Source organism: Salvelinus alpinus, chromosome 1 (assembly GCF_045679555.1).
Source record: "Salvelinus alpinus chromosome 1, SLU_Salpinus.1, whole genome shotgun sequence".
Taxonomy (NCBI): Eukaryota; Metazoa; Chordata; class Actinopteri; order Salmoniformes; family Salmonidae; genus Salvelinus; species Salvelinus alpinus.
Genome location: NC_092086.1, coordinates 64,499,171 through 64,622,674, shown reverse-complemented (window position 1 = coordinate 64,622,674; position 123,504 = coordinate 64,499,171). Strand labels below are relative to the sequence as shown.

The 123,504-nt window shown below is 42.7% G+C and overlaps 2 protein-coding genes across 6 annotated transcripts; both read left to right on the top strand.

The window, feature by feature from the left end:
* Positions 1–23,591: 23,591 nt before the first annotated feature.
* LOC139583239 (protein FAM53C-like) lies at positions 23,592–47,633 on the top strand. 2 transcript variants are annotated; one of them, XM_071414101.1, is made up of 6 exons: positions 23,592–23,792; positions 23,965–24,094; positions 25,386–25,626; positions 30,156–30,213; positions 35,256–36,097; positions 46,395–47,633. In XM_071414101.1, the coding sequence occupies exons 3-6, from the start codon at positions 25,555–25,557 to the stop codon at positions 46,659–46,661; spliced, it is 1,239 nt and encodes a 412-aa protein (XP_071270202.1). In that variant the 5' UTR covers positions 23,592–23,792; positions 23,965–24,094; positions 25,386–25,554; the 3' UTR covers positions 46,662–47,633. The 2 variants fall into 2 exon arrangements, with proteins under 2 accessions (XP_071270202.1, XP_071270195.1); XM_071414094.1 differs by lacking the exon at positions 23,592–23,792 and having other exon boundaries at positions 23,797–24,094.
* A 399-nt stretch (positions 47,634–48,032) lies between these two features.
* Positions 48,033–62,817, top strand: LOC139583219 (C-terminal-binding protein 1-like). Of its 4 annotated transcripts, none has more exons than XM_071414067.1 (10): positions 48,033–48,274; positions 49,034–49,137; positions 56,135–56,289; positions 56,515–56,659; positions 56,790–56,996; positions 57,271–57,485; positions 58,549–58,679; positions 58,862–58,989; positions 59,257–59,377; positions 59,560–62,817. In XM_071414067.1, exons 2-10 carry the CDS (start codon positions 49,080–49,082, stop codon positions 59,747–59,749), a joined length of 1,350 nt encoding a protein of 449 aa, XP_071270168.1. In that variant the 5' UTR covers positions 48,033–48,274; positions 49,034–49,079; the 3' UTR covers positions 59,750–62,817. The 4 variants fall into 4 exon arrangements, with proteins under 4 accessions (XP_071270168.1, XP_071270159.1, XP_071270175.1 ...); XM_071414058.1 differs by having other exon boundaries at positions 48,034–48,197; XM_071414074.1 differs by lacking the exon at positions 48,033–48,274 and adding an exon at positions 50,913–51,028.
* Positions 62,818–123,504: the final 60,687 nt, after the last annotated feature.

Sequence of the window (123,504 nt, the reverse complement as noted above, 5' to 3'; positions counted from 1 at the left end):
GCTGGCAAAACTCTGGATCACTGCTAATCTAACTTCCGCGATGCATACAAGGCCCTCCCCCACCCTCCTTTTGGCAAATCTGACCATGACTCAATTTTGCTCCTCCCTTCCTATAGACAGAAACTCAAACAGGATGTACCCGTGTTAATAACTATTCAACGCTGGTCTGACTAATCGGAATCCATGCTTCAAGATTGTTTTGATCACGCGGACTGGGACATGTTCTGGGTAGCCTCAGAGAATAATATCGACGTATTCGCTGATTCGGTGAGTGAGTTTATAAGGAAGTGGATAGGAGATGTTGTACCCACTGTGACTATTAAAACCTACCCTAACAAGAAACCATGGATAGATGGCGGCATTCGCGCAAAACTGAAAGCGCAAACCACCGCATTTAACCATGGAAAAGTGACTGGGATTATGTCCAAATACAAACAGTGTAGTTATTCCCTTCACAAGGCAATCAAACAAGCAAAATGTCAGTATAGAGACAAAGTGGAGTCGCAATTCAACGGCTCAGACACGAGACGTATGTGGCAGGGTCTACAGATAATCACGTACTACAAAAGGAAAACCAGCCACTTATGGACACCGACGTCTTGCTTCCAGACAAACTAAACACCTTCTTCGCCCGCTTTGAGGATAATACAGTGCCACCGATGCGGCCGCTACCAAGGTGCACTCAACGCATTATTTCCTGTCCAGCACATCAGGATGCTTCCCTTTCATTCTCTCTCTCCCCCTCTGCCCATCCTCAAGCAGATTAGCCGAGCTACGCACTTGGACAAATGCTTTTGCCATCATCTCTGCCTTCTTCTTTTGTTACTCTTGTTACTGCCATATCCTCCACACTCATCAACACTGGATAATCCCACATTCAAAAGAGTATCTCATGATAAGCTGTAGACCACAATATCTACCTAGAGAATTTATCTGTATTTTTCGAAGCTGTTTATATACCACCACAGACTGAGGCTGGCAATAAGATAGCATTGAATGAGCTGTATTCAGCCATAAGCAAAGAAGAAAACTCTCACCCAGAGGTGGCGCTCCTAGTAGACGGGGACTTTAATGAAGGGAAACTTAAATCAGTTTTATCAAATTTCTATCAGCATGTTAAATGTGCAACCAGAAGAAAGAAAAAAAAAACTCTGGACCACCTTTACTCCACACACAGAGACACATACAAAGTTCTCCCTCGCCCTCCATTTGGCAAATCTGACCATAATTATATCCTCCTGATTCCTGCTTACAAGCAAAAATTAAAGCAGGAAGCACCAGTGACTAGATCAATGAAAAAGTGGTCAGATGAAGCAGATGCTAAACTACAGGACTGTTTTGCTAGCACAGACTGGAATATGTTCCGGGATTCCTCCGATGGCATTGAAGAGTACACCACATCAGTCACTGGCTTCATCAATAAGTGCATTGATGATGTCGTACCCCACAGTGACCGGAAGTACATACCAACCAGAAGCCATGGATTACAGGCAACAACCGCACTGAGCTAAAGGCTATAGCTGCCGCTTTCAAGGAGTGGGACTAACCCGGAAGCTTATAAGAAATCCCGCTATGCCCTCCGATGAACCATCAAACAGGCAAAGCGTCAATACAGGACTAGGATCGAATCGTACTACACCGGCTCTGCCGCTCGTCGGATGTGGCAGGGCTTGCAAACCATTACAGACTACAAAGGGAAACACAGTCGAGAGCTGCCCAGTGACACGAGCCTGCCAGACGAGCTAAACTACTTCTTTGCTCACTTCAAGAGAAAAAAACACTGAAACATGCATGAGAAAACCAGCTGTTCCAGAAGACTGTGTGATCACACTCTCCGCAGCTTTAAACAGGTCAACATTCACAAGGCCGCAGGGCCAGACGGATTACCAGGACGTGTACTGAGAGCATGCGCTGACCAACTGGAAGTCTCTTCACTGACATTTTCAACCTCTCCCTGTCTGAGTCTGTAATACCAACATGTTTTAAGTAGACCACCATAGCACTCAAGTCTGTAGCCATGAAGTGCTTTGAAAGGCTGGTCATGGCTCACATCAACACCATTATCCCAGAAACTCCAGACCCACTCCAATTTGCATACCGCACCAACAGATCCACAGATGATGCAATCTCTATTGCACTCCACACTAGCCTTTCCCACCTGGACAAAAGGAACACCTATGTGAGAATGGTATTCATTGACTACAGCTCAGCGTTCAACACCATAGTGCCCTCAAATCACATCAATAAGCTAAGGACCCTGGGACTAAACACCTCCCTCTGCAACTGGATCCTGGACTCCCTGACGGGTCGACCCCAGGTGGTAAGGGTAGGTAACAACATCCGCCACGCTGACCCTCAACACAGGGGCCCCTCAGGGGTGCATGCTCAGTCCCCTTCTGTACTCCCTGTTCACCCATGACTGCACGGCCAGGCACGACTCCAACACCATCATTAAGTTTGCCAATGACACAACAGTGGTAGGCCTGATCACCGACAACAACAAGACAGCCTATAGGGAGGAGGTCAGAGTCCTGGCCGTATGGTGCCAGGACAACAACCTCTCCCTCAATGTGATCAAGACAAAGGAGATGGTTGTGGACTAGAGGAAAAAGAGGACCGAGCACGCCCCCATTCTCATCGACAGGACTGCAGTGGAGCAGATTGAGAGCTTTAAATTCCTTGTTGTCCACATCACCAACAAACTAACATGGTCCAAGCACACCAAGACAGTCGTGAGGAGGGCACGACAAGACCTATTTCCTCTCAGGAGACTGAAAAGATTTGGCATGGGTCCTTAGATCCTCAAAAGGTTCTACAGATGCACCATCGAGAGCATCCTGACTGTTTGCATCACTGCATGGTATGGCAACTGCTCGGCCTCCGACCGCAAGGCACTACAGAGGGTAGTGCGAACGGCCCAGTACATCACTGGGGCCAAGCTTCCTGCCATCCAGTGCTAATACTCACAGGCACTTCGGGCTCCCGAGTGACGCAGGGGTCTAAGGCACTGCATCTCTACAGACCATGGTTTGATTCCAGGCTGTATCACAACCGGCCGTGATTGGGAGTCCCATAGGGCGGCGCACAATTGTCTCAGCGTGGTTAGGGTTTGGCTGGGGTAGGCCGTCATTGTAAATTAGAATCTGTTCTTAACTGACTTGCCTAGTTAAATAAAGGTTAAATAAAAAACGCCACCCCTTTAGTCCACTGCGGAGTGCCCGGTTAAGATAAAGCAGTATGAAGTGGCAAGGGTCAGGGCTATACAGCAGGTTTCCTACACGGAGGCATGTGAAATAGTTGAAAGAGTGACGGGAGCTTAAGATATGGCGGTGGTTGCTCTGCAGACTGTGGAGATTCAGAGTGTTGTTCAACAGTTGAGGCAAACTGATATACTGATTGTGAAGAAGGTGGATTTTATGTTGTTTATCGCGCATGTGATTAATTGTAATGCACAAAGGAACAAAAATAGACTAGACATAATAGTATCTGCGGTTGAAAGGTTTTTGGATTTCTAGGACTTGCCGAAACATTGCAAAGAATACCATCCGAAGGGCCCAGAGCCTGTAAGGATTGGCTTGCCAGTTGAATCTGAAAAAAGGAGTACATTGAGTTTTGTTAAGTTTTATTTTGCTGATTATTTGGGCTGACATACAGCCAAAACAGTAGGTGGCGGCATGCACCTATAGCATTTGTTTGTGGACCGTCATAATATCAAAGAAGAAGACACCGTACAGTGGGTGGCAGCAATGCACCAATAGGTGTAGTCTGCCATGCTAGCTGATGGGCTGAATGAGTTTGAAGTGGAGGGAGTACAAAGCTCAGCTTAGTCTCTCGAGGAGGCTAAAAATAGATTTTGGCTTGGAAAATGTTTATATTTTCAGAAGGAGTCTGGTAATTGGTTAAGGGAGGAGGGTTGGAGGGAAAGAGAGAGGAGGTTGAAAAGACTGAGAGAGGCAGAGGATGAAGCTAGCAATAACAAGGGAGAGGGTATGTTCGAGGAAGATCGGTGTCAAGTTCAAACAGAGTGAGCCGGACGCCAGTTCGAGTTCTGGAGGTGAAATGGAAGGTGTTTGGAGGAGCTCGGAGCCTGAACCTTGCATTGATGGACATGGTTATGATAAAGATGCGTTTGGTCCAGTGGAAGTCAGATTTTTGAAGAGGATGGAACCAGGCCTTTTGGCAGATCCATGGGTGGTTTCAGGTTGGCTGGAAAAGATGGTGGATGCTGTTGAGTCGGTGAAGGTAACCCGAAGTGAAAATATATGTTGTAGTTGCAGCTGAAGAGAAGTACTTGGGGGTATGATATTTGTCTTCAGAAGAGTTACAGCATGTGTTGAGTGGTGGAATAAGGTGTTGGGTTTTAATGAGTATAGAGTTAGCTGGTAGGGTAATTAAAAATATATATTTTTTATTTTATACATTTATTTTTGGGGTTCCCCATTAAAGTGTAATGGATCTGTACCATAGTTCAGTTGGGGGCAGTAATACAACATATTGGCGCCAACTGCCGTTAAACCTCACAGAAGAAGAAGAACGGTAGCTAGCTATAGCTAGTACACACTGGTAGAGTGTCTATCACCCCCACCTATCTGGCACAGTTTTCCCGCAGTTCTGTTAATAACGGTGAGAGCAGATCGGTAAGCGGGAGCAAAGGCAGAGACACCGTGTGCTAGCTTACTAGCAAGCTAACACACTGTGTCGCTAACTAGCAAGCTAGCTAGTTAATACACGGTGTTGCTACAGAGGTTCGGAACTCTGGCAGTCTCTATGGGGGTGCCACAGGGTTCAATTCTAGGGCAGACTCTTTTCTCTGTATACATCAATGATGTCGCTCTTGGTGCTGGTGATTCTCTGATCCACCTCTACGCAGACGACACCATTCTGTATACTTCTGGCCCTTCTTTGGACACTGTGTTAACAAACCTCCAAACGAGCTTCAATGCCATACAACTCTACTTCCGTGGCCTCCAACTGCTCTTAAATGCAAGTAAAACTAAATGCATGCTCTTCAACCGATCATTGCCCGCACCCGCCCGCCCGCCCGTCTAGCATCACTACTCTGGACGGTTTTGACTTAGAATATGTGGAACACTACAAATACCTAGGTGTCTGGTTAGACTGTAAACTCTCCTTTCAGACTCTCATTAAGCATCTCCAATCCAAAATTAAATCTAGAATCGGCTTCCTATTTCACAACAATGCATCCTTCACTCATGCTGCCAAACATACCATCGTAAAACTGACTATCCTACCGATCCTTTACTTCGGCGATGTCATTTACAAAATATCCTCCAACACTCTACTCAGCAAACTGGATGCAGTCTATCACAATGCCATCCGTTTTGTCACCAAAGCCCCATATACTACCCACCACTGTGACCTGTATGCTCTCGTTGGCTAGCCCTCGCTTCATATTAGTCGCCAAAACCACTGGCTCCAGGTCATCTATAAGTCTTTGCTAGGTAAAGCCCCGCGTTATCTCAGCTCACTAGTCACCATAGCACGCGCTCCAGCAGGTATATTTTCACTGGTCATCCCCAAAGCCAACTCCCCCTTTGGCCGCCTTTCCTTCCAGTTCTCTGCTGCCAATGACTGGAACGAATTGCAAAAATCACTGAAGCTGGAGTCTTATATCTCCCTCACTAACTTTAAGCATCAGCTGTCAGAGCAGCTTATCGATCATTGCACCTGTACACAGCCCATCTGTAAACAGCCCACCCAACTACCTCATTCCCATATTGTTGTTTATTTTTTGCTCCTTTGCACCCCAGTATCTCTACTTGCACATTCATCTTCTGCACATCTATCACTCCAGTGTTTAATTGATAAATTGTCATTATTTCGCCACTATGGCCTATTTATTGCCTTACCTCCCTAATCCTACTACATTTTCCCAAACTGTATATAGACTTTTCTATTGTGTTATTGACTATACGTCTGTTTATCCATGTGTAACTCTGTGTTGTTGTTTTTGTCGCACTGCTCTGCTTTATCTTGGCCATGTCGCAGTTGTAAATGAGAACTTGTTCTCAACTGGCCTACCTGGTTCAATAAAGGTGGAAAAAAAAGAAAATATGGCTCTGGTGGCTCTGGTAGGACTCTTTTTTTAAAGAGTCAGATGGGGACTGCTATTTTTAACAGACCAACAACCTTCAAGAACGGTGCCGGTCAAGTGCCCTCCACATCAATGTGGAAAAGACAAAGAAGGTGATCATCAATGGCAACAACTTGCTAATGTCCCAACCACTCTCTCCGAACGACCAACCAGTGGAGGTGGTTAAGTGTTTCAAATACATAGGGACACAAATTGATAACAAGCTGAGTTTTATAGAGAATGCAGACTGTACTTTTTTTAAAGCAAGTAAGCACCTGTTTTTAATCAGTGAATTGAAGGGGTTTGGGGTCAGTCAGGATGTTCTGGAGAGGGTTTACAGCAGCTTGGTGGAGAGCATCCTCACGTTCAATATGACAGTCTGGTATGGTAATCTGAGCTCGAGAAGCTAAAGTAAACTGATCAGAATAGTAAACACAGCCAGCAAAGTAATTGGTCGACCACAGTCGTCTGTTCCACAAGGCAACCAAAAAGAAGGAACTGGCTGTCGTTTGCGACCCCTCCCACCATCAGTTCGAAAGGCTTCCCTCTGGCCGGCGCTTCAGGATGCCCATGGCCGAGAAGAACGTGTTCAAACATTCATTCGTTCCTTGTGCTATTGGACTACTAAATGCAATGTAAATTGTATCGGTATATGTACTTATCTATCCAGTGCATTTGGGACAGCGTTCAGTTGTGAAAGAATGTATCAATGTCCTTTTTAGTGTATGCAATATGATGGAGTGACTGGTTTAAACATGTATGATGTGAGAATGTATGTGTACGTGATCATTTTAATGAAAGGGGAAGCCAAAGAAAAATGGTTCATCCTGGATGGACAATAAAGTTTTATTCTATTTAAAAATGCTGACCTGGACTAATTGACTGACTATGAGTGCTTGACATAACATGCAAAAAACTGCTGATGCACAACCACATTTCAGAATAGCACCTGTGTATCCTACTATTCTAACTCACAACAGTAAGTTGAGACCCTGACTGAGTTCCAAAAATATATATTTTATTCGATTTTGGGGAAATTGATCCGAGGGCCTTCAGAAAGGGCCAAGTTGCCCATGCCTAGACAGATGATACCGGTCATCACTAGTTATCACAGCCACAGTCATAAACCTGCCTTTTTCTACAATTTATATTTTTTTAAATGTGACTTTAAACCTTAACCCTAGCATTAACCACACTGCTAACCTTATGCCTAACCCAAACCTTAAATTAAGACCAAAAAGCAAAAAAAAAAAAAAAGTGGTACATTTTTCAGCTCTAGCCAATTTTCTACTTTGTAGTCGTTTGCAGACACCATTTTGTTCGGGTCTGTGCTTTTCCAGTCCTTGGAACGTCCCCACGCCAAACCCTATACCCCTACCTTGACCATTTCACATTTAAACTTCAATGGGGTAGGTACGTAAATTGTAGTTTTTATGGCGAGCTCCCTGTTATTGGGAAAATAAATAGCCTATTCCCCCTGTTCATACCAAGTAGTAGATTTATCATATAAAACATTTTCGAAACAAAATCTGACTGCTTAATTTGAATTTTCGCCTTGAGTCATTTAATTTGATGGAACAACTGATTGTTTTGCATTAAGATAAACATTCACATTGTTATCTGCTGTACATCAGGTAAGATTATTAAAGAAATTACTTTAAACATACTGAGATGCCGAACCAAAGAGCAATTGACCAACCCTTAAAATAGCACCAAACAGGGACAAGCATGTTCCTCGGTCAATATACAGTCGTTTTAAACTACACATGATAGAATGACCAAAAAAACATAGCGCTCGGCTCCATAATTGCACCTTGAAATGCGTGCTGTTTCGACGCGTTTTGGGGAAACGTGTGATCCAGTCCAAACCATAGGGAATTTAGCAAACATTCGAACTGAACGCACCCAAGATGCACACCCCTGCGGCCCCGCCCTGATGGCGCTTGGCGTTAATTTAAAACTTGTCCTTTCAGCAATGACGAATTTACTGCGTGGCTTCAGACAAATTCATCATGCGTCGAAACTGCATTTCAAGGTCCATTTATGGAGCCGAGGTCTGTATGTTTTTTTTGTCATTCTATCATGTCGTTTTAAACGACCCTACTGACTCAACATTTAAGATGATTAGCCTATTTTCATTATGTGTATGACCGAAAATCCCCTCTCGACGAAGTGGCCTACCACTATTACATTTACATTACATTTTACATTTAAGTCATTTAGCAGACGCTCTTATCCAGAGCGACTTACAAATTGGTGCATTCACCTTATGATATCCAGTGGAACAACCACTTTACAATAGTGCATCTAACTCTTTTAAGGGGGGGGGGGGGGTTAGAAGGATTACTTTATCCTATCCTAGGTATTCCTTAAAGAGGTGGCGTTTCAGGTGTCTCCGGAAGGTGGTGATTGACTCCGCTGACCTGGCGTCGTGAGGGAGTTTGTTCCACCATTGGGGTGCCAGAGCAGCGAACAGTTTTGACTGGGCTGAGCGGGAACTGTACTTCCTCAGAGGTAGGGAGGCGAGCAGGCCAGAGGTGGATGAACGCAGTGCCCTTGTTTGGGTGTAGGGCCTGATCAGAGCCTGAAGGTACGGAGGTGCCGTTCCCCTCACAGCTCCGTAGGCAAGCACCATGGTCTTGTAGCGGATGCGAGCTTCAACTGGAAGCCAGTGGAGAGAGCGGAGGAGCGGGGTGACGTGAGAGAACTTGGGAAGGTTGAACACCAGACGGGCTGCGGCGTTCTGGATGAGTTGTAGGGGTTTAATGGCACAGGCAGGGAGCCCAGCCAACAGCGAGTTGCAGTAATCCAGACGGGAGATGACAAGTGCCTGGATTAGGACCTGCGCCGCTTCCTGTGTGAGGCAGGGTCGTACTCTGCGAATGTTGTAGAGCATGAACCTACAGGAACGGGTCACCGCCTTGATGTTAGCTGAGAACGACAGGGTGTTGTCCAGGATCACGCCAAGGTTCTTAGCACTCTGGGAGGAGGACACAATGGAGTTGTCAACCGTGATGGCGAGATCATGGAACGGGCAGTCCTTCCCCGGGAGGAAGAGCAGCTCTGTCTTGCCGAGGTTCAGCTTGAGGTGGTGATCCGTCATCCACACTGATATGTCTGCCAGACATGCAGAGATGCGATTCGCCACCTGGTTATCAGAAGGGGGAAAGGAGAAGATTAATTGTGTGTCGTCTGCATAGCAATGATAGGAGAGACCATGTGAGGATATGACAGAGCCAAGTGACTTGGTGTATAGCGAGAATAGGAGAGGGCCTAGAACAGAGCCCTGGGGGACACCAGTGGTGAGAGCACGTGGTGCGGAGACAGATTCTCGCCACGCCACCTGGTAGGAGCGACCTGTCAGGTAGGACGCAATCCAAGCGTGGGCCGCGCCGGAGATGCCCAACTCGGAGAGGGTGGAGAGGAGGATCTGATGGTTCACAGTATCAAAGGCAGCCGATAGGTCTAGAAGGATGAGAGCAGAGGAGAGAGAGTTAGCTTTAGCAGTGCGGAGCGCCTCCGTGACACAGAGAAGAGCAGTCTCAGTTGAATGACTAGTCTTGAAACCTGACTGATTTGGATCAAGAAGGTCATTCTGAGAGAGATAGCAGGAGAGCTGGCCAAGGACGGCACGTTCAAGAGTTTTGGAGAGAAAAGAAAGAAGGGATACTGGTCTGTAGTTGTTGACATCGGAGGGATCGAGTGTAGGTTTTTTCAGAAGGGGTGCAACTCTCGCTCTCTTGAAGATGGAAGTGACGTAGCCAGCGGTCAAGGATGAGTTGATGAGCGAGGTGAGGTAAGGGAGAAGGTCTCCGGAAATGGTCTGGAGAAGAGAGGAGGGGATAGGGTCAAGCGGGCAGGTTGTTGGGCGGCCGGCCGGCCGTCACAAGACGCGAGATTTCATCTGGAGAGAGAGGGGAGAAAGAGGTCAAAGCACAGGGTAGGGCAGTGTGAGCAGAACCAGCGGTGTCGTTTGACTTAGCAAACGAGGATCGGATGTCGTCGACCTTCTTTTCAAAATGGTTGACGAAGTCATCCGCAGAGAGGGAGGAGGGGGGGGGAGGGTTTTTGTTTTATCTGCCACTAATTACTACCAAAATGATCACATAATTGATTCTCACAAATTGCATAGGTCTACCCCCAAAGTGGTATAGTTTAACAAAGAAACTCATTCATGTACAGCTGTGGCCAAAAGTTTTGAGAATGATACAAATATACATTTTCACAGTTTGCTGCTTCAGTGTTTTGGATATTTTTGTCAGATGTTACTATGGAATACTGAAGTATAATTACAAGCATTTCATAAGTGTCAAAGGCTTTTGACAATTACATGAAGTTGATGAAAAGAGTCAATATTTGCAGTGTTGACCCTTTTTCAAGACCTCTGCAATCTGCCCTGGCATGCTGTCAATTAACTTCTGGGCCACATCCAGAATGATGGCAGCCCATTCTTGCATAATCAATGCTTGGAGTTTGTCAGAAGTTGTGGGGTTTTGTTTGTCCACCCGCCTCTTGAGGATTGACCACAAGTTCTCAATGGGATTAAGGTCTGGGGAGTTTCCTGGCCAAAATATCGATGTTTCGTTCCCCGAGCCACTTAGTTATCACTTTTGCCTTATGGCAAGGTGCTCCATCATGCTGGAAAAGGCATTGTTCGTCACCAAACTGTTCCTGGATGGTTGGGAGAAGTTGCTCTCGGAGGATGTGTTGGTACCATTCTTTATTCATGGCTGTGTTCTTCGGTAAAATACTGAGTGAGCCCACTCCCTTGGCTGAGAAGCAACCCCAAACATGAATGGTCTCAGGATGCTTTACTGTTGGCATGACACAGGACTGTTGGTAGTGCTCACCTTGTCTTCTCCGGACAAGCTTTTTTCCGGATGCCCCAAACAATCGGAAAGGGGATTCATCAGAGAAAATGACTTTACCCCAGTCCTCAGCAGTTCAATCCCTGTACCTTTTGCAGAATATTAGTCTGTCCCTGATGTTTTTCCTGGAGAGAAGTGGCTTCTTTGCTGCCCTACTTGACACCAGGCCATCCTCAAAGTCTTCACCTCACTGTGCGTGCAGATGCACTCACACCTGCCTGCTGCCATTCCTGAGCAAGCTCTGTACTGGTGCTGCCCCAATCCCACAGCTGAATCAACTTTAGGAGACGGTCCTGGCGCTTGCTGGACTTTCTTGGGCGCCCTGAAGCCTTCTTCACAAGAATTGAACCGCTCTCCTTGAAGTTCTTGATGATCCGATAAATGGTTGATTTAGGTGCAATCTTACTAGCAGCAATATCCTTGCCTGTGAGCCCTTTTTGTGCAAAGCAATGATGACGGCACATGTTTCCTTGCAGGTAACCATGATTGACAGAGGAAGAACAATGATTCCAAACACCACCCTCCTTTTGAAGCTTCCAGTCTGTTATTCAAACTCAATCAGCATGACAAAGTGATCTCCAGCCGTGTCCTCGTCAACACTCACACCTGTGTTAACGAGAGAATCACTGACATGATGTCAGCTGGTCCTTTTGTGGCAGGGCTGAAATGCAGTGGAAATTATTTTTGGGATTCAGTTCATTTGCATGGCAAAGATGGACTTTGCAATTCATCTGATCACTCTTCATAACATTCTGGAGTATATGCAAATTGCCATCATACAAACTGAGGCAGCAGACTTTGTGAAAATGAATATTTGTGTCATTCTCAACTTTTGGCCAAGACTGTATATCAAGGACAGGCAACTCCAGCCCTGGAGGGCCTGATTGGTGACGTTTGCCCCTACTAACACACCTGACTCCAATAATCAACTAGCCATGGTCTTTAGTTTGTAATGCAATTAGTTGAATCAAGTGTTTTAGCTATAGGGCTGAGGGAAATGTGACACCGATCAGGCCCTCCGAGGACTGGAGTTGCCCCTTCCTGCTGTATATTGACAGAGTAACATCCAGAGCAACAACTCATTCATACAGCCCTGAACCTTGGCTTCTTCCAGGCTGTAGCGCCCTCTAATTGAGATACCAGAGTGTCTTTGTTGATTCGGCACAACAGCCAAAAATCAAAACATATCCAGAGAAGCAGGTTTAGGCCAAAAAAGATGTCCATATGTCTGGATTACTTTTAGACTAGCCAGCAGATCTGACTCGCTTGCTTACAGCTGCACTGGTGTCTGACAGCATTCCTGTGTAGTTTAGGAATGTAAAAATGTGTTGTACTCTGAATTGTCCTATTAGCCTAACTGTTACACAGAGAAGATTGTGAAAGACTGCTATAAACTAGCAGTCATAATCTTCTATGCGTTTTCAATTTGATAATGGGACAACGCCACAGATAAACAAAGAGGCAGATATTTCACTGGATGTATATATGTGAAGCATCTGGTTGGCATTTCAACTCACTGATAAGAGGAAGCCCGGTGGGAGAAGATGGAGTGAGATGGATTTTGGCCAAACATTCTGCAAATGTTCTTATCAATGAAACAAAGATGTAACACAGCCTTAAAAAAAAAAAAAAAGCCTAGTTGAGAAGTTCTCATTTGCAACTGCGACCTGGCCACTATGCCGAATCTTAAATATTTGTTCAGCCGGTCAAATATCCATTTCCCTACTTTTATCTTTATCACGTTTTTAATCACCATTTACTGTCCCTTTTTTAGTAATTCAGCCCCAGCCATGCCTACCTCACCCATGAATGGTGAAATGGGACCTGCCCCTGCTATGCAAAAGCCTTGCAGGTACTGTTCATGACTATGGTATTCTAGCACCTGCCTTGGACTTAGTGCACACGTAGCAAAATGTTTTGCAAATGAAAATATCAGGTTCTTATTGGATAAGTCTCTGGTTGCTTTTCCCATCAGGTCATCCATCCTTGAGCGATGTATCCTAAGCATGTCTACTGCCAGTGTTGCTGTTGGAACAGAGGACATGGATGGTATCAGGAGGTCAGTATGAAAAATTTATGCACTCACGACTGCAAGTCGCTCTGGAAAAGCACGTCTGCTTAATGACTAAAATGTAGATAATAAAACATTGTTAACCTAGAGCACAATTAAGCACACTCATCTGAAGGGCCTCAGTACCTCAATTGGTGGAATTGAACCATTTACCATTCTACATTACCCTTCCTCTTTTGAAATGTAGTGCATGTTCTCTATTTCCATGCACAATATTACTTCAAGCAACATTATAGAGGGAAATCATGAAGGCTTGTTTTTCCTAGGTCCCAGGCAGGGATGCGGTGGGCCCTACGAAACCTGGATCCAGCTCACACAGAAGGCAATGAATCGGTCCTGAAACGACAGCAGAAACAGATTCAGTACAGCAAGAACACGTCTGGCTACCAGAATTACCTGGAGCAAGTTCCCAAGTATGAGAACTGATTATACTACAATACATTTTTATTGTAACTAGGTTCTGAAAGGTAACTGATGGCCTGTGAAGAGCCCACAAAAACACATTTATTGAACTGTTTATTGGATGAGACCTACAGTGTATTCAGACTCCTTGTTTTTTTCCTGACATTTTGTTACCTTACAGCCTTATTCTAAAGTCAATTAAATTATTCCCCCCCCCCCCATCTACACACAATACCCAATAATGACAAAGCAAAAACAGGTTTTTAGACATTTTTAGAAATGTGTTAAACATAAGTATTCAGACCCTTTGCTATAAGACTCGAATTTGAGCTCAGGTGCATCCTATTTCCATTGATCATCATTGAGATATTTCTACAACTTGATTGGAGTCGACCTGTGGTATATTCAATTGATTGGACATGATTTGGAAAAGCACACACCTGTCTATGTAAGGTCCCACAGTTGACCGTGCATGTCAGAGCAAAAACCAAGCCATGAGGTAGAAGGAATTGTCTGTAGAGCTCTGAGATAGGATTGTGTCGAGGCACAGATCTGGGGAAAGGTACTAACAAATTTCTGCTGCATTGACGGTCCCCAAGAACAGTGGCCTTCATCATTCTTTTTTATTTATATATATATATATTTTTTTTTTCAATTTAAAGTTTTATTAAGTTTTCAATCAACCAAACACATTCCACATTCAGATGTGACAGACTTAAAAAATAATAATAATAAATAGTTTTTTATATATACATACACATATATATATACATACATACACACACACACAAATAATAATTATAACAAAATTTTAAATATAGAACTTGCAGCAGCACTATCAAGGTTCTTATTAGCTATTTCCAGCCTTAGCTGAGATGACGAGCCAATAATTAGTTTTTAGATTTTACAGCACCTTACACAACACGCATCTGCTCATCTCCCTGATCCCCCCATTCACTCTGTCCAATTTGAAATATAGTTGAGTAGTGGAGACCAGAGTCTATCAATCTTGGGCTGTCTCTTGTGGAGGTCGTAAGTGAGCTTTTCAAGAGGGAGAAAGTCAACAATCTGGTCAATCCACATTTTAAATGTAGGAGAGGTACTAGAGGCCCACAATAGAAGAATACATTTCTTAGCAAAGTATGTAATGGTCATGAGCAAATTTTCTCTGTCTGGATCAAGAACAAAGTCCTGCTGGGCATTAAGAAGATAGAGACACGGGGTCATATCAAACTGTACATCTAGTATTTTCTGTGCAGCAGTATGTATAGATTGCCAAAATCTGGCAATCTCTCTACAGCTCCAAAATACATGCATATAGGTTCCACTTTCAGAGGTACATCTTTTACAGTTAGGAGAAATGTCTGTTTTCATTTTATGGAGTCTCAAGGGAGTATAATAAAATTTGTACAAAAATTTGTAATTAGATTCTTTCATTTTTACATTAGTAGAGGAGCAGTATACCCTGTCGCAAACCTCCGCCCATAACTCATCACTGATAGTTAGACCAAGGTCCTTTTCCCAGATTATTTTCAAAGGAGTAAAGGAGGAGCCTCCTTTCTCAGAAAGGAGTCTATAGATATAAGATATTTTGCCTTTAATGGATTGTGCTGTGACAAGAAGGGTTTCAACTTCATTCAACTGAGTTCTAAACCTCCTCTTGGAAGTAAATGAGGAGATGACATGTCTAATTTGAAGATATTTTAAAAAATGGGATCTTGGCACATTGAATTCACTGCAGAGCTCTTGAAAGGATTTCAGTGTAGTGGTCTTCTGATGAAATGGGTCTGAAAAGGTCCTGATTCCTAGAGTATGCCAAAGATTAAAGTTGGCATCCCTCAGGGCTTTTGGCAAGTCTGGGTTGCCTACTATAGGCGAGTGAGAACATATTTGGGAGGAGATGCCCAGGTATTTCTTACAGTCCCTCCACGCTAGTAGGGTGCTGTAAATCAAATGTTTTGGCTATGTTGCCCACTTCACTAAAGTTATTAATGAATATAGTTGAGCTTAGTGGCAATGAACCACAGGATTGGGCTTCTATCTGGATCCACGTTGACTCTTGTCTGTTTGTGATCCATGTTAGCATGTTGCGGATTTGGGCAGACCAGTAGTACAATTGAAGGGAGGGAAGGGCAAGACCACCCTTAGATTCAGGTTTCGATAGAGTGGAGAGCTTGATCCTAGGTTTTTTATTGCCCCATATAAATTTGGTGATGCTTTGGTTAATTGTTTTGAAAAAGGAAGCTGGGAGATAGCATGGGAGCATCTGAAATAAATAGTTCAGTCTAGGGAGGATGTTCATACGGATTACATTAATTCTTCCTACTAAGCTAATTGGAAGGGAGATCCAGGTTTGGAGGTTGTTCTTGATTCGATCCAGGAGTGGAAGATAATTCTCCTTGAAAAGCCTATTCAGATCTGGTGTTATGAATATCCCAAGGTCTTGAAACCCCTGTGTCTTCCATTGGAATGGGCATAGTGTCTTCATAGAACTGGTGAGTGTAATATTGAGAGGGCAGACAGTGGATTTGTTAAAATTAATCTTATAACCTGAAAACGTGCCATACTGAGCAATTGTGTCTAAAATGGGAGGAAGGGATTTCTCAGGGTTGGATATGTAGAGCAAGACATCATCCGCGTAAAGCGAAATCTTGTGCTGCAGGCCGCCTGCAGAAACACCTATAATACCTGGATTGCTCCTTATCAACTCTGCCAGAGGCTCCGCCCCCAACAAGTAGAGCAGGGGGGACAGCAAGCACCCTTGTCTTGTGCCCCGTCCCAAAGGGAATCTGTCAGAGTTCAGTCCGTTAGTAGTCACCATGGCATTTGGATGAGAGTATAGTGATTTGATCCATTTAATAAAGTTTGGGCCCATATTGAACTTTTCTAAGACTGAGAACAGAAAGCTCCACTCCATCCTGTCGAACGCCTTCTCAGCATCCAGTGAAGCCAGCAGGACAGGGGTCTTCTGTGCGTTTACTTGATCAATAATATCAAAAAGACGGCGAATGTTATCAGAAGAGTATCTGTCTCTAATAAATCCAGTTTGGTCCGCTTTTATTATTTTGGGAAGAAGAGTGTTTCGTCTTTTGGCGAGCAATTTGGTAATTATTTTGTAGTCGAAATCCAACAAGCTTATGGGCCGGAAGGAGGAGCAGGATAGGGGGTCCTTGTCTTTTTTGAGCAACACTGTAATGCGAGCTGTGTGCATTGAGTCTGGGAGAACTCCGTTTTTGCAAAAATCCTCCAGCATTGGCATGAAAATAGGGCTAAGCTGTGGCCAAAAAGCTTTGTAGAACTCTCTGGGGAATCCATCTGGGCCTGGGGACTTGTTAGGTGGCATGGAGGTAATTGCCTCCAGGATCTCCTCAGGAGTGAAGGGGGAGTTGAGATCTTCTTGGTCAGTCTCTGATAGTTTAGGTAGCGAGATTCCCTCTAGGAAGGAGTGGAGTTCTGCCTCCGTGTGTTTTCTCTCAGAGGTATATAGTTTGCAGTAAAAATCATGAAAAGTTAAATTTATATTTTTTGGGTCATATGTGACCTCGTCCTCTTTTTAATTGATAAGCAAGCAATCTACTAGGCCTATTGCTATACTCATGGTATTTCTGTTTAGTAAAGAAAACTTTTTTTTTAATCTCCCGAGTATAGTCCAAATTCAGTTTGGCTTTGGCTGCTTTAAGTTGACTCCAGGAGGTGCTGTCTGGGGATTGTTTATGTACTTTTTCACAGCGTTCCAGCTCCCTCTCCAGATCTAGCCTGTGTGCTTCCATTGCTTTTTTCTTAGAGGAAGCATATGCAATTAGATGACCTCTTTGTGTGGCTTTAGCAGCGTCCCACATTGTGGCCGGAGAAACAGGAGAATCTTTGTTGTCTTGTGTGTAGTTGTCTATCCATGTAGTTTCCAATGTATGGAATGCTTCGTTTGATAGCATGGAGGTGTTGAATTTCCAGCTCTTCGACCTCGGGGTGTTTTTGCAGAGGTCAAAGCGGAGGTGGACAAAGGCGTGATCCGAAAGCGCTATGGGTCCGATTGTACACGTGGCTGAATTTATGAAACTCTTTGGGATAAAAATGTAATCTATACGGGAGTAGGTGTTATGGACATTAGAGTAGTACGTATAGTCCATAGATGAGCTATTAGTCTCTCTCCAGATATCTATCAGTCCCATCTCTTTAGTAAGAGAGTTCAACATCTTTGCAGATCTAGGATTTGTGGTGGGGACTTGAGATGATTTGTCTAGGGTTGGGTTCAGGGTACAATTAAAATCTCCGGCCAACACTCCAAAGGAAACACAATGCTCATTGAACAGGGTTATCATTTTCGACATAAAAGCAGGAGTATCTGTGTTAGGGGCGTATATGTTTAAGATAGTAATTGGTTGCCCATACAGTGACCCAGTTATCAAAATAAATCTCCCCTCCGGATCAGATATGTTCTTGTCAATTATGAATGGAACATTCTTATGGATAAGTATGGCTGTACCTCTGCTGTTGGATTTGAAAGATGAGAAATACACCTGTCCCACCCAAACTCGGCGGAGTTTGGCCCGTGCTTCTACACCTGCATTGCTTGCTGTTTGGGGTTTTAGGCTGGGTTTCTGTACAGCACTTTGAGATATCAGCTGATGTACGAAGGGCTATATAAAATAAACTTGATTTGATTTGATTTGATTCAGCATCACAGAGGTTTGTCTCTTGCAATAGCGCGATGTCTGCTTTTTCCTTTTTTAGAGCACATAGTATCTTTTTCCGTTTTATTGCATGACCTAGACCATGGCAGTTCCATGTCAATAGATTTAAGGTACTAGTCATCGTCATCGAACAGTAATCGAACTTTAGTGCAAGTCATCTCTGGGTAAAGGTGGATAGTAGTTACAGCTGCGTTCACATAAAAGGAAAATAAATGGTTTACATAAAATAACAATCTCTGAACACCCCAGCCGAGTTCCCAAACAACTCGACATATCCCGTTGGATCTATTACCTCCCCGCTCAGTCACAATTCTGTGTTCCAACAAAAAAAAAAAAAACGGGAACAGTTAGCAACGCACAACGTCTCCCCCTCCCCACCAAAGAAATGCCTCATCCTCTCCGCCCCGCATTGAGTAAATGACAACGTAGCCTCCGTCCAGACCACATTAAAAAAGGGAGAAAATAAAATCAATAGCCCAGCCTACATATAGTAGGCCTAGGTTATAATATGGGGCCTATCCCTCTCAGCTAAAGGAACATAAATATAGATTAGACGGCTATAATGACATTTAGCAGGGCGGGTGGGTCTTTGGATATCGGCTATATGTTGTCTTACCTCCTTTAGTAATAACAGTAATCGCATTTAGTCATTGGTCCATTTCTCATTGACCGGGGTTGTCTTTCAAAAAACGTTTTGCCTCTTCGGGAGTTTTGAAGTGGCGCAGGGCTCCTTGGTGAAGAATCCTGAGCTCGTTTGGGTATTTGAATCCCCTAAAGATGCCTCGGTCAATGGAGCATTTCTTCACCTCGTCAAACTCTCGCCGCTTTCGGCGTATTCCAGCTGACAGGTCCTGGTGTAAGGTGAGTTTGGCGTTTCCCACTGTAATGGTGTTGGTTTTCGCCGCCTGTAGGACTCGTTCCTTGTCGGTGAATCTCAGGAAACGTATGGTGATTGGGCGCGGTGGTTGTCTGGCTGCTGGTGGGGGCCTCAGTGCTCGGTGAGCTCTCTCGAGTTCTATGGGCCTGTCGGTGGACAGGTGGAGCCACTCGGGAAGTTTGTCTTGCAGGTAGCGGATCAGTGGCATGTTTCCCTCTTCTTTTTCGCCCAGCTTTAATAGAACACAATTATTCCTTCGCCCCCTGTTATCCAGGTCCTCTGTTCTCCCCTCCAGCTGCTCTATTTTTTTTTTAGCATATGCTATTGTTTCCATGGCGTCTGTCAATAAGTTTTCCGTGGATAGGATTCGCCCCTCTGCCTCGTCCAGGCGCCCCGCGTTTATGGTTATCTTGTTGTTTATGTCAGGCAAAGCATTTTCCAGGATTGTCACCTTGCCCCCTATCGCACTGAGCTGAGCGTTAATGGCATCTAGTTTAGTGTTGAGTTCTGTACGTTGGGATCTCAGCTCAGAAAAGATGTCTTCGACAGAGTGCGAGGTTGGCATTCGTTGGGCCTCGGGGGGGAACGGGTCCTCTTGCTCCTGGCTAATGGTGCTAGCTTTTTCTGAAGCTAGCTGTTTCTTGGAGGCTTTTTCCGTCGCTAATGCTCGAGTCCGGGTAAAAATGTCACCTGTAGTGTCGCCTTTTGTAGCCGCCATGACTTTTTGACTAAAGCTAAATGAGTTTAAACTTGAAGTGGAGGTAAGATTAGGAATTGGAAACTACTTGTGCGGAGCTCCTAGTTCATGCGGCCATCTCGTTCAGGGGTCACGTGATCCCCCCCTTCATCATTCTTAAATAGAAGTTCGGAACTTTTCCTAGTGCTTGCTGCCAGGCCAAACGAAGCAATCGGTGGAGAAGGGCCTTGGTCAGGGAGGTGACCAAGAATCCAATGGTCACACTGACAGAGATCCAGATGGTCACTCTGACAGAGATCCAGAGTGCCTCTGTGGCGATGGGAGAACCTTCCTGCAGCACTCCACCAATCAGGCCTTTATTTTAGAGTGGCCAGATGGAAGCCACTCCACAGTATAAGGCACATGGCGGCCCGCTTGGAGTTTTCCAAAAGGCACCTAAAGACTCTCAGACCATGAGAAACAAGGTTCTCTGGTCTGATGAAACCAAGATTAAACTATTTGGCCTAAATGCCAAATGTCACATCTGGAGGAAACCTGGCACCATCCCTATGGTGGTTGCAGCATCATGGTGTGGGGATGTTTTTTAGCAGCAGGGACTGGGAGACTAGTCAGGATCGAGTCAAAGACGAACGGCGCAAAGTTAAATTGAGATCCTTGACTATATCCTGCTCATTGAGAGGATTGAGAGGATCTGCAGAGAAGAATGGGAGAAACTCACCAAATACAGATGTGCCAAGCTTGTAGCATCATACCCAAGAATACTCTAGGATGTAGTCGCTGCGAAGGTGCTTCAACAAAATACTGAGTAAAGGGTCTGAATACTTATGTAAATGTTATATTTTGCTTAAATTTCTAAACCTGTTTTTGCTTTGTCATTATGGGTTATTGTGTGTAGATTGAGGGGTGGAAAAACTCTTTAATCCATTTTAGAAAAAGGCTGTAACAAAATGTTGAAAAAGTCGAGGGGTCTGAGTACTTTCCGAATGCATTGCTACTTCCAAACACAAATGATGGCTTTACATTTAAGTCTCCGTGATGAATGGGTGGAATATTTGTTTTTGCTTGTCTTCCCTCTCTCTGATACAAGGCGTCTGAGAATCCCTGGGCTGCACCCATCCACTCCAAACAAATATAGAAAATACAGCCTCCGATCCTGGGACATGCAGGTTCGTCTTTGGCGGAGAGCTCTGCATGGGTGGGACCCTCCATCTGAATCGCAGAGAGAAGCCGAATGACAGGACCCTGTTGACCAACTGTAGGTATTGGTGATTTAACATTTGTAATGGTATTTCCTTGTCTTAAGTTGACCTCATTGTTGCTTGACTATATGCAGGCAGGGGTTGCTTGAGCGGATGAATTGCAAGCTATATGAAGACAGTGGAGTTAAAAAGGGGACCAACGGGAGAGGGCTACCTTCAGATTCAAAAGCCCCCTTCTCCCCTAACCTGCTGGAATGTCATTCAACAGTCCCTGGATGCTTCCCCATGGATTTTACTGTTCCTATGTTAGCAGCCATTGTCTTGTTTGTAGACATCCATTCACAGTAGTTTGCATCTTTATGTGGATGTGTCTGGTCCTCAGGTCTCATCCTCCAAGCCAGAATTGGGGTACTCCTTTAGCAGTTGCCTAACAGCTGTAGAGAATGTGTTGGGGTGGCTGAGATTTCTCCTGGAAACTGATCATGATCAACAAGTGCCCATGCAGGGAGACTGGCTACCGTGGAAACCATACTGATCATGGCTGTCAGTCACAGTGGTATAGACTTGCAGGGGTGCACTGGGTGCTGACTGAAAGATATGATTGCTGTAAAATATTGACCACACACTTGTCAGTTTTGGGACACTTTTTACACATTGTTTTGTATCAAACACATGTTTAAGCAATATCTGCTTCACTAAGGGCCTCTGGCAGTCTCTATGGGGGTGCCACAGGGTTCAATTCTTGGACCGACTCTTCTCTGTATACATCAATGATGTCGCTCTTGCTGCTGGTGAGTCTCTGATCCACCTCTACGCAGACGACACCATTCTGTATACTTCTGGCCCTTCTTTGGACACTGTGTTAACAACCCTCCAGGCGAGCTTCAATGCCATACAACTCTACTTCCGTGGCCTCCAACTGCTCTTAAATGCAAGTAAAACTAAATGCATGCTCTTCAACCGATCGCTGCCTGCACCTGCCCGCCTGTCCAACATCACTACTCTGGACGGCTCTGACTTAGAATATGTGGACAACTACAAATACCTAGGTGTCTGGTTAGACTGTAAACTCTCCTTCCAGACTCACATCAAACATCTCCAATCCAAAGTTAAATCTAGAATTGGCTTCATCCGTTTTGTCACCAAAGCCCCATATACTACCCACCACTGCGACCTGTACGCTCTCGTTGGCTGGCCCTCGCTTCATACTCGTCGCCAAACCCACTGGCTCCAGGTCATCTACAAGACCCTGCTAGGTAAAGTCCCCCCTTATCTCAGCTCGCTGGTGACCATAGCAGCACCCACCTGTAGCACGTGCTCCAGCAGGTATATCTCTCTGGTCACCCCCAAAACCAATTCTTCCTTTGGCCGCCTCTCCTTCCAGTTTTCTGCTGCCAATGACTGGAACGAACTACACAAATCTCTGAAACTGGAAACACTTATCTTCCTCACTAGCTTTAAGCACCAGCTGTCAGAGCAGCTCACAGATTACTGCACCTGTACATAGCCCATCTATAATTTAGCCCAAACAACTACCTCTTTCCGTACTGTATTTATTTATTTAGCTCCTTTGCACCCCATTATTTCAATCTCTACTTTGCACATTCTTCCACTGCAAATCAACCATTCCAGTGTTTTACTTGCTATATTGTATTTATTTTGCCACCATGGCTTTTTTTTTTGCCTTCACCTCCCTTATCTCACCTCACATTGTATATAGACTTGTTTTTCTACTGTATTATTGACTGTATGTTTGTTTTACTCCATGTGTAACTCTGTGTTGTTGTATGTGTCGAACTGCTTTGCTTTATCTTGGCCAGGTCGTAATTGTAAATGAGAACTTGTTCTCAACTTGCCTATCTGGTTAAATAAAGGTGAATAAAAACATAGTTTACCTAGATGTTTATTTGGACCCAGTATAATTCTTCATTTTTTAAACTTTATTTTCTTGTCCCAATTACATTTATTTGTTAGGTTTTCTTCATGGCCCAGCCCTCTAACACTCTTCCCTCCCAATTCTGTTTTCTTTCTAAAGAGTAAAGACGTCATATTTGGCTTTGTTGCTTTTGGCCCACTAGCCACTTCACCATGTTCGCCAGTCTGCGACCCAGCTGACTCTCAGCATTAGACAGTAGAGCCTGTCTCATCTCTCCTACCTACCTCACTGTTTTTCTAAAAACAGAATGTTGACGCTATCACTTTGTTTTGTTGGTTTCTTATTTTGTTTTTCCTGAATTGTCATTTGTTACAACCGGAGTACTGATGCGAATCGAAATGAATAAAGATTGGACTTTTTCCACACACAATTCTCAGGAGATTTATCCAATGTTAATTTGAAATGTAGGCAATGTCCGCGAAGTTAGCTTTCCTGACTTAATGGGTCTCCGGGATTGGGGGGATAGCGCGGAGGTCTTAACGTTTTGCGCTTTCATTTGGCTCGTCCAACATGCAACGCTAACTGCAGTATTCAAAGCATCCACCAGATAACGGTATATGCGATTTCTTGTACTTGCCTCACCAATACGTCGTACGGTAGGATGATTTCATATATATATATATATATGTGACATATTCCAGTGTTAAGGCGTGACTTTAAAATGGTTCCAGGGCCTATCAATTTGTCAAGTAAACAATTGATCCGAATATGAGTAGCGAACTACAAGTACCACACTTTATAGCCATCTAATAACCTTACGTCAGTTCAGTCAAAGGTGTGCCATTTTCAACAATTAATGAAATCTTGCGATTTGACATCCTTTAAAAAAATGTTTTTGTCTGCTCTTTTAAAATTATACACTATTGCACGTCAGCTACTTCAATCTTTTGTTTGAATTATCATCGAATGCGCCCACTGCTTGGGCGCCCCCTATTTATACATTCAATTCGCTCACAGGTTTGAACGTTTTTAATTTATTTTAAATGGACGACTGAATTGTACGCTGTGCTATTTTGTCTAAGATTGATATGTCTTGTATATTTCAATGGTACGTTGATTATGACGTTAATTTTATGTTCCAGATATTGTAATCAACCAAGGTTCGGGTACATGTTATGCTTTTTAATAGGTCAATAATATCGGAAACACAGATACTAACCTGGCTGCCAGTCGCGTGCTGCACAGGCTCCAAATTGGTTTATCCTTCAAGAGCAGCGTTTAACCCTCGTAAGGCCTGATGTCCGGTGGTGTTGGTCGAGGTAAGAACGACATTTTAATCGAGTAGCCGTTACAAAGAAAAGTTATTGATAGCAGTTTTATTTATCTGAAATGTCTCACTGCATTATAAAATGCATGGCCGTGTTTTGCAAACACGCGTCCTAGACATGGCACAGCGGTCCAAGGCTGTAGCAAGAAATGCATGAAATAATAGCTAGCGAGCCTCGACAGCTAGTGATCTAATCGGGTAGGGGGTAATAATTCATTTGTTTATTACAGACTAACAAATTATGTTTTTGTGTGGATGTGTCCTCAAGTCTGCATAATCGATTAAATGGATGTACGCTAAGCTAGCTAGCTTGCTAACCATACAAATTACGATTTGCGTTAGCTAACCGAGCTAGTTAGCATCATATGTCAGTGCGGCTTGCTATTGCTAACGTTAGTCATCTTGACTGAGCTAACTAAGTGAAGGCTTCATATTCTGTAAAGGGGTTTAGACCGACCTTAAAAAATATGATATAATAATTGTGAATGAATAGCTCGCTACCACACATTGCTCATTTGAAAGGTTTGTAATGGACAGCAAGGATACCATCATTTGATATAAACTAGTTATGTAGCCATCATTCTGGCTTTCCAAATGTCCTTATCAAAATGGTAGCTACCAAACATTAGCTAGCTAAGAAGCTTTTTCTCAATCTGTTCCGTTGCAAATATTGTTATTGAGTGAAGAAGAGCATGCCAGTTCATGATCGATCATGACATGCTTGGTACGTTGCCAGATTGTACCTCAGTATGCACCCTTTTCAAATTCACGTAGCCATAATTAAGGTTACTGGTTGAGGTGTTCGTTTTTGGTTACATTTTCTGGTTGTCAGACATGTGCCTCGTGATCTTGAGTAGGTATTCAATAACCCCCCGAGTGGGATCAGGAAGGCCATCTCTGGGAAACAGGCCCCTTGAGTCATCGTACTTGCGTTCCCCAGGCACCTGTCACCATTATTTCTGCATTCAGAGATGGTGTGTCTGAACACCTCAGTGAGCACGTTTGGTCAGTGGTTGAGCATCTAAAGACGTGTTATGTCAGGTCTGGAAAAGACCCCATTTTGACATCTAGGCTTAATTTGTCTACTCTGTAAGATAGAGAAAGTGATGGGTTGCCAAAAGGCAATATGGCAAACTGTACAGAACATGAAAATGTGATTACAAATGTCCTAAAACATTAACAGCTTTCCCATTTGAGCGGTATCACCTCTATTTGAAAACCCCTGCCCTGTCATTTCCTTTTGGTAACGCTGATCCGTCCTGCTGTCGGACTTTACCCTTCAGGTGAGCTGACTACAGTGATGACCATGTCCCAGTGAGACTGGGCAGGGCAACCTGGCCCAGAGGAGGAGTGGAGGTGCCAGAGAAGCTCTGCCAGTCACAATTAGACGGAAGAACAGATAGAGGGACATACCCCTTCCCCTCATCACTGCCCACCACCTCGCAACCATGCATGGTTTCACTGATCGAGCATCTGCAGAAACATAGTCTGGACGGCAACGCTCACCAAAGGGCCCCCAACGTGGTAAGGTTTTTTATTTAACCTTTATTTAACTAGGCACGTCTGAAACATAAATAAGAGCACCAGCTGTTCCGGAAGACTGTGTGATCACTCTCCGCAGCCGATGTAAGACCTTTAAACAGGTCAACATTCACAAGGCCGCAGGGCCAAACGGATTACCAGGACGTGTACTGAGAGCATGCGCTGTCCAACTGGCAAGTGTCTTCACTGACATTTTCAACCTCTCCCTGTCTGAGTCTGTAATACCAACATGTTTTAAGCAAGCCACCGTAGTCCCTGTGCCCAAGAACACTAAGTTAACCTGCCTAAATGACCACTGACCCGTAGCACTCACGTCTGTAGCCATGAAGTGCTTTGAAAGGCTGGTCATGGCTCATATCAACACCATCATCCCAGAAACCCTAGACCCACTCCAATTTGCATACCGCCCTAACAGATCCACAGATGATGCAATCTATTGCACTCCACACTGCCCTTTCCCACCTGGACAAAAGGAACACCTATGTGAGAATGCTATTCATTGACTACAGCTCAGCGTTCCACACCATAGTGCCCTCAAAGCTCATCACTAAGCTAAGGACCCTGGAACTAAACACCTCCCTCTGCAACTGGATCCTGGACTTCCTGACGGTCCGCCCCCAGGTGGTAAGGGTAGGTAACAATACATACGCCACGCTGATCCTCAACACAGGGGCCCTTCAGTGGTGCGTGCTCAGTCCCTTCCTGTACTCCCTGGTCACTCATGACTGCATTGGCATGACTCCAACGCCGTCATTAAGTTTGCCAACGACACAACAGTGGTCGGCCTGATCACAGACAACGACGAGACAGCCTATAGGGAGGAGGTCAGAGTCCTGGCCGTGTGGTGCCAGGACAACAACCTCTCCCTCAACGTGAACAACACAAAGGAGATGATTATGGGCTACAGGAAAAGAGGACCGAGCAAGTGTCCACATCACCAACAAACTAACATGGTCCAAGCACACCAAGACAGTCGCGAGGAGGGCACGACAAAACCTATTCCCCCTCAGGAGACTGAAACGGTTTGGCGTGGGTCTTCAGATCCTCAAAAGGTTCTACAGCTGCACCATTGAGAGCATCCTTCCTGGTATGGCAACTGCTCGGCCTCTGACCGCAAGGCACTACAGAGGGTACTGTGTATTGCCCAATATATCATTGGGGCCAAGCTTCTTGCCATCCAGGACCTCTATGCCAGGCGGTGTCAGAGGAAGGCCCTAAAAATGGTCAGAATCCAGCCACTCTAGTCATAGACTGTTCTCTCTGCTACCGCACGGCAAGCGGTACCGGTATGCCAATTCTAGGTCCAAGAAGCTTCTAAACAGCTCTTACCCCCAAGCCATAAGACTCCTGAACATCTAATCAAATGGCTACCCAGACTATTTGCATTCTTCCCCCTTTACACCGCTGCTACTCTGTTATTTATGCATAGTCACTTTAATAGCTCTACCTACATGTACATATTACCTCGACTAACCGGTGCCCCCGCACATTGACTCTGTACTAGAGGTCGACCGATTATGAATTTTCAACGCCGATACCGATTTATTGGATGACCAAAAAAAGCCGATACCGATTAATTGGCCCGATTAAAAATATATATATATATATATAAAAAAATAATTTTTTTAAAAACACTTTATAATTTTTCCCCCAAATTTTTAAAATGTATTATTTATTTGTAATGACAATTACAACAATACTGAATGAACACTTATTTTAACTTAATATAATACATCAATAAAATCATTTTTGCCTCAAATAAATAATGAAACATGTTCAATTTGGTTTAAATAATGCAAAAATAAAGTGTTGGCGAAGAAAGTAAAAGTGCAATATGTGCCATGTAAAAAAAAGCTAACGTTTAAGTTCCTTGCTCAGAACATGAGAATATGAAAGCTGGTGGTTCCTTTTAACATGAGTCTTCAATATTCCCAGGTATGAAGTTTTAGGTTGTAGTTATTATAGGACTATTTCTCTCTACCATTTGTATTTCATATACTTTGACTATTGGATGTTCTTATAGGCACTTTAGTATTGCCAGTGTAACAATATAGCTTCCATCCCTCTCCTCGCCCCTACCTGGGCTCGAACCAGGAACACATTGACAACAGCCACCCTCGAAGCATCGTTACCCATCGCTCCACAAAAGCCGCGGCCCTTGCAGAGCAAGGGGAACAACTACTTCAAGGTCTCAGAGCGAGTGACGTCACCGATTGAAACGCTATTAGCGCGCACCCCGCTAACTAGCTAGCCAATATGGAACTGTTCCGTATGTTATCTAACGGGTGGCATCCATAAGTCTAAATATTCCTGTTACATTGCACAACCTTCAATGTTATGTCATAATTACGTAAAATTCTGGCAAATTAGTTCGCAACGAGCCAGGTGGCCCAAACTGTTGCATATACCCTGACTCTGCGTGCAATGAACGCAAGAGAAGTGACACAATTTCAACTGGTTAATATTGCCTGCTAACCTGGATTTCTGTTAGCTAAATATGCAGGTTTAAAAATATATACTTCTGTGTATTGATTTTAAGAAAGGCATGGATGTTTATGGTTAGGTACAGTCGTGCAACGATTGTGCTTTTTTCGCAAATGCGCTTTTGTTAAATCATCCCCCGTTTGGCGAAGTTGGCTGTCTTTGTTAGGAAGAAATAGTCTTCACACAGTTCGCAATGAGCCAGGCGGCACAAACTGCTGCATATATCCTGACTCTGTTGCAAGAGAAGTGACACATTTTCCCTAGTTAAAATAAATTCATGTTAGCAGGCAATATTAACTAAATATGCAGGTTTAAAAATATATTTTTGTGTATTTATTTTAAGAAAGGCATTGATGTTTATGGTTAGGTACACGTTGGAGCAACGGCGGTCCTTTTTCGTGAATGCGCACCGCATCGATTATATGCGACCGCAGGACACGCTAGATAAACTAGTAAAATCAACAACCATGTGTAGTTAACTTGTGATTGATTGTTTTTTATAAGATAAGTTTAATGCTAGCTAGCAACTTACCTTGGTTTCTTACTGCATTCGCGTAACAGGCAGGCTCCTGCCTCCTGCCTGAAGTGCAATGTAAAGCAGGTGGTTAGAGCGTTGGACTAGTTAACCGTAAGGTTGCAAGATTGAATCCCTGAGCTGACAAGGTAAAAATCTGTCGTTCTGCCCCTGAACAAGGCAGTTAACCCACCGTTCCTAGGCCATCGTGGAAAATAAGAATGTGTTCTTAACTGACTTGCCTAGTTAAATAAAGGGGTAAAAAAAAAAAGTGTCCAAAAATACCGATTTCCGATTGTTATGAAAACTTGAAATCGGCCCTAATTAAATCGGCCATTTCGAATTATCGGTCAACCTCTATTAGGTACACATTGGTGCAACGACAGTGCTTTTTTCGAGAATGCGCTTGTTAAATCATCACCCGTTAGGCTGTGATTCGATGAGAAATTAACAGGCACCGTATCGATTATATGCAACGCAGGACACGCTAGATAAACTAGTAATATCATCAACCATGTGTAGTTAACTAGTGATTATGTTAAGATTTATTGTTTTTTACAAGATAAGTTTAATGCTAGCTAGCAACTTACCTTGGCTTCTTGCTGCCCTCGCGTAACAGGTAGTCAGCTTGCCACGCAGGCTCCTCGTGGAGTGCAATGTAAGGCAGGTGGTTAGAGCGTTGGACTAGTAACCGGAAGGTTGCAAAAACGAATCACGGAGCTGACAAGGTCAAAATCTGTCATTCTGCCCCTGAACAAGGCAGTTAACCCACCGTTCCTAGGCTGTCATTGAAAATAAGAATGTGTCCTTAACTGACTTGCCTAGTTAAATAAAGGTGTAAAAAAATAAAATAAAATAAAAATAAGATTTGGCCACAATCGGTGTCCAAAAATACCGATTAACGATTGTTACAAAAACTTGAAATCGGCCCTAATTAATCGGTCGACCTCTACTCTGTACCAGTACCCCCTCTGTATATAGTCTTGCATTGTTATTTTACTGCTGCTCTTTAATTTCTTGTTACTTTTATTTCTTATGTTTTTTAATGTTTATTTGTATGTATTTTTAAACTGCATTGTTGGTTAGGGGCTCCTAAGTAAGCGTTTCACTGTAAGGTCTACACTTGTTGTATTCGGCGCATATGACTAATAAAATTTGATTTGCAGTCAAGAACAAATTCTTATTTTACAATAATGACCAAACCCTCCCCTAACCTGCACGACGCTAGGCAAATTGTGCGGCGCCCTATGGGACTCCCGATCACGGCCGGTTGTGATACAGCCCTGGATCGAAACCAGGGTCTGTAGTAATGCCTCTAGCACTGAGATGCAGTGCCTTAGACCGATGCACCACTCGGGAGCCCACGTGTCAGCCTAAGACTCTGCTTGCATGTCCTTGTCTTGATTGTAACAGTGCTCAGCTTCATGACCATTTATGTCTCTTTCTGTCATTTGAGCTGTTCTGAATTTTTTTCCTGTGCTTTTGCTCCTCAATGAACATGTCTGTCTTCCAGTTTCTGCTGGACCCCAACAACCTAGGAATTTGCTGGCCTACAGATGGATTGATGCCTGGTGAGTATGTACAAGTGAAACAATGTCTTGCATTGTACCTTTTGGCTTTGCACTGTTGATAAGAGCACAGACTAATGGAAGTGAATTCCAAATGACAAAGGAAATGTTTGTATAGGTTGTTAAACAGGAAACCACATTACGTGATCTATTGCACACATGTATCTTCTCAGGCTGATCATGCAAAGGGAGTCTTCTTATAGGTAGACTCAGCAATACAGTGCGGTCGGAAATTATTCCGAACCCACATTTTGTTATGTTACAGCCTTATTCTAAAATTTTTTTTTTTTTTTTTTTCAAACGTATTTACACTGAAATCACATTTAGGTATTCAGACACTTTACTCTGTACTTTGTTGAAGAACCTTTGGCAGCGATTACAACCTTGAGTCTTCTTGGGTGTGACGCTACAAGCTTGGCACACCTATATTTGGGGAGTTTCTCCCATTCTTCTCTGTAGCTCCTCAAGCTTTGTCAGGTTGGATGGGGAGCGTCGCTGCACAGCTATTTTCAGATCTGTCCAGAGATGGTGGATTGTGTTCAAGTCTGGGCTCTGGCTGGGCCACTCAAGGACATTCAGAAACTTGTCCCGAACACAGTCCTGCGTTGTCTTGGCTGTGTGCTTAGCGTCGTTGTCCTGTTGGAAGGTGAACCTTCACCGTAGTCTGCGCTCTAAGGCAGGTTTTCATCAAGGATCTCTCTGTACTTTGCTCCGTTTATCTTTGCGTAGATCCTGAGTAGTCTCCAAGTCCCTAACTCTGAAAAACATCCCCACCGCATGATGCTGACACCCATGCTTCACTGTAGGGATGGTGCCAGGTTTCCTCCAGATGTGACACTTGGCATTCAGGCCAAAGAGTTCCATCTTGGTTTCATCAGATCAGAGAATCTTGTTTCTCATGGGCTGAGAGTCCTTTAGGTGCCTTTTGCCACTGAGGAGTGGCTTCTGTCTGGCCACCCTAACATAAAGGTGGAGTGCTGTAGAGATGGTTGTCCTTCTAGAAGGTTCTCCCATCTCCACAGAGGAGAGTGACCATTGGGTTCTTGGTCACCTTCCTGACCAAGGCCCTTCTCCGATTGCTTAGTTTGGCCAGTCAACCAGCTCTAGGAAGAGTCTTGATGGTTACGGACTTCTTCCATTTAATAATGGAGGCCACTGTTTTCATGGGGACCTTCAATGCTGCAGAAATGTTTTTGTACCCTTCCCCAGATCTGTGCCTTGACACAATCCTGTCTCGGAGCTCTACAGACAATTCCTTCGACCTCATGGCTTGGTTTTTGCTCTGACATGCTGTTAGACCTTATATAGACTGGTGTGTGCCTTTCCAAATCCTGTCCAATCAATGTAATTTACCACAGGTTGACTCCAATCAAGTTGTAGAAAGATCTCAATGATGATCAATGGAAACAGGATGCACCTGAGCTCAATTTCGAGTCTCACAGCAAAGGGTCTTAATACTTGTGTAACTAAACTATTTCTGTTATAAATTTTTTTTTATACATTTGCAAGAATCTGTTTTCGCTTTGTAGTTACGTGGTATTGTGTGTCGTTTGAGGAAAGAAATGTTTCATTTTAGAGGAAGGCTATAAAGTAACAAAATGTGGAAAAGGGCAAGTGGTCTGAATACTTTCCGAATGCACTGTGTACAGCAGTAGATAAACTCAGCAAAAAAAGAAACACCCACTCACTGTCAATTGCATTTTATTTTCAGCAAACTTAACATGTGTAAATATTTGTGTCAACATAAGATTAAACAACTGAGACCATAAACTGAACAAGTTCCACAGACATGTGATTAACAGAAATGGAATGTGTCCCTGAACAAAGTGGGGGTCAAAATCAAAAGTAACAGTCAGTATTTGGTGTGGCCACCAGCTGCATTAAGTACTGCAGTGCATCTCCTCCTCATGGACTGCACCAGATTTGCCAGTTCTTGCTGTGAGATGTTACCCCACTCTTCCACCAAGGCACCTGCAAGTTCCCGGACATTTCTGGGGGGAATGGCCCGAGCCCTCACCCTCCGATCTAACAGGTCCCAGACGTGCTCAATGGGTTTGAGATCCGGGCTCTTCACTGGCCATGGCAGAACACTGACAATCCTGTCTTGCAGGAAATCACGCACAGAACGAGCAGTATGGCTGGTGGCATTGGAATGCTGGAGGGATGAGTCTGCAGGAAGGGTACCACATGAGGGAGGAGGGTGTCTTCCCTGTAACGCACAGTGTTGAGATTGCATGCAATGACGACAAGCTCAGTTCGATGATGCTGTGACACACCGCCCCAGACCATGACGGACCCTCCACCTCCAAATCAATCCCTCTCCAGAGTACAGGCCTCGGTGTAATGCTCATTCCTTAGACTATAAACGTGAATCCGACCATCACCCTCCTGGTGAGACAAAACCGCATATCCAAATGCTAATTCTGGTCAGCTTCATATCGGACAAAAACTTCAAAATGTGATATTACCGGTCGAAGAAACATTTCAAACTAAGTACTGAATCAATCATTAGGATGTTTTTAACATATAGCTTCAATAAAGTTCCAACCGGAGTATTCCTTCTTGTCTGCGTGAGCCATGGAACGCAAGTGACTTGCATGAAGAAAATGCATGATCAGGAAATGGTTGCTTGATGGACACCTGACTGATTCTGCTCTCATTCTCTCCAACAACACCATAGAAGTCTCATTGGAATTTCTATTGATTACTGACATCTAGTGGAACCCCTAGGCAGTGCAACCCCTGCCATAAGTCATTTGGAATTCTTTTGGGACTCTGTTGAATACAGACAATCTCAGATTTCTGACTTCCGGTTTGATTTCAACTCAGGATTTTGCCTGCCAATATGAGTTCTGTTAATCTCAGAGAAATAATTCAAACAGTTTTAGAAACTTTGGAGTGTTTTCTATCCAATATTAATAATAATATGCAAATATTAGGAACTATGACTAAGGAGCAGGCCGTTTGAAATGGGCACCTTTCATCCAAGCTACTCAATACTGCCCCTGCAGCCATAAGAAGTTAATTGCCTACGCCTGTAAGCTGTTAGTGTCTTAACAACCGTTCCACAGGTGCATGTTCATTAATTGTTATGGTTCAAGCATGGGAAAGCGTTTTAAACCGTTTATAATGAAGATCTGTGAAGTTATTTGGATTTTTACGAATTATCTTGAAAAAGGTCAGTTTCTTTTTTTTGCTGAGTTTATTAGAGTAAGCTTAGGGCTGGGCGGTATACCGTTTTTTGCTATATACAGGTATTGATGCACGGACTGGTTTGGGTTTTTACTTTACCTTCTGTACCGGTATTTGAATGTTTGGTTTGTTAAATGTGATACGCAATGTGTAGCGTCCCTTTTATAGTTTACTTCGCTACTGGAGTCATCTCTCTCCACTCAATGCCGCTTTCCACACAGACCTAGCCACGCCCCCTGTTTCTTAAGGAGCGCATTTGATGTTCCACAATCAGGAGACACTTGCCTTCAGTCTGCATGGTCAATGCAGCATATGCAACACAGATGATAACAACGATGCAGTTGTCACTTTGCTTCTTAATATAAATCTACTAGCATTCTATAGTTACACTATTAGCTTGTGTTTGTTACATCTGTAAACAGCTAGTTTGTCTTTTCTTAGCAATGTGTTCCTAAATCTTTTTAGCTGCTAATGCTAATCGCTAGTTAGCTAATAAATGTCCTGAGTAAGAGAGCGTAATTGGCTATGCAGTCTGATAATACCAGTGATTGCGTAGACGTAATCAGCATGTTGTTTGTGCATCAGTGTCTTCTAAATTAAAGAGGTAGACGCAAAGCAAGAATATGTTATCTACATGAAGTAGCTAAGAGAAAACATTAAATGTAGCCAAAGATTATAGGGTCCCCTAGGAAACACCTATCAACACATTAGTTTCTACCCTGTCACAATAACTCCTCCCTGGCATTTTCATTCGTTGTCATGTCAAACAACACTGTATTAAAAGTGCCCACTATTATATTCTAACTATGTAATTAGAATAGACATTCTATTCCCATGATTCCAACAGTTAACGCAAGTGTTTTGCTCTAAATCGCAAGTCAAATTGCAACATTTGGTTAAAATAAGATTACTTGCCCATATCGTGCTGCCCTACGTGGCAGTGTGGAAATGATCTCAAATGCAGAAATGGAAAATTATGACACTTGGTGTTGAATTGTTTTATACTGTTCAATCAGAATGGAGAAAGACCCATTGAAATCACTTAGAATGTGTTTGTTGCCACCCTAGGGTCACGCACTACTCATAAAGCAAATGTAGATATTTTATTATTAAAAAACATAAAATGCTGTTGTACCGTAATAAATAAATAAATAAAATACTGTGATATAATATTTTGGCCATATCGCCCAGCCCTAAGTAAGCTATGTCAAGAATCCAGTATATAAATAAATATGGGGTGTTTTTTCTTTGTTTCACCTTTATTTAACCAGGTAGGCCAGTTGAGAACAAGTTCTCATTTATAGTCACACTGTAGAAATATTAGAATGAGCAACAACGTTTATATGTCGAGAATACATTATTTAAATACACAGTTCAAACCCCCATGATAGAATTGCAGGAAATTGGCTTCAGGACCGCTGTCATTGTCAAGAGCAAGCTGCAACTACATTTGTATCAGGAATTAATTGCTTTTCTTAGATTTTCTCTCACATTATTGTATTAAATAAACCTCAACAGTAGTTTCTATTAATGTTAGAGCTGGGCGATATGGACAAAATTCAGTATATTTATTATGATATGGATTTCAAACAATAAATAGAACGATAAGTCTCACATTAATGTGCACCATAGTTACGTTTGTATACTTGTAACTGCTACTACTACTTTGATTGTAGTAGTTATCAAATATCCCGTTAGGAATTGCCCAAATTAGCAGACTCTTTTCAAACTTCATATTTTCTCTAGTATTGTAAAATGTATATGATAAGTGGTCAGTTTGGTTGATGTCGACATTTTTGGTTAATCATTCCAGCTCTAATTTATGGTATCATCTTTCTCCTTCTCCCTAATAGAGAGTGGTTATTGGCAGCTCTGCCCTCCCTCCAAGCCTGGCCTGCAGGGTGTGCTGAGCTCCAGCTTCCCCCCCTGCCCTGTCCCTCTGGTTCCCCCCGAAACTCGCCTGGCAGAGGGGGAAGCCCTGCACCGGCCCCTGGTCCCAAGCACCTCAGTGACAGACCTGTCTTTTCCAGGTGCACCCCCTCCCCCCCCGCCACCCCCCAAACGCCACTGTCGTTCACTGTCCGTGCCAGAGGACCTTTCACGCTGCCGTTACACCTGGCGGCCCAGCGCTTCGAGGGTCTGGACACCTGTGAATCGTCAATGCCACAGTGGAGGGGTAGCCGGGGGGCCTTGTCCGCTTCGTGCTCCTAGCTCATCTCTAACCTCTTCACTACACTCTTCTTCAAGCCCCACATTCTTTAGCATTGCTCTTTCTCCTGACTCCCCACTGCCCTGGAATTTCCCATGGGACCCCAGTGACACTGCTGGAGGAGGCGCCTGCTGCTGTTTCTTCCACTCCCCATCATCATGCTCCTCTCCGTCCCCGCTACACCCTCCCCTTCCTCCACAGCGACGCTTCTCTCTGTCACCTGTCCTTATCAGAGAGGCTGCCGCCCAGTTCCTGCCCCCGCCTCCAGTTCCACCCCATTGTGCAGCACCCCCTCCGGCTGTGCCTGCTTTGCCCTCCTCTGCCTGCAGCACCCCGTCCTCTCTTCGCCGGGCCATCCCCCCTCAGCTCCCTCGCTGCCACTCACAGCCCTGTGACCTGCTCCTTCTCAAACCGGGACTGAAGCGACGCCGTGACCCAGACAGACCATTTGCCCGGCCAGTACTGGATTTCACCAAGATGACTCAGGTAAACAAAAAATCATTAAGGGTCAGGAAATGAATAGAAATGGTTGCCGTATGTAGTTTGGTGGTGGAACATGCCATCTGCTAGCCAGAGGAAAGTTGTTAATTTGAAGGTTAAAGTGATAGTTGGATACAAAATGGAATACTGGTTTCCTTACCCTGTAAGCAGTCTATGGACAAGGTATGACAGCAATGCATGGGATTTGTGCCACAAAGCCTAGAACGTTAGCATTCGGAAACAAAACCAAAGCATGGATTCCTGTCATACATTGTCCGTAGACTGCATACCGGGTAAGGAAACCAATATGTAATTTGGGTGAACTATCCCTTTAAAAGTAGACTCAGCAAAATGATGTTGCCACGAGCTGCACCGCAAATATTGAGATAAGCAAGATGCATGACTTTGCATTCATACAGTCACACACAGTATCTGCGCATGGACATGGGTAGCCAGGGCACCAAAACAGTGGAGAAGTTGAGCCTTGCACTAAAACCCCCCCAGTTGTTGTGGAAATTAACCCACTATGCTGTTTACCTTGTGCACCTCTGCCATATTGCTGAGTTGACCTTTAACCTTCATTAAATTAGACCCTTGTGCCTAATCTTAAATGTTTGTTCTGCTGGTCGAATATCCACTTCCCTACTGTTGCGGAAATTGACCCACTGCTGTTTACTTTCTGCATCTACTAGAGTTGTGCCAACATGAAAGTTCTCCTAGTCGTATCCGTAAATTGACAGTTGATAGTCGGATCGGATGATACTTGTGATCGGAAAAAACAAAAGTGTTTTAATATGCTAAGTATATGTTGGCAAAATACCTTCCTGCACGTTCTCACTGCAAAAATGTGTGTCCTCAATTTGCAGCAGGCAGCCAAGTTTGCTGTCACTCAGTCAGAATACGCATCAGTGTTTAATATTTTTTCTAGTGATGCACCGACATGACATTTTTGGCCGGTACCGATATCCAATAATTTCTTGCCAAGATAACCGATACTGATATTTAACATTTTAGCGGCATTTTAAGCATTCTAGTACAGTTAAATAGTTAACACACACATGGACGCAGCGGTCTAAGGCACTGCATCTCAGATCTCAGCGTCACTACAGTCCCTGGTTCAAATCCAGGCTGTATCTCATCCGGCCGTGATTGGGAGTCCCCTAGAGCGGCGCACAATTGGCCCAGCATCGTTCGGGCCGTCATTGTAAATAAGAATTTGTTCTTAACTGACTTGCCTAGTTAAAGGTTACACACACACACACACACACACACACCACACTGACCAAAAAGTTATTTTGTTGGCATTTACGTATGTCCCCATTACCAGTAAAACCTAATCAAAACCTATTTCTTTCACTTACTTACTGTCCTGTTTCGTTGTTCATTTGTTCAGTCGTTTCATTCTCAACCAGGATTTCTATGGAACGCTGTTTGGGTCTTTGCGTGTCAAAAAAAGATACACGTCAAATAACACGACATAATCTGTTTCAGTTGCTATAGCTAGCTAACTATATAGCTAGGTGTCATCTAAAATAACCCTAATTTATAAGACGTTTTTTATTTGATTATTGGTGGTCGGACCATCTATGTGAAGCTAGCCACAATAAGGATTAGCCACATTAGTGGACTTTGCGGTTAGCCTTAAATAAAAGTATGGCATAATTCTACTATTTGTGTTAATTTGCATCACTGTCAATTACATACTTTTATTTTTGAAGGCAAACCGCAAATTCCACTCTTGTGGCTAGCTTTACAACACATTACCCGGTCCGGTCGAGCCTCACTAGCCAGATGAAGCTAGCTGGTTGCTCATAATGTTAGCTTTGGGCAACAGGGTTAAGTAGCTGGCTAACTATTTCTTTTTATGAAATGAAGTTCAATTTCAATAGGTGAACAACTAGTGGCAACCTAGCTAATACTTACTCACAAGGATTCCTAAATCATTGCTAAGAATAATGAAAATGCCTGCAGTTTCTACTGGTCATTGTTTTCAGGCTGGTTGTATTGGTGCTAGCTAGCTACCGCAGAAGTTGCGGTCGAACAAATTATGCTTTATTACCAACGCGGTATTGTAAACGCATCATTCGTGGCTGGTGTTTGCTTGTTTGCAGACTTTTTTGTACAGCTTTTGACAGTGCTACTGTATCTTTTTGACAAGCAAAGACCCAAACGGTGTTCCATAGTATGTATGTGGTGTCGCTAATAGCAGTGGCGCTATAACTCTGTAACTCCGGTAGGGCAACATCTAAAAATGGAGCACTTGGTAGTGTGTACCGGTGCTCGACCAGTTGGTGAAAGCCAACATCACCCACGACAGAGACCACCGGTGGATTGTCAAGGGCAATGAATTCCATTATCTTGGCTTTAATGGATTTTGCCTTTGAGTTGTCCCGCTGAAATGTTCTTACTTTTTCAAATGGCTGCTCGATCCACACAGCAGACATTGTGTGGGCTAGATTAGGAATGCTGTGTCGTGTAGCGCAAAATTTTACGTGGCATTATTACTTCATGTACCTACGTTATATAGGTATGCAATGTAGCTTTGACATCGGTTTTTAACATCAGCATTAACTAGACATTGAGCCGATACCGATGTTGGAATTTTTAGCTAATATCGGTCGATTCCGATATGTTCACCGACATATCGTGCATCCCTAATTTTTTCCCCCATACCCTTGCCTCGCTTGTTAGATATTATGCACATTGATAGCTTGATAGCAAACGTCTTCACCATGCAATTCATCATAGTAGCAGGCAGCAGCAATCTAAATTATCAGACCAAAGGAATAATTGATCAGGTGAAATTATGAAGCGAGTGGACAGCTACAACTTCACTATCCAATCAGAGCATACGGCCAACCCTTCTCTTAGCAAACTAGCCAGTTGAGTTATTTAGATCACGTAAAACCTGACATGACTGACTGACATGAGAAAGATGCATGCTGGTACCCGGAAATGTCACCCCCCCCCCCCCCCAATTATGGATAATTACAAAAAATACTCTGATCAAAATCGTATCCAGAAAATGTCCCATATCCGTTACGATACAAGCATTTCGCTACACTCGCAATAACATCTGCTAACCATGTGTATGTGACCAATAAAATTTTATTTGATACTCGTTTTGTCCGACTACTCACCACACCCCAAGCATCGACGTCATATCGCTGAGTCTGCCTTTAAGGCTGAGAAAGCATCCTTGTTAAGCTTGTCAAACCACAGTCTAACTGTACTGTAAGAAACATTCCCATTTGTCAGCGAGATGGACCATTTATTTTTATAACATCAATAGACATGCAGAGGCAACTTTCACCCATAACTCCATCCTTAGAATACAGACCATACCTGTGTATTATTGTTCTTGTTACCAATCGTTCCAGGCCACAGATGTCTTTTCTTCTGTTCCCATGCCCCGGGCGCAACCCCTGAGTGTGGTTAATTGTCAGGGTGCCAATGGCTCTCCCTGTAGGCAATGCCAGGCAAATGTTATACTGTACACCAAGACTCACTCTTGAATGGATTTGCATATAATTTTCATGCAGCTGCAAGAAAGTCTGGCGTCCCTTTTCAGTGCACTCACCCAGTCACTCCCTCACATAAAAAAATAAAAAACATGGTACTTTACATTTTAAAAGTTGCAGGTTAATTTTCCCCGACTCATTTACATGTGGTATATGTACAACCGTTGTGTTCTGTTTAGGTTTAGAATACTCTTTCAACAGCCACAGTCATTGGAGGAGCTTATTACAAGAGTTTTTGAGTCGGGCATACGAGACTAGGCTTACACCTACAGTATTTCGTAGTCCAGCCTGCTATATTCAAGTTGACAATACTATCCCAGTTAATTTTCAGGGAGATGTGGCATCATATTACCCTTGTTTCTATTGTTTGTCACATTTTTAAAAGAAAATCCTGAACTAGCTAAACTACTGCGCCCATGTTGTAAGAATCACAAAGATTTTATATGATGCTACATTTTTCCACTTCCTAAACAGTTATATCAACTTGATTTCGTTTGATTTAGGGTCGTTCCATAAGAGTTCAATTACTTTCTGACTGCACCCCTTTAGATTTGAATGAAACCTTCCATTCAAGTTTGCTCATGATAGAAGTGGTCAGAAAGTTACTTTTTGGACCTGAATGTGTCGTGGAAAATCATTTTCAAATACAACGCTTACCAGAACTTTTAAAATCAAACATGCTCTTTATTACAACTGTACAGCCCACCGGCATGTCCCCGCGGAACACACCCCCCGGAACACACCTCGCGGAACACACTTATACATAAATAGCATATGGGTCCACCCCATATGCAAATAAGCATACCTCCCCTAATTTTTCCTGGAAAAGAAAGTGTACATATTGTTAATATTCACAACGTTACCTTTTAGTCAGCAAACCAATAATTTTACTTATCCATAGATTTTATTCTAAAGCGTCTTTAACAGTTCCAGAGAATTGTGGTATAGAATGTCTAACAATTAAAATTCCATCGTTATTTTACTAGATGTCAAACGTGATCCAATACTTCTTCTTGACCACATATAAACTGTAATCTCTATGAAACACTCATTGTTCGCTCAGAGACTATACACCGACAAGTAAAAAATTCCATTCTCACTAACCTCAAACCAATTAGTTGTTTGTTATTTTGACAAGGAAATAAACTCTTGTATAGCGGCATTTCCTACTACCGCACTAAGTTCTAGTGTCACCTTACACTAATTTTCCCCATAACCCGCTATATCCATATTCAAAACAGGGAGCTATTTTCTCATTTGTTCTTAGATCTTGTCAATAGTTCTGCCAATCACCCGCACGTCTGCGAGGACTAGAGGAACCACACACACAACCTCATCGCAATGTATTTTCTGATGATAGAATGTTGACATCAGAACGCCTACAAATCGAGCTTCACATTTTGGTCCCATGCGACTATTTATTTATTTATTTTTCCTAAATACTCCCATGTATTTCTACACCTTTTATTTACTATTTTTCCGAGTTAGAGCCAATCTCCTTTCCAATTAATAATTCATTTGTCACATCACTTAATTTCTTTTATCGAAGCCTACTCTATACAGTACATACATTATTTCTGAATACTACAGCATCAACTCTACTCTGTCACAGGAGAGCTGCGCGCTCCCTCTCCTGGACGTTCTGCCTACATACACACACAACTCATCTTTCCTTCCTAATCTTCTATTTTTACACAGATCTACTCATTTCTTACAACATTATCATTCATCCTTTTATGTTTCATCCGTTCATTCAATCCCTTTGTTTTTACCTCAAAACAACTCAGTCTTTCTTTATTGACTTAATTCACTTCCTTCTACATAAGCCTAGACTTCTACAATATGACGAGACTACTGTCTAATCGGATCAGCTTGTCTTCATATCCTATTCAACCCCCAATACTTATCTTTTCTTCTATTTTTAGAGTAGTATTGTGGCATGACCTACTGAATTACCAAACCCTGGTAGCTAGACAGAGCGGTTTTTTATTCGCAGGATTTCTTTTGCATTTGAACGCCGCACAATCGGGCCAACGTTTTTCCTGCACCTACTACTTCACCCATACAATCTTCCTTTCAGAGCGGAAACTATGAATATTTATTTAACTACTGATTTATGTTTTGACCGTATAAGTTACTTTTGCAGTTGAACGCCGCACAATCGGGCTAACGTTTTCCTACAACCTACTGTTTTATGCTTTGACTGTATAAGCTACTTTTGCAGTTGAACGCCGCACAATCGGGCTAACGTTTTCCTACAACCTACTGTTTTATGCTTTGACTGTATAAGCTACTTTTGCAGTTGAACGCCGCACAATCGGGCTAACGTTTTCCTACAACCTACTGTTTTATGCTTTGACTGTATAAGCTACTTTTGCAGTTGAACGCCGCACAATCGGGCTAACGTTTTCCTACAACCTACTGTTTTATGCTTTGACTGTATAAGCTACTTTTGCAGTTGAACGTCGCACAATCGGGCTAACGTTTTTCCTGCCTTCTAAATATTTCATCCGTTCAGTCCTTCTTTCAAAGCGGTAACCATGAAATATTAATTTAACTACTAAATATTCACCAACAGACCCTTCTGCCGCGCTGTGAATATCCCACCCAAGCAGACCTTTTCAAAAATGTTAACCAGCCATCTCAGCCAGATGCGCAAACAACCGCATCATTTAAGCTACACATTCGAACGGTCTGATCTGAACGAGCGCATGCATGCTCACTCTACATCTAACACAAGCAAAGTTCACAGCACCTATTCACTCAGTCTCTATACATGCGCATACATTTACATTTAATACCATTCCCCAAATTACACATACATGCAAATTCATTGAATTTAAAAGTTCTTTTGTATTTACTGGTTTCATTTTAGGAAATTTGAAAGAGAGACTTACGTGGCGCTCCTCTCGCTGAGACAGTATCTCTGGAGCAATCTTACACAAACATTTCAACTATTGTAAGAACTTGCTTACCTTCTAGTTGGGCGGCCACCTCTGTTTGTTTAGATTGTCCAAAGAACCCATCATCAGCCAAGAACGTCCCAGTCCCTATCAGCTCCTGGCTAGCTCGCCAATTATGTCGTGGAAAATCATTTTCAAATACAACGCTTACCAGAACTTTTAAAATCAAACATGCTCTTTATTACAACTGTACAGCCCACCGGCATGTCCCCGCGGAACACACCCCGCGGAACACACCCCGCGGAACACACACCGGTTCCAACATTTATACATAAATAGCATATGGGTCCACCCCATATGCAAATAAGCATACCTCCCCTAATTCTTCCTGCCATCCTTATCTTTTTAGTTCAGGCTTCCTGCTTGTTCACGCCTACTAACGCCCATTATCTGCTTTCAGTTAAATTATAATAGTGGCCAGACCCATGCTTGTCTTAAAAATAATATATGTCCCTCTATACTCTAGGCCTATGACTCAACCCTGTATTTAATTCAATGCCCCAGCATGTTCTCTGGTATGTCCTTATTGGAATTGGCAGACTCTATGTCTCTTCTTGTCATTAGTGTCCAGTTGCCTTAAGCATATTTCTCTGGTATGTGTGCTTTTAGTGGAATGTGTAGACTATAAGTCTAGTGTGTCCAATTATTTTAAGTGCCCATGTGTCTGGTCAATCTGTCAGCACAATGGAGAAAATAAGAGGGCCAGAACGTCTCTTAGTATATCTCCATTACCACAGTCTCATGATAAATGTGAACATGTGGTTCGTTACTTTAATGTTCAGCTATCTTTTATATTTATATTTTATCCATGTGTTTTATGTTACTACTACAAATGCCAAAATATTTAGAAGATAGAGGTGCTCAAAGTTGACCTGTTTTGCATACCCCTCCCTACCATGAGATGTCATCCATGTTTTCATCACTGAAAAATATTTACATTGCTGCATCTCAACTGATGACAGTAAAATAGGCATTCTCTTGAATACCTGGTGGGTGTCCATTTAATTCATGCAAACAGAATTCATAGAATGGACCTATCCCGTCAGACCACTGCAATTTAGCAGGTACACTATTGACATTTTATTTCATTTTTACGTTTCAATTACTATGCAAGCATGTATGTGGGACAATTTGAGGAAGCACTCCTTTACAAAACATAGACACACCCCCTACTTTCTAAAGGCCTCCTATGGAAGAAATACATAGATGTCTTTGTGCTATGGGAAGGAAGTAAGCAGGAACTAAATGAATTACAAACTACTAAACGAGAGCTCTGAATACCTCAAATTCACCATGCAGACTGATGAGAGAAAAGTATACTACCGGTACTTATGGATCATCAAAGAGTGATGCATTACACACAGACTTATACACAAAGCCCACAGACCGCAATACCCTGCTATGTGCGGATAGTATGCATTCCCTTCCCCTCATGAATGGTCTACCATATATCCAGTTATGTAGGGTTAAACGAATCTGTGGCCACCAGACAGATTGACAGCAATGCTAAAATAAAAGACAGATAATTTCATTGAGAGGCTACAAGGACAAAACTCTTAACGCTGCAATGATGAAAATATCTCAAAAACCAAGAGAGGAATTACTTAACTCAACCAAAGAAGAAAACAGCGCAACAGAAGCAATCCTGAAAAAGCACTGGCATATTCTGCAATCGGACAAAAATATCGCACACCTGTTCAAGGAACCCCCACTCGGTGGTCTATAAGTGTGGTCGCAATATTGGAGATGGCTTGCTGAGATCTGACCTGTACCCTGAGCCCACCAGACACTCTTGACACCCATTCCAAATGGGAACTACAAATGTGGCTCATGCGCACAGTGCAATAGCACTATAAAAACATCCAGGTTTAAAAATCCCTGTTAGGGGTATCATCTCATGCAAGACCAAGGGAGTATCTATCTCATCACCTGTTCATGTGGGAAAGCCTACGTAGGACAAATGAAAGTACAATTTAAACAACACTTAGCTGAACACCACAGCTCAATCAGGTGTAAAAACATTGACTATCCAGTAGCAGCTCACTCTGTTGAAGCTATCCATCTTATCTCATCCCTCAAATACACAAGGCATTGAGCATGTTACTCTACCAAGGAGAGGAGGTAACATTGAGATCCTACTATTATGAAGGGAGGCTTACTGGATATCCTGTCTAAAAACATTGACCCCTAGTGGTCTGAATATTGATTTTGATCTCAGGCCCTTGTTCATAAGAGAGAATTGCTCACAAGTCTTATAAATTGATATATTCTTTCTACAGCTTATCAGCATACACCCAATATGTTCCCCCTGTTGATGATGCTTATTATGAATTATAGTTTAACCAAAAGATTACATGTAACAAAAAAAATTATGAAATAGGAAACAATTAAATATACTGAATAGGTGAAATTGAATTAAACGATGTTGATGCTAATACTATGTACAATATTTAATTGTTTCCATATAACAATAGCCTAATATATTCAATATGCTATAAACTATTGTTTTGCTTTTTAAAGTTTCCCTCAGTTCATTCTAATGAACTTAATAGTTATGACACAACTGTCATTGGTTGCACTAATTGCACTGTTTGTCTACATAACCTGGTTCAAGCATTTATGACATTACCCTGAAGGCACAGCGATGCCGAAACGTTGGTGATTTACCCAATAAATTACTGGGAGTTTATATATAGTGTGCAACTCTCTTTATGTTTATAGCTTATAGTTTATTTGCCATTTACTCAGCACTTCTACATAAAATAATTTTCTCTGGGTGTGCGCCAGCTCATGTTTTTATTCTAAGTTTCAATTACTACCAGAAAGATGACCACCAGTCCACCCACCGTTGAATGTCAACATGAATTAAAATCTATATTCTGTTATATTTCTATGATTTCAATAGGTTTCCTATGGAAGATTGACAGTTTAATTTAAAACAATGGATATTCCCACTCAAGTCAACGTTATCTGATGTGTGGACCTTCAACCATCTTTGTGGTACCGTTTGAAAGTTGAAATTACAATTTCATTCATGTTTTAGTTAATTTATCAGCCAAAACATTAGCTACAGATTGTAACACCAGATATTGTGATTTTTAACCCCAAAAAATGGGTATCCATTATACTGGGAGTTACAGATTAGGTACTGTTTGGTTTAGCACAGAGAATTTTCGACCAACCTTGGCGATACTGTCTTCATCCTCGATTTGTGGAAACAGGAGTTTAATAAAATGTCCTTGTCTAGTTGCAGGCTGTCCGTAGAAAATTGAATTTAGCAAACTATTAAAATGTATTTTTTGCTCCATGAAGAAATCTGACAATGTGTATGCCGCCATCTTGTATATTTCAAGTTTTCTCTCATTGATTGAGATGGGTTTTTAGGTAATTTATGTAAAGAAATTATCAAATAGTTTGACAACCCTGTTTGTATGCTTTCAAATGATAACAAACTCAAACGTTTGTCTTTTTCGGTCATGAAGACATGGATGTGTCATGGTAGGGTGAGGTATGCAAAATGGGTCAACTTTGAGCACATCTATCTCCTGAATGTTTTGGCATTCAGGTCCAAAAAAGTAACTTTCTGACCACTTCTATCCATGGGCAAACATGTATGGAAGGTTTCGTTCAAATCAAAAAGGGGTGCAGTCAGAATGATTGAAATCATATGGAACAACCCTTTACCTATTTCTGTATCATGAACAGAGAACATGTGGTTTGAATGTAGACCGCTCTTGTCTTTTCTAGAGAGGGATGATACATGTGTAAACAAGGCCTTGTTCTCTCTCTCAAATGTTTCTCCTATTTGTGTCTTTTCAGACTCGCAGTACAGACCCCTTGAGTGGTATGGAGCGTGGATGGCTGGCTTGTGGAGGGGATGTTTGCATGGGCTTTGAGCCTTTTTTGGGGGACTTCAGAGGGTCGTGTTCACCAGAGGGGCTGGGAAGGACAAGCATTGGTCCTCTAAGCGAGAGTGACGAGGAGGGGGAAGAGGGGGAGGAAGACCCTGATCGAGAAGAGTGTCAGCCGAGTATCTTTGAGAGGGATTGTACAGAACTAGATTTGAGCCTAATTGAAGAAAATTAAAATGTTGTTAATTGGAGACTGTTTTCCTCTTTACCGCCAGCATTCAACACTCCACTCCCAGCCCTGCTATACTTCATCGGCAGGGCTCTCAGGAACATGACTTCTCTCTCATGGGAAGAGCTGGGGTATATATAATCTCATTGACAATGGTCATGATTTGACTACTACCAATAATAACAATTAATTCAGGTAGCCATGGATGCTGTCCTTCCATCAGAGTACATTCCAGAACCAGTTGCTGAAACATTGTGAATAATCTGAATGCTGGAGATGCCAGCTATTCCCATAGTGTCTGTTGGATGTCTTCATAACGCACCCTCAGACTGATGGAATTTTGGAAGACTAACAAGCTTCTGGTCACTTGCTTTCTTTTACATGACTTTTCTTTTAATTGTATTTTTGTTGGTGCAGTAGTAAGAATAGACTTGAATGATGGTGGTGAATTGAATATCTGTGTTTTGTTCAGTTTGATGCAAAAGGGCAGTATGTCATTGCTGTTTTCTTTCTGCTGTCCTGTTATTTTCTGTTAAACAATCCATATGATTCAGCATAAGCCTTAAGACACCTTTTTTTCTGTAAACAAAAAAATACAACTATGAAAAGGTAATGAATTGTGTAGCTGTTGCTATTAGTCTTTCATTGTTTATTTTCTGCTGTTTTTTTTTAAATATTATCTATATGACTCATCTTCTGAAAATAGAGATGTATAGACATTGACAATGAATGCACTGTTTGACAAGTTAACCTAAAAATGGAAGCAACCACTGTATTCTGAGGGCACGTTGTAATATTGTATTATACAGCGATCATTTGTTGAAAACAAGTTGTGTAAAGATGGTAGCTGGGAGACCTGGGGCAGGCCATTGCTGTCTTTTAGACATGTTTTTTTTTATTGTATGTGTTAAAAAAGATGGCAATTTCGAACTCAGTTTGTGAATAAATAAAGTTTATTGGAAATTATTTTACAAGGAACGGAAAAAGTCCAGTGAGCTTTTTTGAAAGAATGTGTGTGTAGTGCATACATGCTTGATCTCAAGCATGCATGTCAGGTATCTGTCCACATCCACCATGAATGGGTAGCCCCCAACCATGGGTAGCCATCATGCCATGACATCAAGATATCCTCAAGTAGCACAGTAAGAGTCCACTCTTGTCCTGTCTGTGACTGCCCTCCACTAGATTCACTGGAACTGTAGCGATTAAATTGGGCAATACATGGAAAAGGGAAGTAGCAACCTGCCTGTGGTTGAGAATACATTATGATCTTTGCCATCTTGAAAAAAATGAATCGACCTCATGTGGTCCCTGAGCAATCGGGCGGATGGTGAGTGTGCGGCCTGCCAGATGCAATACCTCCTGTGTTACGTGAAGGCGCCACACTCAACTAACAGTGCTTTATATAGGATTTTCTTCATTCTGTGACTCGTCTGTCACCTGACTCCTCTAAACAAACTGTTTGGATTCATGACGAGCGGATCAGTGGGAAGACAACTAATTTTGACCCCACAGCACTAAGAATAGAACCTGCACTATTTGGTAATGAATGAACCTTAGCTAGCTACCAATTAGTGGTCTGATCTGATCCAACAGCTACAATGTTACTGCTCCGAAACGTTAGTCGTATTATTCTATTGAAACAAACAATTGTTTTTCGCCGCTTGAACTTGTGTGTTGATGTATGCCTGTAATTTATCAGCGCTAGCTAGTTATTATTAGCTTACTAGCTAGCTGATAGCTTTGTAAAACAGGCCTGTTTTCGCGAACACTCACGTTTGCCTGGTGTTCGGTACGCTAACTAGCCATGTTAGCCACACGACTTTCTTGGCTACTGACTTTGAATTGTTAGGCTAGCTAACTACTTTTTAGTTTGCTGACGGTGGCTAGTTAGGCTGCTAACAGTTATCTAACAACATTTAGCCAGCTACAGTACATAGTTAACGTTAAAGTTTGTATATTGCTTACTGCTTAGCTAACGTTAGCTACTTATAAACTGAAGCTTCAAAGTGTTTTACGTATTAGCTAGCTAGCTAACGTTAGCTAAGAAGCCAGAATAGTGTGAAAGTTAATATGGAAATGAGTTGGGTAGTTAGCCCCTAATTGTCTGTGTTGGCTCTTGCCAGCAGTCATGCTAGCTAGGGGGGTTAACTAAAATAGTTAGTTAGCAAAAAAAATTCTAAGCAGAGTTAAGTAAACAACTTTATTAGCCATAGCTACGACTAGTCGCGTGGCTAGCAACTTTATGAATTAGTAGCTAAGCCTGTCACGTAGCTAATTTATCTAAATATTGAAACGCTGTTAATTTTATTAGGCGTACATCGGTACACATTGTTCCCCAGGAAGTGTTTTGACTATTTGTCTTGTGTACCTTACAGCTAAGCCTTTGGTCTGTTTGTGCTTTGGCTGGGGTGAAAAACGCTGATGGCTCTCATGGATAAGCACAAAGTCAAGCGCCAGAGGCTGGACCGCATTTGTGAAGGTCAGTACATACTTTTTACCATATCACGTTAGGGACTGACAATCCACGTGTACAAGCTTCTGTAGCTAACTAACATAGCTAAGGATTCTTGAAAATTTTGTATTTTTTTATCCAATGTAGAATGCCCGGATGATGGACCATAGACATAAATAGGTGATGGACAGCATGAAGTTGTGCTTGACTTCATTATGGCAGACAATGGGAGCGTTCCTCTGCCCAGGCGTTACTGACATGCCAGATCTTACAACGCCTGGATAGTTATTTTACGTATCAGCAAACCACATATGTTATAGCAATCTGTCAGTTGATGAAACAGTTAATGAAGTGGCACGCAACCATTGGTTAATGCATGCAGCATCTGAGCAGGGGAATGCGACCAGTGTTATACTCTGTCCAATGTGTGAAGGGAAGGGTTTTCCAATGATTGATTGAATAACAGCTCTAATTCCATAATCGACAAAAGAGCGAGGGTGCCTGCCTGTGGTCCTTCATGTTGCGTTTGTCAAGTCATCACTGGCTGTTTAGGTTACATACATTGATAAAAACAGGAGTGCATTTGGAAAGTATTCAGACCCCTTCTCTTCTTCCACATTTTGTTACATTACAGCCTTTTTCTAAAATGTTTTAAATAAATAGTTTGAGAAAACTATCTACACACACAATACCCCATAATGACAAAACAAAAACATTTTGTTTGAAATTTTAGCAAATTTATAAAAATAAAAAAAACATACCTTACTTACATAATTATTCAGATCCTTTGCTATGAGACTTGAAATTGAGCTCAGGACTGTCCTGTTTCCATTGATCATCCTTGAGATGTTTCTACAACTTGATTGAAGTCCACCTGTGGTAAATTCAATTGACATGATTTGGAAAAGCACACCTGTCTTTTATATGGTCCCACAGTTGACGATGCATGTCACAGCAAAAAAAAACAAGCCATGAGGTTGAAGTAATTGTCCATAGAGCTCCGAGACAGATTTGGGAAAGAGTACCAAAACATTTCTGCAGCATTGAAGGTCCGCAAGTGCACAGTGGGCTCCATCAATCAGCTGCTGGGTTTGCTGTTATTTACAGAGGTTTGGAACTCTTTCTTATTGGTCTATTAACTAAAACTCCATCCCCAGGCTGAAATTTCAGGGGGTCTTTTCAAACTGCTCTTACACTTAAAGGGCATTATCATAATTTTCACAATTCAACAGTATTATTCCAACCTCATAGATCTATTTAAATATATCCACACTATCTACTACAGAAAATTCAGTTTTGAAAGCACTGTGCCTTTTCAAGGGTTTACATGTGGTTATGCTATGTTTTATTGTAATTTTTTCTTCAATAGCTTTTGGCATATTATGCACTTTATTATTAATCTAGTTTACTGCATATCAAGTAGCAGCCTAGCTGCTCTTAGCAACGTGGGTATATTTACATACACTAGCGTTGCTTTCTATTGTATTGGGTTGCACAAAAACAGTCTGCGGGAAGCCAATTCCATTTCAACCTACTGTGCCAGTGGGCAGGAGGGTTGGTCATTATGGGAATTTGAGACAAAATATCTAAAGGATCGTATTATTAAACAGACTTTCCAAACGTGGATCTGTTGTAGACCCACCTCTCTGCTTACCTCGGTGTCAAAATATGTCCCCCAAAAGTTATTCCTTTTTTGTCCACAAATGGCGCACATGCAGGACTACCTAACCTAGCGTCTCAATGCTAATAAGCTTTGTTTTGGTTGGTTAAGGCTGAATTGTTCCTCCCTCTGATTGGAGCAGGGGGCAGGCAGAAGGAGGAGGGTGTTTGCCTGGGATTGTGCCAAGCGAAAGCATTCTGACAGTAGCTGTAAGTGGAGAAGGAGAGGAAGAAAGGCTGGTCAACTGCAGCATGCAAGGTTAGGAGGATGAATGTCTTGTTTTTCTGGGACGAGAGAGGGGAAGCAGGGGTAGATGGATAGGACAGAGTACAAATCTGCTATTTGGTTTAGCATTTTTGTCCTTGGGGTCTCTTCTGGTATTGTGTGTGAGAGAGAGAGAGAGAGTGCTCTGGAGCTTGTGTGGCAGGGGGCTGGGTGGGGTCCTGCAGCATTATCAGCCACCCCTCCCTGCGAGCTCACTTACACCCACAGTGGCAGACGGAGGGGGAGAATGAATGAACGCTGAATGAATTGCATTGTGTGCATGGCCTTGCTGCCGGTCAGACCAGGCTTTCCACACACACGCACACATGGTCATGCACATACACTGCCAGGCGTCTGTCTCCAAGACCATATGGTGCATGTGTGTTGCCAGCTCTGCTATCTTTCTGTCGTGCACCTTTTTGTTGTTGTTGTCTTTAGGTTCATTTGTAATCATGACTTTGTTTTGTATAGATAGAAATGGGTTATTTTTGTAGGTTTGGTGAGCGCTCTGCTTTTGTTGTGTGTTTATATTCTGCTCCAATCGCCTGTGAAGATTTGTCAGACTAGCGCCTTATTACTGCTATGTTTCATTTTCTGGATCAGATTAGAATGAGCCAAAAAAGCAATTTATTTTTCCATGACTTGTCCTTGAGGAGGAATGATGGAATTTGTTGGCAAACAGAACAGTAATCTGTACTTGGAGCCTTCATATTAAGCAAAGGAAGGAATTGACAGTCACAAGTGTCGTGGTCTGTGTGCACGCAGTGCTGTTGCTTTGAGTACTGCATTCTCGTCTCTTTAAAGAATCAATAATGTCTAGGCTTCTCTTTGAGAAAAAAAAAATTGTAGCTTCACGAAAGGCCCCTTGTGTGCCTGTTAATTCCATTTTCACTTGTGTTTAGTGTCATGATTTAGAAAGACACTGGTAATTGCTATTTTTTTTGCTTGTCATTCAGAGTTTTCTGCTGTCTCTACTTGGCACTCTGGCCTTAACGTTTTAGAATTGCGCTATTGGAGTGGGTTGGCATTCTACTGCCCTTTAAGGATTAGCAGAGTTAAATTGCTGCATTACTTTAGGGGATTTCTCAACTGTTAATGAATTATCTTCCAGCTATCTCTTAGGGATGGGCATGGTTATTCGAATATCCAAACTGAAATTAGTATTTGATTACTCATAGACTAGTCATTTTTGAAGACAATAAAAAATAAGGCCTATTTTTAACAATGAAAAGGCTTAGTTTAAAATGAAATACAATTATCTGTGATGTTGCTATATAGCCTACAAGGATAGACCATGACATAAAAAATGTACAACAGTTTGAGTGCGCCCCATAAAAAAGACGCACAGGTAGCCTACACACATTTCACACGTGTCGCTTGTTGTTATTGTCGTTCAATCAATGCAGCGCTGCAGTGAAAGGCGCCATATGAGCAAGTGAAATTGGGTATTTCTAAATGGAAATACAATGACATAATTATTTTTGGCTAAATTAGGAGTAGCTACAATGATTGATTAACAAACAGCCTGTTGTTTCATATGAATGGAGTTGTTGGGAGTCAAGTACAGGCAGCACAGCAACATAGCCTCTACTGTAGCTAGCTAGCTTCTTTACAAATATCTGATGAAGTTAAGACGGGCACTACCAGATGGTATACATAATCTATGGCAACAACACGTTTGACTAGCGTACGTCGGTTTGGCTACTCGCTTGCACCCTCTCTGCCATACACCCTCACCGGCCCCTGCCACTCCAGTCGTGCTAGCAAGTCTCAATTGAAGTACAAAAAAAAGACATGCTTTATTACATGTGTTTCGACTATCCAGGTATCTTAAATATCATGACATCTGCGAATGTAAAAAGGGTTTTAATAAATGTGATTATTATTCGAATAGTGAAATAATTTCAAATGCCCATCCCTATTATCTATCTTTGCTAATTTAGGTGTACGTCGTATGTACGTTTATTTATGAGATGTTTGTGGCGATAGGGCTGGCAGGCAGGCTGTGTATTGTTGCAGAAGGGCAGGGGTTTCTGCCTCCAGACATAGACATTTAGGTCATGATAGCTCAACAAGCCTGTGTCCCCAACCGCACCCTTCTGCTAATCTGCTGGAGGAGTCTCCCCTGATGAGGAGTGGTCTGGTGGGGGTTGGAGGACTGCCTTGTCTGTATTTGAGAATGGAGCAGACAGCTTTGTGTATTGTGTACTCTGAAATGGCAATTTTTATATATAGTGCATTCGGAAAGAATTCAGACCCCTTGACTTTATCCACATTTTAAGTTGCAGCCTTATTCTAAAATGGATTACATTTGCCCCCCCCCCCCCCCCCCCACACACACAATACCCCATAATGAAAAAGCAAAAGCTGTTTTTTAGAAATAAAATAAACTGGAATATCACATTTACATAAGTATTCAGATCCTTTACTCAGTACTTTGTTGAAGCACCTTTGTCTGCGATTACAGACTCGAGTCTTCTTGGGTATGATGCTACAAGCTTGGCACATCTGTATTTGGGGAGTTTCTCCCATTCTTCTCTACAGATCCCCTCAAGCTCTGTCAGGTTGGATGGGGAGCGTCGCTGCACAGCTATTTTCAGGTCTCAAGATATGTTAGATCGGGTTCAAATCCGGGCTCTGGCTGGGCCGCTCCAGGACATTCAGAAACTTGTCCCGAAGCCACTCCTGCGTTGTCTTGGCTGTGTGCTTAGGGTCGTTGTCCAGTTGGAAGGTGAACCAACGCCCCAGTCTGAGGTGCTGAGCACTCTGGAGCAGGTTTTCATCAAGGATCTCTCTGTACTTTACTCTCTTAATCTTTCCCTCGACCCTGACTAGTCTCCCAGTCCCTGCCGCTGAAAAACATCCCCACAGCATGGTGCTGCCACCACCGTGCTTCACCGTAGAGATGGTGCCAGGTTTCCTCCAGACGTGACGCTGGCATTCAGGCCAAAGAGTTCAATCTTGGTTTCATCAGACCAGAGAATCTTGTTTCTCATGGTCTGACAGTCCTTTAGGTGACTTTTGGCAAACTCCAAGCGGGCTGTCATGTGCCTTTTTACTGAGGAGTGGCTTCCGTCTGGCCACTCTACCTTAAAGGCCTGATTGGTGGAGTGCTGCAGAGATGGTTGTCTTTCTGGAAGGTTCTCCCATCTCCATGGAGGAACTCTGGTACTCTGTCAGTGAAACCTGAAAATAGCTGAGCAGCGACTTTCCCCTTAACACTAAGTGATTTTAAATGTAAAGCAATTTGAAACATTTAAAAACAATGGTAACCTGGGTAGAGTTCGGGTAGTAATAACCATCTAGGCCACTCAGGAACAGTCAATGTCTTCTTGGCAAGCAACTCCAGTGTAGATTTGACCTTGTGTTTTAGGTTATTGTCCTGCTAAAAGGTGAATTCCTCTCCCAATGTCTGTTGGAAAGCAGACCGAAACAGGTTTTCCTCCAGGTTTTTGCCTGTGCTTAGCTCCATTCAGTTTTTTTTTAAATCCTGAAAAACTCCCATCCTTAACAATTACAAGCATAGCCATAACATGATTCAGCCACCACTATGCTTGAAAATATGTACAGTGGTACTCAGTAATGTTTTTTAAATTGGATTTGCCCCAAACATAACACTTTGTATTCAGGTCCAAAAGTTAATAGCTTTGCCACTTTTTTTTTTATTTTTCGTTATTACTTTATTGCATTGTTGGAAACAGGATGCATGTTAAGGAATATTTTTATTCTGTACAGGCTTTTATTTTTTTACTCTGTCAATTAGGTTAGTATTGTGGAGTAACAACAATGTTGTTGATCCATCCTCAGTTTTCTCCTATCACAGCCATTAAACTCTAACTGTTTTAAATTCACCATGGCCTCGTGAAATCACTGAGCGGTTTCATTCCTCTCCGGCAACTGAGTTAGCAAGGACACCTGTGTCTTTGTAGTGACTGGGTGCACCACAAAGTGTAATTGTTAACTTCACCATGCTCAAAGGAATACTCAATATCTGTTTTTTTTGTATTATTACCCATCTACCAATAGCTGCCATTGTTTGCGAGGCATTGGAAAACGTCCCTGGTCATTGTGGTTGAAATTCACTGCTTGACTGAGGGACCTTACGTTTATCTGTATGTGTGGGGTACAGAGATTTAGGTAGTCATTCAAAAATAATGTTAAACACTATTATTCCACACAGTGATTCCATGCAACTTATGTGTTAAGCAACGTTTTGCTCCTGAACTTAATTAGGCTTGCCATAACAAATACCTTTTAACTCAAGACATTTTGGCTTTTTATTTTGTTTTAATTTATAAAAATGTTGAGAAACATAATTCCACTTTGACATTATGGGGTAGTGTGTGTGTAGGCAAAAGTTTACGGGTGTGAATATTTTCTGAAGGCACTGTATGGTATGTTTGGGCCATTTTATTGTGTTCTCAATAAACCCCAAAATGTTAAGCCATCATTGGGCATTATGTAGCAGTTATTTATTGAAATACTGACATTTTGAAACCTGTCCTTTTTGGCACCATGGATCTAGTTCGTGGGAATTTTGGAATACTGCTGCCTTAGAGTGTAATAGGTTAAATTTGCAATGACACTATAACTTTGAGACACATCCTGGCTTTTTGTAGATGTGTTGTGGTCATCATAAAGGGATTTTGCAAAAATGGGTTACCTCTGTCCATGCTGGACATAATGCATTCATATGGGATTTTACTTAGTGACGTGTATAGGGCAGGTTTCCTGTCGCGTTTCTTAAGTGACACAGTATATCATCATATTGTATATAATTGTAATCCCTAGACTTCAGTGAACACTTAAATCATGTTTTTAGAGTGTAAAATGTAACTTTGTATTTAATACATCACTTTGAAAGTGAAAATAAAATTATTTTACAGCATAAAGAACAAAACAAATGACGTATGTTTTTGTTGGTTTTATTGATTGTGTTCCCCAATCAATCTTAAACATGCAGATGTTGAGGAAACTGTGGAAATTGACAGTTTGGCCTATGTGATCATGTAGATGGTCTATCTGATTGACGCTATAGAAAGGAGACATGGGGGGGATCCCATTTGACATTGCTGAAATTGATTTGTTGTATTTATCTAGGCATTCGCCCCCCGATTCTGAATGGGCCAATGCACCCGCGGCCCCTGGTGGCTCTGTTGGATGGGCGTGACTGCACCGTGGAGATGCCTGTCCTGAAGGACGTGGCCACAGTGGCCTTCTGTGATGCCCAGTCCACCCAGGAGATCCACGAGAAGGTAACCAACGATCTCTCCCAGCACCACTACTCTCCTATACACCTCTAAGTATCTATCAGCATTTTTTTTAAAGTTGGGAAATGGATGCTTCATGAACCTGTCTGTTGTTTTTGTGGTGGGGGGCTATTTCCAACTCAATGGAGTTAGGGAATGTATTTGCTCTTTTAATGCGATGGTAGAGTAAGGATATGTTTGAACTCGTACATTCTCTCCCTGGTGCTTCAGGTACTGAATGAGGCAGTGGGCGCCCTGATGTACCACACCATCAGCCTTTCGCGGGAAGACCTGGACAAGTTCAAGGGCCTGCGGATCATTGTGCGAATTGGCAGTGGCTTTGACAACGTGGACATCAAGGCTGCGGCTGAACTAGGTTGGCTACTGGATCAATACTTTGCTTCACCTCCCATCTCTTTTTCTCCTACCTACTACACCCATCCATCCATTCACCTCAATATGTATCGTAACTAATCGCTGTCTCCTTTGTGCTCTGTCCCCCTCAGGTATAGCTGTGTGTAATGTGCCTGCGACATCAGTGGAAGAGACGGCGGACACGTCCATCTGTCTGATCCTGAACCTGTACCGCCGCGTCACCTGGATGCACCAGGCTATGAGAGAGGGCACCAGGGCTTCCAGCGTGGAGCAGATCAGGGAAGTGGCCAGCGGAGCTGCCCGCATCCGGGGAGAGACGCTGGGCATCATCGGCCTGGGTGAGGAGGGAAATTGATCTTGTCTTAGCGAGGGCTCTCTGCAAGTGCAGTCATCATAGGACACATATGTTGATTCAAGTTTTCTGATGTGATCTGTTTCGAAGTTGCAGTGTATTTAAAAAAAATAATTATAATAATTATTATTATTATTGGTGTCCTCTCAGACCATTTTAATGTATATTTAAAGTAAATCATTTTTAGTTTTCTGAGAAGTAGTGAGAGGTTCCTCTGACCGCTACGCCATCCTCCAGTCTGAGTGTATCTTGTGGCGCAGGGCGAGTGGGCCAAGCTGTAGCGCTACGGGCCAAGGCTTTTGGCTTCAGTGTGATGTTCTACGACCCCTACCTGCCAGACGGAGTGGAGCGCTCTCTGGGCCTGCAGAGAATGGCCATCCTGCAGGACCTGCTCATCCACTCTGACTGTGTGTCACTGCACTGCAGCCTCAACGAGCACAACCATCACCTCATCAACGACTTCACCATTAAACAGGTATAAGACACACGCCCACTACTGTTGCAAGGTATACCGACGCTTCTGTACTTTTTCGATACTCTTAACATGGAAAAACGGTTCGGTACTAGAATTTGTTACTTTCGGGTAGTTCTCTCAATTGCGGATCTATCAGTCCAGTCGACCCCTTATTATAGCGTGCACCGTGCCTGCTCCACTTCCGCCTTGATCACACCGATAGCGTCGTTGTCACATCTGGATATGTGTGCAACAAAAAGTTCAACATTCACCTTCTGGTACCATTTCTGTCAAGCCGCCTACGCGTACAGTTTCACGCATACGTTCGATAAATCCAACATATGCACCACACAGAACGCACTGTAACTGCCTCTGCAACGCAATGCTGCAAAGCAAACGCAGATTTCCATTGGAAATGAATGTACTTCTGGTGTACCGAAATGCAATGACGCTGTCGGTGTGATTGAGGCGTTAGTCATTGCTAGCCTGCACTGGGAGTCTGGGCTGCATCATGTTAGCTCCCCCTCATGCGGTCTCCTCGTTTCTGCCAAAGATGATCAGCGAACAGACTGCCTCGTGAATGACGTCAGAACTGGTTAAAGAGTCGGCGCACATTTTTTGGAAATAATCTACTTCTATGCAAATGTTGATCAGTACAATCAAATAAGTCCCAAATGGAAGGGAAACAGATTGTCATCTGTAGCCCCATGAAATCAGGCAAAACAAACTCCACTCAATGCATGCACACCTATTGAGAATGCATTTACCTGTATTGTGGCTAGGCCTAGGCTACATCTTGATTTACCCAGTTAAGCAATAGAGATGTACCATTCAAATAAATGATTACCATTATGTATTTGTATTAGTAGAAACAAAGTCTAATTGATTTATGCATACTTGGCTGTCTCTACCGGGGTATCAAGTATTGTGATACTAAACCTGGTATTGAAATCAAAGTAGAAATTCTGGTATTGTGACAACCCCAACACACACGTGTACACCATTTCTGCCACCCACAACACCCTCATTACCAATGTGTTATTTTTGTCTGCATGGCTTGCTGACTGATCTGTCATATGTGCAGATGCGTCAGGGAGCATTTTTGGTTAACACGGCTCGCGGGGGCCTGGTGGATGAGAGGGCCCTGGCCCAGGCACTGAAAGAGGGCAGGATACGGGGTGCTGCCTTGGACGTACACGAGACAGAGCCCTTCAGGTCAGCTTCCTCCCAGCCCACAGGCACTTATAGCCTCTTCATCCTGCTTATTGCCCAGTCATTTTAAACGTGCAAACAATAACTGGTTTGACGGTTGTGATTCACCATTTTATTTTTATGAACACCCCCTTGCACACACTCTTTAATCTGTCTCACCGGTCTGTTTATCTGTACTTCTCCAGCTTCTCTCAGGGCCCATTGAAGGATGCCCCCAATCTGGTTTGCACTCCCCACGCATCCTGGTACAGTGAGCAGGCGTCACTCGAGGCGCGGGAGGAGGCAGCTAGGGAAGTGCGCCGGGCCATCACAGGTATTCAGTTATGCAAGCCTCGGTGTATATCGGCATATTTATAGGCGTTAGGCACATACACTAGGATACAATGATACATTTCTGTGCAGAGTGAACAACAGTCGGTCCACGTGAGACTTGGCACAGTAGCCCTAACCACTAAGTGATATAGTTTATCTATCACAGCACACAAGTTGTTTTGTAGTCCATCCCAAAAAACCTTATCAAGAGTTGTCATTAAGTAGACTTTGATCAGTTTGACTGTTGTGGTGTTTTTTTCCCAAACAGGCCGCATCCCTGACAGTCTGAAGAACTGTGTGAACAAGGAGTATCTGATGGCAATGCCCCAGTGGCCTGGCATGGACCCTGGGGCTATGCACTCGGAACACAACGGAGTTACTGATTACAGGTACGACCATGCTTTGTGGAGACTGTTAAGAGGGACAGTAAGCACCTGTAGGTAATACATGAGTGACAGTAAAGACAGCTCCAGGTATTGATGATATCTGGCTTGTGTTATATGACCCTAGAAAGATAATTCCATATAATGCTATTCTAATTCTTCTGTCTCAACTCTTCATTTGTCAACAGGTTCTCTACTGGTCTAGTGGGAGTGGCAGCAGGAGGCCTGACGGGGGCAGGCGCTGCAGTGGAGGGAATTGTTGCAGGGAACCTGGCTATGGCACATGGGATTGCCCCCGTGTCCCGACCTCCCCACACACCGTCGCCGGGGCAACCCTCTAAAGCAGAAACAGACAGAGACATGCCAACGGACCAGTAGCCAGCTGTCACAATTTCCCCTCTGGTCCACAACATTCCGTCATCACTCTTCATGTTCATGCAAGCAGATACACTAGTATTGAGGTCCATTCTGACCCAGCTTTGGTCCCATCCAACAGAACAGAATCCTTCACGAGAGACCAGTCTGCATAGACTCCCTACACTCGTCCTCTTTTCTCTCATCCAGAAAGCAATAAGTGGATTACTCAAGGATTTTTTCCAGTTTGCTTTTAAACCCCTCTCTGTCTGACTTTCCTGTGGCTCAGTGTTTTTGTAAATTACTCCTTTACGGAGAGAAACCTGTTAGTTTTTCCTGTATTTTTTTTGTTTTTTATATCAATTGCTGTTTGACATGCTATAAAGTGAAGCATGAGTCTGGAATGGTATAGAAGATGAATAACATTTTTTCCACTACTATTTGTTCACAAACCTTACAAAGGATTTTATATTATTGGGCTCAATACATTTCTAGTTATCACAATAAACGTGTGGCTCTGACTTTTTATGAGCTTTTTGATGTGAATTGAATAATATCGCAAGATATGCCTCTGCGGATAAGGAAAATACATACAGTATACAATGTTTGTCAAGACCACCACCTACACTTATTTTCTCTGTTGGTCTTGGAATATTGTCATGATTAAATGTATAGATCTTCTGCACATCCTTGTGGTTGCCAAGACTAGAGGGACGGCGGTCTTCTTCCCTTTCTATTTCCTTTATATGTTACCTTTTGGATATGAATACAACATGAAAACTATATCTTTGCCAAGTACTCAAATGATCTATCCTCCTTCACAGCACTCCAGTATCAACATTGCCCCTCAGTGTCTGCTGTCATTGATGCTATAATTTTGGGTGTTGCAGGCTTGTGTGCTGCAGGCATTGAAACTTATTTTAACTGTATGGATGGATTCCATAGTGGCTGTCAATGTCAAATGGAATGGAGTAATGAGGCTTCAAGACATTAGTCTGTCACATTTGCAAGGATGATGGCATCCTAGTAAAATGTGTCCACACCCATAGTAATATTTGTAAGGGGGCAGGAGCCCAGTTGATGTTGGTTTAGTTCAATGTCCTGACCACATCAGGACCACTTCTGTTTGTTTTCTGCTCTGGGTGAACCTAGGGCTCACTGCTGTGTTTGTGTGTGCGCCAGGCACGCATCTGTGGCTTGGTCGCAGGGTTGTACACAACCATATTCAGAACATTTGACGACCGGAGGACAGCGGTTCATTACTACTAAATGAATTCGAGAAGTGATTAGATGGCTTAATTTCGTAATCGTCTTAATCTGAATTAATGCTTGGTACTTTGGCTGGTTTCCGGGTTAAGCGGGCATTGTGTCAAGAAGCAGTGTACCTGTGGACATAGACCGAGGAATCCGTGGCAGGGATATCCAATCTGTTTACTGACTATCAAGGCAGGTATAAGAACAGATGAAGTGGAAAATCGGGGGTATAATTTTGGGTGTGTACTTAGCATTGCAGTCCGATGTGGGTAATGAAGTCCCTTAGTGTATAAGGTCAGCAATTCCGATATGCTAGTGGCAAAGCCATAACACCCCCCCCCCCCCCCCTACACACACACACACACACACACACACACAAAAAGTAGTCTGGGTACCAGTCTGTTTAGCTATCTTTCGGCTCCTTGTTATGCTAAACCGAATAGTCTTTGGCATATGTCACGAAGTGAAATGATAGCTAAACAGACTGGTACCTAGGCTACCCCTGCAGGCCTAGTCATAGAAAATCAAGGGAGTTTATACATGATATCACACTGGCACAGCTTCAGAGTTGCGTAAGTGTGTTACTGGAGAAGGGGACCTTCAGCCAAAGGTGGACAGCCTCCCATAATGCCTACTTGTAATCAGGGGTAATTTGCAAATGGGAAAGCAGTGGAACTGAATTCTGCCATCTTTGGCCATCACGATCTATAGAATTTCATTTCAACCCCTACTCGTAATTACACACTGGCCACGTATAGGGAGATGCCTGTTATACCTCATTAACAGATATTGAATGTAGCTTACTCTCTGTTATTCCTCTTAACAGATACTACTGATATCTATTACCAATTTTAAATATGTGAAATCACTGTTGGCCCATCTGTTAGTAAGATGCATGATTTACTCAGTTTCAGCAGATTTCTCTGATTAACTCAAAGAAAATAAATCCTCCCTGATGAGTCTTGACCTCCATGCTTGTAGTTTTGAAGTTGTCTTGTATGTTTCTCTTTATGGGTATTAATGAATTAGCAATTAGAATCCCCCCAAAATTAAGAAATTAGATTGTTACTTGCTTTAAATGGAACGACAACAGAATGAATAGTTGCCCCTGCCTATTTCATCAATCAAGTTGTATCATTATTGAGATTACTTGTTTTATTGACATTGCAACAGAGAATATGAACAGAAAAGGGGAATCAAGCATTGTTGCAAAAGTGGACTTCTTGCTGACACCCATATCATTATTTTTATTTATATGCAGAGGTAGTACATTGAGCTACACAGCTGTGATGAATGCCTTATCCTGGACCTAACGTTAACTTCCCTCCCAAGTTATTTCCCACCCTCCCTAACTGGATGCTCCACTCTGCGCCTTTTTTAGTTAAGTTAAATATAGCTTAGATCTGTATTCTGAAGACTTCATCTTGACAGCCCTAGTAACAGCATGATTAGAGCGTTAGTGTCTCTCTGGGTTCGTTCAAGCATGTGATCCTGTTTTACGTAAACTGATCATTTTAATTATCTGGAAAACAGCAAATTGAAATTAGCTGAGGGGGGGTGGGATGTATGGGAGAGAGATCAAACCTTTATAAATGGAATCCATGTGGTACAAATCTGATGTGATTGATGCCTAGATAATTTACATTACAACATACAGAAATGTAATGTGCATTAAGCTATTCTATTTCATGTTTAGATTTCTCAATCAGACTGCAAAATGAGAACAACCCAATACATTTATAATTAGGATTTATTCTGAACTTTTTAAATCGGAACAATCATTGTGATGTAAGCTTCTACAATAAAGTATTTTAATAAAAAGTAATGTTCCTCTGAAATGTTTCAGGCATGGTAATGCATTTTTGTCAGTTAGATTGTATTATTTTCGTTGTTGGTCTCAGATTATTGGTCAAAGCTTCGCATGCAAGAATTAAAAGTGTTGTGTGTGCATTTTAGCATTTGAAAAGCTCCTGTCACATTTATAATTTCCAGTAAACCTGTCAAGCAGAGCCATCCTGCACAGTGTGCCCGCGTATTTCAAAAAGCCAAACTTGCACGCTCAAATAGATTGATTGCAGCCCGCAATTTGGGGCTTAACTGCATGTGGGCATTCCTCCATCTGCAGGAAAACAGAACTGCCCGACAGGCGGTGGCAAAGGACACTACCTGTCGCCCCGCCTCCAGCAGGCGGGGGAGACCGTGTGCTAACTAGCTAGCTTGCTAGTTAGCTAGCTAGCACATGGTGTCGCCCTGTCTCCCACCTGCTGTGTAACGGAGACTTGATATTCTGGATTTCCCCTGACTGTCTATGTGATTAAAATGTGGGTCAAAAGGGTAATAAAAGTATTAGTTTTTCGTTAGGCTATGCCATCATTGTAGTACTATAATTAATGTGCAATATTATACCTTAATGTATGTGTAATCTGTTGATGTGTTGGATAGCAGATGTAACAGATATACCAGCCACCCCACACATCTCTATCAAAGCTGTGAGGAAGTGATGTAATAAATACAACAGACACCCTCGCCGTAACGTTAACAGAACTGTGGGAAAGCAGTGCTCGGCCGGCGGGGGTGAAGGACTATGGCCCTTTATCAATTAGATGTGCTCACCTCCTGCGTCCTGTCCTCCGTCCTCTCTCGCCTCCTTTTGAAAAAGGTCAGATACGTTCGTTCTCCACTCGAGCTCATTAAGCTAATGACGTTTACAGTGTGGTAGTGTCAGGGTAGGTTCCTTGTCCCTTGTCAATCATTGGCTTATTGGTGAAATCAGCAGTCAGACAATATCTTCTTTAAGTAAATCACTCAAACCTTTATTAATGCAATTGCAGACAGAAGTTAACAATGGAAACACAGCATGTATGTCTCAGTAAGTTCTGCAACCAACCACTCCCTGGTGGTGTGATCACCTACGTCGAAGTATATGTGCAACAATAAGCTGAGGTTACCTTAAGGTAACCTAGTACAGTAGATTCTCTGAGTTCATTAGCATTGTTAGGGTTAGGGTTAGCGGATATCGTCCTAATTTTGCTCTGCATGCATTATTTGGTATTTTACGTTACGCATGCAGAATTCTCCATGCAGTTTCTCAATTTGGTGTTTGTCCCATATTGTGAATTCTTGGTTGGTGAGTGGACACCCAGACCTCACAACCATAAAGGGCAATGGGTACTATCATTGTTTCAAGTATTTTTAGCCAGATCCTATTTGGAAAGTAAAATGTTATGTTCCTTTTCATGGTGTAGAAGGCCCTTCTTGCCTTGTCTTTCAGATCGTTCACAGCTTTGTGTAAGTTACCTGTGGTGCTGATGTTAAGGCTGAGATAAGTAGAGTTTTTGTGTGTGCTCTGGGGCAATGGTGTCTAGATGCCATTTGTATTTGTGGTCTTGGCAATTGGACCTTTTTTGGAACACCATTATTTTTGTCTTACTGAGATTCACTGTCAGGGCCCAGGTCTGACAGAATCTGTGCAGAAGATCTAGGTGCTGCTGTAGGCCCTCCTTAGTTGGGGACAGAAGCACCAGATTAACAGCAAACAGTAGACATTTGACTTCAGATTCTAGTAGGGTGAGGCCGGGTGCTGTACACTGTTCTAGTGCCCTCGCCAATTCATTGATATATAGTACCAGTAAAAAGTTTGGACAAAAAAAAGTTAAACAAATCAAAATATATTTTATATTGAGATTCTTCTAAGTAGCCACCCTTTGCCTTGACAGCTTTGCACACCCTTGGCATTCTCTCAACCTGCTTCACCTGGAATGCTTTTCCAACAGCCTTCAAGGACTTCCCACATATGCTGAGCTCTTGTTGGCTGCTTTTCCTTCACTCTGCGTCCAACTCATCTCAAACCATCTCAATTGGGTTGAGGTCAGGTGATTGTGGAGGGGCAGGCCATCTGATGCAGCACTCCATCACTCTCCTTTTTGGTCACATAGTACTTACACAGCCTGGAGGTGTGTTGGGTCATTGTCCTGTTGAAAAACAAATGATAGTGGGACTAAGTGCAAACCAGATGGAATGGCGTATCACTGCAGAATGCTGTGGTAGCCAATGCATGTTAAGTGTGCCTTGAATTCTAAATAAATCACAGACAGTGTCACCAGCAAAGCACCATCACACCTCCTCCTCCATACTTCATGTTGGGAACCACACATGCGGAGATCATCCGTTCACCTACTCTGCGTCTCACAAAGACACGGCAATTGGAACCAAAAATCGCAAATCTGGACTCGTCAGACCAAAGGACAGATTTCCACCGGTCTAAATGTCCATTGCTCGTGTTTCTTGGCCCAAGCAAGTCTCTTCTTCTTATTTGTGTACTTTAGTATTGGTTTCTTTGCAGCAATTCAACCATAAAGGCCTGATTCACTCAGTCTCCTCTGAACAGTTGATGTTGAGATGTGTCTGTTACATGACCTCCGTGAAACATTTACTTGGCCTGCAATCTGACATGCAGTTAACTCTAATGAACTTGTTCTCTGCAGCAGAGGTAACTCTGGGTCTTCCTTTCCTGTGGTGGTCCTCATGAGAGCCAGTTTCATCATAGTGCTTAAAAGGTTTTTGTGACTGCACTTGAAGTAATTTTCAAAGTTCTTGAGATTTTCCGGATTGACTGACCTTCATGTCTTAAAGTAATGATGGACTGTCGTTTATTTCCTGTTCTTGCCATAATATGGACTTGGTCTTTTACCAAGTAGGGTTATCTTCAGTATACCATCCCTACCTTGTCACAACTGATTGGCTCAAACGCATTAAGAAGGAAAGAAATTCCACAAATGTACTTTTAATAAGGCACACCTGTTAATTGAAATGCATTCCAGGTGACTACATCATGACGCTGGTTGAGAGAATGCCAAAAGTGGTTAAAGCTGTCATCAAGGCAAAGGGTGGCTACTTTGAAGAATCTCAGATATAAATTATATTTTGATTTGTTTTTTTGGTTACTACATGATTCCATATGTGTTATTTCATAGTTTTGATGTCTTCACTTTTATTCTACAATGTAGAAAATAGTGAAAATAAAGAAAAACTCTGGAATGAGTAGGTGTCCAAACTTTGGAATGGTACTGTATATAAACTCAGCAAAAAAAGAAACATCCCTTTTTCAGAACCCTGTCTTTCAAAGATAATTCGTAAAAATCCAAATAACTTCACAGATCTTCATTGTAAAGAGTTGAAACACTGTTTCCCATGCTTGTTCAATGAACCATAAACAATTAAGGAACATGCACCCGTGGAACGGTCGTTAAGACACTAACAACTTACAGACGGTAGGCAATTAAGGTCACAGTTATGAAAACTTAGGTCACTAAAGAGGCCTTTCTACTGACTCTGAAAAACACCAAAAGAAAGATGCCCAGGGTCCCTGCTCATCTGTGTGAACGTGCCTTAGGCATGCTGCAAGGAGGCATTCAAGGTTTTACTGCTAACCTACAAAGCATTACATGGGCTTGCTCCTACCTATCTTTCCGATTCGGTCCTGCCGTACATACCTACACGTACGCTACGGTCACAAGATGCAGGCCTCCTAATTGTCCCTAGAATTTCTAAGCAAACAGCTGGAGGCAGGGCTTTCTCCTATAGAGCTCCATTTTTATGGAATGGTCTGCCTACCCATGTGAGAGACGCAGACTCGGTCTCAACTTTTAAGTCTTTACTGAAGACTCATCTTGTCAGGATTTGGCCAGGATTGTTCAGGTTTTGGTCACTAGATGCCCCCATTGTGCTTTTTTGACCCTTTTGTTTTTCTCTTGTTCTAGTTATTATTTGCACCTGTGCCTCATTTCCCTTGAATGTATTTAAACCCTTAGTGTTCCTCAGTTCTTTGCTCTGTGTTTGTATGTTAGCACCCTGCCACCAGCCATGCTGTGAACATTTGTTTCTCCAGTTGGATTTTCTTGAGGTACTCTGGTTTTGTTCTTGTTTATTTTTTTTTATTCTTTTGAGGTTTGTTTTTTCCCTGCTGTTCTTACCACCTTGTGGATTTTCCTTGTGTCTTGGAGGATATACATTTTTTCTCTTGGATTTACTTTTGACGTTGTGGATTTATATTTTTGCCTGAAGATCTTTTCCTTTTTCTTTATTAAATCACCGTCTCAAGTACTGCTGTGTCTGCCTCATCTTCTGGGTTCTGCCGACTATTAGTGACTCAGTTTACTAAGTGACTGTTTCTCACACCGGAGACCCGAGTTCGTAACCGGGTCCTGACAGAAACACAGAGCCAACAAAATTAACCCAGAGGCAGCCAGTACCCAGGACCTTTATTCCATGCTGTCCCACCACGAGGGGACTGTCCAACACCACGAAGCTGCTCTGGTTCAGCAAGAGGCCTTAACTTCTTGCAACTATAGGGGGTGCTGTTCCGCATTAGCATTTTTTGGTCTCCAAATTAACCTCTTGAGAATACAGGGGGTGCTATTTTCGCATTAGCATAATTTGCTCTACAGATTAAACTGCCTCTTATTCAATTATTGCTCTTACTATATGCATATGAATCATACCATTGGAAAGAAAACAATCCCTAGTTTCTAAATCCGTTTCAATTTTGTCTCTGAGTGATACAGAAGTCATTCAACAGCACTTTCCATGACCAAGAACATAAAATCAAGATGTTTATGCTGGCTTCAAAGCTCTGCCTATATATGGTCGTGCCTCCTATGACCCGAAACACAACTCACTGGCCTTCCTCTGGGTGTCTAGAGGACGTCAGAGGAAAAATTTCTTGTCTATCTGGGACTGACGTGAAATGAGAGCAAAATCTTTGGCATGACCGACAACTTCCGGTTCTCTGTTGCATGGAAATTGGAGCTACGTTTGTCTTCTGTTGTGCGGCCATTATTATCTCCGTGTCGAAGTTTGTTTGATACATGTGACCAGATCATCGTAATGTATGTTTTTTCAATATAGTTTAATCAGATTATTTGAATTTTTTAGGGAGTTTTTCGGTGTTCCGTTGTTAGATTTTAGTATCGTTTGAGAAACCCGTGCCACTCGACCGGTACCTGTGCTAAATGGAGTGGGAAAGGAACGACTCTGAACGGAACCAACAACTCATCTTGACAAAGGACACTTTGATCAACATTCTGATGAAAGATCAGCCATAGTAAGACCCAATTTACGATGTTATATCATATCTGTTGTGCATGTGATCTTGCCGTGGGCGCCCAGCCGAATCTGCCTGGTATAGCTATGCTAATTTAGCGCTACATTTTGTTTTCGTTATAAAACATTTAAGAAATCTGAAATATTGTTTGGATTCACCAGATGTTGGGCTTTCAATATCTGTACGCTGTGTATTTTTCTGAAATGTTTTAAAATGAGTAATTAGTTATATGACGTTGGTCTCTGTAATTGTTCTGGCTTGGTCGGCACCTTTTCAGATTGCAGCTGCAATGTAGAACTGTGATTTATACCTGAAAAATGCACATTTAAAAAAAAAAACTATGCTATACCATAAATATGTTATCAGACTGTCATCTTATGAATTTGTTTCTTGGTTAGTGGCTATATATATTTTTATTTAGTCGAATTAGTGATAGCTACTGACGCAGGGAAAAACTGTTGGGAGTGAAAAAATCCTCTCCTTTGCTAACGTGGTTAGCTAATAGATTTACATATTGTGTCTTCCCTGTAAAACATTTTAAAAATCTGAAATGGTGGCTTTATTCACAAGACCTGTATCTTTCATCTGGTGTCTTGGACTTGTGATTTAATGATATTTAGATGCTACAAGTTACTTGTGACGCTATGCTAGCTATGCTAATCAGTGGGGGGTGGGGGGGGGGGTGCTACCGGATCAGGGTTGGTGACTCGTGAGAAGTTAAACTGCCTCGTGCTCAATTCTTGATCGTACAATATGCATATTATTGTTATTATTGGATAGAAAACACTTTCTAGTTTCTATAGCCGTTGGAATTTTGTCTCTGAGTGGTACAGAACTACTTCTACAGCACTTTTCCTGACAGGGAGTCAGATTTCAGAAATTTTTACCCCTGATCTGGGGTCGGTTTTAAGGTGCCAGTAGATGCTATGGAGAAACCGACACTGCCTACGTCTTCCTCTGGGTGTCAGTACGTCATCACGCTTTGAATGGAGTCGATTGCACAATCAGAGCCACTATAAAACAAGAAGACGTGGAAGTACAGTCTTTTCCCTTCGCGCGTTTTACGCAAGATGAACATCGGACTTGCCTCTTTCCAAATGGTTGTTTAGACAGTGATATTTCTCCGGTCATGTTTTTAGTCGTTATAGTTGTTAAAAACATCATAATGTAGTTAATTTGAACCGTTTTATAGCAATTTATATCCGTTTAGTGCGATTTTGAGGAATTTCTTTGTCGTGCACTTTGAAGCTTTGGTCACGTTTCGGGGTCTCGGTCGATGTTAGTGGACATTTCGAAGGACAGAGAACATCTATCGACCAAAAGAAGATTAGACCCAAGAAAGGATACATTGCCCAAGAATCTGATGGAAAATCACCTCATAGTAAGAAATATTTAATATGATAAATCGTTGTTCTGTCGAAATATTTTAAACGCATAATCCGCCATTTTGTTTGTTATCGCTTCACTTGGCGAACCCTGTATTGCACAGTAAGGATAATTATAGAAATGTAAATCAGCGGTTGCATTAAGAACTAATTTGTCTTTCGATTCCTGTCAACCCTGTATTTTTTAGTCAAGTATATGATTAGCTTTCGATTAAACTAGATCACTCTGAAAGATGACGTCCGACATTTTGAGGCTTGATTTCATACTATTTTCATTGTGTAACCACGGTTTTGTATGGCTAAATATGCACATTTTCGAACAAACTGTATATGTATGTTGTAAAATGATGTTACAGGAGTGTCATCGGAAGAATTCTGAGAAGGTTAGTGAAAAAATTAATATATTTTGGCGATGATTACGTTATAGCTCTCTTTGGCCTGAATCGATGCTCTGGTAACGTTTGCACATGTGGTATGCTAACTTATCGATTTATTGTGTTTTCGCTGTAAAACGCTTAGAAAATCTGAAATATTGTCTGGAATCACAAGATCTGGGTCTTTCCATTGCTATGCTTTGTCTATTCTTATGAAATGTTTTATGATGAGTAAATTCGTCATACACGTTGCTCTCTATAGTAATTCTAGTCGTGTTGTGATGGTCGGTGCAATTGTAAACTGTGATTTCTACCTGAAATATGCACTTTTTTCTAACAAAACCTATCCTATACCATAAATATGTTATCAGACTGTCATCTGATGAGGTTTTTTATTGGTTATTGGCTATCAATATCTTAGTTTAGCCGAATTGGTGATAGCTACTGGTGGAGAGAAAAAATGGTGGACAAAGAAATTGTGTATTTTGCTAACGTGTTTAGCTAATAGATTTACATATTTTGTCTTCCCTGTAAAACATTTTAAAAATCTGAAATGGTGGCTTTATTCACAAGATCTGTATCTTTCATCTGGTGTCTTGGACTTGTGATTTAATGATATTTAGATGCTACTATCTACTTGTGAAGCTATGCTAATCAGTGTGTGGGGGGGTGGGGGGTGATCCCGGACCCGGGGTAGAGGCTCATGAAAGGTTAATGGCTAGACATTCTCAACTTCTGTCGGAGATGCTGACTTCCATAAAGCAGATATCTGATCGACTTTCCCCGGCAACCGCTCCTGCCCCAGTACATCAGATTCAAGTGCCCGTGGCAGTTAACCCCCTGGCTGAACCTCGTCTGCCGCCTCCCCAACGGTTCTCAGGTGATCCGAGTGCTTGTAAGGGGTTTTTCACCCAATGTTCTCTCTCATTCGAGCTGCAACCCTCGTCGTTTCCCACCGACCGGTCCAAGATCGCATATATCATCACCCTGCTGTCGGAAAAAGCCCTAGCCTGGGCTACTGCTGTGTGGGATGCCCAAAGTCCCTGCTGTGCCAGCTACTCTACCTTTGCTAAAGAATTCAAGCGAGGGTTTCAAGGTCCTACCAGCGGCCCTGACTCAGCCAAACAGCTCCTGACTCTCCGCCAAGGTCGGCGCAGCGTGACGGACTATGCCATCCAGTTCCGCACGGTGGCAGCAGCGAGTGGCTGGAACGACGAGGCGCTCACAGTGTGCTTTTTGAAGGGTCTTTCCGACACCATCCAAGATGAATTGGCCACTCGGGAACCACCGGACAACCTCGAGTCCCTGATTAGGTTGGCCTCGCGCATAGACCAGCGTCTGAGAGAGAGAGAACTCAACCGTAGACCTCTCACCCTAGCTCCTATCGGTCCCAGCTCCGAGTCTCCACCTTTATCCTCGCTGGCTCCACCGAAACCCATGCAGATTGGACGCATCTCCCAGGCTGAGAGAGACCGCCAGATGAGAGAGCGATGCTGTCTATATTGCGGCAAACCGGGCCATTTCTGGTCCACGTGTCCCGGGCTCCAGGGAAACGCACTGTCCCGTGCAGGCCTGGGAGGACTGTAACGGGAAACATAACCTCCTCCCATCCATCCAACTCCCGCCTGCTCATTCCAGTCACCCTTTCCTGGGACAACCACGAGCTTCCCCTTCAAGCCTTGGTAGACTCTGGAGCTGCAGGTAACTTCATGGATGGTGTCTGGGCGAAGGAGAATGGCGTTCCCTCTGAACCTCTAATTGACCCCGTGAGGGTTACTACGTTGGATGGAAGCCCTTTGGGATCTGGACTTGTCACTCGTTTCACTACCCCCTTGCGACTTTCAGTTTCCCAACACCAGGAAGTGATGAACTTTCATCTGATCTCCTGTTCCGAGTTCCCTCTCGTCCTTGGATACCCCTGGCTTCACAGCCATAACCCTCACATTGACTGGTCTGTGGGCACTATCAAGCAGTGGGGTCCTACGTGCCAAGCCACTTGTATCTTCCCGAGTTCCCCGAGTTCTCCTCCCGAGTCTCTAGAATCCATCGACCTGTCCCGAGTTCCCGAGTGTTACCATGACCTCAAACCGGTATTTAGCAAACAGAGGGCCACCATGCTACCACCCCATAGACCTTACGATTGCCCCATCGACCTGTTTCCGGACACCTGCCCCCCCAGGGGTCGGATCTTTTCCCTATCTCCTCCCGAACGAGCTGCTATGGATACCTACATCAAGGACGCTGCGGCAGCAGGCCTCATGCGTCCATCCACCTCGCCGGCGGGAGCAGGGTTTTTCTTTGTGGCCAAAAAAGACGGTGGATTGCGTCCTTGCATCGACTACCGGGGACTCAATGCCATAACCGTCCGTAACCGCTAACCGCTACCCCTTATGGCCACAGCCTTTGAGCTGCTCCAGGAAGCAGTTGTCTTCACTAAGCTTGACCTGCGGAAAGCATACCATCTTGTGCGGATCAGACCCGGTGACGAGTGGAAGACCGCTTTCAACACGCCTACTGGTCACTACGCATACTTGGTGATGCCCTTCGGCCTGACCAACGCCCCGGCTGTGTTCCAAGCGCTCATAAACGATGTGCTTAGGGATATGCTTAACATCTTCGTGTTCGTTTACTTGGATGACATCCTCATCTTTTCGAGCTCCCTTCAAGAACACACTAAGCATGTCAGACAAGTACTCAAACGCCTCCTAGACAGCCATTCGTACGTTAAGCCGGAAAAATGTGAATTCCATTTCTCCCGAGTACAATTCCTGGGATTTGTAGTGGAACCCGGTCGAGTCCAGATGGACCCCAGGAAGGTAGGGGCGGTAGCGGATTGGCCCACCCCTAAGTCCGTTAAGGAAGTTCAGCGTTTCCTGGGCTTCACAAACTTTTACTGCAAGTTCATCAAGAACTTCAGCTTGGTGGCAGCCCCTCTCTCAGCTTTAACCAAGGGTGGCAACGCAAGGTTTCTGTGGGGAAAAGAAGCTGAGACGGCCTTCCAAGGACTCAAGCAGCGCATCCTCTCTGCTCCCATCCTGACACTACCGACTGCGGATGAACCTTTTGTGGTGGAGGTAGACGCATCAGAGGTTGGTGTTGGAGCTGTCCTGTCTCAGAGGGGTGAAGACAAGAAGCTTCACCCTTGCGCCATCTTCTCTCACCGACTTACCCCGGCCGAGAGGAACTACGATGTGGGGGATCGTGAACTCCTAGCGGTTAAGATGGTATTGAAGGAATGGAGACACTGGCTCGAGGGGGCTTCTCAACCGTTTCAAGTGCTTACGGACCACAAAAATCTGGAGTATATCCAGCAGGCGAAGCGGTTGAACTCCAGACAAGCTCGATGTTCTCTTTTCTTCAATCGATTCCAGTTTATCCTTACCTATAGACCCGGGTCGAAGAATCTCACACCGGACGCCTTGTCACGAATCTACGCTCCTGCCATTCGAGAAGATACTGACATGCCTGTCCTTCCTGCCGCTAAGATCGTGGCTCCGATCTCGTGGCAAGTTGAGGATACCGTGAAACAAGCTCAAGCCATCGAACCGGGTCCTAAAGGAGGTCCTGCCAATCGGTTGTTTGTTCCCAAGGCAGCGAGGACCCAGGTCCTTCTGTGGGGGCACTCCTCTCGGCTCACATGTCACCCGGGCGTAGGTCGCACCTTGGAGTTCATCCAGCGAAAGTTCTGGTGGCCCACCATAAAAGAAGACGTTGCCACTTTCGTCAAGGCCTGTCCCGTGTCCTGCCAGGGCAAATCTTCTCACCTCCGCCTTCAAGGACTCCTTCACCCTTTATCTATTCCCCACCGACCCTGGTCCCATATCTCGTTGGACTTTATTACTGGCCTTCCTCCGTCCCATGGTAATACTACTATCCTAGTCATCATCGACAGGTTTTCTAAGGCGGCCAGGTTCGTCCCCTTGACTAAGTTACCTTCTGCCAAGGAAACGGCTGAGTTGGTGATTAACCATGTGTTCCGAGTCTTCGGCATTCCTCAAGATATGGTTTCCGACAGAGGTCCCCAGTTCGCCTCAAGGTTTTGGAAGGCCTTCTGCCAACTCATAGGGGCCACTGCCAGTCTATCTTCAGGGTACCACCCGGAGTCCAACGGCCAAACCGAGAGGATGAATCAAGAGCTGGAAACCACCCTCAGATGTATGGTCTCCAACAACCCGTCCACATGGTCGTCCTTCATTGTTTGGGCCGAGTACGCGCACAACACCTTGCGCTCCTCCTCCACTGGTATTACCCCACACGAGTGTCAGTTTGGCTATGCTCCTCCATTGTTCCCGGACCAGGAGGCAGAAGTCAGAGTGCCTTCAGCCTTGAGGTTCATCAGACGCTGTCGGCTTACGTGGAAGAAGACCCTGTCTTAATCTTCTGCGTTCCTCACAGCGGTACCAACGACAAACCAACAGACGTCGCCGTCCCGGGCCTACCCTGCGCCTCGGTCAGAGAGTCTGGCTCTCAACAAAGAACTTACCGCTACGGGTGGAGTCTCGCAAGCTGTCCCAGAAATACATCGGTCCCTTTAAGGTTGCCAGGAGAGTGAATCCCGTTACTTATACTTGATTTGATTTGATGATTTATCGCCTGCACTTACCCAGATCCCTTAAGATTAATCCCACATTTCACATTTCTTTATTAAAACCTGTTTTTTTTTCTCCCCTTATCCCGGCAGGCAGACCTCCCCCTCCGCCCCGTGTCATCGGAGGCCAGTCGGCTTATACCGTCCATCGGATACTGGATTCCCGCCGGGTGCAGCGGTCCTGGCAGTATCTGGTGGACTGGGAAGGCTACGGTCCCGAGGAGCGCTCCTGGGTTCCTGCCAAAGACATACTGGACCCTGACCTCATTCATCAGTTCAGGGTCCTCCACCCTGAGAAGGCTGGTAGGAACGTCAGGAGCCGTTCCTCAGGGGGGGATTCTGTCAGGATTTGGCCAGGATTGTTCAGGTTTTGGTCACTAGATGCCCCCATTGTGCTTTTTTGATCCTTTTGTTTTTCCCTTGTTCTAGTTATTATTTGCACCTGTGCCTCATTTCCCTTGAATGTATTTAAACCATTAGTGTTCCTCAGTTCTTTGCTCTGTGTTTGTATGTTAGCACCCTGCCCCAGCCATGCTGTGAACATTTGTTTCTCCAGTTGGATTTTCTTGAGGTACTCTGGTTTTGTTCTTGTTTATTTTTGTTTATTCTTTTGAGGTTTGTTTTTTCCCTGCTGTTCTTACCACTTTGTGGATTTTCCTTGTGTCTTGGAGGATATACATTTTTTATCTTGGATTTACTTTTGACGTTGTGGATTTATATTTTTGCCTGAAGATCTTTTCCTTTTTCTTTATTAAATCACCGTCTCAAGTACTGCTGTGTCTGCCTCATCTTCTGGGTTCTGCCGACTATTAGTGACTCAGTTTACTAAGTGACTGTTTCTCACACCGGAGATCTGAGTTCGTAACCGGGTCCTGACACATCTCTTCAGTGGGTCATATGATTGAGTGTAGTCTGGCCCAGGAGTGTGAAGGTGAACGAAAAGGCTCTGGAGCAACGAACCGCCCTTGCTGTCTCTGCCTGGCCGGTTCCCCTCTCTCCACTGGGATTCTCTGCCTCTAACCCTATTACAGGGGCTCAGTCACTGGCTTTCTGGTGCCCTTTCATGCCGTCCCTAGGAGGGGTGCGTCACTTGAGTGGGTTGAGTCACTGACGTGATCTTCCTGTCTGGGTTTGGCGCCCCCCCCCCCCCCCCTTGGGTTGTGCCGTGGCGGAGATCTTTGTGGGCTATACTCGGCCTTGTCTCAGGATGGTAAGTTGGTGGTTGAAGATATCCCTCTAGTGGTGTGGGGGCTGTGCTTTGGCAAAGTGGGTGGGGTTATATCCTTCCTGTTTGGCTCTGTCCGGGGGTATCATCGGATGGGGCCACAGTGTCTCCTGACCCCTCCTGTCTCAGCCTCCAGTATTTGTGTTGCAGTAGTTTGTGTTGGGGGGCTAGGGTCAGTTTGTTATATCTGGAGTACTTCTCCTGTCTTATCCGGTGTCCTAAGTATGCTCTCTCTAATTCTCTCTTTCTCTCTCTCGGAGGACCTGAGCCCTAGGACCATGCCTCAGGACTACCTGGCATGATGACTCCTTGCTGTCCCCAGTCCACCTGCCTGTGCTGCTGCTCCAGTTTCAACTGTTCTGCCTGCGGCTATGGAACCCTGACCTGTTCACCGGACGTGCTACCTGTCCCAGACCTGCTGTTTTCAACTCTCTAGAGACAGCAGGAGCGGTAGAGATACTCTTAATGATCGGCTATGAAAAGCCAACTGACATTTACTCCTGAGGTGCTGACTTTCTGCACTCTCGACAACTACTGTGATTATTATTTGACCATGCTGGTCATTTATGAACATTTGAACATCTTGGCCATGTTCCGTTATAATCTCCACCCGGCACAGCCAGAAGAGGACTGGCCACCCCTCATAGCCTGGTTCCTCTCTAGGTTTCTTCCTAGGTTTTGGCCTTTCTAGGGAGTTTTTCCTAGCCACCGTGCTTCTACACCTGCATTGCATTTACATTTACATTTACATTTAAGTCATTTAGCTGACGCTCTTATCCAGAGCGACTTACAAATTGGAAAGTTCATACATATTCATCCTGGTCCCCCCGTGGGGAATGAACCCACAACCCTGGCGTTGCAAGCGCCATGCTCTACCAACTGAGCCACACGGGACCACGTGTTGCTTGCTGTTTGGGGTTTTAGGCTGGGTTTCTGTACAGCACTTTGAGATTTCAGCTGATGTAAGAAGGGCTATTTAAATACATTTGATTTGAAGTCCAAATCCCTATATCCATTAAAGGCTAATTTAGGAAATTGATAGCTAGTCACCGGTGGACAACGAAAGAACGAGATGCATTCATGAATACACGCCGGTATTCGACGGCTATCGATCAAGCATTTTAGCCAGGTAGCCTGGCTAGCATCTGTATGACAGAGTCATAGACCATTTAGGCAACATGAAAGAGGTTGCATTGACATTTCTCTACAAGTAGGGTGAGTCAACATGCTTTTTTTCTACTTGCAAACACACAGACACACACACAGAGAGAGAGAGAAAAATCAGTACCATTAACAGCCACCGGTGCTTAATTTATAAATCGGGAGGTGCCGGAACAAACAGTGACCAAGAGAGCGGGGTGACCTGGGGAGTACTGAGGTACTGGAATGCATACAACAACAACAAAAACTCCTTTATAATAAAGCATTGCATTCACATCATAGCATTTGCATACTGGCAGAGAGCAGTAGAGTAGAGGCAACATGTACAGTACATACCCCAACCAGAAGCCATGGATTACAGGCAGCATCCGCACTGAGCTAAAGGCTAGAGCTGCCGCTTTCAAGGAGCGGGACTCTAACCCGGAAGCTTATAAGAAATTCCGCTATGCCCTCAGACAAACCATCAAACAGGCAAAGCGTCAATACAGGACTAAGATCGAGTCGTACTACACCGGCTCTGACGCTTGTCAGATGTGGCAGACTACAAAGGGAAGCACAGCCGAGAGACGCCCAGTGACACGAGCCTACCAGACGAGCTAAACTACTTCTATGCTCGCTTCGAGGCAAATAACACATGCATGAGGGCACCAGCTGTACCGTAAGACTGTGTGATCACGCTCTCCACAGCCGATGTGAGTAAGACCTTTAGACAGGTCAACATTCACAAGGCCGCAGGGCCAGATGGATTACCAGGACGTGTAATGTGAGCATGCGCTGACCAACTAGCAATCGTCTTCACTGACATTTTCAACCTCTCCCTGTCCGAGTCTGTAATACCAACATGTTTTAAGCAGACCCCCATAGTGCCTGTGCCCAAGAACACTAAGGTAACCCGCCTAAATGACTACTGACCCGTAGCACTCACGTCTGTAGCCATGAAGTGCTTTGAAAACGTTGGCCTTTTATAAACGCATTTCATGCAATTCTACATAATTTTACATGACTGGATACTTTGGCTCAATCTTTGTTAATACCACAAAAATTATTGAAATGGCAGGCTACTTTGACACTGACAAACTGAGATCAATGAAAACTACCTTGTCTTGAATCAATCAATAGCCTAGGCCTAGGTGTGTAAAGACACATATTGAAGGAGATTATAGTTCTAATAATGCTTACCACTTTGACTCACCCAATGATGTGCCAAAAGCCTCTCTCTCTCTCTTTAGTAAAACAATATAAGGCGTCAAACTGACGTCACGTTCATGTCACGTGACACGTATATGTCATGTAGACGTAGTGGTCACGTCGTGTAATGTGGCACTGACACGTCACGTGTCAGTTTGCTTGTAAGTTTATTATGAACAATCTCACCATGAACGCCTTACAAACATCTACATGTACATGATTTTGTAAAAATAAAATTTCATTGCCAGAGTAATCTAATCAATTTCATTTGTCGATTTTGCTAAAATAGGCATATCACTTCAATACAAAAATTATTAGGCTAGTTGATATCGCAGCCAGCCACCATTACTGTGTAGATATGCTTATTTCTCACATCAATACAGACACAAGGGCTTCTTTGTTGGAGGTAGAGCCCTATTCAGAAATAAGAGACAGTCTAGGTCTCTAGTGGCGCATTCAAAACAACTGGGAACTCGGCAATCTTTGACTACCAACTTCAGTGCTGCATTCAAGACAACTGGGAACTCGAGGAAAAAACAAGCTCAGACTGGGAAAAATTGTTTTGAACGATCATTCAACTTGGAATTCCAATTCAGAAACTCTGGCATCTTTCTCTGACCTGAAAATCACTGATGTCATGATTGGACCCCGTTTTTTCCCCAGATTTCCCAGTTTACTGGTTTAACAGACACAATCACTGTCACCATGCAATCCGTAGGCTATACATTTCTGGGGAGATGTCTTATGGTTAAAAGCAGGGCACAAATTGAGACAGTATGTGAGGATATAGGCCTAACCCTTGTTATAGAGACAGGTAAAAAGCATATGCTACCCCTTGTTTGCTTAGCCTTAGAAAAAACAACGGTCCAGATTATATAAAGTGATCTAGGCTATAACAATGATTAACTCCACGATTATTTCTGCATAGTTTTCTAGCCTATCAAACGGTCTTGCTCAGTGTCAATTTACTTTCACAGATTTTCACTCACATGGCAATCAGAGCCTGAAATACTGAATTCTGGTGGGTGGAATAGAGAGGAGGTGGATGCTGTGTGAGTGGGAGGTTCTGCCTGTCACTTGTTCTCAACAGGCAATCAGTCTCGGAAGGGGAACTCAAAGAGTTAGACAGCGAAGTCCAGGCACTGCTGCTCTGTTGGTTCTGAGTGTTTGCAATGCTAGTATTTTTAGTTCATCTGTGTATCTCACATTATGTGCCCAGTATGATAGAGCAAGAACATTTCTTAGCAGATATTGACAACATGACAACAACAGTAGCTGTAGATGATGTGATGAAAAGTTGGAGTGTGGTTGGTAATGGAGGACAGCAGGTGGATCCACGTCTGGGTTTTGGGCAGAACCCCTAGATCCGGGAGAACAGGAGCAGTGTAAAGGGAACAGGGTAGGAGGCAGAGAAGTAAACAAGCAAACACACAGGTTATGTAAAAATACAGGTAGTGAATGATTTAATTGAACTGTTTGATTAGACATGCAATAATGTTAATGGCGAACAGAAAAGAAAGGAGACCTGTCTGTAATGTTTTATGTCAGTGGGGTGGATGAGGGAGGTAAGGGATGGTCCCTGGAAAAGATGAGAGAGGTGAGTTGTGATAGAAACTCTGGGGTGGTGTCACAACCACTGGAGTCATACACCTTAACAGTACCTAACTGGCAGCGAAGGTTACTTAATGTGACCCAGTACTTAGCCTTGAGATTGACTATTTGGAGAAACCCCCGGGCCAGTGTTGGTACTGCTGACAGCATGGCGATGCCGGCCATCGCGAGGAGGCAAATGCAAATAGTTATCATCTGAGATTTCTATAATCACCTTTATGGATGGTGACCCCAGCTAGGAGCAACAGAGCAGCAAGGATTCTCAGATCTCGCCTCCTTTCGTCCTTCCAAACCAAGTCATTCGCCCGGATGTCGGTCCCCTCCTTGATTCTCCTCCGGTTGCTCTCCTTCTGTTTCTCCTGCGCCTTGTCCATACAAAAATAGCAATAGACAAACAACTAGATGTCAATCACAAATTTTAAATACTACAGTATATCCAATAATTGTATAAACTATTGCAATGTCAGTCAACAGTTGCAGCTCCTGTCCATACAACAGGCAATAGGGTGAGTACTCTGGAAGCTGCTGCTGTGTGCAAAGAGAATGACCTTCAGGTTGTCCTCCCACCATACCTGGAACCCGTCAAGGGACTTGCCCATGGCAGTCTTAGGGGTGTGGTTGGTTTGTTCATCCAAACCTGGAGGAGGGGGTGGAAAGGAATATCTATTGACAATGGAAGATATTGAAATGTCTGATTATGTAACATGGAAAAACTCAAACTAATTGTAAAAAAACAAAAAACAAACCATTGGTGACAGAATATAACCTATAACATCCGTACCTTGTTCCAGAGTTCACGACCTTTGTCACTTAAGATGACCTTAGGAGAACCGTGGGTGTTGAAGATGTCCATCATCGCCTTGGAGGTGGCCTCGCCAGTGTTGTCCTTGATGGGTATCACACAAAATAAAATCTATTTTTGGTTCCAAGCACCCTTTTCTAAATGGGTTACAGAATGGAGTTAAGCACGTTCTCTTCCTTTACAGACCTTAATGTGTATTGCCTCCATCCACTTTGTCACGACTTCCGCCGAAGTTGGCTCCCCTGCCTGTTCGGGCGGTGCTCGGCGGTCGTCGTCACCGGCCTACTAGCCGCCACCGATCCTTTTTTCGTTGTCTGTTTGTTTTGTCTTATTAGTTGCACCTGTGTCTAGTTGTGTGCTTGATGGGCTTCCTTATTTAAAGTACGTTTACCCGCCCTTGTTTTGTGCGGGATTATTCTTTGTTACGTGTGTGCGTGTTTTAGGTGTGTTCGTGTTCTGGATCTGGTACCCTGTGTTTTGGGTGGTCTATTTATTTCCGCGCCCTGTGTTGTGGGCTTGTTTTTTGTGCTGCATTAAAGTGCACTTTTTCCCTGTGGAACTCTCTGCTCTCTGCGCCTGATTCTTCCTCACACACCTAGTCCCGCGTGACACACTTGGTAAAATAATCGGTCGCCGTCAGACTGTTGCCATTCCTAAATTTCGTGAAGGGTCCAAATGAGGTCCACCTCTAACATATTTTATTTTTTATTTATTTATTTAACCTTTATTTAACCAGGTAGGCAAATTGAGAACACGTTCTCATTTACAATTGCGACCTGGCCAAGATAAAGCAAAGCAGTTCGACACATACAACAACACATAGTTACACATGGAGTAAAACAAACATATAGTCAATGATACAGTGAAAAAAAATATAAGTCTATATACAATGTGAGCAAGTGAGGTGAGATAAGGGAGGTGAAGGCAAACAAATATATGTATAAATAAATAAAAATATAAAAAGGCCATGGTGGCGAAGTAAATACAACACAGCAAGTAAAATAAAAACTAAAAACACTGGAATGGTTGGTTTGCAGTGGAAGAAAGCGCAAAGTAGAGACAGAAATAATGGGGTGCAAAGGAGCAAAATAAATAAATAAATACAGTAGGTAAAGAGGTAGTTGTTTGGGCTAAATTATAGATGGGCTATGTACAGGTGCAGTAATCTATGAGCTGCTCTGACAGCTGGTGCTTAAAGCTAGTGAGGGAGATAAGTGTTTCCAGTTTCAGAGATTTTTGTAGTTCGTTCCAGTCATTGGCAGCAGAGAACTGGAAGGAGAGGCGGCCAAAGGAAGAATTGGTTTTGGGGGTGACCAGAGAGATAAACCTGCTGGAGCGCGTGCTACAGGTAGGTGTTGCTATGGTGACCAGCGAGCTGAGATAAGGGGGGACTTTACCTAGCAGGGTCTTGTAGATGACCTGGAACCAGTGGGTTTGGCGACGAGTATGAAGCGAGGGCCAGCCAACGAGAGTGTACAGGTCGCAGTGGTGGGTAGTATATGGGGCTTTGGTGACAAAACGGATGGCACTGTGATAGACTGCATCCAATTTATTGAGTAGGGTTTTGGAGGCTATTTTGTAAATGACATCACCGAAGTCGAGGATTGGTAGGATGGTCAGTTTTACAAGGGTATGTTTGGCAGCATGAGTGAAGGATGCTTTGTTGCGGAATAGGAAGCCAATTCTAGATTTAACTTTGGATTGGAGATGTTTGATGTGAGTCTGGAAGGAGAGTTTACAGTCTAACCAGACACCTAGGTATTTGTAGTTGTCCACATATTCTAAGTCAGAGCCGTCCAGAGTAGTGATGTTGGACAGGCGGGCAGGTGCAGGCAGCGATCGGTTGAAGAGCATGCATTTAGTTTTACTTGTATTTAAGAGCAATTGGAGGCCACGGAAGGAGAGTTGTATGGCATTGAAGCTCGCCTGGAGGGTTGTTAACACAGTGTCAAAAGAAGGGCCAGAAGTATACAGAATAGTGTCGTCTGCGTAGAGGTGGATCAGAGAATCACCAGCAGCAAGAGCGACATCATTGATGTATACAGAGAAGAGAGTCGGTCCAAGAATTGAACCCTGTGGCACCCCCATAGAGACTGCCAGAGGCCCGGACAACAGACCCTCCGATTTGACACACTGAACTCGATCAGAGAAGTAGTTGGTGAACCAGGCGAGGCAATCATTAGAGAAACCAAGGCTGTCGAGTCTGCCGATGAGGATGTGGTGATTGACAGAGTCAAAAGCCTTGGCCAGGTCAATGAATACGGCTGCACAGTATTGTTTCCTATCGATGGCGGTTAAGATATCGTTTATGACCTTGAGCGTGGCTGAGGTGCACCCATGACCAGCTCTGAAACCAGATTGCATAGCAGAGAAGGTATGGTGGGATTCGAAATGGTCGGTAATCTGTTTGTTGACTTGGCTTTCGAAGACCTTAGAAAGGCAGGGTAGGATAGATATAGGTCTGTAGCTGTTAGGGTCAAGAGTGTCCCCCCCTTTGAAGAGGGGGATAACCGCAGCTGCTTTCCAATCTTTGGGAATCTCAGACGACACGAAAGAGAGGTTGAAAAGGCTAGTAATAGGGGTGGCAACAATTTCAGCAGATAGTTTTAGAAAGAAAGGGTCCAGATTATCTAGCCCGGCTGATTTGTAAGGGTCCAGATTTTGCAGCTCTTTTAGAACATCAGGTGACTGTATTTGGGAGAAAGAGAAATGGGGAAGGCTTGGGCGAGTAGCAGAGGGGAGGGCAGTGCTGTTGTCCGGGGTAGGGGTAGCCAGGTGGAAAGCATGGCCAGCCGTAGAAAAATGCTTATTGAAATTCTCAATTATAGTGGATTTGTCGGTGGTGACAGTGTTTCCTATCTTCAGAGCAGTTGGAAGCTGGGAGGAGGTGTTCTTATTCTCCATGGACTTTACAGTGTCCCAGAACTTTTTTGAATTTGTGTTGCAGGAAGCAAATTTCTGCTTGAAAAAGCTAGCCTTGGCTTTTCTAACTGCCTGTGTATACTGGTTTCTAGCTTCCCTGAAAAGTTGCATATCACGGGGGCTGTTCGATGCTAATGCAGAACGCCATAGGATGTTTTTCTGTTGGTTAAGGGCAGTCAGGTCAGGAGAGAACCAAGGGCTATATCTGTTCCTGGTTCTAAATTTCTTGAATGGGGCATGCTTATTCAAGATGGTGAGGAAGGCATTTTAAAAAAATGTCCAGGCATCCTCTACTGACGGGATGAGATCAATATCCTTCCAGGATACCTCGGCCAGGTCGATTAGAAAGGCCTGCTCGCTGAAGTGTTTCAGGGAGCGTTTGACAGTGATGAGTGGAGGTCGTTTGACCGCTGACCCATTACGGATGCAGGCAATGAGGCAGTGATCGCTGAGATCTTGGTTGAAAACAGCAGAGGTGTATTTGGAGGGCAAGTTTGTTAGGATGATATCTATGAGGGTACCCGTGTTTACGGAATTGGGGTGGTACCTGGTAGGTTCATTGATAATTTGTGTGAGATTGAGGGCATCAAGCTTAGATTGTAGGGTGGCTGGGGTGTTAAGCATGTTCAAATTTAGGTCGCCTAGCAGCACGAGCTCTGAAGATAGATGGGGGGCAATAAGTTCACATATAGTGTCCAGAGCACAGCTGGGGGCAGAGTGTGGTCTATAGCAGGCGGCAACGGTGAGAGACTTGTTTTTAGAGAGGTGGATTTTTAAAAGTAGAAGTTCAAATTGTTTGGGAACAGACCTGGATAGTAAAACAGAACTCTGCAGGCAATCTTTGCAATAGATTGCAACACCGCCCCCTTTGGCCGTTCTATCTTGTCTGAAAATCTTGTAGTTGGGGATGAAAATGTCAGAATTTTTGGTGGTCTTTCTAAGCCAGGATTCAGACACGGCTAAAACATCCGGGTTGGCAGAGTGTGCTAAAGCAGTGAACAAAACAAACTTAGGGAGGAGGCTTCTAATGTTAACATGCATGAAGCCAAGGCTATTACGGTTACAGAAGTCATCAAAAGAGAGCGCCTGGGGAATAGGAGTGGAGCTAGGTACTGCAGGGCCTGGATTCACCTCTACATCACCAGAGGAACAGAGGAGGAGTAGGATAAGGGTACGGGTAAAAGCTATGAGAATTGGTCGTCTAGAACTTCTAGAGCAGAGAGTAAAAGGAAGTTTCTGGGGGCGATAAAATAGCTTAAAGGAATAATGTACAGACAAAGGTATGGTAGGATGTGAATACAGTGGAGGTAAACCTAGGTATTGAGTGATGATGAGAGAGATATTGTCTCTAGAAACATCATTGAAACCAGGTGATGTCATCGCATATGTGGGTGGTGGAACTGAGAGGTTGGATATGGTATAGTGAGCAGGGCTAGAGGCTCTACAGTGAAATAAGCCAATAAACACTAACCAGAACAGCAATGGACAAGGCATATTTACATTAAGGAGAGGCATGCTTAATCGAGTGATCAATAAGGGTCCAGTGAGTAGAGGTTGGTTGGGGTCACGGCGATCCAGACAGCTGGCCGGGTAGATGGCTATCGGTAGCAAGATAGCATAGGATGGAGGTCTATTTGTAGATACCTCGTGCGTTTCCGTCGGTAGGTTAGTGGGGTTCCGTGTGGTAGAGGGGATCAATCCACATTGGCAAAATAGATATAGTGACCCAAGAAAAAAAATAAAAATAATAATAATAATAATAATTGTCCGATATACTTATTCAGATAGCAGCCGATAAGACAGCTAACGGTTAGCGGGCCCCAGATGAGCGTTCAGGTAACGTCGGGACGGAGGTGCCAGTTGGATAACTCCCTCGGGCAGATAACGTCGGCAGTCAGTCGTGAAGGCCCGGTGGGGCTCCGTATCTGCAGCAACAACAACAAAATAAACGGGTCCGGATAGGTGACTGTAGCCCAGGAATGGCTGATGGAACTCCTCAGCTGGCTAGCTCCGGAATGATTTGAGTTTGCTCCGGGATCGACGTAAGCCAATAGTCACACGGTTTGCAGCTAGCTAGCTGCGAAATCAAGGTGCAAATGTCCAGAGCCTGCGGCTGAAATCCGGGGAAACTGAGAGAAAAAAAAAGTCCCGGAATGCTCCGGTCCGAGTCGCGTTGCACAAAAGTGCCGGTAGATTATCGAGCTAAAGGAATAGCTGATGACCACAAAACGTGGGCAGCTGAAACACCAACGCTAGCCAGCAAACCGGCTAATTTCTGGGCAGCTACAGATTAGCTTCTGGCTAGCTATCGGATAGCTTCTGGTTAGCTTTCTGGCTAGCTTCTGAATTAGCCCCTGGCTAGCTTCCACGGTGGATTTTCAGATTTGAGGTAAATAATACTTTTTTGTAATTGGTGAAGCGGGTTGCAGGAAAGCTTTTGCAGGAAAGCTTTTGTAGTTGAGTTCTTGGATAATAAAATATATAAAAGATATGCGAAGAAAGGTGTAAATATATATATATACAGGACACGACAATACGAAACAGAAATGACGTCTGAACTGCTAAGCCATCTTGGAATGAAAATTGTTAGAGAGAAGATGACTTAATTCTTACCCATATCTGTGTCATTCAGTATGCAGATTTTCATATGTGTAAGGATAATGACACACAACCTATAATATTGAACTCTGCAGTGGTAAAATAAAGCAACCATTACAAAATAACTTACCAGGGCAAAATTTGAACTGTGACACTTTACCGATCTTGTGCCATGTTGAAACAACTGATGGGCTTTAACTCCTGCGCCACAGTCTTCACCCTCTCAAACTTCTGTCAGGCTAGACTGGTACTGACCTTTAAGCGCAAGGTGATAAATTGAAACATTGTGTTCTCTCTGATACGACATTCATTGAGATCATAATAATTTCTGATATAATAGAACGTGATCAACAAACAAAAGGTTATTTCACTTGCCCAGCTGTCCACATCCTTGACAATCCCATGCCAAAAGAATTGTATGTTGATTTCGGGCAATCATGTCCTTCACTCCGAAATGGCCAACATGCATCTCGGTCAGCATGGCCTCCTTCTCCTAAGTGAAAATCACCCTCCTGTGTGGCTGGCCATCATTCCCCCGTAGGTACATATGATTGCCTAACAAGTTTGAAGACAAGAGTTGTTGAAATACGTAATTTTGCATGACTGTCTTTCTCTGCCCCCCCCATCTCTCTTTGTCTTTCACTCTCTTCCCAGACACCTAGTTAAGGGCAGTTGGAATGACCATAACTGCTTAGACCTATCCATTTCATTGATCAGGGTTAACTTATGGCTAGATACTTCAATATGACAGACATATAACTCAATGTACAGTTGAAGTCGAAAGTTTACATACACTTAGGTTGGAGTCATTAAAACTCCTTTTTCAACCACTCCACAAATTTCTTAACAAACTATCGTTTTGGCAAGTCGGTTAGGACATCTACTTTGTGCATGACACAAGTCATTTTTCCAACAATTGTTTACATACAGATTATTTCACTTATAATTCACTGTATCACAATTCCAGTGGGTCAGACTTTTACATACACTAAGTTGACTGTGCCTTTAAACAGCTTGGAAAATTCCAGGAAATTATGTCATGGCTTTAGAAGCTTCTGATAGGCTAATTGACATAAATTGAGTCAATTGGAGGTGTACCTGTGGATGTATTTCAAGGCCTACCTTGAAACTCAGTGCCTCTTTGCTTGACATCATGGGAAAATCAAAAGATATCAGCCAAGACCTCAGAAAAAAATTGTAGACCTCCACAAACAAGTCCTATATCGACGTAACCTGAAAGGCCGCTCAGCAAGGAAGAAGCCACTGCTCCAAAACCGGCATAAAAAAGCCAGACTATGGTTTGCAACTACACATGGGGACAAAGATCATACATTTTGGTGAAATGTCCTCTGGTCTGATGAAACAAAAATAGAACTGTTTGGCCATAATGACCATCGTTATGTTTGGAGGGAAAACACCTTCCCAGTCATGAAGCACGGGGGTGGCAGCATCATGTTGTGGGGGTGCTTTGCTGCAGGAAGGACTAGTGCACTTCACAAAATAGATGGCATCATGAGGTAGGAACATTATGTGGATATATTGAAGCAATATCTCAAGACATCAGTCAGGAAGTTAAAGCTTGGTTGCAAATGGGTCTTCCAAATGGACAATGACCCCAAGCATACTTCCAAAGTTGTGGCAAAATGGCTTAAGGACAACAAAGTCAAGGTTTTGGCTACACAAAACATTTGACCCAAGATAAACAATTTAAAGGCAATGCTACCAAATACTAATTGAGTGTATGTGAACTTCTGACCCACTGGGAATGTGATGAAAGAAATAAAAGCAAAAAAATCCTTCTCTCTACAATTATTCTGACATTTCACATTCTTAAAATAAAGTTGCAATCCTAACTGACCTAAGACAGGGAATTTTTACTAGGATTAAATGTCAGTAGTTGTGAAAAACTGAGTTTAAATGTATTTGGCTAAGGTGTATGTAAACATCCGACTTCAACTGTATAACTAGCAACTTCTAGATGACCAACTACCTAGATAAAATATGGTTGTTGAAAAATGGTTGTTAATTTCTAAATCCTTCCAGTTATGTAATAGAAGTTAACTGCTTAACGTTACCCTGAATTGTGAATTTCTGCCCTTTACGAATGTTGCGCCTCTTGTCGAGATCAGTGGTGCCTTCATAGTACTTCGCACCGAGGTAAAGACAGTTTCGAGTTGGATATTCAACGTATATTCACGCTTTCAAACCTCAATAGCGTTCAAACCACTTGAGCCATAGACTCCAAATAAGTGTCATGATTTTGGAAAAATTGCACACAACATTGCACAGGTCTTATTTTCACGATTTGGACATTAATTCGCTTTCCAAAGCTAATAAACATGTGGAAATGTGAGCAGCATTTTGTATTCTTAGTTGAATTAGTTATTGAGCGTAAACAAAGTACAAACTTCCTTTACATTCAAATTCCAATAGCTCCTTCGTCATGTGACCTACTGACTTCAAACAAGGTTCAGAATGTCCACTGAGTGGGCCTACACATTGCACACCCTTTAGTTTGTCCATTTTCATTTCACACTTTCTTACATGAATTTTTCAAAATGTAAAATGTCAATAGCTCCTTGGTCATGTGACCTAGTGACATCGAACAAGGTTAAGAATGTCCACTCAGTGGGCCTACACATTGCACACTCTAGTTTGTCAATTTTCATCTCACATGGTTTTACATTAATCTTTCAAAATGTAAAATTTCAATAGCTCCTTGGTCATGTGACCTAATGACTTCAAACAAGGTTCAGTATGGCCACTGACTACCCTTCTATATTGCACACCCTTTAGTTTGTCCATTTTCATCTCATGCTATTAGACTTAAATCTGTAAGCTTTGCAGGCCTTCATTTTACATGGGTGTTACATTTTTTTGGGGGGGAAGTTAACAAATGTTCCAGCCTCGCAATAATTATCTTTCACATGGACATTGAAAAGATCCGCAAATGGCTGTATGTGTTATGGATCAAGGACAGGAGAGGTGTTCAAACAGAGGTGCTTAAATGAAGGCGCACAGGTAGGCCTCATGAAAAACAACGTTTCATATTGTCTTTTATATCACAGTGATAGGCTGTGATTTGTCAGTCAGAGTGAGCTTGATAACGTGAAAGAATCCTTTTCATAGCATCACTTTCATATACTGTACATTAAGACAAATCCTTCTACGTTGAGTATTAGAACACAGTTTACATAACCTGATAATGACTTGAGTGCATTCACAACAAGCCACCTGCAGACAACTTACAAAATGCAATAGTTCATTTGAGGGTTCGTTTTTCTGATGAAAATAGTTATTTGAGGCATGGCCTACTATTTCTAACTGGAAAAAATAATTCCTATGTTTTTTTGTGAGTAAAATCCTTTTTCCAAAATTGATTTTGGTACATTTTTGTGAAGAGGTATGAGGGTTGTGATATGGGTGATTTAATTGTAAAATCATTTAAGGGATCAATACATTTCTATACTGCTTCCCCAGTATCTGCATGAACCAAGTGTTTTTTGCCTAGTGTTTTTGGTTGACCCTGCTGCACAGAAAGAGGAGGAATTGGGAACATGCTGCATTCAAATTCAGGTCTTAGTTATTCTATTGTACTGGATCTAATACATAATAGCATTTTAGGACATACTGTGAAACTCTCTTGGCTGCTGGCTCTGTCACTTTCAGACATGCTCAGATCAGACTGAAAGGGGAAGGGTAGTTCTTGACTTGAACCACAGGGGTTCTCTGTAAAAAAGAGAGTAATCCAAAAGGCACAGGCACACCCCTTGACTTTCAATTGGCATCGTTGACCTGTATGTATTCTCTCCTGATTGGCTCTGTGGTGCACAGTCTGGCAGTCTGACTAAAGTGCCAGAGGTATGAGGAGAGACATCCTCCTTTGTATTTATGGGAGCAAATATTTCTTAACACTTTGGATCCTATTCTTGGACAGTTAGAAGACAATGCATCAATGTATTATTTTTTTTTTTTTTACTAATTATTGTCCATGAGTAACCTCAACCTTGTGGGTCTGTGGGTGTTTGGGCCAATAAAGTGCAAACTCAATTCTACCACTGACTAGTCTCTCATGCCCCTATGAACGGGGACACAGGGCAATAGTTTTTAATCTAAACCACCACTTTTTTACATGAGTACACTAACCCCTAATTGGGGCTATTTTCTTGACACACAGTAGCAGTTTACCAGATAAGAAGTCAAGAAGATCAAAAAGTAGATTGTTGTAAGGGTGTATTACGTCCTGTGCTGGCCCCATTCTCATATCCATTCTGGATTCTGAGTGGTAAAATCATAGCTGAAAAATGCCTCTATGTATGTGTATACATTTTCCGCCAAGACGGAACTGCCAAAGGGGGTGGAGTTAGCCTGCAGAGTTCTGTCATGATATCCAGGTCTGTGCCCAAACAGTTCGAGCTTCTACTTTTAAAAATCCACCTTTCCAGAAATAAATCTCTCACTGTTGCCGCTTGTTACAGCCCCCCCTCAGCCACCAGCTGCGCCCTGGACACCATATGTGAATTGCCCCCCATTTATCTTCAGAGTTTGTACTGTTAGGTGACCTAAACTGGGATATGCTTAACACCCCAGCCATCCTACAATCTAAGCTAGATGCACTCAATCTCACCCAAATTATCAAGGAACCTACCAGGTACAAGCCCAAATCCGTAAACTCAGGCACCCTCATAGATATCATCTGTGAGCCTGTCTGGGCCTGTTTTCCGGACCTCTGGCAGTCTCTATGGGGGTGCCACAGGATTCAATTATTGGGCCGACTCTTTTCTCTGTATACATCAATGATGTCGCTCTTACGGCTAGTGATTCTCTGATCCACCTCTACGCAGACGACACCATTCTGTATACTTCTGGCCCCTCTTTGGACACTGTGTTAACTAACCTCCAGACGAGCTTCAATGCCACACAACTCTCCTTCCGTGGCCTCCAACTGCTCTTAAATACAAGTAAAACTAAATGCATGCTCTTCAACCGATCGCTGCCCGAACCTGCCTGCCTGCCTAGCATCACTACTCTGGACAGTTCTGACTTAGAAGATGTGGACAACTACAAATACCTAGGTGTTTGGTTAGACTGTAACCTCTCCTTCCAGACTCATATTAAGCATCTCCAATCCAAAATTAAATCTAGAATCGGCTTCCAATTTCACAACAAAGCATCCTTCACTCATGCTGCCAAACATATCCTCGTAAAACTGGCTATCCTACCGATCCTTGACTTCGGCGATGTCATTTACAAAATATCCTCCAACACTCTACTCAGCAAATTGGATGCAGTCTATCACAGTGCCATCCGTTTTGTCACCAAAGCCCCATATACTACCCACCACTGCGACCTGTATGCTCTCGTTGGCTGGCCCTCACTTCATATTCGTCGCCAAACCCACTGGCTCCAGGTCATCTATAAGTCCTTGCTAGGTAAAGCCCCACCTTATCTCAGCACCCACCCGTAGCACGCGCTCCAGCAGGTATATTTCACTGTTCACCCCGAAAGCCAATTCCTCCTTTGGCCGCCTTTCCTTCCAGTTCTCTGCTGCCAATGGCTGGAACGAATTGCAAAAATCACTGAAGCTGGAGACTCATATATTTCTCACTGTCTTTAAGCATCAGCTATCAGAGCAGCTTACAGATCATTGCACCTGTACATAGCCCATCTGCAAATAGCCTATTCGACTACCTCATCCCCATATTGTTATTTATTTTATTTATTTTGCTCCTTTGCACCACAGTATCTCTACTTGCACATTCATCTTCTGCACGTCTATCACTCCAGTGTTTATTTGCGAAATTGTAATTATTTCACCACTACGGCCTATTTAATGCCTTACCTCCCTAATCTTACTTAATTTGCACACACTGTATATAGACTTTTCTATTGTGTTATTGACTGTACGTTTGTTTATTCCATGTGTAACTCTGTGTTGCTGTTTGTGTCACACTGCTTTGCTTTATCTTGGCCAGGTCGCAGTTGTAAATGAGAACTTGTTCTCAACTGGCCAACCTGGTTAAATAAAGGTGAAATAAAAAAATAAAAAATACTGTTTGTGGGAATGTCTGTCCTACATGTAGTGTTGGTACATGAAATATTCCTGAACTGCATATAGCATAAATTGCTTTTGCAAATAGAAGTATTACGTTCAACAACTGACATTTTCAGATATTATTTTGACAAACACACTGGTGCTTACAATTCATTCTCTTTTGTCATAGATTTGGTGAGCACTGTCATCTGTGATCTTTGTGATATGACTTTCTTTAAGCACGTACTGATGAAACTGTCACTTAATATTTTTTTCTTAAAGTCTACAAACGCTCTACATTCATTCACTCTGTGATAGGGTTGGATCCTATATGCTACTTTTATTATTGTCCTGTAAATTGTTCAGTGCCTATAATTTAGGCTGTGTGTAGAAAGGGGAATAACTGAAATTACCTCTAATACTGAATTACTGCTAGATTATAGTGATAAGGAAAACAGCATACAAATTTGCCTTGTGTATTCATTTGCCTATAACTAATCAGAATTCCATTATGTTTATATAAAAAAGAGAATACTTCAAAATGAGAAGATCCTGCCATGGAAAAGACGAGTGGGTGGACATAAAGTGGAAAGGAGGGGAAATAACTCACACCATGCAGCAAGACACCTTCAGCTGCGGGGTCTTTGTAATGCAGGTTTGATAGTTATATTTTCAATAATGAATGGTTAGCTGTTATGTGAGAATTAGGTCAAAAACTCAATTTTATTTTTTGGTGAAGATGGCCAAGGAAGTTGCACAGAACTTCCCCAACATCCCCTCCTAAATTGATATGGAACCTTCAAAAACACATGGAGCAACTGCGAAAAGAAATGACTGAGGATATACAAAAAATGTATGGTGTGTAATGACATTTAATTCAAAGTAAATGTAAATTCTTTATTTTTATGTAGTCGTGTGGGACAGCCATATGTTCAGTTCATGCCTATGATTTCAGAGTTCAACAAAGCCAACAACTGCTTCATGTGTGCCACTGATAAAGAACCTGGATGTGGCCCAAAGACTGACTGGGTTAGTAACTTTATTTAACATGTTTATAATCTTTTCACAACAGTGACGGCATGTAAGACAATTTATGATATAACACAATGGATGGCTAATTCGTCATTCGTCATACTGCATTGATATTTTATATTATATATAACGTGTTACGTTATGTTTTAGATTGAATGTTTTGCATGCCAATGGTGGTTCCATGTGCTGTGCCTAGGAATGAAGACAAAAGAGTTCAACAGAGTAAAGAACACAAACTGGAAGTGCAGTCTTTGTTGTTGAAAATGTATGCTATACCCCATCCACACTGAAGAGGCTCTGAAATGTACATCAACCAGGGATAAAGAGAAAGTTAACACTGTGAAATGTTTTGTACTTATTTGAAGTTAAGTGTCTGACATGTTGGAAAAGATTAAAGGTCTACAATTTCTGTTTAATTTGTCAATATAAAATGTTTATTCATTGATTTACTGGTAACCACAGTAATGGTGGCATGTTCAGTATATGTATTGACCAGCAAACCCACTGCAGCCTGCCTCACTAGCTCACTCTCCATCCCTGCTTTGGACAATTAATAGCATGAATCTCATACTTTGTCCTTTTCCTTTATGGTTGATTTTAACGACGGAAGGAGTCTCTCTCCTAATGTGTACCGCTGTTAAATACTATGGGGGGGAGAAAAAAAATGGGAAAATAAGTACTTAGAACTACCAATTATTATAGATAAATATTAAAGAAAAGGGTAAACACAACACTGGACTGAACCCCCTAAATTTCAAACTAATATTAATGTAAAACAATATAGAAGATACATGACTAGAGGTTATGCATGCTTCTTAGGTGTGTAATTGACATGACCAAGGAGTTATTTAAATTTTATATTTTGAAAAAATGAATGTGAGATGAGAATGGACAAAGTAAATGGTGTGCAATATAGAAGGGTAGTCAGTGGACATTCTGAAACTCGTTTGAAGTCAGTAGGTCACATGATCAAGGAGCTATTGAAATTTTACATTTTGAAAAATTTATGTAAAAACGTGTGAGATGAGTCGAGGATCGGCAGGATAGTCAGTTTTACGAGGGTATGTTTGGCAGCGTGAGTGAAGGAGGCTTTGTTGTGAAATAGGAAGCCAATTCTAGATTTAATTTTGGATTGGAGCTGTTTAATATGAGTCTGGAAGGAGAGTTTACAGTCTAGCCAGATACCTAGGTACTTGTAGTTGTCCACATATTCTAAGTCAGAACCCACCAGAGTAGTGATGCTAGTCGGGCGGGCAGAGAACGGTTGAAAAGCATGCATTTAGTTTTACTAGCGTTTAAGAGCAGTTGGAGGCCACGGAAGGAGTGTTGTATGGCATTGAAGCTCGTTTGGAGGAGGTTAGTTAACACAGTGTCCAAAGAAGGGCCAGATGTATACAGAATGGTGTCGTCTGCGTAGAGATGGATCAGGGAATCACCCCCAGCAAGAGCGACTTCGTTGATATATACAGAGAAAAGAGTCGGCCCGAGAATTGAACCCTGTGGTACCCACATAGAGACTGCCAGAGGTCCGGACAACAGGCCCTCCGATTTGACACACTAAACTCTCTGAGAAGTCGTTGGTGAACCAGGCGAGGCAGTTATTTGAGAAACCAAGGCTGTTGAGTCTGCCGATAAGAATCTGGTGATTGACAGAGTCGAAAGCCTTGGCCAGGTCGATGAAGACGGCTGCACAGTACTGTATTTTATCGATGGCGGTTATGATATCGTTTAGTACCTTGAGCGTGGCTGAGGTGCACCCGTGACCAGCTCGGAAACTGGATTGCACAGCGGAGAAGGTACGGTGGGATTCGAAATGGTCAGTGATCTGTTTTTTAACTTGGCTTTCGAAGACTTTAGAAAGGATGGATATAGATCTATAACAGTTTGGGTCTAGACTGTCACCCCCTTTGAAGAGGGGGATGACCGCGGCGGCTTTCCAATCTTTAGGGATCTCGGACGATACGTTCGAGAGGTTGAACAGACTCGTAATAGGGGTTGCAACAATGGCGGCGGCTAATTTTAGGAAGAGAGGGTCCAGATTGTCTAGCCCAGCTGATTTGTAGGGGTCCAGGTTTTGCAGCTCTTTCAGAACATCTGCTATCTGGATTTGGGTGAAGGAGAAGCTGGGGAGGCTTGGGCAAGTAGCTGTGGGGGGTGCGGAGCTGTTGGCCGGGGTTGGGGTAGCCAGGAGGAAAGCTTGGCCAGCCGTAGAGAAATGCTTCTTGAAATTCTCGATTATTGTGGATTTATCGGTGGTGACAGTGTTTCCTAGCCTCAGAGCAGTGGGCAGCTGGGAGGAGGTGCTCTTATGCTCCATGGACTTTAGTGTCCCAAAGCTTTTTGGATTTAGAGCTACAGGATGCAAATTACTGTTTGAAATTACTGCTTTCCTGACTGACTGCATGTATTGGTTCCTGACTTCCCTGAAATGTTGCATTTCGCGGGGACTATTCGATGCTAGCGCAGTCCGCCACAAGATGTTTTGTGCTGGTCGAGGGCAGTCAGGTCTGGAGTGAACCATGGGCTATATCTGTTCTTAGTTCTACATTTTTTGAAAGGGGCATGCTTATTTAAGATGGTGAGGAAAGCACTTTAAAGAACGACCAGGCATCCTCGACTGACGGATGAGGTCAATATCTTTCCAGGATACCCGGGCTAGGTCGATTAGAAAGGCCTGCTCGCTGAAGTGTTTTAGGGAGCGTTTGACAGTGATGAGGGGTGGTCGTTTGACCGCGGACCTTTAGCGGATGAAGGCAATGAGGCAGTGATCGCTGAGATCCTGATTGAAAACAGCAGAGGTGTATTTGGACAGCAAGTTGGTCAGGATCATATCTATGAGGGTGCCGATGTTTACGGATTTAGGGTTGTACCTGGTGGGTTCCTTGATAATTTGTGTGAGATTGAGGGCATCTAGCTTAGATTGTAGGACTGCCGGGGTGTTAAGCATATCCCAGTTTAGGTCACCTAACAGAACTAACTCTGAAGATAGATGGGTGGCAACAATTCACATATGGTGTCCAGGGCGCAGCTGGAAGCTGAGGGGGGTCTGTAACAGTGAGAGACATTTCTGGAGAGATTCATTTTTAAAAGTAGAAGCTCTAACTGTTTGGTCACAGACCTGGAAAGTATGACAGATCTTTGCAGGGTAACTCCTCCTCCCAGTTCTATCTTGATGGAAAATGTTGTAGTTGGGTATGGAAATCTCAGAATTTTTGGCCTTCCTAAGCCAGGATTCAGACACGGCAAGAACATCAGGGTTGGCGGAGTGTGCTAAAGCAGTGAGTAAAACAAACTTAGGGAGGAGGCTTCTGATGTTAACATGCATGAAATCAAGGATTTTTTGGTTTACAGAAGTCAACAAATGAGAGTGCCTGTGTGGGAGGTGGGACAAAGGAGGTATCTGAGGCATGTTGAGTGGGACTAGGGGCTCCACAGTAAACTAAAACAATGATAACTATCCTAAATATCAGTATACAAGGCATATTGACATTTGAGAGAGACATAAAGTGAGACATAAATCAATCACAGGGGTTGATTGGGAGAGCTAGCTAAGACAACGGCAATGAATGGGCAGAGAGGGTCGGTTAACTACACACAGGGCCTGAGTTCGAGGCTGGGGCCGACAGATAAACAAAAAAATAAACACAATGGAGTACCGTGATTAATGAACAGTCCAGCAGGCATCAGCTATGTAGCCAAGTGATCATACGGTCCAGTGAACAGCAATAGATGGAACAGGGAAGCCGTGGGGTAGTCATTACTACGCTAGCACGCGGGAGACATGACGTTTAACGTTAGCAGGCCGGGGTTAGTAGAAGCGTCTGCTCCGACATCCGTCAATGGCCGGTTGAGGGCACAGAGGATGGAGTTCCATCGGCACACCTGTCGTGGTGGTAGGGCGGGACGCCGTGTCGACAAGCCAAGCCAAGCAAGATGGCGAAAGAGGTATTGTAGTTGTAGTAATTTTGTTTGCTAGCCGGGAGATGTGCCTGGCTCGTGGCTAACTGGTGCTAGCTTCGGGACAGGGGCGTTAGCCACTATAGCCACTCGGTAGCAGCTAGCTAGCAGCAATGATCCGATGCAAAGGTCCAGAGCTTATGGCAAGGTTCCGATGGAGTAGTGGATTCTAGCCGTGTTGGGGTAGAGTCCGGGAGGCACAGCTGTGTAGCCGAGTGATCACTAAGTAGGCCAGGAGGTGGGCTTGGCTCAGAGCTAGCTTCGGGGCTGGGTCACTCGGTGGCAGCTAGCTAGCTGTGATGATCAGGAGTAATGGTCCAGGGTTTACGGCAGGAATCCGGCGTTGTAGTGGAGAAAACAGTCCGATACTGGCAGGCTGGCAAGTATTATCCAGGCTAAAAAACGGCTGGTGTCTGTGCAGAAGGTAAAGGCTGCTAGCAGTGGCTGACAATGACTAAATAGCTAGTAGCTAATTAGCTGGTTAACTTCTGATGGCTAGCTTCTGATGGAGGTTCTGGCTATAAGGTCTAAAACAATTGTGTGAGGCGGGTTGCCGGAAGATATATTTAATTTACAAATGGAAAAGAGATTGAAAATGAATTGAAATATATACAAAAAAAGACAAAAAAGACAAAAAGTACACGAGAGAACGACAAACCATGTCTGCACTGCTACGCCATCTTGGTTGAATGTGAGATTCTACAATAAAACAGTGGAAAAACGAATACATTTTCACTAAATGTCAATAAGGTGGTCACCAAAATACATAAGAAATAATTTAAAAACATTAATGTGGCTATGTCTAAAATTCCCAATACTTTACATTATGATATTTAGCAACCACAGGAGGTTGGTGGCACCTTAGTTGTGGAGAGCGGGCTCATAGTAATGGCTGGAATGGAATGAAAGGAATGGTGTCGAACTCATCAAACACAGCAATTCAACCATGAAGGCCTGATTCACACAGTCTCCTCTGAACAGTTGATGTTGAGATGTGTCTGTTACTTGAACTCTGCGAAGCATTTATTTGGACTGCAATTTCTGAGGCTGGTAAATCTAATGAACTTATCCTCTGCAGCAGAGGTAACTCTGGGTCTTCCTTTCCTGTGGAGGTCCTCACGAGACATAGCGCTTGATGGTTTTTGCGATTGCACTTTCAAAGTCCTTGACATTTTCCGGATGGACTGACCTTCATGTCTTAAAGTAATGATGGACTGTCGTTTCTCTTTGCTTTTTTGAGCTGTTCTTGCCATAATATGGACTTGGTATTTTACCAAGTAGGGCTATCTTCTGTATACCACCCCTACCTTGTCACACCACAACTGATTGGCTCAAATGCATTAAGAAGGAAAGACATTTCCCAATTGTACTTTTAACAAGGCACACCTGTTAATTGAAATGCATTCCAGGTGATTACCTCATGAAGCTTGTTGAGACAATGCCAAGAGCGTGCAAAGCTGTCATCAAGGCAAAGGGTGGCTACTTTGAAGAATCTCAGATATAAAATATATTTTGATTTGTTGTTTTGGTTACTACATGATTCCATTTGCGTTATTTCATAGTTTTGATGTCTTTACTTTTATTTTACAATGTAGAAAATAGAAAAACCCTGGAATGAGTAGGTGTGTCTAAACTTTGGACTGATACTTTATATAAGTTTAAGTAAAAAATCTACATGTGTAGAAATAATTGACAAAATAAATGTCTCCCAACTGTTTTAAATATGCATAAGCCCAATGTGAATGAAGTATACTTTTTGTTTATCTTGTTTGCTTAAATATATTTTGATTGAAGTGAATTAATAAAAAATGAATTAAGTGTTTTTAGTTTTTACCCTTTATTTGCTTCTTGAAATTACAGTTGCAAACACTCAGTCCTTAGAAAAGTATTGGTGATGGGAGCATTTGTAGTTCTCTTCTTGAACAGCAGAGGGCCCAATTGAATCATAAAAGTTACGTGAGTGATACAAGGACAGAACACACTAGACACGTGCCTTTTTGTTTGTAGACAGTCATTTCAATATTCTTCTTTTAGACTTAAAATGTTGTACCCAGCACCTAGATTATCTACTTTGTCATGAGTTTTAATAGTGTCATTTCTTGCCAAAAACCCCATACCATTAACATAACATTGGAGTGAATTAATATTATTTCAGCTGGCATTTTTTATTTCTGGATGAAGCATGGACATTTGTAACATGCATATTCATTCTGTACAGTTATCATTTGTTTATCAGTGTTAGGTATCGTCAAGTATATTGTACTTAATCACCACTGGACAGTCCACAAACATAAATATCAACTTGATATCTTCTTAAATTTATGTTTTCTTAACATTACTGAGGCTAGTTCCCAAAGTCTTCATATTTCATAATGATCATGACTGGTAAAGGATTTGATTGGATTTGATTTCAAAGAAAGATGCTTGCTGGGTGGAAGAATTTCTTCAGCCTCCTGTTGTGCCTTCTTCACCATGATGTCTGTGTGGTTGGACCATTTCAGCTCCTCTCTATAGGCTGTCTCGTTGTTGTTGGTAATCAGGCCTACTACTGTCATGTCGTCAGCAAACTTGATGATGGAGTTGGAGCTGTGTGAGGCCACACAGTTGTGGGTATACAGGGAGTACAGAAGGGAACCGAGGACTCACCTTTGTGGGGCCCCGTGTTGATGATCACTGTGGAGGAGGTAATGTTGCCTACCTTCACCACCTGGAGACGGCCCGTCAGGAAGTCCAGGACACAGTTGCATAGGGAGGAGTTCAGTCTTAAGGCCGTGAGCTTGGAGGGCACTGTGGTATTGCAGGCCGAGCTGTAGTCAATGAACAGCATCCTCACATATGCATTATTTTTGTCCAGGTGGGTGAGGGCAGTGGTGGAAAAAGTACCCAATTGCCGTACTTGAGTAAAAGTAAAGATACCTTAACAGAAAATTACTCAAGTAAAAGTGAAAGTCACCCAGTAAAATACTACTTGAGGAAAAGTCTAAAAGTATTTGGTTTTAAATATACTTAAGTATCAAAAGTAAAAGTAAAAGTACTTTTGGTTGTCAGGGGAAATGTATGAGTAAATAGTTCATTATTTTCTTTAGGAATGTAATGAAGTAAAAGTAAAAGTAGTCAAAAATATAAATAGTAAAATAAAGTACAGATACCCCCCAAAATGACTTAAGTAGTACTTTCAAGTATTTTTACTTAAGTACTTTACACCACTGGGTGAGGGCAGTGTTCAGTGGAATGGTGCTTGCATCGTCTGTGGATCTGTCGGGGTGGTAGGCAAATTGGAGAGGGTTGAGTGTGATGGGGAGGGAGGAGGTGATGTGATCTTTGACTATATAGCCACTCGAAGCACTTCATGACGACGGAAATGGAAATGAGTGTTACAGGTCGGTAGTCATTCCGTTCAGTTACTTTCCCTTTCCCATTGAGGTATTGCACTCTGAATGAATCTCTCTGCTACTGAGTTGGGGTTCATCTCAGTCGCCCACAGAGCAGAAAAATATAAATCGTTGCAGTTGATAGGCTATATATTATAGCTGCAAATGGTTACTACGCAAATGGGTAAAGAGGGCCTAGGAGTTTGACATTTTTTTTTGCTGCTGTAACGCTCAGAAATAGATGGTAGTGCTGCTGATCAGTTTATCCTACCCCACCCGAATCCTCCACCTTTTATCCATCAGTCCCCCACCCTGACCTTTCAGATCCATATTGTGAGAACCCAACAGGGTACGGTGGTCCCATTTACTGTAGATTGTTGTGATGATAATTGGCCCTGCAGGCCCTGTCATGCCCTGTCATTTTTAGACAATCACCAAACATGACTACAGTAAACTGAGCTATATCAAAGCTACAACGTCGGGGTTCAGTTGAATTCAGATTCTGCATCAAATGTATTGAGCAGCTAATAGCCATGCTGAAGCCCAGGGCTGCCTTTAAAGGTTAACGGGCTGACGTTTATTTAATACTTCATTGCGTCAATTTATAGAGTGACACATGGTTGCCACGTCTCATCCTGTAGCATCAATTCATTGGGAATGATTACCTAGGTTTATAATGTCACATAACAAGCACTGGCCACAGGGTATTGCAACTTTAGCAGTGATGCTGATAGAACATGTACATTTAATCAAGTCATATTACATTGTCTAATATACAGATACGATTTGCCACACAAGGCTACGTTGCTGTGCGTAGAATAAAGGGTTTAGGACATTTGGCCCTTATGTTTAGCGGGAACATTACTTCAGTGGATGTTTTAATGGTGGAGACACAGACCATTATCACGTTCTGGGATCACCTACAGTCACTCTTTATCTCCTGATACTTTTAAAACCAATTGATTCCAAGGAATAGTTGGAGCTCTTTACTGTGATGCACATTCAAAAAGATATATACAGAGTCCTGTAGGTGTATTATTTTAAAGGGTCTGTGCAGTCAAAAACTTAATTTCCTGTCAAAAAAGAATTCTCCCACACTATGTTGAAATAACACTCTGAAATTATGAAAATTATGAGAAGTTATGATTGAGCTTTTAGAAAAAAATGCCTGGAGTTTTTGGCCCACAGCATGACATCATAATCAGATCTGACTATTTTGAACAGTAACCAGTAATTTTTTATTTGCATTTATACAATGGGTGGGGTCTAATCCTGAATGCTGATTGGTTAAAACCGCATTCCAGATGGTGTCTATTCCACAAGTTACCACAGGTTAAATCTATTATGTAAAAATGCCTTTTTACTCTGTTCCATCTGACTGTGCAAATCCACTGTCTCATCAGCCCAACCAGGCAATTTATAAACTTGATCTCCACTATAAAAAGCATCTAGAGATTATCTAACATTTCTTTCAGATTAAGATTTTGTTTTCAACTGCAGAGATTTGTATTAACCTTGCTGTCTGTCTCTCCGACATTTGCAACATTGTTTCAATATTCAAATTAGATCTCCAGCTATCGCATAGTAATGCACATGTCGGGAGTCGGGATGAGACAGACAAGAAGGCAGCATAATTGAATCAGCATACTTTTTATGGATATATACAAAGAAATGTCAATTGAAAAAAGGTAAAACGAAACGAAATGCAGCTAGTTTGCAGTCTTTCCAGCTTCAGTTTGAAGTTATTGTGTTTGCTGTGTTGTTAACTATCTCCTCTGAACAATAGTGTCCTAACGAGAGAGCACATTTTCTATGCAAGGCTAAATCGTGCCTCATTAGCTCATTGTTATGGATGTATCCAAATAAATGGCACTAGACACAGCTTAAACAAATGCAAATGCAGCTGTAACAGTATAACTTTATACCGTCCCCTCGCCCCGACACGGGCGCGAACCAGGGACCCTCTGCACACATCAACAACTGACACCCACGAAGCGTCGTTACCCATCGCTCCACAAAAGCCGCAGCCCTTGCAGAGCAAGGGGAAACCCTACTTCAGGTCTCAGAGCAAGTGACGTAACCGATTGAAATGCTATTAGCGCGTACCCGCTAACTAGCTAGCCATTTCACATCCGTTACACTCACCCCCCTTTCAACCTCCTCCTTTTCCGCAGCAACCAGTGATCCGGGTCAACAGCATCAATGTAACAGTATAACTTTACGTCGTCCCCTCGCCCCGACACGGGCGCGAACCAGGGACCCTCTGCACACATCAACAACGGTCGCCCACGAAGCATCGTTACCCATCGCTCCACAAAGGCCACGGCCCTTGCAGAGCAAGGGGAAACCCTACTTCAGGTCTCAGAGCAAGTGACGTAACCGATTGAAATGCTATTAGCGCGTACCCGCTAACTAGCTAGCCATTTCACATCCGTTACACAGCTACTGTTGTTAGGCCCTCGACGACTAACAACACCCATGTCAACATATCCTCTAAACACCGGCTTCTCTGGTATTATCACTTAAACGTGTCCTCCTACTTTGAAGAGGGGTGTCAAACTAATTTTGCCCCGGGGGCCTCATTCAGTCTTCAACGAGATCCAGCATCCCGGAGTCGCCTCTTCACTGTTGACGTTGAGACTGGTGTTTTGCGGGTAATATTTAATGAAGCTGCCAGTTGAGGCGTCTGTTTCTCAAACTAGACATTTTAATGTACTTATCCTCTAGCTCAGTTGTGCACCGGGGCCTCCCACTCCTCTTTCTATTCTGGTTAGAGCCAGTTTGTGCTTTTCTGTGAAGGGAGTAGTACACAGTGTTGTACGAGATCTTCAGTTTCTTGGCAATTTCTCGCATGGAATAGCCTTCCTTTCTCAGAACAAGACTTAAGAGTTTCAGAAGAAAGGTCTTTGTTTCTGGCCATTTTGAGCCGGTAATCGAAACCACAAATGCTGCTGCTCCAGATACTCAACTAGTCTAAAGAAGGCCAGTTTTATTGCTTCTTTAATCAGAACAACAGTTTCAGCTGTGCTAACGTAATTGCAAAAGTTTTTGCTAATGATAAATGATTATTTAAAATGATAAACTTGGATAAGCTAACACAGCGTGCCATTGGAACACAGGAGTGATGATTGCTGATAATGGGCCTCTGTACGCCTATGTAGATATTCCATAAAAAAATTCTGCCATTTCCAGCTACAATAGTCATTTACAACATTAACAATGTCTACACTGTATTTCTGAGCAATTTGATGTTATTTTAATGGACAAAAAATTGTATTTTCTTTCAAAAACAAGGGCATTTCTAAGTGACCCCAAACTTTTGAACGGTAATGTATATACAGTGCATTCGGAAAGTATTCAGACCCCTTCTTTTTTCGCACATTTTGTTCCATTACAGCCTTATTCTTAAAAGGATGAAATAATTGTTTACCCTCGTTAATCAACACACAATGCCCGAAAATGACAAAGCAAAAACAGGTTTTTAGACATTATTGCTAATTTATACAAAATAAAAACAGAAGTATTCAGACCCTTTGCTTTGAGACTCGAAATTGAGCTCAGGTGCATCCTGTTTCCATTGATCATCCTTGAGATGTTTCTACAACTTGATTGGAGTCCACTTGTGGTAAATTCAATTCATTGGACATTATTTGGAAAGGCACACACCTGTCTATATAAGGACCCACAGTTGACAGTGCGTGTCAGAGCTAAAACCAAGCCATGAGGTCGAAGGAATTGTATGTAGAGCTGTGAGACAGGATTGTGTCGAGGCACAGATCTGGGGAAGGGTACCAAACATGTCTGCAGCTTTTTTGCTTTGTTATTATGGGGTATTGTGTGTAAATTGAAGAGGAAAAAAACTATTTAATCAATTTTAGAAATAAAGTTGTAACGTAACAAAATGTGGAAAAAGTCAAGGGGTCTGAATACTTTCCGAATGCTGGTCGAGATAATCCTATCCGCCAATCAGGGCTCTGTGTGTAAATATATTTACATTTGTATCAACACGCCCACACAATCAGACTGAGCGTTTCAATGGCAAAAGAAGGCTCTGGGAAACAAATGATCCAAAATATATTTTGTAGTCATTTTCATGAAATAAACCCATGCAGTGATTTATTAGACATACAGTGATTATTTAAGCATACAATTGTAAAAGACTGAATGGGGGCTTTAATATTTCAGGATTGGGTGCATATAAATTACTATTCGACTGAACATATAACATAACATTGTTCTGTTCTGTTTTGCCTTTTGTAACGGTTCTCCTCTTCGTCTGAGGAGGAGTTGGAAATATCGGACCAATGTGCAGCGTGGTACGTATCCATAATATTGTTTAATCGAGAATGAATACAAAACGAACAAGAGAATAAATGAAAACCGACACAGTCCCGTATGGTGCAAACACTGAAACGGAAAATAACTACCCACAACCCATAATGGGAAAACAGGCTACCTAAGTATGATTCTCAACCAGAGACAACGATCGACACCTGCCTCTGATTGAGAACCATACTAGGCCAAACACATAGAAATATAACGTACAGAACAAAACATAGAATCTCCCGGGTGGCGCAGTGGTCTAGGGCACTGCATCGCAGTGCTAGCTGCGCCACCAGAGTCTCTGGGTTCGCGCCCAGGCTGGGCTGGGTTCGCGCCCAGGCTCTGTCGCAGCCGGCCGCAACCGGGAGATCCGTGGGGCGACGCACAATTGGCATAGCGTCGTCCGGGTCAGGGAGGGTTTGGCCGGTAGGGAGGGTTTGGCCGGTAGGGATATCCTTGTCTCAGTATGTAAAAATGTAATAAAATGTATGCACTCTACTGTAAGTCGCTCTGGATAAGAGCGTCTGCTAAATGACTAAAATGTAAAATGTAAATGTAATAGAAAAACAACATAGAATGCCCACCCCAACTCACGCCCTGACCAAACTAAAATAAAGACATAAGAAAGGAACTAAGGTCAGAACGTGACACCTTTTACCATGCTCACAATTCTGATCTCCCCCTACTGAGAGATGAAAACTGCTGCAATTACAGGTTATCTATGGGGAATTTCTGATAACTGATGCTTTTGAAATCTGCAATAACTTTAGCAATAACATATTAGGTTCTCATCATAGTTCTTGTGTGTTTTTTATTCTTACTTTGATTTTGTATTCTATGTTCTATTATTATCTATATTATTATTATTATTATCACTGCATTGTCGGAAAGAGCTCTCAAGGTAAGAATTTCCCTGTACTGTTTTACACCTGTCGTATCCTGTGGCACGTGGCGAATAATCTTAGAAATGTGAAACTAGGTTTTTCTTCAGGCTTATTCATGCCCGAAATTGCACTGCAATCATGCTGTTATGGTACAATTTTCAGTTACCTGTGTTCCACTATCAAGAAAGTGAGTGATGGATGGATTCATATGCTTTACTCATAAAATGAGGAACCAGCAGTTGTGGAACAAATAAGACATCATACTGTAATCATACTGCATTATAGTCAAATGATCATGCAACAAACACCATATCACATTTAGAGGGAGAAAAAATTCCTTTCTCCACAGGCTCTGGGCACTTTAGCAGCATTACCAATTTAATTAATGGTACTTTCTAAATATCTTCTCTGCGTGATCAATTTCTTTTTATTCATTTTCATTATTTCAATGGTCTCATTTTAAGCATAAGACATTGTGCATTGTGAGAGTATATCTGGTGCCATCATATATTTCCATGCCTTCCTGATGGCAGCACGATTTTTTTTTTTTGGGGGGGGGGGGGGGGGGGATTGAAATGTTTGTTCATAAGGGGTCAGAGCAATCCAGTGATGTTACGGTGTTGGCCAGTTTTTTGGACCATGAAGTTAGACAAATGTGGAAACACCTCATTGAGATGTCCCGTGTCAGCTTGTTTCTGCTCTTGGTTAATTGGAGGAATACTTACACGTAATCCCAAAGGCTGTTGTAGTTTCTGAGAAGAGACTCTGGGGATTCTGGACACATTTTGGACCGACCCTTCAATGTACCTTTACTAGTCACAAAAGGAAGGCAATGGAGACTCCTTAGAAACAATAATAATGTTAAGAAGAGATAACAATATTAATAAGATACACGCATCAATATCATTTTATCTACTTTGTTGTGTCAAGCTGGATTCCTGTCACATGAGACCATAGCCACATGACATAACAAACAGTCAAGAACCCAAGCAAATAGGTCAGGACAGCCTCACAGACGCATTACAGTATGCTCATTTTCAAGGTATCCCTATTGGAAACCAAATATAGGCCAGTTCGAGGTAACATTACAGTGAACAACACATTAGACAATAATAATTAGACAATAACACAGCTGCTCTCGCCATTCAAATTTGATCACCCAAAAGAAGCAGGGAATCTTTAAACACAGTGTTTGTTTGTGGAGATGGGGGATGAGTCATCAGCGGGGCTGTCATGATTAATCTGATCCTTCCATCCTATTTGTTCCACCTCATCCCTTCCAACTGGTCTGTCTTGTTTCCTTCTTTTCACAACGGCTGTCATCGTCCCAGAGTCACACAAACACTTACAAGCACACACTCACGTTCATCCCTGCATGATGACCATAGCTATCACTGACGGAGACCAAGTGGATTATAATAATATTAGTACTATTATTATTCCATTAAGTGACAGTATACATGAGTGTGACTTACGCTTTGTATGAGGTGACCGTGCATTGGTTCAGAGGCTGCTGAACACACCACAGGACCAGATAACACTTTCAGACATAATTAGGTGGATTCAAATGTGCAATGGGGACCTTAGACTCCTGAGGCCTTAATATGAGTACGGTTGCAGGGTTCTTCCATGGCCTTGCTGCTCCCAACTTTCTGCCAGCAGTGACCCTCTGACCCTGTGTTAGACACAGCAGAGCTCAGATCACAGGACCTCTATTCTGTAGCCTAGGCCTGGCTCGTAATCGAATTAGGGTATCTGAATGGTTCCAGAGAGGAAGAGACGAGGAACGGCTAGCACAAAGGACCTCTGGTGGCCGCTGTCATACTGGAGCCCCACTCGCCGCTCCTCTGTCTCCTCACATCAGGCACGCGCTGCAGCCGAACGCCTAACGCCCAGGATGCGCCACATCGCACATTGCCCCTCTGCTATCCCCATCCAAAGAGGAGCCTCCGCCTGACCAGAATAGAAACCATGTTTGGAGATATGAAGGGGTGAGGGTGGCAGTGGGGGGATGGGGATAGTAGGATATAGAAGCAGATAGGGTTTATTCTAAAAGCATTACTCCACCCTTGGCCTGTATACTCCAGTCATCAGTAACAGTGACCTCCCTTCTGTCACCTCTGGCAGTCAAGCTGTCCTCCAGACCCACTGCACTTCATGAGCACTCTCCCCGGGGCCCTTCTCTCTCCGCATCTCACAATGTGTGTATGCTTTGTGCAGTTTGTTGTCACAGAGGCTTGTACGCCTAGCGTGCAAGTTACAAAACATTGCCCACTTTTCCATACCGCAAGTTTATCTGCTGAGAGTAATAGCTGCATTGTCTGTCATAGTGGGGAGAGGATTTACATGATAATGGTAAGAGCAGAAATGTTAGCTGCATTCAATCATTCCTGCATTTTGCAACATTAATGAGTTTCTACTACTGTCCCTGGCTCCCTGCAATCATAGACATGTAACAATAAGCTTCAACAATATCTTGCATGTTGTAAATACTGTAATGTGAGTGTGATTGAATGGAGGCCAATGTCATCACATTGGACCAATTGTCTGATTCAAAAATATAAAACTAATTTAAAATAGTGTCTAGACGAGTGCAGTTCCGTAAAATGTCATGCGCGTGAATGTTGTGTAATTCATTTTAAACCTAACATCGTTAGAGGAGCCGTCATCAACTAACGCCAGCTTTAGCTCCTCTGCCCACTTGCAAAACTGTAGTGTTTTGAGTTGAGTAACCTTTACTGTTTCCATGGAAACTGGGAGTCCGAGGCCCTGAATATCCGACATAAGGACACATGAGCATCTACAGAGAGGCAATTCACATCAGCATTTCAAGTAAACGTAATGGTCAACGATCCATATGTTGTTTCAACGAAAAGGCTCAATCAAGAAGCACTTCAAGCACTATTGTCAATCCAAACAAAAAATGTTTGGCTTCCAAATTGATAAGGGAGGATATTGGATATACGGAAAACAACTGAACTCCAACTGTTTCAGGTGGAGATGAGTAATACGCTCAATTCGAACCCATTGTATCACCCCAATAAAAGTACATCAATAAACCTGTAGGGGGAGCTGGCACTGTATTAATTCCCTCGACAAAAATATTCCAGCTTGGAAAAAGGCCAGGAGTGCATCCCCACCTTGAGGGGCTACACAAATCCTCAGCCTCCAGGATAACGCAACTGTAATAGTTTCCTCCTTAAACATACATGTGTAAATGTATTTTTAGCACTGTCTCTGTGCACTGTGTGCCTGTAAAAATTGTATGTAAAGGAAGTTTGTTGACCTCAATGTTGTCTTAATAACTCATTAATAATAATGATAATTTGGGATTATTGAGCAGCTACTATTTAAAACAGCCTGGGATGCATTATGTGGTTGATATTACAGCATCTTGGACATGTTACATTTCCTTTAGGACAAACTCCTTCAGCGTGATATTTAGCCACTGAATTCCCATTAATAAAAAGTGGAAATCCTAAGGTAACTGGTGACACTGGTGAATCAATGTACATTGCTAGTTGAATAAGAGGTGAAAGATTTTATTCATTTTCTTAGGTTTTAATAATGAATTTCATCCTCCTGATATCATTATCAAGCTCTACTGAAATGTGTTCTTAGGCAATCGGTAGGATGGCTGGACCTGATATTTTCAATCGCTCTACAAATGACTGTGTCCCTTATATGATTGTGTTACACTCAATAAATCAATGGTTATTCTTAGGAAATCTGTAGGATGGCTGGACCTGATATTTTCAATCACTCTACAAATGACTGTGTCCCTGGTATTTAAGGTTTCATTTCAAGTTTTGATTATGTTACACTCAATAAATCAATGGTTATTCTTAGGCAATCGGTAGGATGGCTGGACCTGATATTTTCAATCACTCTACAAATGACTGTGTCCCTGGGACATAAGGTTTCATTTAAAGTTTTAATGATGTTACACTCAGTAAATCAATGGTTCCCACATGGGATTCAGTAAGGTTGCACAACCAGGAGACTGGCTACATCTGTGCATCAGCTGCTTTCAGAGATGTGGTAGTGAACATGCTAAATACAATTTAAGAAAATACACTGAGTGTACAAAACAATAATTTCCACAGTTGTGTCAAGTTAGCTGGATATACTTTGGGTGGTGGGTGGTGGACCATTCCATTCCTGATACACAAGGGACACTGTTGAACATGAAAAACCCAGCAGAATTGCAGTTCTTGACACAAACCGGTGCGCATGTCACATTCTACCATACCCCGTTCAAAGGCACTTAAGTATTTTGTCTCGCCAATTCACCCTCTGAATTGCACACATACACAATCCATGTCTCAATTGTCTCAAGTCTTAAAAATCCTTACTTGACCTGTCTACAGCCCTTCATCTACACTGATCGATGTGGATTTAACAAGTGACATCAATAAGGGATCATTATTTCACCTGGATTCACCTGGTCAGTCTATGTCATGGTATAATGGCTCACGAAGCTACACAAATACTGCAGAGGGTAAAGATGACAACAACCCTGTGAGCTTTGAGGTGTGTTTGTGGAGCAGTTTGGGATTAGCTCTGAGTATCACTTCTTCTCTTTTTTAGAAAAACTCTCTTCAAAATATTGTAACTTTTTTAACATGAACCAATAGTGATTCTTGAAACTGAAGACAAGCTAATAGAATAAAATATAAAAGTGTGTGGTTCGTCGGACAGGGCCACAGTGTCTCTGGACCCCTCCTGTCGCAGCCTCCAGTATATATGCTGCAATAGTTTATGTGTCGGGGGGCTAGGGTCAGTCTGTTATATCTGGAGTATTTCTCCTGTCTTATCCGGTGTCCTGTGTGAATTTAAATATGCTCCCTCTAATTCTCTCTCTCTCTTTCTCTCTTTTCTCTCTTCTCTCGGAGGACCTGAGCCCTTGGACCATGCCTCAGGACTACCTGGCCTGATGACTCCTTGCTGTCCCCAGTCCACCTGGTCGTGCTGGTGCTCCAGTTTCAACTGTTCTGCCTGCGGCTATGGAACCCTAACCTGTTCACCGGACGTGCTACCTTGTTCCGGACCTGCTGTTTTCGACTTTCTCTCTCTACCGCACCTACTGTCTCTAACTCTGAAGATCAGCTATGAAAAGCCAACTGACATTTACTCCTTAGGTGCTGACCTTTTGCACCCTCTACAACCACTGTGATTATTATTATTTGACCCTGCTGGTCATCTATGAACGTTTGAACATCTTGGCCATGTACTGTTATAATCTCCACCCGGCACAGCCAGAAGAGGACTGGCCACCCCTCAGAGCCTGGTTCCTCTCTAGGTTTCTTCCTAGGTTCCTGCCTTTCTAGGGAGTTTTTCCTAGCCACCATGCTTCTACATCTGCATTGCTTGCTGTTTGGGGTTTTAGGCTGGGTTTCTGTATAGCACTTTGTGACATCGGCTGATGTAAAAAGGGCTTTATAAATACATTTGATTGATTGATTGATTGTGGTTGTGACAAAATGTACAAATCAGCCAGACAGATCCCCATCTTTATAGTTGGCCTGTGCACAAATAATGTCATACTGAAGATCTATTACAAACCAATTTGTCATGGATGTTAGTCATTAGATCAAGTCTGTATGGCTATGAGGAGAATTGACAAGCATTGTGGTTATTTCCCACCCTGCAATGCCACGTCATAATAGTACAGGGGGCAATGGACCATGTCCACAATGACTCACTGTATTCTAGCTCTGGGGATCTAAATCTACTATGACGATTAACCATTGATTCAATAAGCAAGTAAAAAGTATGAAATCATCAATTATAAGCCCGTCTTTCCAAATGATTTACTGGATTGGAGATTTATTGAGACCACTTTGAAATCCATTGCCTTGTTTTGTCACATTATGGTTTCTGAATAAGACATATTATAATACATTGAATGTAATGTGAAATATTTAAACCTCCGCACCTACAAGTTCACATCGCTAGTATGATGAAAAGAGGTTGGTGTGGAGCCCAGTGGAGAGAAAGTACCCTCAAAGTTTCTAGACTGTAATGTGACCATAGCGATGAAAGAAAAATAGAAGTGAAAGAAAATACCAGAAATATCTTTTGATCTGTTTCAAAAGCACATGCTTGTTATAACTGTATGTTACAGTTCGGTACAGTAGGTACCTTACTGTGATTGTTTTCAATTGAAATGGTCAAAAATAAATGAAAATAGCTCTTAGCAAAATGCAATATCTCAAGCAAGAATTTTGCTATGACTGTTTGGGAGTGGACTGAGAGAGGGGCCTAATTGGAGGAGCCTAATGGGAGGAGCCTAATGGGAGGGATGTGTAACTTTAAAACTAGCTGCCTTTGGCAGAGAGGAGGGCAAACTCTCTTTGTTACTGGTCTTTTTAACTTACAAGCTGAAATTTCAGGCAGTCTTTTCAAAAAGTCCTTACATTAAAAGCGCATTATCATAATTTTCACAATTTCACAGTATCATTCCAACCAATGTGGAAATATATATGAAACCACACTTCCCTTTAATAAAAGAGAATCATTATATCTACTTATTTTCAAGACGTGACAAACAGCACAGTAGAGCCATATCCTGAGACAGTGTTTTTTAAACGAAAAAAAAAAAAATGAAATTAGCAGATAGAATTGGAGAATATTCATCAAATAACATTATTATGTTATTGTCCTGTTTTGCATGACAGCAATCAAGTTTTCAAGATATATAACTTTCAAAATACACACATACAGCCGGTATGATGGATTTTGCATCATATGATGCTGAGTTTTGCGTCATATGATGCCGCGTTTTGCATCATATGAGGTAAAATAAATCATACCAGCTGTATTCTGAAAGTTATATATCTTGAAAACCTTATTGTTGACATGCAAATCATTTTGGGACTATATCAACAATGGACTAATGAAACAAATAACAAAATATCGTTTATGGGTGGAATTTTCCTTTAAGTGAAACTGATACTCATTGTAAGCCATGCATGGTTTTTCATTGGAGGTAGACAAAGTAATTGCCTGTTCCATTTTTGTGGTAGAGCTGTGATGAGTTGGTTATACTTTTGTATTGAGCATACATCTCCATGCACCTTTGTTAATTTCTTGTGTGACATGATTTTACCGGTCTTATTTACAATGGCGTTCATAAACATGATAACTTCATTGAGACACAGTGTTTGAGACATTGAGACACAGTGTTTGAGACTCAGTGTTTGAATCTCCAGCAAATAGAGATGGTGTCACTGACATTTAGCTCAGAGATGATTTTAAACAGAAGTGACCCGCTCTACTTGCAAAGGCCAACACCGGCAGGCATCATGTGAGATCATTGTCTATCTAATCCACCCCCAGCAATTTACTCATCAGAAATGAGGTTATATTGGGACCAGTCGTGTTTACAATAAGGATGCTGCTAAAGGTCTGATCTGACTTGTGGAAATGTGTGTCTGCAAGACAGAGTTTCAGGAGAGGAGTGCTGTGGTCAGGTCAGGTCTAACATTACACTTTAGACCTGGTTTGGGTGGGCTGTTGAGGTTAGCTGTATGTGTCAGCATCACACCTCAGCCCCACTCATGTTCCAGTGCAGATGGATTAAATTTGTACTGTAGCATAGGATTAATATAGTTTGCGGATGGTGAGGGTGGGCTTCAGGGGGAAGTCATTGTCATTGCAGAGTGAACTGTTTCTTCTCATGGAAACAGTGAGTAGGCACCTGCAAGTAAACTGGGCATCACTGTATAGGGGAGAGTGGGGTAAGTTGTGCCAAAGGGGTAAATTGAGCCGCCCTTTTTTCTTGGAAGCCATATACAAAATGTATCAATTGACAAAATATTTAATAAGAGCTCATCATTTCATGGAGTCTGTTAGCAAGTTAGGTCCAAAAAAACAGATTTTCACAAAGTCGAATGAATTTGTGTTAAAGGTTTCATGATGCGTGTATGTATCTAAACCAACGTTGATAATTTTAAGATTGTTCCATACATCAGTTGGGGTCTCTATAAGTTTCAATATCAGGTCCTAAACCTAGTATGAAAGTACATTATTGTAGCTGTGTGGGCTAATATAGTAAAATGTAAAAAAAAGAGTTTAACTTAGGCAAGTCAGTTAAGAACAAATTCTTATTTACAATAACAGCCTACCAGGGAGCAGTGGGTTAACTGCCTTGTTCAGGGGCAGAACAACATATTTTTAACGTGTCAGCTCGGGGATTCAATCCAGCAAACCTTCGGTTACTGGCCCAATGCTCTAACCACTAGGCTACCTGCCGCCGCCAATGGCAAGGCGTAATGCAAGGCATTATCATTGAGATATGAGATAACAACAGGGCCTGGGCTATGTTAAAAGTGTTGTTTTTTTATGTACAAAGTGTTTGTTAGGCGTTAAGCATGTGTTCAAATATGCTTAAAATATTTCAAATAAAAAAAGGTGATTGTGAATGTGTTTGGGAAATAATGATACACATTTTTAAAAAGGTAGTGGTAATATTTCATTCAGTACATACTCAGTACATACATTTGTAGGCGGCTTATCTTACCCTGTCCCACAGCTCAACTTACCTCATACCCAGGGTAAGTTGTGCCAAGAGACACCTTTTTTTTGGACATGCTATGTTTCTACAACTGTAATGTTTACATAAATTCAGATTATTTCCAGGGATACACAACATCTAGTAATACATGTAGATATCTGTATTATAAAGAATACTATATTTCCCTTGACAGAGTGATGCTGAATGTAAAAAAAATGGCTAAACTCCCCCTTACAGTTCAAAGACCAGTGGTGCTGTTCTTGGCCAACAAAGGCTACATCTATTGTCTTGCCATGTCCAAACTCACTGATATTCTATACATATTACACACAAGTTTACAACTTGGCTAGAATAATCCTATTTAGAAGTGATTTTAGAGACTTTCATATCCAATACACTATGTGACATAGTAAATACAGATGTATGTACTGTCATTTGCTTTTCTTTATTGGGTCTCATAGAATAGATAGAATTTGGAAAGTTCTATCTCTGTCAGTACTGTATAACTTCATGTCCTTATGCTTTTCGGGGGTCATCTAAGACAACTATTCACGAGAGTTCAAGAGGAGTGCACCATTTCTCCCTGATCATACAGAATAAAGGCATCCTGTAAATGTAGGCCACATTATTTAAGGATTAAATACTTTTATCTTAGTGTGAAACTGCGATTGAGCTTCAAAACCCACTTTTGTTGGTTGTTCAGAATGCAGAAAAAGAAGTAGGAAGTATACACATGACAATGCCATTCATCCAAAGACAAAAAGCCCACTCGCTATATGGAAACACTGTACAGATATTTACAGTTTGTCTATTCTTGTCATTACATGATAAATCATTCAAGTTAAACCACAACTGTTTTACCCTGAGCAGCGTCACTTGCCTTCTGTTTTCCCCCCCTCTGAACAGCCCCTGTCAAAGTTTACAAACTCAGCAGAAAACCTCGGGGGGCTAAATGTGTCAGCCAACCACAAAAATAACAGGATGATAGGGTCTTAAAATAGAGCATTTAACAAAAAGTGTCACGCCCTGACCTTAGAGATCCTTTTAATTCTCTATTTGGTGAGGTCAGGGTGTGACTAGGGTGGGCAATTTATGTTTTCTATTTCTTTGTTGGCCAGGTATGGTTCCCAATCAGAGGCAGCTGTCTATCGTTGTCTCTGATTGGGGATCATACTTAGGCAGCCTTTTTTTCCACCTTAGTTTGTGGGATCTTGTTTTTGTATAGTTACTGTGTTAGCGCTACAAAACTTTACGTGTCGTTTATCTTTCCTGTTTTTTGGTGTCCATTTAATACATTTATGATGTACGCCTACCACGCTGCACCTTGGTCCAATCATTCCATCAACGAACGTAACAAAAATCTCTATTATTCAACAATCTTTGAGAGATATTTACAGAACTGCTTTGGTCGTGTACTTGGCTACCCTTTGGCATGTATTTTGCATAATGTCACAGTCATGTATATTCTGTAATTTTCAAGCTTTATTTTTCAGCTTTGGTGTGAATTAACAAGTGATTGTTAATTTAATTTAAGTTTGTGAAAGACCTCTCAGAGCCAGAGGGAAGGAGAGAATCCGCCTGTGTTTCTATAATAGGAGATGCTTCCGGAGGTATGGGGGGTGGAGGAATATAAGAATGATACTAGACAGACCAGCCTAGTAGCTGGGCGAGTTCAACCGTCTACATGCCAGTAAGGACCAAATTCTAGCTAGAGTGAGCACACACACACACACACACACACACACACACACACACACACACACACACACACACACACACACACACACACACACACACACACACACACACACACACACACACACACACACACACACACACACACACACACACTGCATTCTTTCACTCTCTCCCTGTCAAAGTTCTCAGAGGAAAGACTGATCCCTATATATATACCCAGTGACCAACACAGAGCTGGCCATCGGTAGTAAAGCGTATTATCATTGAATGCATGAAAATAAAATAAATGAAAAGTGAAGCAAGGAAGGGGAGGCTAACATTTTTAAGATTGATATTATTTTACCTCTGAAAGGAGGTCAATTGTAGCTGGGAACTGAGTGTCTATTGCTGCCTTCCTCACCCCTTCTATGCACCCATTTGCCTTCCTCTGATGGGGAACAAACCCTGGCCTCTCATCTGGGCATGGCACACGTGAGAACTGTAAAACTCCGATAACTGAGTGATCACTCATCTATTAACAAACCGTACAGCTATTATAGTCAGTGCACAGACATAATTTGATACAATGGCATAGCCAGGAATAATAATGGCAAACCTGATTGAAAATGAAATAGGAAACATGTAAATATGAATGTGAGTATTCATATTTGAGTATGCAAACGCTGACATAATATAGATGGAAATCAAGGAGATCATTATTCAAGTGATACATGCGGACCTTATAAATAAATAACCATGTGTAGTTCTAGAACTGCGTAGAAGGCTTATGTTTACATCTAGATGCAGCGCTGTGTTATGCGGGCCATTAATCAGTCCCGGCCTGGGTGGAACTGCTGTAAAGTGGAGACCCTGACTGACCACAAGCCACTGGCTAACAGTCTGTATGTACAGTCAACCCTGGTCTGTGTGATTCACTGAGGCAGATCATCCACATTATGGCCTTCTTGATAGAGCTCCAAGACTCTCTCCCTCTTTAGTAATTCACATGGTCTTTACTGGGCCTGTGAGATGATAAACAATGTGGAGGTATTTCTTTCTTTATGTGAATAGCACTCATCCAGTCAGACTGAATAGGACCAGTAATAATCAGACATCCTCTGAATAGGACCAGTAATAATCAGACATCCCCTGAATATGACCAGTAATAATCAGACATCCCATGAATAGGATCAGTAAGAATCAGACATCCCTGAATAGGATCAGTAATAATCAGACATCCCCTGAATAGGACCAGTAATAATCAGACATCCCATGAATAGGATCAGTAAGAATCAGACATCCCCTGAATAGGACCAGTAAGAATCAGACATCCCATGAATAGGATCAGTAATAATCAGACATCCCCTGAATAGGATCAGTAATAATCAGACATCCCCTGAATAGGACCAGTAATAATCAGGCATCCCATGAATAGGATCAGTAATAATCAGACATCCCCTGAATAGGACCAGTAATAATCAGACATCCCTTGAATAGGACCAGTAATAATCAGACATCCCCTAAATAGGACCAGTAATAATCAGATTGCATTTGTCACAGGGCTTTTCTGATCTTAACTTTGTGAATAATCGGTGAAATGTATATTTGACTTTTGAGTTCCCACTGTGTATTCTTGGCTAACAACAGATAAATCGTTGACAACTCAGTATGAATAAAGGAAGAACACACAACCTACAATTACATCCAAAGGCATGTCCATAATTCAATCAATAGAAATCTCAAATGAATTAACTGGAAGTCTATTAATCTGACCCCGTTACAGTTTAGCAACCTATCCTTCTTTCCAATATGTGGCTGTTTGTTTCCTTGAAAAGTCGTCACAAGAATTTCACAAAGACCACAAAAAATAAGGTAGAGAAATCACTTGGTCCGCATCGGAAGATTACATGTTGAGAAATAGAACAATCAAGAGATGTGTAATCTGAAAGCTCAATTGTGATTGAAAGAGTGAAAGGAAGCTGTGTTTGTGAGAGTGAAAGGAAAAAGGCTGTGTTCACATTTGACTCTGGCCTGGCACCCTGCTGTGACATCATGGAGAGCAGGAAACATCACCACTTCCTGTTTTGTGAACTCTGGTACAGTAATCTAAAAAAGACATGTACAATTTAGAGATAAGATTATATGGGATGCAAAATAATTTCACACTGTGTATCTGCTTTCCTTGTCACTTCTGTTCTCTTTGTAGCAGTGATCAATTATATTGTTATGTTTGCAATTATCCTTAATGATCATCATTGAGCGGGGAACTTATTTACGAGGGCTTATTTACGATGGGTTCAAAATAGATTTCCATTAAGGAAAATATCCTGAGTATACGACATGGATACCTTGGAGACTCCCTCACTATAGCAACCATTTGAAGTGATTATATAGGCCTATGTTCATGTATTACTTGCATAGTGAATCTACCTCAGTGCAAGCAATTTTAATGGGGATAGTTTCATAGCTGACGACATGGTGACATACAGTAGCTGAGGCAATGAAAACACACTACACACAGGTCTAGTCTGACTAATGTCCATGTGTTTTAGGTAGAACTGCAGAAGATGGACAATATATACAGTGCTTTCGGAAAGTATTCAGACCCCTAGCCTTATTCAAAAATTGAATTAATTTTTAAAAATCATCAGCAATCTACACACAATGACAGAGCAAAAACCAAGCCATGAGGTCAAAGGAATTGTCCGTAGAGCTCCGAGACAGGATTGTGTCGAGGCACAGATCTGGGGAAGGGTATCCAAACATTTCTGCAGCAATGAAGGTCCCCCAGAACATAGCGAACTCCATCATTCTTAAATGGAAGAAGTTTGGAACCACCAAGACTCTTCCTAGAGCTGGCCGCACGGCCAAACTGAGCAATCGGGGGAGAAGGGCCTTGGTCACTCTGACAGAGCTCTAGAGTTCCTCTGTCGTGACGGAAGGACAACCATCTCTGCAGTACTCCACCAATCAGGCCATTATGGTAGAGTGGCCAGATGGAAGCCACTCCTCAGTAAAAGGCAAATGACAGCCCACTTGGAGTTTGCCAAAAGGAACCTAAAGACTCTCAGACCATGAGAAACAAGATTCTCTGGTCTGATGAAACCAAGATTAAACATTTTGGCCTGAATGCCAAGCGTCACGTCTGGATAAAACCTGGCACCATCTGTATGGAGAAGCATGGTGGAGGCAGCATCATGCTGTGGGGATGTTTTTCAGCGGGAGGGACAAGGAGACTAGTCAGGATCGAGGCAAAGATGAACGGAGCAAAGTACAGAAAGATCCTTGATGAAAACATGCTCCAGAGCGCTCAGGACCTCAGACTGGGGCAAAGATTCCCCTTCCAATAGGACAACGACCACAAGCACACAGCCAAGACATCGCAGGTGTGGCTTCGGGACAAGTCTCTAAAAGTCCTTGAGTGGCCCAGCCAGAGCCCGATCGAACATCTCTGGAGAGACCTGAAAATAGCTGTGCAGTAACGCTCCCTATCCACCTGACAGAGCTTGAGAGGATCTACAGAGAAGAATAGGAGAAACTCCCCAAATACAGGTGTACCAAGCTAGTAGCGTCATACCCAAGAAAACTCGATGTTGTAATCACTGCCAAAGGATCTTCAACGAAGTACTGAGTAAAGGGTCTGAATAATTATGTAAATTAAATATTTTTGTTTTTATTTGAAATAAATTTGCTAAATTTTCAAAAAAACTGTTTTTGCCTCACCATTATGGGGTATTGTGTGTAGATTGATGAGGGAAAAAACGATTTAATCAATTTTAGAATAAGGCTGTAATGTAACAAAATGTGGAAAAAGTCAAGGAGTCTCAATACTTTCCGAAGGCACTGTATCTCTGTGTGTGGTTGTGTGTATATGTGTGTGTGTATCTGTCTGTCTGTGAGTGTGCGTGCACAATGACAAAACCTGTGTTGGCCATGACACAACTATCACCTGTGTCATGTTGTAAAAACCTAAATAATGATGGCAAGATGTGCTCAGCTGTGAGAGTGATGTGGAGACAGTACAGGCCTGTGCAGCAGAGATGAGGGGAGCACACTCCCTTTCTCTCTCTCTCTCTCTCTCTCTCGCTCTCTCTCTCTCTCTCTCTCTCTCTCTCACTTTCAGCAAGGGACCAGGGATTAATTACATATCAGCTGCTGAGCAAGGAGAGAGGTGGGGGGAGTAAGTGTGGGAGGGGGGAGAGGAGGCGAGGGTAAGCCTGCAGTAGGGAGAAGCCCTGTCAGGGAGGGAAGCATTCCTCTCCCTCTTTTCTGCTGTACTGCGTGGGCCATGCCATGGGGGACACACACTGATGCTGAGGAGAGGAGAGGGAGGGGAGGGGTTTCCCAACTCCGCCAAACCACAAGAGGAAAATACAACAACAATTTACTGGTGGATCACACCCTGTATGTATGTTATTTTTTATAACTCTTAAAATGGTGGATGACCTTCCGTTTTTCCCCATCTCTTATCTGAGATACTAGCCTGACTTAATAGCTGCTTACTGTTCAGAAGACTATCACACATCCATTGCATTGCCAAAAACACAGAACATTTACGCACATATTTATTTGCTGTCTCCACAACAGAGAAAATTCAATCACTGAAAAAGTATGAAGCATGAGATGGTCATACTGTAATGACTGCTGTAATAACATTAGTTGTTGGTGTTGTAAGAAACAGTAGGCTATCACATAATATTTTCCCCTAGCCACCACAATATAATTTAACAAAATGACAACCGTAAAACTTCAATTAAACATCAAGTCTCAAATAGCCACCTGTCCCTTTTAATAGGGCTCCGGAAGGGCGCAGCGGTCAAGGGCACTGCATCTCAGTCCTAGAGGCGTCACTACAGACGCTGGTTTGATTCCAGGCTGTATCACAACTGGCCGTGATTGGGAGTCCCATAGGGCGGCGCACAATTGGCCCAGCGTCGTCCGGATTAGACTTTGGCCGGGGTAGGCCGTCATTGTAAATAAGAATTTGTTCTTAACTGACTTGCCTAGTTAAATAAAGGTTAAATTGTCACGCCCTGACCATAGTTTGCTTTGTATGTTTGTATGTTTTGTTTGGTCAGGGTGTGATCTGAGTGGGCATTCTATGTTGTATGTCTAGTTTGTCTGTTTCTATGTGCTTGGCCTGATATGGTTCTCAATCAGAGGCAGGTGTTAGTCGTTGTCTCTGATTGGGAACCATATTTAGGTAGCCTGTTTTGTATTGTGGGTTGTGGGTGATTGTTCCTGTTCCTGTGTTTATGTTCACGTTACGGGACTGTTTCGTCGTAGTTCGTTTGTTGGTTTATTGTTTTTGTTCTTTATTGTAAGTATTCTTATTAAAATGAATACGCACCACGCTGCATCTTGGTCCTCCGATCCTTACTTACAGCCGTTACATAAATAAAATAATAAAATAATAATAGCCGGGCAATGGCAAAATTTCAGCAAATAAACGCATGTTTCAAATAAACTCTGGGTCGAAATTAATTGTTTATGAAGTTACCATGAATTGTTTACTAGGTGTAGAGCTACAATATCTACTTTTTTGGGTGACCTGAACCAAATTCACATAGAAATGTGGGTTATAGATCTTTCATTGTCATTGAAAGCAAGTCTAAGAAGCGGCATGCTGTTGTTTCATTTTTGCATCTTTTACTTTTGGTTTTGTACACCAGCTTCAACCAGCTGAAAATACAATATTTTTGGTTAATTATTTGAATTTTAACAACCAGGAAATGGCGGAGTGATTTCTGCATATTGCACCTTTAATGTTTGATTTGTTATGTTAACTCAAAAAATAATGACAATAATCCGTTTTTATGCCAGTAAGAAACTGCTAGTCATTGGCTGCTGCTAACAGCTGAGAACTGCTAGCTAAGTGACAAGCGCAAAGAAATTCAACAATTTACGGAGTGGTAAAAGTAAGATTTGCCGAAAATGCACAGTCAATGAGGAGAATAATTAATTATCCTGTCAAGGAAAAGTTTTTTTTTCTACTGTGACATTCCGGGGAGCCTTTAGTAGTGCACTAACATTTTTATGAGTCTAATAGTAAATACATGTCATTTAACGGTCAAATGTATTATATTTAATGTGGCGTGTAGAAAACCAGTCATGATGCTTTTATCTGATTGTCTAACAAATTACTTCAAAACATTTGATGAATGCAAAGAGACATCTGTTACAAACACCATAAATGTTATGACATTCGGTGATTGTCATTAAGCCTACTTCACAAAGGTGTCCCCCAAAAATGTGAACAATAAAAAAAATAAAAAACGTAGATATTTTTCTTCAATTCGCAAGGGTTAGTGCTATCCGGGATCCATTTTAATCCCTGGATTGAAACAGAGTCATAAAGTAGGACAAATTACATAACAACCTGTGATCCGTGATCTCCAAAGCCAGTCACGTAGCAGCCTATAGCCCCTCTCACTGCGTAGCCGACTCACTGACCCAGGTAAACCTGCCAATCTCTCACTTCTTCTTTCTCATTTCATGAAGCACCATCAAACATGTGATGACATTATGTGACAGATCAGTTTTGTCCTAGTTTACCATCGCTAATACGAAATCAAGAAAGTCTGCCAGAACCTCCGACCCAGATACGCAGATTGAAATAGGGAGCATGCTCAGTAGAGTTATCACTGCGTCGAGGGCTTTGTTGCGCCTGCCTTGACTTCAGAGAACCCGCCACAGAGAACAGAACTGGCAGAACTGAACACATCTCTATTGGATCGATCACTCTTACTTGTGTGTTCAAATAAGAACATTTTACTAAATTATATAGCTAAACCTTGCAATAAAGTTTTCTCCTTGCGCTTTCTGGAAGTCCTGCACTGTTTGAGTCCCAAACGTGGGGCAACCCAGCGTCACTTTCTCACCTAACCAGAATATTGCTGTCTTAAAAATAGCTCCCTAGATAGTGTCCAATAAGTAGATAGAGCGGAGAAAGAGACTCCCCTGTATTGAATAAGAAACACCCCATGGGCAGCAGAGTAGGCTTCAGCCTGTATGTCCAATAGCGCAGAGAGCAAGTTTATAATCAAAGTCTAGTGAAATAGCTTACAGTACAGTGACATTTTTTGTGCAACCTACAACTCTTCCACAATGAACAGCGTCATGCAAGGGTATAGTTTGATTAGTGCCCAGAACACATGGTTTGCCCAAACCATCTTGCACAACGTCTCGCAAACCATCTTGCATTGAGGAGTGAGTCTTGCTCTGAAGATATATTGAAATCTAGTGGAAGTAAGAATGTTTGCGGCCATTGAAATAAATGGACACTTATTGAATAAAGCTCAGATTGTCCCAAAAGTAACATAACGACGCTATACCATCAGGCGTCATTATGTTACTTTCGGGACAATCTGAGCTTTATTCAATAATATATATATATATATATGTGTGTGTGTATATGTGTATGTAAAAATATATGTATATGTAGGCTTTAATTTCCACTCAACATTTTGTGACATTGTTTTAGAAAATGTAATTGGGTGCAGACATTATAGTTATTGTCTCAAATCGTGCTGGATTTGACCAGGTCTCGCACATTTATTGCCGAGCTCTGATCAGAATTACCACTGGAAACTCCTAATAAGAGCAAGGAAGTGGAAACCCACCGGAACCGGTTCGTGTGAAGGGACGACCTTATATGGCATGTCATAGCCGAGGTTTCCGGCAATGGCGGTGCGCTGTATAGATAGGAAAACTGCATTTATTCCGAAAACCACGGCAAAACAGCAGCGGCCGTTGCTTATTTCTATATAGAAA

Bases quoted from the DNA above. Each gene is read 5' to 3' on its own strand.
- LOC139583239 (XM_071414101.1), top strand. From the start codon at position 25,555: ATGGTTTCACTGATCGAGCATCTGCAGAAACATAGTCTGGACGGCAAC. The intron at 30,214-35,255 runs GTGAGTATGTAC...TCTCCCTAATAG, and splicing joins TACAGATGGATTGATGCCTG to AGAGTGGTTATTGGCAGCTC. The intron at 36,098-46,394 runs GTAAACAAAAAA...GTGTCTTTTCAG, and splicing joins ATTTCACCAAGATGACTCAG to ACTCGCAGTACAGACCCCTT.
- LOC139583219 (XM_071414067.1), top strand. From the start codon at position 49,080: ATGGCTCTCATGGATAAGCACAAAGTCAAGCGCCAGAGGCTGGACCGC. The intron at 56,660-56,789 runs GTTGGCTACTGG...TGTCCCCCTCAG, and splicing joins CAAGGCTGCGGCTGAACTAG to GTATAGCTGTGTGTAATGTG. The intron at 59,378-59,559 runs GTACGACCATGC...ATTTGTCAACAG, and splicing joins AACGGAGTTACTGATTACAG to GTTCTCTACTGGTCTAGTGG.